The following is a 121,896-nucleotide window of genomic DNA, read 5'->3' on the forward strand; positions in this document are numbered from 1 at the left end:
AAAGCTGGGTTCATGGTCCATTCTATTCTCCCTGCAAAGAGTTAGTAAGGATCCTTTATCCAGAAATTGGATACTAAGTGCCTGAGGAACCATGAGATTAGCAATATAGTCTAAGTTTGTACAGTAGGGTTGAAAAGAACCATATGAGCAAATGCTTTTATGGGGTTTGCAGAACGGGAGAGAAGATCTGTACCAGTAGGGGCAGATGGGAACGGATGCTGAGAGCTGTAATACAGCAGTATGTGTAGGACTACAGTTTTCCTCCCATTATTGTAGAGCAGTGTTTTCATCCAGTTGTGTGGACTTCAGCTCCCAGAATTCTCAAAAATGCCATGTTGCTTGCAGAATTCTGGGAAGTAAAGTCCACACATCTGGAAATTGTCCAGGCTGCGAAACACTGTTGATGAACCAGAGATCTGGAAGGAACAAGCCTTGAGCAAGTCTTCCTTTAGCACTATGGAAATTACTGGAGTTTAAGTTTTCATGTGCCAGATTCTGCTATGAATGTTTATGCTGTTTGTCATGACTTTGCAGGCATCTGATGAAGTGAGTGAGAATTTCTACTGCAGGAAGTTTGTCTTTACGGTGTCATGAAAGTCAACCTTGCAGCAGTCAAGAAAGAATGGAAGCAGCTGAACATGCTGTAGGAAGTGATTCACACTGTATGCCACCAATGAGGACTCATGGTGAAATTATACAAATATTCTTTGTCTTGCAGACAAACCTGAGAGATCTGCATTCAGAAGGCTATTTGGACATCCAGCTCAGACCAATTGGCACATGCCACTAAATCATGGATTGCTTAACCACTGTTTTTTAAGAAAGCCACAGTCAGCTGTGTTCATTTAAAATGCTAAGCCGTAAACCGTGGTTTATAAACTGCAGGGATGGCGTTCTCAAAATGGTATGCTGAAAAGTGAAGGAACTTCATGATGGCTAAGGGCAGTAGATTTGTACATACCGCTGCATGAATGTATCACATCAAACCATAGTTTGTTACCTGCAGTTTACTCAGTAAAACACAATTGACTGGATTTTCACAAAATTCTGATGGAAAAGCAAACCGACCAGATAATGCTTTAAACATGTAATCCCTGCTCAGCCTTAAGTCGCTTGCAGGCTTCTGTGAGAACAAGCTGATGATTCATAGGAATATTTTCCTAGTTACTGAGTAAAGGCATTTTCAGGGTTTGTATTAAACCAGAAACTAATCAACAGGGCTGGGTTTGCCCATCAAGCTAAGCCACCACAAACCCCCTTCTAACTATGATTGAGAATAACTAAACTGATCATGTTGTTTGCATGCCACTTTGGGCTTTGGCTCTGCTTGTGGGAACATGGCCACGAGGGGGAGAGACCCAAGCCCCCCTTGCAAAGGCAGGATTAAAATATCCTTAAGGGCTGGGAGGAAATGGCACGTGGGCACCTCTTAGCTTCACATCCCTTTGGTTTCCCAGCTGCTCAAGAGCTTTCTCCTCCTGGCACCCTCTTCTCTCCCTCTGCTGCCCCTTGGCCCTGCAGTTCTCAGCCGCAGCTGTTCCACGTTGGCTGATCTTGGCCACGGTTTGCCTTTCCAGGGATCCCTTCCCTTCCTCCCCCCTTCTCTCATCCCCACAAGCAAAACCAAGAACTGCAGCTGAGTGTATAGGGCGCTCTTCTGTTGACATCCCTCGACCCCCAGGCCTTGGCTGGTCTGCAGCCAACTTCTTCAAAGCCCAGCCTCGCACCCTGCTCCAGCTTTCGAGCTTCTTCTATGAGGGGGGGCGTGCGTGTGCCCAACTGTGCTGTGTTAGCCAACAAGTGCCCATCCAGGAACAGCACGTCCCCTGAAACGTTTTCACTTTGTTTCTCTGAATTTCAAATGCCTACAACTCTCCAATTCTTTCCATAGTTTCATTTTGTAGCATTGTGCTTAGAAGAAAACACCCAGCTAGGTGTGGTTGATCTCAGAAAAGGGCTTGGATGGAAAACCACCAGGAAGTTCCAGGGCTTCCAAAAATACTGGAAGAAGGCAACCGCAAACCACATCTGTGTTGCTGCCAGGACCAGGGGTCCTCATCATATCAATGAGGGGACTGCAGAATATGAAAGCCATTGCCTTTTTCCAGTATATATATATATATATATATATATATATATATATTTATTTATTTACTTCTCAGTTTAATTTTAATTTACTTCAGAGATTTCCTGGTGTTCTCCCAATCAAGTAATAACCTGGTTTAACTATGCTTTGCTTTTGAGATCAGCCAAGATTTGGTAAGTGTTGTCACCTTGATGGCATCCTGGGACGAGGGAACCAGGTGATAATTGCATGTGTCAACAGGATCTTGGAACTGGAGTTGCCTCCAAGTGGAAGTGAGCCAGTGGTGTGATGTGGCTGCTAAAAAGGCCAATGCAATTGTAAAATGTATGAAAACAAGGATAGTTCTGTATTACAGGAACAAATAAATCTACTTTATGAATGCAGAAATGGACCAGGTTCCCACAACTGGCCAATCCGCAAACCTTATTTTAACCCCAGTCTAGGGTGTTGTGAGAAACCAACCCTTGGTTCTGTATGCTGGGCATTCAGTTCCCTGTGATTTTTTTGATGAATCAAGCAATAACCAAGTTTGATTGTGTAACAGCAGCAGGGCAGTGCAATTCCCTTGATACTTAAACAGACTCTCTCCCTAACCTACTTGTAGAAGCACATACAGGTAGTCCTCATTTAGTGGCTGCCTCATTTAGTGACCATTCAGAGTTACAACAGTGATGAAAAAGTCACTTTGTGACCAATCCTCTCATTTCTGTCCTTCACAGGTCTGTAAAGCAAAGGAAAGCTGAAGGAAGGTTGTAAGCACAGTTGTGGTTTCACTTAGTGACTGCTTCACTTAACGACCAAGTTGCTGATCCCAATTGTGGTCACTAAACAAGGACTGCCTGTATGCCAAAAGGCGTCCCCGTCTCCTGATCCTTTGCTTCACTCCCCCAATTCATACATCTCCTGAGGTCTCCACAAGGAGAGGTCTCCTCTAACTTGGAGACTCCCCTTGAGTTTTGACTTCAAAAGGGGAAAAAATAAGGCCCTTCAGCTTGCGCCAGAAGACAAGCGCACTAGCCAACATTTGGAAAGATCCACCCAGCAGAAGCAGGGAAGCACGCAGATGGAGGATCCCATTTAATGATCAAACCCTACATCAAATCATTTTGCATGCTTGGGATCCACAGTCCCGGAAACTGCTTCCCCCCTCCCTGCCTTTACATTCAAGAGCCCCAGGGAGGGTCAGGCCTGAGACGCTTTCTCACATTACACTCCTGCTTTGGACTCAGGTTTCTCTTATCTGACTGGTGTCTTGGTTGCGGCTCTTCTTCCTGTTCCTCAAGGTTATTCTCACAGCCCATTACAAAATATTATCTTCCTGTCTGCTTTCGATAGACCGTGGCTGGGTGTGGCTGCCTTGGGGTCTTCAGAATGGGGTGCTCTTCCCAGAAAACTACGTCTCCAATATTCTTCTTGACTCACAGCTGCTACTCGCTCACCAACTCCCCCAATGCAACAGCAAATAAAACTCCACGGCATAAACCCCCATTCCCCAATCTGCTTCTTCTAGAACAGTGTTTCTCAACCTTGGCCACTTTAAGATGAGTGGACTTCAACTCCCAGAATTCCCCAGCCAGCATGACTGGCTGGGGAATTCTGGGAGTTGAAGTCCACTCATCTTAAAGTGGCCAAGGTTGAGAAACACTGTTCTAGATGCACTGAAGTCACAACTCCCATAATCCCCCAACTGAGCAAGGCAGCTTGGGAATTATGGGAGCTGTCATCCCAATACCTGTGAAGGGCAGCGCATTGTAATGGGGAAGGGGCTGGATTAGGAGAGGGGAGACCCGGGTTCTCGTCACCCTTCAGCCACAGAAGGGGACTTTGGGCCAGTCCCTCCTTTTCAGCCCAACCTACCTCACAGGGTTGTTGCTGTGGGGATAAAATGAAGGGAGAGCCCCATATATGCTGCCTTGCGCTCCTAGACAAAAAAGCAGGTTAGAAATCGAATCAAGAAAGCAAACTGCAACATAGTCCGACCCAGGTTGTCCCCAGCTGCAGAGAGCTGCGGCCCCCCACTCCAAAACAGAAATTAGCCACGGGAAAACCTTAATTTTTTGCAGCAAAAAGACATTAAAAAAAAAAAAATTAAAAGGTAGCTGAGGAGAGGCCATTTTATCAGAAACATAGCAGATTCTTAGTACATGCTTTCCTTTTTTTTAATGCACTCTAGAGCCATTATCTAAAATTTCCTCTTTTTACATCCTGCCCTCATGTCAGTCTGATGACCTTAAGCGCAAGAGGGGCAACCCCTCCGTCTTAGCCGAATGTGAGCTTTGACGAAAGCACTTGGCAAAACTCCTCAGGCGCAGCACATTTTGCAAAAATCCCTGCAAAGCCACCAGATTGAATGTGAGTATTGGACCGTTCTGCGTCTCCAAGGAAGGGGTGGGGAGAGAAACACTTCTGGACCCAACCCAGCAGACGCTGCTTGTGATTTAACAGCACAGAAAGCCACACATTTACTCAGTAGTCAACTGAGTTTCAAAGGAAGCGCTGCCCGAATTCGGTTCCAAGGGACTCATCTTTGCATACGGGCCAAGCAGTAAGTCCAAGAGATCTTTCTGAGGCTTGCTCATAGGGAAGAGTAAGAAGATCACGAGATCTCCCCTGAAAGCGGTGGAAGGAAGCAGAATCCGGGCATTCAGGCTAAGGACCGGCCAACTGCATTTCCAAAGCAGCTGAATTCCAAGGCTGGGGGTTCTGCCTCTGTTTAGGACCCACGGAAGTCCCTTTTAAGCGCTTCGACTTTTATCCTTCCAGCTCAGACAGGAAAAACCAGCAACTCTCCTGGGCCACTAATCTTTTGACTGGATTTAATCTCCTTCAGACCAGGTTTGCCCAAAAGCTCTGCCTTGTTCAATGTATTTCACTGGAAATCTTCCGTCTGTAAAGGCCTGAGGTTTCTCCCCATTCTTTCTTCCTTCCCAGAAAATCCCAAATGGTGGGTCAGAGGTCACAGCTGGTTTTGCATCGTCCCTGTGTGCATCAAGGCAGGAGGTGGGAGAGAAAATATGAATTGCAGTGTCACAGTGCAAAGCGCCACTGTTTTTTCCTTGCAGAGCTTCTTCAGGACACCCTCATGCATATTTCATTTATATTTCAAATTTATTTTATATTTCAAATTTAGTCACTGCCCATCTGGGCTTCATCCTTTTGGTGTCATCATGGTTAGGAACAGATACCCACGTTTGGGCCAGTCCTACCATGGAAACACGGGTTAGGAAAATGCTCCCTTCTTCTTGGCTCAGAGAAGAAGGTAGAGTGCCCCTAGCTGGAGAAGTTTGAACGTGGATTCCTGCCCTGAGCTGTGTTTGGACTAGGAGACCTCCAGACTCCATCCAGCTCCAGAACTCTGAAAGGCGAAGGGCAGATTAATCAGACTTGGTTGGTAGTTTTAGGAATATTCCTTGAGAAGCATCGTAAAGGATGCCAAGGGTTGGGTTCCTGCTGCAGATGAGCTGAGGCTATGCTCAGCATGTTGGGGGAACCCAACCATCATCTTGAGATGGTGCATCAACCAAGCAGTAAGATGGTTTATTTGCTCAGGCATAGCCTGTGGTGTGAAGGGAGGATCTGGGTTCTGCTCACCAGGATTTAGGGCTGAGTCTGCTTCATGAGGCAGGTCAGGGAGTTTTGTATTCTGTTGCAAGGCACGGGTGGCTCTGCTTAAATCTCAACCAACAGGTGGTTTTAAGCCAGTGTTTCTCAACCTTGGCCACTCTAAGACATGTGGACTTCAACTCCCAGAATTCCCCAGCCAGCATGGCTGGCTGGGGAATTCTGGGAGTTGAAGTCCACACATCTTAGAGTGGCCAAGGTTGAGAAACACCAGCTTAAGTGATGCACGTGGCTTCTGTGCCATCGCAGCTCTCTGTGGTTCTGGACCGGTGTTGAGGGGCACATCAGACCCGTGGCCAAATTTAATGCAAAAGGCTGGAGATCCTGGTTCAGACCCAGACCCCTCTGGTGAAGGAAAACCAGGTTGCAGAGGGAGGAGTGCTCCGCGGAAGGGTGGGGAAGTTGGAGGACCGCAAGAAGTCACACCTGCCCAGCCTGGAGGTCTTCCTCCAGCACGTTCCTCATGGGTAGCTGACCCATGGTTTCCTCCGTTCGCACGACACCCTGGGCCACCCACCAACTATGGGCGTTGAGTCTTAGCCGGTTCCTTGGTGGGTTACCCAACGCTTCCTTTCTTGCTTCTCCAACTGACCCCGATTCTGGGTTTATCCAAGAAGCGAACCACCCAACAACGCAGCCAAGGAAGGAAGGAGAGGACAGGTTGGTTCCTCGCGCCAAGCCATGCCAGGGCACCGAAGCCTGGCCCCAAGTAACCCCACGGGAGGTAACTGTAGCTCACCCCGACCCGTCGTGGGAACGCTGCCCCCGAGTTGTTTCCGCGCGCTGGCGATCTCTTTTAGGGGATTCCGAGACCGGAGCAAGCCCCCAGACCCCCGTTCCTCTGCCCGGGGGGCCCCCACCCCGCTCCTGCCCCCCCCGGGAGCCCTTCCCCCGCTCCGGAGGGGCCGATCCGCGCTCGCCGCGGCGCCGATTAAAATAATACCGCGAGAATTGCGAGCGGCGTCCCCTCCGCCGCGGGTGAAGCTGTCAAGGGGAGCGCGGAGAGGAGGAAGAGGAGGAGGAGGAGGAGGAGGAGAGGCGCGGAGCGGAGCGGCCGGGGTCTCCGCGCATGATCCGGCGGCGCTTTGGCCGGGCGCGTCGCGGCGGCGGCGGCGGGCTGGCTGGGCGCGCACGGGCCCCGCGCGAGGGAGGAGAGCGCGCTGCCCGCTCGCCCGCGCCGAGGTAAGGGAGCCCCTTCGCCGGCCGGCCGGCCGGACAGACGGCCAGCCCTCGCCCGCCTCGGCCCTTCTGCGCCCCGAGCCGCCGCCGCCGCCGCCGCCGCGCTCCTCCGCCCGCTCGAGCGCCCCGGCCCGGCCTCGCCGCGGGCGGGCTGCGTCCCCGAGGGCTCGGCGGCGGCGGCAGCTGCCTGGCGCGGCGGCGAGCCGGGCCCTGAGGAGAGCCAGCCCGCTCGCCCGCCGGCCGCGGCCGCTTCCTGCCCACCCTCCCTCTCTCTCTCTCCCGCCGGCCCGGCTCTGCTCCTTCGCGGCCCCGCTGCCGTCCCTCCGCCTGCATAAAAGTCGCCATTTTGCTTCACTGCCTTCCTGGGGCGTTTAATTATTTATTTCGCGCGCACGGCGGGCCCTCGCCGGGCGGCCCCGTGGACTCGGCTCTGCCGCCCGGCCCTGGCTTCGCGCGCCGCGACCCCGAGGGCGGGTGGCGGGTGGGGGGTGGCTGCCGGCCGGCGGGCGCGGGGGGGCGGCTGCGAGCGCGCGCGTGGCGCGGTGCGGCGGGGGGCTCGGGTTGCTCTGGGGGGGCGGCTCCCCCCGTGTTTTGCAGGAGGGAAGCGTCGGCGTCTGCCCCCCCCCAGCCCCAGGCTCCGTTTTTCTCTTCGGCGGGGCCGGGCGGAGCGTTTGCAGAAGCGGGGAGAGAGAGAGAGAGAGAGAGGAAGGGAAGAAGCAAACGAAAGCGGGGCGGGGGGAACCACTTTTAGCAAATCTCGGGAAAGGCAGCGGAGGGGGGTCTTCTTCCCGCTCGGGAAGGGCGGCCGGAACAGCTGCCGCCCCCGCCCTCCCCACGTCCCCTCGGCGACAGGTGGCGTGGCCGTCGCCCCCCGGCTGCGCCTCGCCCGCGCCCGGAGGCTACCCCGCGCGGGGGCGGCGGAGGGGCGCCGAGGCGGGCGCTGACCTGCCGGAGTGGGTCACCTGGAGGTCACGGCTGCGGGGGAGGCTCTGGCCACTAGGCCTGATTCCCCTCAAGGGCGGGGGGGTGCACGTCAAGCGTGCCAAACTTTGGGGAGGAATGGAGACCCCGGGGCAGAGCTGGGACCTGTGGGGGCTGTTGGGCACCCTGACGATGCCACAGCTAGGATGTTGGGCCCCCCGTGCCCAGGGAGCGGGGACCGGGGGCACCCAGGCAGAGGTTGCTGCCAAGAGCTGTTGGGGTGTGTGAATCGGGTAAATAAGTAAATAACACTGATGGCATGCCCCCAGGAGTGGGGCACTGCTTCCCAATGGTAGGAGCCATGGACCAGTGGAACAGGCCGCCACATCAAATTGCGAGCGCACCTTTGTCGGAAGGAGGGCTGAAGGGGTCTTGAGGTCATCTAGCCCACCCCTGCCCGATGCAGTTTAGATGACCCGAGGTGAAGTTCTGTGATTCGGTGCTGTCTTTTGCCACAAGGGTGCTCCCATGCGGTATGTGCCAAGCTCAGCAGATGGGCCCTCATGCTGAGGGGCAAGCAAGAGAGAAGAGCCATCCACATGCCTCTCCCCAACTTTCCAGCACATCTAGATTTTGGAAATGAGAAAGGACTAGGGCTGGGTTCATACAGTGGGGGTGGGGAGGGCGTTGAAAAGGAGTTAGCTAGTTTGCGACTCTGTGGCTGCATTCGCACAATACGGTTAAGCGGATCTAGCAGGTACATTTGAATGGCGGGCTGAGCTCGGCTGATGTTAACGTGGGTTATGTTTTCTGTGGCTTTGTCTGAATCCAGCTTGTTTAGTTAGTTTGTGGTTCGCTGTATGGTGTGAATCCAAGCACAACTGGATTAATGTATCCGTGGGAGGGTAAAATATCCAGTTAACCACGGAGAAGTGGTAGGTTAACCCAACCTGAAAGAAAATTGACACTGAAAAAAGCTGTGGGGATGTGACTGATCTGTATTGATTTTGTATAGTTTAGGGGTTGATAAACCATATTTCATTCAGATTGAGAATCACATGGTATTTACATCCCCCCCCGCCTTCCTGGAAAATGCTTCTTTTTAATATTTGGGATGCATTTCATAGTAAAAGGGCTTATGAATCAGTCATTGCTAATTGGAACCTCCATGTTTAGAAGTACTCTACCCTCACAGATCAGTTTCTCGGAAACAAAGATTCTGAAGCGCTTTATCCTTCCTCTGAGTTTTCTGGATTAACTCCATCCTTGTTCTGATCCAATAGGATTTTTCTCTTGTCATGTGCTCTCACAGGGTTGAATTCTGGGAGTTGAAGTCCAGCCTGTCTAAAGAGCATCTTTTGAAGGCATTTCTGTTTTCCTTGCATCCCCTTGTAAGTTTTTTGAGGCAGAAGTCTGCAAACCTCTCTCTCGTTTCTCTGACTTTGTGCCTGTGAAGTATAAAATGCAAATGTGTGCATGCAGCCACTGCTTAGCTGCCGTGCAAAAATCTTGCCGTGCAAAAATTCAGAAAATGCCTGGGTGGCAGCAAGGAGACCAAAAACGAGATAACTCTTTGCTGCGATCTAGTGATCATATCAATTTTTGCAGCCTGGATATGTTCGCCCTGCTGAAATGCTGGCGCTGACAGCATTGGGTGAAGAGGACCAGATCGTGTAACCATGTGGTGTGTAATAAAATATTTTGCATCGTCCCCGGGGCAAGTTGCAACTAGTTATATGGTTTAATTTTCTGCATTTCTAAGTCTTTGTCCTTTCAGGAGTCTTAGATGGTAGGCCGCTGTTGTTTTCCATTTCCCAGGCCAAGCGAGGTTGAAAGAAAGCAATTCCCAAGTTGATTGTTCCTGGAGTTTGCTGGGGATCTGCCCAGAAATTCTTTGCAAGGCTCATCTGTAGACGCAAGACTCTTGGAGTGACAGGCCACTGATTCTATAGCTGAAGTTAGGGGTTTTGGGGAAAGGCCTGCTGGAGAGCATTTAGCATCCTTTAAAATGATGATGGTTGTGTGTTCACATTTACCCTTATGCCTGCTGGTAGACGGATAATGGCTGCGTTGTTAATCCTTTGCAGTAGCAACCTGAAGATTGCTGTTGCATTGGTGAAGTGGAATTATCCTCGTTTTCAACCTTATCCTTTTAAAACTCTTTGTCCCGAATCGGTTCTGGGCAAAACCATGTAGTACCTTTTATTTTCTCCCTCCTCTCTCCTTTTTTTTTAAAAGTTGAAACATAATGCCTGCAAAAGCAAGATGAGGAAACGTGTCTGTTTTCACTTAATCCTCCTTCCTTAATCCTTGTACAGTGGGCATAGAAATACAGTTTCCAAGTTTTGAGGTGCAAAAAGTTTTGCAGCTGAAGAAATGAACAAAATCGAACATACGTTGCAGAGAAAGAGAGATGTCAAAATGTTGGGAAGCGCTCTGGTCTGGTGAACGACCACAACAGAAATGCAGGGGACAATATGTAATGTTCCACAGGAGGGGGGATTCATTTGCCTGGTGATTCTAATTCAGGGGTATTAACTCTCAGCTGCCTATCTTTTTCTTTTTGCAACCAACTTCTTCCCAGCTGTTTTTCATGCACCAAGCATGGAAATAACCTGAAATGGGGAGGAGAAATAGAGTGCTGAGATGGAGAAATCTGTAGGGAAAATCAACAGCCATGGTGTTGATCTCCATCCTCTTACTGTGTAATGTTCTAATGAAACGCCTCCCCTCCTGCCCGGTCTCTTATTCGGCAAACAGATTTGGAGGCTCACATCTTAAAATCTCAACGCTGGCAAGCACAGGCCACAGCCACGTGGGGCTGCCAGCTGGTGTAGCCGTGGCATGACATTAAAGCTACCTTGGTTAGCGTTCAGGGTGTACCTATATGGGGTAGCATTGTTGTGCCAAGGGGCCTGAAAGGTTGCTTGGAAGGTCTCGAAAGGAGCTGGTGTGGGCTTCTTGTCAGCAGAGGAATGGAAACAGAACGATGCCCTGCTTTTAGTCCCATATCCTAGTTTTCTGATTGACAAGAAATTCAAAGCAGTCTGCCCCGAAGACTGCATGGAAGCTACGGCTGGTCCAGGATGTGCAGCGTGGGCAGTGTTGGGCATGCCTTGGTATACCCATGTGACGCCACTGCTGGTTGGCTTCTGAATGCCATTCAAGGTGCTGGTGGCCACCTCTAAAGCCCTTCATGGCACAGGGCCTGGTTATTTGAAGGGCTGCCTGTCTCTGGTTGCGTCTGCCCATCTGGTGAGATCAGGCAGATCTCATTGTCATCTCAATGTCATCTAGAGGGACCCAGGAAGTGGGATTTCCCTGGCATGGTGCCTGCCCTCTGGAATGAGGTGTGGTTGCCACCCTGAAGACATCCAGGAAGCTATTAAGACCCGACTGTTCTCCCAGGCTTTGGGGCAGAGTGAAGGTTTGGCCCCTGTTGGGTGAGTTTTCCACTGGTTGCAAGCTTCTTTTGGGGCTTTTGTGATTTCTCTTCTGTTTTTTATTGTGTCCCAATTTTTTTCAACTGTAAGCCACCCAGAGTTGTCAGGAGCTGGGGACCTCTAAATTGTAAACATAAATAAGCAAGCTTGGTTTGTACCCCACCCTCCTGCACTGGCAAGTTCTGTCTCTCTCCCACCTGGATTATTATTATTGTCGTTGGTTGCACAGTTAGATGTTTAGATTGGATGATGATGATGATGATGATGATGATGATGATGATGATGATGGGTTGGTTGCACAGTCAGCCAGATGTTTAGATTGGAGGAGGAGGAGGAGGAGGAGGAGGAGGGTTAGTCACACTGGAGACTGTGTTATGTTGTTTATAGTCAGGCAAGGCAGACTTAGATGATGATGATGATGGTCGCACAGTTGGCCAGATGTTTAGACTGGATTTGGCATTTTTATCCCCCTATCGAGTCCTTCCCAAGGACCTGGGATAGGCAGATGTTGTTTGATGGTGTTAAAGGTATCATTATAATTATTATTAAAATGTATATGCTGCCAGACTCCCAGCCTGATATGTAAGGCTATGGAAACAAGATGGGACAGGTTGGGATGAGAGCAGTCTTCACCTCTTCAGAATCTAAAGTTATTGGGAGTTGGGTGGTATATACATTTTGATGATGATGATGATGGAGAAGGAAGAGGAAGCAGCAGCAGCAGCTCTGGGACTTTAGAATTCAAACAGACCAGCACCTGCCACATAACACCCCAGACTTAACAACTGTTGATAAGAAAGACAAAGAAGTCTGGATAGTGGGCATTGCAATCCCTGGAGACAGCAGAAGAGAAGAGACAGAACTGGAGAAAATCACAAAACACAAAGACCTGCAAATAGAAGGACTGTGGCAAAAGAAAGCAGAGATAGTACCAAGAATAATAGGTGCCCTAGGTACAATCCCAAAACAGCTGGAGCACCACTTGAAGACCATCGGGATTGACAAAATTTCCATCCGTCCATTGCAAAAGGCAGCTTTACTTGGAACAGCTTCCATCCTGCAACGATGCCTTTAACACCATCAAACAACATCTGCCTGTCCCAGGTCCTTGGGAAGAACTCGATAGGTGGATAAAAATGCCTAATCCAGTCTGAACATCTGGGTGACTGTGCGACCAGCCATCATCATCATCAACATCATCATCATCATCATCAAAGTCTGCCTTGCCTGACTATAAACAACAACATAACACAGTCGCCAAAATGATTCAATGGAACACCTGTAGAAACTATCATGTGCCAGTAATGAAAAACTGGTGGGAACATATAGTTGAAAAAGTAGTAAAAAATGAGCAGGTTAAATTATTGTGGAATTTCCGAACACAAACCGATCAAGTCTTGGCGCACGACACATCAGATTTAACTGTGGTTGGAAAGTAGAAAGTGTGGATAATTCATGTGGCAATACCAGGGAATAGTAGAATAGAAGACAAATAATTGGAGAAGATCATAAAGTATTAAGATCTGAAAACCAGAATTGAAAGCTTATGGCATAAACCGGCTGTGGTGGTCCCAATGATTATCGGCATGCTGGGCGCCATGCCAAAAAGCCTTGGATGGCACTTAGCAAATTTGCGCGCTGACAGAATTTCCATCTGTCAGTTACAAAAGGCCACCTTGCTTGGATCTGCACATTGATGTATATAATCTTTTTATATAGTAGGCATTTTTTAGCTAATTTAATGTGGATATTTATATTTTTTACTGTTTTTGATGTTTGATTTTAATTCTGAGCCACCCAGAGTCACCCTCCGGGGGAGATGGGCGACATATAAATTAAATAAATAAATAAGACTACGCTGATCCTAGGTTCGTGGGAAGAACTCGGTGCAAATGAAGGCCAACAGCAGCTGAAGAACTGGCAGCTGTGATTTCATGTGGATGTGTACATAATAATAAGTCTGCCTTGCCTGATGTGGAGCAGCATCAATTTCTTGTGATTTTTGCTTTTCTTGACTAAGTCCACACTGTATACCAGTGTTTCTCAACCTTGGCCACTTGAAGATGTGTGGACTTCAACTCCCAGAATTCCCCAGCCAGCATGGAATTCTGGGAGTTGAAGTCCACACATCTTCAAGTGGCCAAGGTTGAGAAACACTGCTGTATACTGTGAATTAGAGTCAAGGAATCCTAATTTGTAGAGCCTCCAGCTGCATGAAATGTACTCTTGAATGATGGCATCTCGTATCAGCATGGGCTGCTGCCTGGTTGGCAATTGGTTTGACCAGCCTGTTTTGGAAAGAGGGCGTTGGATTTGATGGGTCCCCTGCCCAATCCAGCAGGCTCTTTTTGCATTGATCAGGACAGGAAGGAATGGAACCTCCTTGTGTGGAGGCAGTCTATCTCTGCCTCCTAGCTGTAGTTGGGAGCAACAGTATGTGTGAGTGCCTGTGGCTTCTTGTCATGCTCCTGAGAGCAGTTAACCGGATTTGCTTTGGAACACGCCACGTGGGTCTTTGATTGAGCAGAACGTTTTCTAGATTCGCTGGGCTCAGAAGTTGTTCTGAAAGTAGCTAGCCTCTGCACAAAGAAGGGCTTAATTTGCTATTTCCTGAATTAGCGCTCTTTTTATGACTGTAAAAATGTCAGTTTAAGGATGCATGGTAGAGAAACAGAAACTGCTGTGTTGCTTTATCAGGGTATTGTAATTTGTACTTGAGATGTAATCAGTTACGTTAGACTTGTAATACCCAGAGGCTGGAAGGAGGGAGACGAGAAACGGTAATCATACAGAGATGCAACAGGCAACCCTCCCCAGCACATTGAACAAAGTCAGTTAAACAGCAGGTGCTTTCATGCACCACATTAAGTTTGGTTTTGATTTGGCTTAGATTCTTGATGGCTTAATGCGTGTTGCCTATTGAATGCATCGGTTAAGTTATGATTCAGTAGATTGTGCAGACCCTTGCAAAGAATGATCTTAGTAACCTGGTTAAGCGGGTGGTGCGGATGGTAGCTAGTTTGATCTCATGGAATGATTTGGATGTTTGTTACCCAGGTTCTCATGACCCACTTGACATTTTCCAACAATCCCCCAGCATGAATTCCAGAAGCAAGTGGGGCTTTAATTGGCAGATTCTCCATGGAAGTATAGAAAATCATGCTGAGAAAACTGATTTGGGGCAAAATAAAAGGAAACAGTTCCTCACTCAGCCTGTTTGTGTGTTGTGTTCACAGAACACATTTTGCCCTACCGGTTGAAGATTTAGCAACTGTACTCAACCACCATCCTAACCTTAATTCGTGTTAACCTCGGTTAGAGGGTTTTTTGAGTGGGTACCTTAGCAACTCCTGTGAAATCAGTTGATCAATGAAATCAGTAGCTTAGTGTGTGAACCAATTGATCAGCGAAGCCCAGAAAAATGGGTTAAAGCTAATCAGGTGAGATTGTGTGTGTGTGAATGGAGCCCGTGTGGAAAAAGGCTAAAGACTGTAAGATTCCAGTATTCATTCTGAAGCCTATGTGTGCTTTATTTCATGAACTCCATTGATTTACAGTCTATGTTACCATTTCGTGTTAAGGTGACCATACTGAACAATTTACTTCGTTAATAAAAAGCCAGAACAAAGGTGCCAAAATTAAAGCAATGTATAGAGATTGACTGCATAGCAACAGGAGTAGACAGTAACTAGGGGTGGAGCACTGGCAATTATGCATTTTTTATATATCTATTTCTTAAGTATGAAATCAGAAGGCTGCTATCGTTTGCACTAAGTTCTCCAAATTTGGTGCAAACTTGGAAGTGTGCACATTTGCAGAAATCCATCAAGAACCTAGTTCTCAGTCTTGCATCTGGTTGTAGCACTTTAGACTCAGGAAGGCAGGGTTGGTCGACAGGGTAGAGGTCAAAAAAGTCAAAATGGTGGCCACAGACATATAATCACAGCTCTGCCCTTTGTATGGAAAGGGGTGGGCTTTGATCACAAGATTGTGGCTGCCATCTTGACCTTTTTGATCCTCCTGCAGATGTCCTACAGGGAAGACTGTTCCTTTCAAGCTGAAGATGGCTGCTGACATCATTTAACACTCTTCTATAATTTAGAAAAATCCCATTATATAGAAAACAAGCATTCCACAGCCAAGACTCTTGAACTGGCTTCCTCTCTGCAAAGCCCTTTTTTTTTTTTAACGTTGAGGATTTCATATATGTGTTTTTACCTCCATTCTCAGCCGAAAATAAAGTTTCTTGACTTTGTGAGAAATAGGACCATGTTGAATCAGGGTGCAGCAATATAAGCTGGGTGTTCTTATGGCTGTGGTGGCTGTCAGAGGCCTATACATGGAAGCCACAAATGGCTGGGAATTATAGGAGCTGAAGTCTGACACATTTGGAGGACATTACATGGGGGAAGGCCAGCCTAGAGATTCCATGTATGTAGATAGGGGCACCGTTGGAAGATCTGAAGGACCAGGTTGGGGACGGATCATCATGGAGGAAATCTATGTGGTCGCTAAGAGTCAACAACGACTTGATGGTACAGAATCAATCAATCAGTGTGAAGACCAAGTTCCTTTGAGAAGTCCATAATGTTGGGGAAAGTGGAAGGAAAGAGAAGAGGACAACCAGCAGCAAGATGGATGGACTCAGTTATAGTGGTGACGGGGTGCACTGTTGGAAGACAGGAAGGACCAGGTTGGAGACAGATTGTCCTGGAGAAATCCTATCTGTGTGGTTGCTAAGAGTCGGCATTGACTTGATGGCACACAATCGGTCAATCAGTGGGAAGACCAAGCTTCTTTGAGACATCGATAATGCTGGGAAAGGTGAAAGGAAGGAGAAGAAGAAGACAACCAGCAGCAAGATGGATGGACTCAGTTATAGTGGTGATGGGGTGCACTGTTGGAAGACAAGAAGGACCAGGTTGGAGACAGATTGTCCTGGAGAAATCCTATCTGTGTGGTCGTTAAGAGTTGGCATTGACTTGATGGCACACAGTTGGTCAATCAACTGCATGGGAACTCTGATCTCCACAGCGTTTCTGAATTTTTTGCATTAGTGGCGGCTGCCCCACTGAGAAAGTTGCTCCCAATGGTCTCTCTGCTGCTTGTGGACTCCTCGGTTCTACAGAGGGGAAAAGCATCAGCCCAGAAGAACTTGGTGGAGGGAGGCCCAATGAATCTACAATGCAGTAGCAAAAGGCTTCTAGGTCAGTAGAAGATGTAGCAATTGCCTGCACCACAACAGGTGAAATTTAGGGCTAACTGTGGTTAGGTATTGCTTTGGAGTTTTTATTTTCTGCCACAGAATGTTGCACAATGCAGCTTGTTTAGTTAGTTCGGTGCTCTGCATTCTGCAAACCCAGACAGGGCCTGCATTCAGGACCCAAGTTAAGCCCTGATGAAACGCAAGCTAGGAGTGGAATTGGGGCCGCTCCTGTAACGTTCAGAGCTGGAGTCAGAATTTTGTTTGGTGAGTAAGGAAAAAGATGGCAATGCTTGTTTGTAGCAGAGAGACCAGACTCTCAAGTTGAAATTCCCTGGCTGTCTAGCAGACCTTAAAGCAATGTTTCTCAACCTGGGCAACTTGAAGACGTGTGGACTTCAACTCCTAGGTTTAGAAACACCGTCTTAAAGTAAACCTTAGCCTCAACTTACCAGATCTGCAGCAATGGGTATACTTCTGGCCTTCCTCATGCCCTCCTTGCTTGCCATCTAATCTTCTCATGGTGGAGATAAAGAGAGCAATGGAGACATGGTTTGGTTAGTTTATGGTTCGGCCTATTGTGCAAATCCAGAATTAGAGGTTCCTTCCAGAACTTAACCAAATTAAGCCTGTTGCGGGAAGGCAAACACACGGCTGCCTTGATTTGACCCTTCCCTCTCCATTTCTAGTCCTGGATCCTCCGATTTTGGGGAGATTGCAGCTGTGGGGCTGGGTTTGTCTGCTCACAGGATCCCCCAGAGCATTTCAATCCACGTCTAGCTTGGAGGAAAGCAGTTTTGCAAATCAGAGGCGCTTCTCACCCCACCCAACCGCTTACGTTCCCTGTTTACCGAACAGACTGAGCTTAGAGTGTGGAAAGCAGCCGAGAATCCAAATCTTTTGGCCGAGAAAGAAGCAGTCCAGCTGTAACTTAGCTGTTAATTCATAATGTCCAGCCAACTGCCTGGCTTTTTCCTGCAGGCCTGTTAGGAAGCTGAGTTGAAGGGAAATCTGGAAACGGGGTAAGAGACCTCTTGATTGTGAATTTGGCTTTTATTGTGCTTCAGTTTTTCTGTGTCAGCAATCAGGATCTGAGACAGTGATGGTGAACCTTTTGGGCTCGGCATGTCAAAAATTTGGAAAATGCCTAACTTGATTCTTTTGGTGCGTTACCCCCCCTCCCAAACAAAAGAGAAACCATTATTTGCAAATTCATTTATTTAAAAAAAAATCCAGTCCAATTGTGTGGTGCTATGTATGATATAAAGCAAAGTCAAATAATTACAAAAATGAAATACGAGTAAAACAAACTCAGTTTCTTTGGTAATGCAAACAGGGAGAATAGTTGTTGTTGGGTATTGGTGAACTCTGGCGTGTCACCCAAAATGTTGTGGTGCATCACCTTTGACACGCGTGTCGTAGTTTCGCCATCACTGGTGTTTAGAGCTTGGGGCTGAAATAGTGGCTGTAGGAAACAGAAAGGCAGGATTGTCTGTTTAAAAGAAAACAGTTCACATTGGCTGATCTTGAAGAAGCTAAGTAGCCTTAGACGTTATTGGTCCTTGGACAGGACGCCACTAAGAAATCCCAGGGCTGTAGGCTAGACTGGAAAGTTAGAATACCCCAGAAGAAGGCATTATGGGTGCATCTAGTTGTCAGCAAAAGTTGAGCTGCACTCCAAGAAGACTTTTTCTTCTCCGTCTGAATATTTGTTTGCAACAAGAGGGCTTCTCAGTTGCTTTATCAGCTGGACTCTCTGCTCTTCTGTTCCTCCAAAATTTTGAGACTTTGCATCAAGTGCTCCGTTCAGCCCTGCCGAGCCCACTCATGCCTGTCCTAAATCTTGCTTTGTTCTACTGTTTTAAGGCAAATGTCCCTCAAAGCTGTCATAGCTTTCTTATTTTTTTTAAAAAAAATGCTTTCTGTGTGATTCCCTTTGATGTTTGTAATTTAATAGGAAAGAGAAGGCTGCTTAAATCAGTTACACCAGGAATTTAGATAAGGTTAGTGCCACCTTCTTTAGACCCCCTTCCCATGACTATTTCCCTTGGAACTGCTCATTAAAATCCACTCCTTCTGCCCTTCTGATGAGGAGAGGAGACCAATCTCCGTTAGATTGATTACTGATTGATTCATCGATTTAGCAAATTTATATAGCCGCCCATCTCACAAAAAGTGACTCTGGGAGGCTTGCAAGTAGAATAACAATGAAAACCATATCACAATATAAAAAACATCAGACATAACAACAAAAATAAAAAATAAAAACATGAATTAAAACATAAAAGAACCCCAAGATAGCGGGTAGACAACCATCATTTAACCTCATTCAATCACTTGGCAGGCTTGCCATGGGATCCCCAGGGTTGATGGAAGAACCACGTCTTCAAGGCTTTCTGGAGGGCTAACAGAGATGGGGCTAATCTCACCTCGGGGAATGATGTTCCAGAGGGTGGGGGCTACAGCAGAAAAGGTGCATCTCCAGGGTCTTGCCAGATGGAGCTCCTTAGCAAATGGGGCCCAGAGCATACCTCTTCTGCTGGATCTGGTGGGATAGGTAGATGTAACTGGGAAGAGATGGTCCCTCAAATAACCTGGTCCCATGCCATGTAGGTCTTTAAAGGTCAAAACCAGCACCTTGAATTGCACCCAGAAGCAAAGTTCGCGGAGCAGGGGAGTAACACACACACAACTGCACAGCTGCATTTTGCACCAGCTGAAGCTTCCAGATGATCTTCAAGGGCAGCCCCATGTAGAGTGCATTACAGTAATACATTCTGGAGGTGACTAGGCAATGAGTGACTGTGGGAAGAGCCTCCCAATCCAGGGGCACAATTGCACAACACAATTGCACAACACAAAGCTGTGCAAAGGCCCTCCTAGCCACAACTGCCACCTGCTCTTTGAGCAGGAGTTGTGAGTCCAGGAGGACCCCCAGATTGCACACTGGGTCTGCCTGGGGCAGTGTGACCCCATCCAGCACCAAAGATGGCATGGTCCTAGAACCAGTAGGCCCCAAAACCCAAAGCCACTCAGTCTTGCCAGGGTTCAGCTGAAGCCTGTTGTTCCCCATCCAGACCCTCACAGCCTCCAGGCCCTGGGACAAGATGTCAGTGGCATTGCTTAATTGGTCAGGGATAGAGATCTATAACTGGTATCATCGGCATACTGATGATACCTCACCCCATGGCAACAAATGATCTCACCCAGAGCCACATGTAGATGTTAAATAGGAGTGGAGAGAGTACTGAACCCTGCAGAACCCCACATCATAGGGGTCGAGGGCAGGACCTCCCACTCCCACCGACTAGTACCAGCCTGCAGAAAGGAAGTGAACCAGCGCAAAACTTTGCCACCTGCTCCCAACCTGCAGAGCCAATCCAGAAGAATACCATGGCCAATGATATTGAAGGCCACAGAGAGGTCAAGAAGAGCAAGATGCACTACCCCTATTCTGCTCCCTTGAGAGATCACCCAGAAGCGCGACCAATGCCATCACCGTCCCATGCCCAGGCCTGAATCCCAACGGAAAGGGGCCCAGATAATCCGCTTCATCTAGCGTCCATTGAAGCTGCTGTGTAACCACCTTCTCCACAACCTTCCCTAAAAAAGGGAGGTTGGACACTGGATGAAAGTTGTCCAGTATGGTGGGATCCAGTGACGGTTTCCTGAGGGGACGAACCAATGTCTCCTTAAGGGGCAGCCGAACAGCCCCATCCCTCAGGGAAGAATTAGCCACCACTAGGATCTAACCACACAATACCCTCCGGGCTGCCTTAATGTGCCAGGAGGGGTATGGATCTAAGGAGCAGGTGGCCGAGCTCACAGTCACAAGGACCCTGTCCAATTCCTCAACAGGATCAAACCATTCCCAGATAACTGGGAAGACTCCAGGCATCTCTCTTGGACCTGTATCAAAGCTGGCGTCCAACGTGGAATGAATTCGAGCAATCTTGTCTGACAGATGCTTCACAAATTCCTTTGCCTGGCCTTGTAGGTGCACCTCCAGATCCCCCAGGAGAGCTCATGTCACCTTAAACAAGGCTGCCAGATGGCTATCTGTGGACACAATAAGAGCGGAAGTGCATTGTTGCTTCTCCTCTCCATCTGTTATTTGATGGGACTGAAGTTCAAGATTGTTAGAAGTAAAAGGAAGGAATGTAAAGTTGGCTTACTTGATCAAGGTTAAAATAGGTTGTTATCTCTGGTGATCCTTAATGGACTTTTGCTGACATCAGGACTGAAATGACGAGGTTTTATGGATTTGTTTATAGATAAGAGATGGGATATGGGAAGAGGAGATCATTGGTTGTATTTTAAGAGAAGGCGATAAGTTACTAAAATTGTTTATACTTGTGATAAAGGGGGAAATCACTTCTTTGTATATTTTTTCTTTCTTATGTTCTTACTTTTCTATTTCTCTATTTTTTTCTCTTCATTCTTTTCTGCACCTATTTTTTCTTTTTATTCTTTTTTTTAGTCTGTATTAGTTTTTTTACTGTTGTAATTGTAGTCTTTAATAACATTTCTATTTAAAAAATGCCCCAGTTGTCCATTGTTTATTTTTTTAACATTAGCTGCCTCAAATGGCTTCTGGGCAGAAAAGCAGGCTATAAATAAATAAATTATAATGGGCCTCATGGCTGCAAAAATCTGGACAACCACCAGATGGTACCAGAAGTCAATGGTTCTTTGTTGCTCTCTATTCATCAGTGGCATTTTGTAGCCTAAAACTCATCACACCAAAAATGAATAGTAGATTGTCTTTGGTCTGACATTCTTTATTGTGGCATCCTTTTTTTTTTTCCTCCTAAAATAATTTTATGGCTTGCCATTTGGTGGCATGTACCTAGTTACAGTTTCATTATTTTATTTTGTTATTTTGATCTTTAAAATGATGGCTGTGCTCACATAAGTCAGGTCAGGTCCTAGCAGATGTTTGATGCTTTTTTTGAGGGCTTAGCATTTTGAGCAAAACCTACCCTGGGCTGGTTAATTTATTGTTCAATGCGCAACTTCGGGAAATGGGTTAATTCAGGAACCAGGTTAAGAGTATTGTGCAAACGCAGCTAATGTTGTCTTTTCTATGACAAAGTGGTATTTTTCTGTAGGTCATGGGCTGTAGTAAAGGATGGTCCGTGTAAAAATATTTAGGACTGAATATACCCCAGCCATTGCAACTTTTATGCATGATCTCAACCACATAGATCAATGTTTCCCAACCTCAGTGACTTGAAGATGTGTGGACTTCAACTCCCAGAATTCCCCAGCTAGCATGCTTTAAGATGTGTGCTGGCTGGGGAATTCTGGGAGTTGAAGTCCACACATCTTCATGTTGCTGAGGTTGGGAAATGCTGACATAGATATTTGGATTACTAATTTATTTCAGATATATTTGGAAACAACCAGAATGCCTCTGTCAGGTGTCCATCTAGCATAGCATAATCTGTTTGGATGACAGTAGGGGAAGCGTAGAGAAAAGGCTTTTGTATCAGGAACTGAAGTCTTTATCTCCTGCAGGCAAGAGAGATGCTTTACTCCGGAAACACACAATACTTTGGAGAAAGCATCGGTATTAGTCAAAAGTAGTGCAGATAAAAATAAAGATAAGGGCGGTGCAAACTTCCCACATACCTTGAAAGAGGCGGCTGCAGCACCTAGACTCATTAAAGTAGCCACATCTGTTTTAAACCCAGAACATTATCATTTTGTTCTGGAGGATCTGCCAAACCATTTTGGATCAGCCACAGTTGGGTGGAAACAAGACCTTGGAAGATGGGGTTGTTCCAGGTTTTAGACAAAACAAAATCCTAAGGGATCCCAGGATGATTTTATGGGGTATGGCTGGTAGGTGTAACTCCCCTCTCTTTTCTTTCCATCAGCAGCTCCTAGTCCAGCATACCCCACCAACCTTCTCACCAAACCCCCTGATCTTCTCAGCAGCCTCCCCTCCCTACCCTTGCCTTTTCCCTTCTCTTTCCTCCACCAATCCTTTCTAGTCAGAACAAGAAATAATCTGTATCCAGAACCAAACAGCCCCATTTCATTCCAGATACAGACCAAAATGTCCAAAACACATGTTTTGGTTTAAGTAGAGATAATCTGAAACCAGCTGTTCAGTACACAGAGAATGTTGTACATCCCTAATGGAATTTTCTGCTTCAAGATGGGGTGATGGCCACCAACTTGTATAGCTTTAAAGGGGCACATTACTGGTGACTAGTCTATCAAGGATTTTTAGTCTAAAAGATACACCAAAGATACAGTCTTGGCTGGAAGTTCAGATAGCCTCCAGATACCAGTTTAGAGGAACAACAGAAGGAGAGCTATATCTTCACCCCTTGCTTGGGAGTTGCCCAAAAGCATCTGGTTGGCCATAAGGAGAAACCAAATACTGGTCTAAGATGGGGCTTGGCCTTATCCAGCATGGCTGTTCGGATGTTCTTAGGAAGAAGCAGTGGGTTAAGCTCCAACTCTTTAACCTCCATTCCAGAAAGTTCAGAAGAAAACAGACTCCTTTGTCTGAATGTCCAATGTCTTTGAGATGATCCTCTTCCTTTCTCTTTCAGCCATGGCAGATTCCTATTCCTACAGAGTTGGAAAGAAGGTTGCGGGATCCAGCAAGAGCAACGCAGAGAGAGAAAGCAGCAAGGCGGAACTGAAGCTCCATCCAGCATATGAACAGTCTAACCTGGGTAGGAGCTAGGTCTTCCAAGTGGGGTCAAGGGTAGTCAGTATCCTATGAAGTGGTTGTGTTCACACAGCACACGTAACCAGGTCAGGTGGAGATCAAGCAGATGCATTCACTGATCAAAGTAGCTTTATCTTTGGTATTTTGCTTATGGTTGCACGTGTCACAGAAACCCATCCCCTGATCCTTCCGTGTTCTGTGTGAATCTCCCTCCAATGAATGAAGGAGTTCAATAACCAGGCTAAACATGTTGCGTTGATAACAGCATTGATTTAAACTGCCTTCTTGCTCTTCCCTCCCTCCCTTTGCAGGAAATGCAACAATTGACAAAACAGAAGGCAAACGGAAAGGAAGGCCCAAGACAGAAAATCAGGCCTTGAAAGATATTCCTGTAAGGTTTTAAATAAATCTTCTGTCTTCTCCAGCAACCGGGGGGAAAGAGCAGCCTTGAATGGCTGATGGTTCCTTTAACTTAGGATAGCTCACTGGGATCCTGGGGGCTTCAGTTTGTTTGTTTGCTGCCTTCAAGTCAATCTTGACTCCTGGCGACTACATGGACCAGCCCCTGCAATTTTCTTGGCAATGTTTTCAGAAATGGTTTGCTCTTGCCTCTTCCCTAGGGCTGAGAGAGAGGGACTGGCGCAAGGTCACCCAGCTGGTTTTGTGCCTAAGGCAGGACTCGAACTCATGGTCTCCTGGCTTCTAATGTATCACCTTTAACCATTACACCAACCTGGCTCTTGGAGCCCTGGTGGAGATATTTTGGATGAAGAATGTCAGCCAATTGATCTGGGGATTTTCTCCCAACAAAAGTGATGCCCTAAGGCTTAGGAATATGAGTCACTCCAACTTATTGGCATAGGAAGAAGGAGGCTGTGCCCAGATGATCCACAAAGGGTCAGAACAGAGCCAAGGAAGCGCGTCTCTTCTGTGCTGAGAGACAGCTGCATTGATAATGGGGGGATTACTTGGGGGGGGGGGTTGAGCAGTGCAGTGACATGACGACTTTCCAGGACATATGGATATATATCTATATATGAAGTGTTTTAAAAATAGTCCCCCGTTGGTTGGTTATGCATGCAGAACATTGCATCACTGAATTTTAGAAGCATGACTTGATTAGGGCAGTTTGCTACATGGGTTCTGCGTCCCCCCCGTTTATTATGTTTTCCATTTGATGGGTCCCATGTTTCTGCAGGCTTCTGTAACATCACAGGAATGGTGTTGGCATTTAGCCATGTTTCACTATACCCTGTTTTCTCCAGGGGCCAGCATCCTTATGAAGACCTGCTGAATTAGGAGGAAATGTTAGGACAACCCCACCTTTGGCTGGTCTTCAGCATAGAGGACCTTTTGGGAAAGTCCCATGGGAACAGCTGCAGCTGTATAGCTGTAGAGAGGGCAGCATTTCCTAACTGGCTTATAGAATCACAGAATTGTAGGGTTGGGAGGGAACTTAAAGGTCTTCTAGTCCAACCAACGCTTCTCCCAACCCTCAGCGCTTGTGCTTTCTGTGTAGATGTGCCCGCAGGGTGGCAAGTTCTCTTCCCACTTGGCAACGTGCCAGACCCATAGCCCTGTTCCTGTGTCGCAAAACAGGATAGGAAAAGTGGGAACTGGCAAACTGGATTCCCCAGCGAAAGGGGATATTTTGTGATAATTGTGGGCTCATCACATGCCGTCCTTGCTTACCTTTGGTTGAGGTGGTTTGCTCATCTTAGACCCGTGTCTTGGGATCAATTGAAGTCCACCCCTCTTAAAGTTGCCAAGGTCGAAAAACACTGGATTAGAGCCTTTCCTGGCTCCCAAATTCAGTTTTTTTCAATCGGGGAATATCGACTTTGTGGAAGACTTTCCTTGAGAGTGATATTCCTAACTATTTAAGGCACCGGCTGCGATTAAGGGGGAGTCGGAGTCGGAGAGAGAGGGGCGGGTGGATTGCAAATGTAGGTTGATGGCTTTGCTGTTTGTGCTGAAAAAGGCAGGGACTCAGGAACGTGGGGGGTTGCCCCTCCCCAGAGATATTCAGAGGGTCGCTCGCCGTTATAGCGGCCTTTTCATGCCACCAGTGCGCCGTTCGCCCGACTGTAGCAGCCCTCCAACCTTTTTTCTCTGTGCAAGCACACATTTGTCTTGATCGCTTGTGTTTGCAGGGCGCATTCCTTGCAATGTGCTTGTTCCTCTGCAGCCTTTACTTAGAAGGAAGGGAAGGTGCGTGCACTGAGGCAGATGTCTTGTCGGTCTTCTGTAAGTCTCAGCTCCACAAGACGTGAGAGATTATGGCCGTTAGCGTTAAGGATACGTGCTGCTTTTCAAGTCTTGTGTTCCACATCACTGCTGCCATTCCTGTCAGGGGTAGAAGGAAAGTGGTTCTCTTGCCCCCTTGCTGGAGCCCAGGAAGAAGGAGGCTGTGGGGACAGTGGTTCTCAAACCACAGATGGAAGGAAAGCATGCTCTTGGGGGCTGCATGCATTCTGTCTCAATCCCCCCCACTCCCTCTGTGCAACTCTGGTGTAACAGTTTGCCACATCAAGTACTGGCAATTTGTGTTCTGCTCCTCCTTCCTCAGCTCCTTGTCTGAGCCCCTAAGCAGCACTGACGGACAGCTGCCACTTGAAATTTCCCACAATGCTATGGGCAATACAAGGCAGAGACTTTGTGGATAAACAGAGTCACAAATGGCTCATGGAGCACAGACTATCCCTTCGCAATCGGCAAGAAACCCATTGTTCTGATGTCTGAGGAGCTCCACCAAGGACGTGTTGATGCTGGGGAGCTCACACCAGAAGCTAAAAGATCAGCGGTAGCAGCATCTGATGTTCACAAGAAAAGAGAAGAACATGGGGACACTTGAGTGGTTCTCAAGTCCCTGTTGCCCAACCTGGTACCTGCCAGATGGGATGGATTCTGACTCCCATCACCCCTAGCAGTGCACCACTGCTAAGGGACCCACGCTGCTCTAAGGTGGAGCAGGGGAAACACACCTGGGGGTTGTTTAGATTCATGTGCGATGATTAATTTCCTGGATTACAGATGAGCTCTCAGATTGCTTAAAGCAGGGTTTCTCAACCTCGGCAACTTTAAGGTTGGTGGACTTCAACTCCCAGAATTCCCCAGCCAGCATGGCTGGCTGGGGAATTCTGGGAGTTGAAGTCCACCGACCTTAAAGTTGCCGAGGTTGAGAAACCCTGGCTTAAAGTCTGGGGTGAAAAATGTCTTGTTTCACCCACTTTCATTTATTTGCTTCCTGGTTGGGAAAGCAGAATTTCTCCTTCCTCTGCCTTGGATCATTCCTGATGAAGAGACCTTCCAGAGGGAGCGTTATGTTGCATCTTGTTACAACATTGAACTTCAGGATCTTATGCAATAATGAAATGCTCAAAGGAATACGCAGCCCACAGAGAGCCTCTGTTAACCTATCAAAGCTTTATTAATGACAACTGCTTAAGCATTGCATGCAGACGCATACACGTATATTGTTCCACTGTCCACTAGCCAGGTGGTGCGCAGGGATTGGGGAAGACAGGAGCGCTTCGTAGAGGGTCATTGTGGGCAGAGGTAGGGGGTCCTCCAAGAGCTTTTCCTCTATCCTTTGCCACCTCATTCCATCAGCATTCTGTCATCCATCAGGTGGCTAATTCAAACACAGCTTTCTATCTGTAGTTGCTGTTTCAAAGTTGATTTCTCTTCAGCTGTTTCATTCTTGCTCTCCTATAAATTCTCTAGGGTGAAGTTTTGGTCGTTCTGCTTCTCCCAAGATTTTAGTTCTTGTAATTATCAATAGAAGAGAATTTATGTAGCTCAGAGTTGAACTGTAGAGTCCTTGGTGCTCTCTGAGCTTGGTTGTTTTCTTGCAGACGTTTCACGACCCAACTAGATAATGTCAACAGCGCTGATGATGTTACTTAGTTGGGTAATGAAATGTCTGCAAGAAGACAACCAAGCTCAGAGAACCCCAAGGATTCTTGTAACTATCTCTGCATGAGTCCCTGTTCTTGGGTTGCCTCTTTGCATTCCTGGGAGAGGGAATCTTTACATGTCAAGGCCTGGTGGGAGAGGAATAGGCAGGTATGCAGGCCAGTGGGTTGGCTGGAGACAAAGCTGAGAGATGTAGCTACACTCTCTTTGGACCTTTGTTCTCATCCATTCTTGGTTTTTCCCCCCTATTTTCTCTCTTTTTTTCTCTTTATATGGACCTTCTCCTCTCAGCTGCCTCTGATGAATCAGTGGAAAGATGAATTTAAGGCTCACTCCAGGGTGAAATGTCCTAACTCTGGCTGCTGGCTGGAATTTCCGAGCATCTATGGCCTGAAATATCACTTCCAGCGTTGTCAAGGGGTAAGGAGGGCAGACCTGGTGTCCCATTTTGGTGACCACCTTTGTTACAACTGTATGGTCGTGTATTGTAGTGAATTACATATCGACCACTTGGAATTTAACAAGTTCGGAACAAAGATGGGGTTTTCCCGCTGTTACAGTAGCAAAAAGAATAATCCTTAGGAGATGGGAAAATAATACAGTTCCAGACATAAAGGACTGAAGCGAATATATGTAACTCAGGATTGAACTGTGGAGTCCTTGGGGTTCTCTGAGCTTGTTTTTTTTCGTTTGCAAAAGTTTCGTTACCTGGCTAGGTAACATCTTCAGTGCTAGAATGGGATGGGGTTTGCCCTCTGTTTATATATTGTGGCATGCCCTGCCAGTGTTGGTGGGAGTGGGGGTTTTGTTTTGTTTTACTTTTTCCTCCGGTAGTTCCTTGATTACGGTATTGGTTACTGCTTGATTGTATGTCTGGTGATAATCTTGGTGTTAATCTCCGCCTATCTGGGTGATGATTGCTGATGAGGAGAAGTTCTGGTCTTTTGTTTTCCTTTCTATTGTCTCTTTTGAATAGTGTGTAAATGTGATTTATCTCCAGGTGCCTGTTGATGGCTGCCTTGTCTGAGTGCCAAGCTTCCAGGAATTCCCTCGCATTTTTGGATTTAGCTTGGTCTAAGATGCTGACAGTTTCCTAGTTGAAACTATGGTTAGTTCTGTCCATGTGTTGTGAAATTAAGGAGGTTTCATCATGTCTTCTGACTGCTAGTTGGTGTTCGTGGATGCGCTCTGCAAGCCTTCTGCCTGTCTGTCCTACGCAGTGGTTGCTACAGTCCTTATACTGTACATTGCAGATGACTCCTGCTTTTTCTTCTTGGGCTACCGGGTCTTTTGGTTTGCTTAAGATGTTTTGGAGGGCTTTAGTTGGTTTGTGTGCTACGGAGGTGCCATGTGGTTGTAATAGTCTGTTGGTAGTTTCTGAGACATTTCTGATGTATGGCAGTGTTATCCTTTTCATAGCTTGTGTTGGTTGTGTTGTAGTAGGTTGAGTGGCCAGGCACTTTTGGATAAAGTTGCGTGGGTATCCATTGTGTTGGAAGATGTTGTATAGGTGGTCTGTTTCCTTTTTCTGGTGTTCTGGGTTGCTGCAGTGCATTTGTCTGAATAATGTTCTTACCCAGCTCCTCTTGTGGGAGGTTGGGTTGTTGCTTTGGTCATGGAGCACTTGGTTAGTGTGGGTTGTCTTCCAATAAACTTGGGTTTCTAATTTGCTGTTGTTTCCTCTGCTGATGCGGATATCCAGGAAGGATAGTGTGCTGTTGTTTTCTTCCTCTCTGGTGAATTTTATTCCTTTGAAGAGGTTGTTGATGGTTTCTTGTGTCTTCTCTAGTTATTCTTTTTTTATTATAACAAAGGTGTCATCCACATAGCGGATCCATACTTTGGGTTGTATATGGGGAAGTGCTATAGTTTCTAGGTGTTGCATTACAATCCTTACCAGAGAGTATACAGTATCAGTACATCTATAATGAAATGAAATATGAATCCTCGCTTAAAGACTGCAGTAGGGACTGGAAAATTGGGGTGGTTGTTAAGTGAGTCACCATGTGACCAGACCTGATTTTACGACCATTTTTACAAGGGTTATTAAGCGAATCACATGGTTGTTAAGTGAACCCAGCTTCCCTAATGGATGTTTTTTTGCCAGAATTTGCTTAATGACCACATGATTCACTTAACAACAAGGTGATTCACTTAATGACCACAGTGATTCACTTAACGATCATTGTAAAAAAGGTCACAAATCGTGATCACGTGACCATGTGGGGGTGCGATGGTTTGTGACAGTCAGAAGTGTGAGTACAGATCATAAAGCATTTTTTCCAAGGCCATCGTAACTTCAAACCATTGTTAAATGAAGGTCGTTAAGCGAGGATTTCCTGTAGCTTGGTTCTTGTTGAATTTGGGTCTTCCCAGAACAATGTAGACAAAGCAAAGAAGGCAAAAGGAGAGGTCAGTGGTTTTGGCCTGCTAGATAATCTTAGCATGTTGTACTATTGCCGCCACTAGGTTTGTAACTCACCTGGCTAAGCAGGTTGTATGAACTCAACCTCAAACAAGGAAGAATGCTTTTGATGTTTCAGAACTGTTTTATTTTTATGCAGGGGGGTTACAGACTATGGTTAGTAAAATTTGTACTGTTAGCCAAGTAGGATTATTGAGACCATGTCCCAGTTGGATAGCAGAATGGATCCTCAACCTGAGTTTTGTTTAGAACAGTTTTCCCCCAACCTGAGGGAGTCTCCCTCTACATGTGGGGACTTCCACTCCCAGAATTCTCAGCAGCGGGAGTGACGGCTGGAGAGAATTCAGGGAATTGAAGTCCACTTGCATCTGGAGGAGGCCCTGGTTTGGAGAGGCTGATCTAGAAGCCCGAGATGTTGCCGTTCCCCTTTTGCTGTCCTTCCACTATCTTCTCTCCCTTTTTCTCTCCTCCTTCCAGGGGGCCATTGTAGAAAAACGCACCTTCCCGTGTCCCTATTGCGAAGCCGTGTTCACATCCAAAACCCAGCTGGAGAAGCATTGCCTCTGGAATCACTTGGACAGGCCGTTGCCAGCGGCTGCCCCTCCAGCAGAAAACAAAGTGCAGAAGGCGACCAGCAAGGGTGGAGGGAAGAAAAGGTAGGGGCTCCTGAGCAAGAGGAGAGGCTAGGGGAAGCTCCTCCCCCTGACCGCGTAGATATGGAATGTTTACCAGCGGTCAAACTGAAGAAAGCCTTTGCTAGCTTGACTTCTCATTAACTCAGCCCTCTGCATTTTGCCCTAGAGCTGCTGAACGGTCCACTTCCCCCACCATCCACCCCAAACAAGCCAAGGTGGAGAAAGCCATAGCCTTGCAGCACCCCGAGAACGGAGAGCACGCGGCCGTGAGCCAGGGCCTCAGGGATCTGCAGACCGCTGCAGCTGGCGGCGGGGGAATGGCTGCAACCCCGGTTGGCCAGCCGCCCGGCAGCCGAGGCACCAAACATCAGGCGAGCAGGCAGGCCTTTAAGCAGGAGGAAGACCCCGAAAGGATGAAGCACAGTAAGACTAGAGCAGCGTTTCCCAAACTTTGGGGGAGCGGAGGCACCCCTTCCCTCCTCACCTAAGTTTAAAATGGGAAGTACATGTGGTGCTTTACCTGCTGGGGTCGCGTTTGGGTGTAAGCGGGAGGAGGGGACGGGACTGCCTAATCGGGCCCCCTTCTCCATTTCTGCATAAACCAAATTGCCTAACTTTGGCTGAAGTTGTAATGGTCAGGCAGCGTACAGAGGTTCAGTGGGCAGACTCCTCAGCTTGGAGGCCTGAACTTAAGTGTTTTTGTCATGCTGCACAACTTAGAAAGACTTTGGGCACTAAATCAGGACTCAGGTAAAAATCATAATCCCTGCTTCCTCCAGTTCAGATGCTTATCCTTTTTGTTCAGTGTCTCTCAACCTTAGCCACTTTAAGGTATGTGGACTTCAACTCCCAGAATTCCCCAGCCAGCTATGCTATGCTATGCTGGCTGGGGAATTCTGGGAGTTGAAGTCCACATATCTTAAAGTGGCTAAGGTTGAGAGAGACTGGTATAAGTCTTTATTTTAAAAGTAAATAATCTGTGCTGGCTGATTCCACAATATTTTCCTCTTTTTTTTTTTTTTTTTGGCATCCTTGAAATCATCCTGCCCTGCTCCCAGCTCTAAACACTGTGGAAAGATTAAGCATTCTCTCTTCTTGTTATTTTTTCTTTTTAAGCCAAGTTTCTAGTCCTTATGGTTGTAGAGAGAAATTTGGAAACCCTGTGGAGAGTGACTGGCAAAACTTCAGAAGCCACAGAGGACTAAGCAGAAATTTCTTGGTGGGGGGTGGGGGGCTGTGCATTTTATTTATTTATTTACCCAATTTCTACCCAGCTACAATCCAGAGACTCCACAACCAAAGGAAACTTCCACAATATAGCAATTATAAAAGAGCAGAACCACACCAACCAAACAGAAAACTACAGATAATAAAAATAGAAAACAGAGATGGCATGATAAAATTAGGAGACAGCTAGCTGGATTTATTAAATCTAATAATTAGATCTAATCCTTGTTGTTTTCATTACCTCTTTTCAAGGCCATCAGTTGAGGAATAAATTAAGCAAAAACCAAGTGGCTAATTGCAAAAGGGCGACTCACCACCCAGGGGTTTGACCAAAGTTTTATTTCTGTTTTCTCCTTTTTGAGTTAGGAAGGAAACAGAAAACTCCTAAGAAATTTACTGGGGAGCAGCCATCCATCTCAGGAACCTTTGGATTAAAAGGTAAAATAAGAGACGTCTTCGTCTTCATCCCACTTCAGTAATCCAATAATAACTCTATAATACAGGAATGTTTGAACTCTCTACCTGCAAGGGGTGGGTGGGTCCTTCTTCATCAGCTTTTCCACCACGAAACTCTTTATATCTTTGGTTCACGTGGACTGTTAACCGATTTCATTGGAGGCTGTTTGCTGTTTTGCATGAGAAGGGGATCCCCAAATGCAACCCTTATCAGGAGCCTGCCTGATTGCAGGTAGAAGGTTCTTCAGCCCTGCTGCTTCTCTGCTTCTCGGTTTCTGAGGTTGGCATTGTGCCCTTTCTTGGACCAGGAGGTCTTGCTCACGGTCATTCACACCTTGGTCACCTCCCAGCTGGATGATTGCAGCGTGCTTTGCGTGGGGCTGCCCTTGAAGACCACCTGGAAGTTACCACTGGTGCAAAATGCAGCAGTGTGCGCAGTGCTGGGTGCCCTTAGTTTGCCCATGTAACAACACTGTTGCACAAGCTGCACTGGCCCCCAGTTTCCTTCCAGGTGAGGTTCAAGGTGCTGGTTATCACCTTTAAAGACCTATATGGCACGGGGCCAGGTTATTTGCAGGACCATCTCTCCCTAAGGGACCGCCTCTCCAGGTCCCTTCCCTTTAACGTTACCATCTTGCAGGTCCTTGGAAGGGTACCTTTTCCATGGCACGCTGTGCCCAGTGGAACTCCCTGCCCCTTGAGATCCAGCAGGCACCTACCCTGTTAACCTTCCGGGAAAAAAACAGTTAAGACCTGGCTTTTCCCCCAAACACTAGGACAGGTGGAGGCCGGAACTGGAAGAGAGTGTTGTGGGTTGCATCAAGGGAGTTTGGGGCCAGCGGCATGTTTATATTCTTTTTTATTGTTGTTTGCTTTTAATTTTTTGTTTGACGTTGTTTTTATATTGTGATTATGAGCTGCCCAGAGTTCTGGCTTTGAGATGGGCAGCCATACAAGTACTTTGAATGAATGAATGAATGAATGAATGAATGAATGAATGAATGAATGAATGAATGAATGAATGAAACGTCAGATTTCCCAAGCGCTCCACTGGAAAACCCCATAGATCTTTCTTTGGATGGGCTGTGCTGACCCAGCCTGTTTAAACAGGTCATTTACCAACTCAGCAGCTATAGTTGTCTATTATGCGAAGCTGGCTTGGTTTTAATTTGGGTTAGCTTTTGGGTGGCCTAGCAAGTTGAGTGAACCGACTGGGTGCTTGGTGCATGTTTCTCCCTTGATTTGTGCACGGCCATTGCTGGCCCTCCCAAGCCCTCCCCCACCCCCCCGGCACCCCCACCCTCCTTACCTGGGACTTAGCCACTTCCTGCTTAACAACCCACACGTCTTGGGGTTATAACAGCAACTGGGGCTGCCAGGATTGCCATCAGTAAGCGATGTGGTCACATGACAGCACACTTTATGACCGCATCGCTTAGCAATGGCAGTCCCGGTCCCAACTGCTGTCGTAACCTGAGACTACCTGTAGTGAGTTGCTCTATGCTACTGTGTCTGCCTCTCCAGGATATCTGTGTCCTTTTCATTTGGTAAGCTGATTTTCAGACAAAGCATCAGTCTTCAGCTACTCACATTTAATTTTCTAAGGGTCTGTGTGGCTCTCCTAACCAATCTTGGCTGATCTGCAAAAGCTAAGTAAGGTTGGCCCAGGTTAATGTTTGGATAGGAGACCACCAGGAGATCCGCATTGCTGTCAGCTAGGCTGGGAAATCGAAAATAAAAGACACCAGTGGTTGAGCTCTACTTGAAAACATCTTTGGCCTTTTATGGGACTGATGTTGAACCGGGGGGGGTTAGAAATAAAAACAATTCTGAAAGCTGGGCTTTTGCTTTGTAGCAAACTGATTTTGTTTAAATTTTGTTTAAATTTTAAGAAAGACAGAGTGGAATGGGCACTTTGCTGTTCCGCAGGGGTCTACAGGTCTGTTTGCACCCATGCATGCCCTGTGGGGACCTCATGCCTGCTTCTTCTAAGCCAGAGACTGCCCATTGCAAATCCTTTCCAAAGGCAACTTCTTGTTTTCAACAGGGCTGGCGAAAGCAGAAGATAAGGCGAAGGCACACCGAGCAAAGAACCTGGAGGCCTCCCTACTCAGCAGTAACACTGAAGATCACAAGAAAAAGCTGCCAGGATCCAGTATGAAAAAGGAGGCCGCCACCATAGCAGCAACAGCTCCTTCAACTACAGGTGAGCTTGACCAGGCCATTCTGTTTGCAGCAATTGCCATATTTCTCTAGGCCAGTGTTTTCAAGCTTGGCAACTTTAAGATGGGTGGACTTCAACTCCCAGAATTCCTCAGCCAGCAGCTGGCTGTGGAATTCTGGGAGTTGAAGTCCACACATGCTGCTATGGAATTCTGGGAGCTGAAGTCCACCCATCTTAAGTTTGCAGGAAAAGGAAAATCAATGGATTGTTAAGGATAGGATTCCCTTCATTCCCATTTTCATGGTTTCTGATCATTCCTTTCCATGAAGTGGTGACAGATAAGGGTAAAACCTTATTTAGATCTCAGCTCTGTTAATTGAATCTTATTATTAGTCTGGACAGGATTGTATTAGGGGAAAAAGACAGCTTTGGATCTAATGTATTTGTGCTCAGAGTAAGGATGTGCATAGAAATCCAATCTGCTTCACTTTTCACTTTGCAGGACAGATTTACAGTCAGGTCCAGAAATATTGGGACATCGACACAATTCTAACATCTTTGGCTCTGTACACCACCACAATGGATTTGGAATGAAACAAACACAATGTGCCTTAACTGCAGACTGTCAGCTTTAATTTGAGGGTATGTACATCCAACTCAGGTGAACGGTGTAGGAATTACAACAGTTTGCATATGTGCATATGTGCCTCCCACTTGTTAAGGGACCAAAAGTAATGGGACATTTGGCTTCTCAGCTCTTCCATGGCCAGGCGTGTGATATTCCCTCAGTACCCCAATTACAATGTGCAGATAAAAGGCCCAGAGTTCATTTCAAGTGTGCTATTTGCATTTGGAATCTGTTGCTGTCAAGTCTCAAGATGAGATCCAAAGAGCTGTCACTATCAGTGAAGCAAGCCATCATTAGGCTGAAGAAACAAAACAAACCCATCAGAGAGATAGCAAGAACATTAGGCGTGGCCAAAACAACTGTTTGGAACATTCTCAAAAAGAAGGAACGCACCGGTGAGCTCAGCAACACCAAAAGACCCGGGAGACAACGGAAAACAACTGTGGTGGATGACCGAAGAATCCTTTCCCTGGTGAAGAAAACACCCTTCACAACAGTTGGCCAGATCAAGAACACTCTCCAGGAGGTAGGTGTATGTGTGTCAAAGTCAACAATCAAAAGAAGACTTCACCAGAGTGAATACAGAGGGTTCACCACAAGATGTAAACCATTGGTGAGCCTCAAAAACAGGAAGGCCAGATTAGAGTTTGCCAAACGACATCTAAAAAAGCCTTCACAGTTCTGGAACAACATCCTATGGGCAGATGAGACCAAGATCAGCTTGTACCAGAGTGATGGGAAGAGAAGAGTATGGAGAAGGAAAGGAACTGCTCATGATCCTAAGCATACCATCTCATCAGTGAAGCATGGTGGTGGTAGTGTCATGGCGTGGGCATGTATGGCTGCCAATGGAACTGGTTCTCTTGTATTTATTGATGATGTGACTGCTGACAAAAGCAGCAGGATGAATTCTGCAGTGTTTCGGGCAATATTATCTGCTCACATTCAGCCAAATGCTGCAGAACTCATTGGACGGCGCTTCACAGTACAGATGGACAATGACCCAAAGCATACTGCAAAGCAACCAAAGAGTTTTTGAAGGGACAGAAGTGGAATGTTATGCAATGGCCAAGTCAATCACCTGACCTGAATCCCATTGAGCATGCATTTCACTTGCTGAAGACAAAACTGAAGGGAAAATGCCCCAAGAACAAGCAGGAACTGAAGACAGTTGCAGTAGAGGCCTGGCAGAGCATCACCAGGGATGAAACCCAGCGTCTGGTGATGTCTATGCGTTCCAGACTTCAGGCTGTGATTGACTGCAATGGATTTGCAACCAAGTATTAAAAAGGGAAAGTTTGATGTATGATTATTATTCTGTCCCATTACTTTTGGTCCCTTAACAAGTGGGAGGCACATATGCAAACTGTTGTAATTCCTACACCGTTCACCTGAGTTGGATGTACATACCCTCAAATTAAAGCTGACAGTCTGCAGTTAAGGCACATTGTGTTTGTTTCATTCCAAATCCATTGTGGTGGTGTATAGAGCCAAAGATGTTAGAATTGTGTCGATGTCCCAATATTTCTGGACCTGACTGTATCTTCTGACTAAATCATGTCCACATTTATTAATGAAATATTCAGACATAAAGCCATGAATCTGTTGGGGCCGGGTGTTACTTACTTTTGAAAACTGCAAGGTGACCCATGCCCTCAGCTTTTCCTTTCCCTTTCTTGCAAAAATGTCTCTGTGCATTTATAGCAGCTTGCAATTTTTGGCTCACGCCCTTGGGGCCAATCTCAGCCTAAATTGTGTCTGTGTCATCCTGACACACTTATCCTGGTTACTGAATTAACACATTAATTAACTCATTCTCTGGGTTCACACAATACCTTGGGTAATCAAGTGGGCTAGATTTTGTGGCTGAGCCAGTAGAAAACTTTGTTAGATTTTGGAAAGCTGCCTTAAAGCATTGCATGAAGAGAGGAGCTGGTCAGTATTGTTCCTGAGAAACCAAAATGGAGCTCTGGGATCAAGCCAAAACAGAGCCCCCTTGCAGTTGAGGTTGACCAGCATTGATGGTTTGTCCTTTTCTCTAGCAAGCCCTGAGGAGCAGTGGCAGCGGACGATCAATGAGAAGGGAGAGGTCGCTTGTCCAACATGTGGCATGATCACCCGGAAGACGGTCCTTGGTCTTAAGAAGCACATGGAAGTCTGCCAAAAAGTAGGAAGCTGCACACACCACATTTAAAAGTTGACAAATGAAACAAACTCAACCCTGTCCCTTCTGCAGCTGTTGATCCTCTGAACGGGCCAATTTTTGTCCTGCTCCTTTGTGCTAAACCAGGAATGGCCCCTGGGCCACTGACACTGAATTCAAGGCTCCTGGAATGGGCCTCACAATTGCTGGATTGCAGCAGTTTAATATGGTCTGTATCGATTGTGTTGAAGAAAGATGAGTTGGACCTTCAGGCTTACAAGGAGGTGAAATCTAAGCATTGTAAAGCATCTGTTTCTCCTCTCTTTTCTTGACCTACTGAGATGCTGTGCAAAAGAGCCCTTGAGGGCCTTTTAAAGGGAGAATTTTGAAATTGGGAAGGACTTCTAAAATCATGCTCTCAAGTCTTTTCTTCTGCAATCTACCACTTTTCGTGTCCTAGAAAAAGGTGTGAGGTAGGATCATTTCAAGGAAGGGAAAAAATGGAAGCCACAGAGAGGTAAGAAAGGATAGATCACAGCCAAGGTTGCAACACAAACTATCAGCCTCCCAAAGTACAAATAACACTCAGACTTTTTAAGGCAGGATTTAAAGATGGGAAAGGAATGAGAGGCCTTTCAGATTTAATTTAAATTGCTGCTATTCCCACCTTGAAACCATCCTTCAAGTGCCCCTGAACATATACCTCCCTGTGCCCCTAATTCAATCCAATTAACATGAAAAAAAACACAGAAGAGAGATTTTCCTGTTGCACCACTTCCTGTTTGAGGTCAAACGATTACCCTATTGAAAGTTTGACCCACTGTTGTTTTGAATCATATGGGGTTGTTGGCAAATATATTAGGACAGGGACAGCTGCTTGCCCAAATACACATTTTCAGCATCTGTTTTTAGTCTCTCTCATAGATCATTTATTTATTTATTTTATTTTTTATTTATATTTCAAAGAGCGACTCTGGGCGGTTTACAATAAACCATAATAAATACAGATTAAAATACAATAAAACAGTATACATAAATAAATAATGTCTCCCAAGGCAATGATGGTAAATGAAGAATAACCTGCTGGAGTGTCTTCAGGGTGCCAGCCAACCCCAGGTTTGGTTACCCCTGCTCACGCCCCACGCAAGTTGGCAGACCCAGGTCTTCACTCCTTTCCGGAAAGCTGGGAGAATGGGGGCCCACCTCACCTCTGGGGGGAGAGTGTTCCATAGGGTGGGGGCAACAGCAGAGAAGGCCCTGCCAGTTGACATTCTTTCATAGATGGTAACATCCCTTCTCTGCCTGCCCGGGTGGGATGGGCCTATGTAATTGGGATGAGACGGTCCCTCAAGTAACCTGGTCCCATGTCATATTTATCCTCTTTGGGTGTATTTATTTTATTTTACTGGGGTCGTAAACTGTCCCCATTGTGAACAACTCTGAATAGCATTCATAAGTTGGGTTAAAAACATACAAAGATGATAAACACTTTTTTAAAAAGAAGATGCATAGCACCATCCTGTATCACACAGAATTAGTGCTCGGTGTAGTTTGATGGAAGGCAAATCGTATCCGGTCTAGATTTCGGTGTCAGAAATATATATATATATTTTTGTTTTAGCTGCAGGATGCTTTGAAATGCCAGCACTGTAAAAAACAGTTCAAGTCCAAAGCGGGGTTGAATTATCACACGATGGCTGAGCACGTGAACAAGGTATGGGGGCACGGGCTCTTGCGTATGTAGAACAACAATCAAATGCCAAGAGGTTGTCATGCACCATAAAACGCTGAATTGTGTCACCCTATGTGCATTTTGGAAAATTGCATAATCTTTCTGATGTCAGTTTGTATTGTTTATTCCAGTACTCTTTGTCAAAGAGAAAAGATTTTTTGTAAGTTATTGAGGCCACATATTCAAAGCCTAGAGATCACTGGCATTGCTTTAATCCAGTGTTTCTCAACCTCAGCAACTTTAGGATGTGTGGACTTCAACTCCCAGAATTCCCCAGCCAGCTTGCTGGCTGGGGAATTCTGGGAGTTGAAGTCCACGCGTCTTAAAGTTGCTGAGGTTGAGAAACACTGCTCTAATCCAATGGTTCCCAACTGGGACAACTTCTGGGTGAGTGGACTTCAGCTCCCAGAATTCTTGTCAGTAGCCATGCTGGCTGGGGAATTCTGGGATTTGAAATCCACATGCCTGGAAGTTGCCAAGGTTGGAAAACTCTGCTCTCATCATTGTCTTCAACTCTGCTTCACTTATTGTTGCAAACTGGGACAGTTGGTATGAATATGTCTGTAACTTTATTTCCCTGACTTCTTTTCTCTAGCCTGTTCCCGTGGAAGCTGCTGTCCCGCTCAGTGAACTCGGAGACAGGGAAAGGCTGAGGAAAGTGTTAAAGCAGATGGGGAAACTCAAATGCCCAAATGAGGTATTTATTTTGCTGTTTGCAACAGGGTCACCCGTGATATTGCTAGCCAGGGAGGAGAAGGGCTGTGGGAGGAGAGAGCAGAAATTCCAGTTCATTATAGGAATTCTGGAATCCCTGCTCCAGATGTGCTGTAAAGACACAAGGGTGTATCCTGTCTTGGATTCATGACACTTCTTAAGTAGTGCCTTCAAATGACAGTTCCCAATCACAGGAATGAGCTTTGGGCTTCCATAGTGTACATCTTTAGGAGCAAACAGATTTCTATGAAGCAAGGAAATCAAGACTGGGAAAATAATCACGTATCTGCTAGTTCATCTCTGGCTATCAGCTCCTGATCAGGGATCCTATTTTTAGAAAGAGGTACACCTTTGTATGAACCTGAAAGAGCAGAATTCATTATCCCGGGACAGACCTGTTACATTTGCCGCTTGGCCTCTGTCTTAAACTGAAAACGATTCCTTTCCAGGTATGATTCCCTGAGAGTTTCTTTAGCAAGATTTATTGAGAAGAAACCCAGATGTCCAGCAGCTGAATTATTCCCCATCTGAAACCAATCTGTCTCGCAGTAGATCAGGGCAGAAACGTCTTTATTTTCTTTTTAACCACATTCCTTATGAACTGGCAAACTGATGGGTCTTTTATCTGATTGACTGGCAACTGATTGATCTTTATGGGAACCAACTCTTACTTAATGCATTAAAACAGTTGAAGTTGGAGTTGAAGTTCATGCGTCTTAAAGTTCCCAAGGTTGAGAAACACTGCTCTAAAGGGAGAGGTGATGGTTCCCAGGGAAGGAAGTGAAATGGGCAGGATTGGCCCGTCAGCTCCTTGAACCTGGTGCTGTGTCACCTTGATAGGACAAGATGCTCACCTGCTCTTCTGGACATAGGCGAGATGATGTCCAAGTAACAACATTTCATCATGGCATCATCACGCCGATGTGATATCTGACCCAAGGACATTGCTTGCTTCATTTGCAAAGGGGTGTCATGACACCTGTGTTATTCCACCACCCCCATGGTGCCCATGGTTGTTGAACAGGCCTGGTTGAAACAGTTGGATGTGTCTCTTCTACTGCTTGCAGGGTTGTTCTCAGAGGGGTCAACTGTAGTACTGAAAATATCTGAGTTCTGGTCCTTCCTTAGCGTGGATGTTGGCTGGGTGACCTTGGGCCAGTCCCTCTATCTCAGCCCAGCCCACCTCACAGCGTTGTTGTTGTGGGGAAAAGAGGAGGCAAGAGCATTATGTACCCTGCCTCGGGTTGGACAAAATAAAGGCAGGATATAAATATAATAAATGAAGTGGCTATTACGTTCCCGTTAGTAAATTTTCCATGCCCCCCAGATGAGTTCCTGCTCTTGGGGAGCAAAATTTCGGGGGTCCCTTTCTAGAACTCAGCCACAGTTCTCAAGACAAATTGATAATCCAGCTGTCCCTCAACAGTTGCAGCAAATAATCTCTATTTTACATTCTTGTTTCTTTCATTGCTTATTGTCTGTGGACACTTTAACACTTTTAGGCTATTTTAAATTGTTGGCCTTGGACCAACAATTGTTGGCCCTTGGAAGACTTTCTTCCTTGCTGACTTCTGACCGGCCACCATTTCTCATTTTTTAAGGGTTGCGTGGCCACCTTCTCCAGTCTTATGGGGTACCAGTATCACCAGAAGCGATGTGGGAAGCAGCCATCAGAGGTGGAGAAACCGGTCTTCACCTGCCCCCACTGTGGAAAGACGTACAAGTCGAAAGCTGGACATGACTACCACATCCGCTCTGAGCATCCGTCGACGGTGAGCCCCTGAGCCTCCCACCTGGCTTCCTCGTCATCCAGATTGTGCTTATATTTGAATAGTGTTACATGTTTTATACTGCGCTTGTGCTCATCCTGGCGTTCCCCAACCCATCTAGAAGGCTCCGGGTTGGAAAAAACCGGGATATAACCTCACATGAGATGCAATTATTATGCACAAAGAGAACCTACGCAGAGATCGTTTTTTTGCTCAAGGGAGAATCTTACAGGGATCTCGGAGATCTTCTGGACCTCCACTTGCAAGAGTGCAAGAATCCACTTCTGTTTTGGCCTTATGAGGTGCAAATTCTGAATTGTGCAGAACAATAAACAGCGCTATTGATGGGTTTGCAGATGAGCTAGCTTGTGCAAATGACAGGGTGTGTGTATGTGTTCCATCATTTGCTGGGCCACAATAAATAGCAGACTGAGTCAGTGTGGAGCAATTAGTAGGCAGAGCTACCGTTTCTCTCTCTCTCTCACGCACGCGTGCACACACACACACGCTTTTACTTTATCTCCTTCTAGCAGTCTTTTCTCTCTTCCCTGTCACAGAGCCTTGCAAGCAAATTTAACTACTTGCTTGCAAAGATGCTTTAAAATTAGGCCAAGACAGTCAGATGATGTTAGAACAGTTTTCCGAACCTGGGGACCTTTCTGATGTGTGGAGCTCAACTGAGAATTCTGGGAATTGAAGACCACATAGCTGGAAATTGCTGCGGTTGGGAAACACTGCACTTCACCAAGGCCCACCAGTTCCCCATTGTCCTTTGAGACTTCTGACATGGAAAATCAGTCAAAGGCCCTCAATTGCCACCATGTCTTAATTTGTTTCCTTCTTTCCTTCCTCCTCCTTCTTCTCCTTCTTTGTCTCCCTTCCATCTCTGTCTCCTCCTCTTCCTCCTCCTCCTCTGTCTCCATCTCCCTTCCTCCTCCTCCTCCTCCTCCTCCTCCTCCTCCCTCCTCCCCCTTCCCCTTCCAGCATCTGCCTTCCTCACAGACCGCTTTTCTCTCCTCAGCCCCCAGAGCAGCCTGAGCTGAAGCCCGAAGCCAGCCCCACCGAAGATTTCGAGAGGACCCCCAGCGGCCGCATCCGGCGCACCTCCGCCCAAGTCGCCGTCTTCCACTTGCAGGAGATAGCGGAGGACGAGCTGGCCAAGGACTGGACCAAGCGGCGGATGAAGGACGATCTGGTCCCCGAAACAAAGCAAGTGAGCAACTATGATGCCTGAAAGTTTCTCAGAGATGGAGGCGGGGGTCAGAGAATTGGGACGTTTGGGGTGAAGGCTTGGCTCGGGGATTGTTGTATGTTTTTATTTATTGGTTAGATTTATATCCTACCTTTTCTCCAGGAGCCCAAGATGGCTTCCATGGGGATTCCTCTTCATTTATCCTCACAACAACCCTGTAAGGTGGGTTGAGACAGAGGGATTGACCCAAAGGCAGCCATTGATTTTCCACAGTTAGGGATGGCTTTGAACTAGGCTCTCTCTGGTCCTGGTCCTGCACCTTAACCACAGCGCCTCTCTTCAGCAGATCCCGTTGGAAATCGGAGCAAATGTGCCTAGTTCTGTAATTTATGCTATAGAATCAGGTGGACCTCTGCTTCCCCTGAGAGGGCCACTGCGTTAAACCCTCCGGCCATCGGCGAGGGTTAAGGGCTAGCACCAGTGCACCAAGTGCCATGCATACCGATAAGATGGTGCTGCAGTTTCCTTGAGAAATATCTCGTTTTATTAGAACTTGAAGCATAGTTCACCGTCCTCAGCCTCGCTCAACCTGGCTGCTCTGCAGAGGCATGGACTTCAGTTCTCAAGGTTCTCAGTGTGGGTCGGCTGAGGAATTCTGGGAGTTTTGAAGGCCACACCTCAGGGTGGCAAAGGCGTTGCCCAGGGAATGAAAATGCTCTCAGAGACAATATCTATGATTATGCTGATTGGAAACCCCTTATGGACTTTTTGCGTAAAACAGGAAAAAAAATGAAGTTATGATCTATGGCAGTGTTTCTCAGCCTTGGCAACTTGAAGACAGGTGGATTTCAACTCCCAGAATTCCCTAGTCAGCATGGCTGGCTGGGGAATTCTGGGAGTTGAAGTCCACCTGTCTTCAAGTTGCCAAGGTTGAGAAACACTGATCTTTGGTTTTGACAATTAGATAGGATAGATTATAGAAAGAAGGAAATCATGATATAACTAGAGAAAGAGGTAAATCTATAATTGTACTTATAACTGCTATAAAGATCAGAAGCTACTTCTTTCTTTTTCCTTTCTATTTTTCTACCTTTTTTCTTTCCTTTTTTTTTGCACTTTCTCTTTTATTTCTTCCTTTTCCTTTTTTCCTTCTTACTCTATTTTACTTTGTATTCATTTTTACTCTTGTTTTTAAAACTTCCAGTACAATTACATTTAAAAAGGGGGGGGGGATGAAAATGCTCTCTACCTGTTGAACCTGTTGGAGAGGTTAGGAGGGGTAAGAAATCTGGGAGACACTTTGCCACTTTCTTCCGTGGACCTGCGTGTAGCATTCTGACTTTTGTGACTGCTGATTGTTGGCAGCTAAATTATACTCGGCCTGGACTTCCAAAATTGAACCCGAGGCTTTTGGAGACCTGGAAGAATGAAGTAAAAGAAAAAGGACACATCAATTGCCCAAATGACGTGAGTGGTTTGTTGTTGGTTTTTTTCCTGCAAGCAGAGCTTGGTTCTAGTTCCCATTTGTCTTGGGCGGGATTTGAGGAAGATCTGAGCAACATAGGGAGGGTTTGGATATAGTTTAGGGAGAAAGAGTGGGGCAGGGAGAGAATGGGTGGCCCCGTTCACTGTTGGCTTCACCCTTTCCCACCCCAGCCCTCCAATAATTGTTCCGGAGGAAAGTTAAAGTCCATCTAAGCAGATCTTTCCTGCCCCGCTTTTGAATTTCATCTGCCTTTTTTAAAATACTCCATAAAAGAGAAGGGGAGGAATTAGAGGAAGTTCGGAGTGCAAGAGCCTGGATTTGGCCCACGTGTGGTGCTTTCATGGTTGACTGAACACCCCCCACCTTGGGCTGAAGGAGATGGAGATTTAAACCAGGAGAAGATTTTTGGTTGCTCCTCAAACATGCATGCGTGGATAAGAAGGTGTGCTTTGGGAAGACCCTAACTCTGCAGTGGAGCCTACTACTGCCTCTCTCAGGCCTAGCCCAAGGAACTCCAAGAGACCATGCAAATTCAGTCCAGCTATGTTTATTAGCTACAACCTCTAGCAAGATTCTTCCCAGATTAAAACCCCAGTTCCCAAAGTCCTCCAGCCACAACAGTGTGAATTCCTCAGGGAGGTGCCAGTCTCATCCTTTTGTTGCTCCCATGCGGTTCCGGTGAGCTAAGAAAATGCTTATCTCCCTGAGCTTGGCCTCCGTAATTCCATTCCATCACAACCTCACTGATTAACCCAGCTTCTCCTTAAATGTGGCCCTGCACAGTTCCTTCCCGCTAACCCACTTTCTGCACCTGTTTGCAATAGTCTGCATTTCAAAGATCCATTGGGGGGCACGTCTGAACAGCCAAGAACTTAGCTGCCCATTTGTGGGGGCAGGAAAGGTGGGGCGAGAGCCTGCCAGTTAAATCAGTGAAATGATGGAGTTGGTGGAGGAGAAGACCTTTGGGGAAAGTAAGGCACAGCTTGTAGGAGTGTTGCTTAGAGAAGGAGAAAGGGAGGGCAGGTTCTCCAATTTTCTACTCAGCCTCTCTGTTTTCCCTTCCAGTGCTGTGCAGCCATTTACTGTAGTGTGTCTGGCCTAAAAGCCCACCTGGCCAACTGTAACAAGGTAATGGATCCCCACCATTGAATTGCTGATTTATTTGTTGGTATGCAAAGATCGGCCTGCCGTCTACTCAGCAGACTGTGGGCTGTATTAACTGCTGTCATTGTGGTCTCCACTCTCCAGAACCATCATGAGCTTTGTTGTCTTTCAAGGGCCTCTGTGAAAAGTATGGCCAGATGCTGGAAGGTGTTTGGCCAGCCCAGAGGCTGTAGCAAAAACATTTAGGAGAAAGAGAACCTGGTCCTTAAGGTGCCATCTCCTGTAAGGTTTCTAAAAAGTCCATTTTCAAAGCCTCCTTCCTCAGAAAAATTGGGTGGACAGTTTCTCCAGGTGTGTCCTGGGGAGGAGAAATTCTCCAGCCATTCTGCCATGGGCACCCTCAGAAACTAGCAGTTTGGGGAAAATGACCAGTCGTGCATTGTGATGTCACAGTGCCAGACTCACTTCTTACGTTCTAGCATGTGATGTCAGAATGGAAACTCCACCCATGAAGTACTTGTGTGTGATGTCACAATTCAAGTAAAAAAAAAAAAGAGGGCGGGGCTTGGATCGTGACACATGAGTGCCTTAGTGGTAAGAGGGGCATTGCTGCCAGAGAGGCGTCCTGGGAGAAGCAAGAATGTCGTTTGGGTGGAATGGAAGTGGGGAGAAGCTAGAAGATTGCAGACCGCTGGAGGGAGGGTTGTAAATTCCAGGACTGAAATTCACACAGCCGTCTTACTATCTTGCCATGTAATGCAAAAACACGAGAATGCGTGAGAATTTCTCCTCTCCTTTTTGAAAGAAATTTCAAAAGCCGATTCTCTTTCATCAGTGTAGCGGGGAGTACAGGTAGAAGGAAAGTGCAGAAGACCAAGATGGCTTGGGTTACTAGCAAAAGAGCCAAACATTCTTTTGAGTCCCCCGTAATTCCTACTCTTTAGAGTTCAGGAAATGGGTCAGTTGTTTATTTAGACCAGTTTTTCCCAACCTTGGCCACTTGAAGATGTGTGGACTTCAACTCCCAGAAGTCCACACATCTTCAAGTGGCCAAGGTTGGGAAACACTGCATTGCATAAACTGCAGAACACCTTATTGATCCTAGACTGTACCACTCCATATTTGACTTCTGGCTTTACCTATGCACGGAGGAGTAGGAAGTCCTGTGGATCCCCCATAGGCAGCCTGAAATGGCCCAGTCCAAGCCCCAAATTATTATAAAGAAAAGCCTGCAAAACTGACATGTCTGGTCTTTGATTTACAGGGAGGCCATTCTGTGGGCAAATATCGTTGTCTTCTGTGTCAGAAGGAGTTTAGCTCAGAAAGCGGAGTCAAGTACCACATCATCAAGACGCACTCAGAGGTAAGGGTCTCCTCCTCAGCAGCTGCTTGTTGTTGCAAAGTTCACTGGCAGCCACAGGGAAACCCTCTTAAAGCAATGGGCTCCCCCACATTGGGCTGGACTGGGCCTCCCGTCAAATGATTCGTTTTTTCCTCTTGCAAGGGGGCAGTGATGGGCAAACCTCCCCCTGCCAGAAAATAGTTGCGCTGCAAATGACTCCCCAGGGTTTTGCCACAATCTCCAGTTCCACGTTTATGGGATGCATTTTCTCAAGCTTTCAAAGGCAGCTCTGAGAAGTTCTCCCTGCCAGGAGCTGGTTGTCGTTTTCCTCCCTCAAGCAGAGAGGACCATGGTGGCCAGAGAGATGGGCCGAAACGAGCAGGGCTGCATTGCGTGAGGCAGAGTTTTCAGTATTTTCCTAGGGTTCTTTGTGTTTGTATTTTTTAGAAACTCTGTTAAGCCTGTTGTAAGGCATGGGTTGCGAAGCCCCACGCCGTTGGGCAAGAAAGCAAAAATGACACCATTTCAGTAAAGCGTCTATCTCGAATGCTCATCCGGACTAAATATAGAATTTTGGAAATGGCAAGAGGAATTTCCCAGTTTCGTCAAGACAGAGTCTCTTTGAACGATCTGAAACCTTTCTTTCTAGGTTTCTTGCCATCTGGGCTGAGTAGCGGTGTACGAGAGAAGCTGCCAACTGACTCATTTTCTCTTTCTTGCTCATTTCTCTCTTTTTCTTCCTTTCCCTTCCTTTCTCAGGCTCCCCCAAATCTCTCACATATATTAAAGTAGCCAAGCTGGGGGGAAAGAGATCTGTGAGACATCCGGGAAACAGATTTCCAGGTTGATCACCCTGCCCTTCCTGGGGCAGCAAGCTGGTGATGCAGGGCCCGTAGGAAGCATTGGCAGATCCTGAAAACTAAAGCATCTTTTTAAAAGATGAAAAACAATGGCTGAAATCTGGTGAGATTTCCAGATTTCAGGTGAGGATGAACAGCCTGTTGAGGATCCCTTCTCTCACACCTCTGAGAGGGGCATGGGACCCATCCTTTTTCCTTTCCCAAGCTCGTACGAGCTATTTTATTCCAGCCTACCTTTGACTCTAGCTGGTTGGGGGATATTGTAGTTAATATCTTGTTCTTTCTATTGTGATCCTACTTGGGCTGTTTCCATTAGTGGTTCTAGAGTTGGTCTGGAGCAGTGTGGTCTATAAATAAATAAATAACATGAAAGAATTGGGGTGCGAGACTGCAGCAGCCCAGGATGATGAAAGAAGGGGATGGCTGGTGTGGGTTTTCCGGGCTGTGTGGCCGTGTTCTGGAAGTTTTGTTTCCTAACGTTTCGCCAGCATCTGTGACCGGCATCTTCAGAGAGCAGGAGCACAGACAGGAGCATAGATACTGGCGAAACGTTAGGAAACAAAACTTCCAGAACACGGCCACACAGCCCGGAAGACCCACACCAGCCATCGTATTCTGGCTGTGAAAGCCTTCGACAATCAAAGAAGGGGATGTTTTTTATTTGTGGACCTTCAGGCATGGGATTGCCCAAAACCTGCAAAACTTAGCCTTTTTAAACATGGGGCCTGCCACATTCAAGCAGTGATGGTGCTGGGCTAGAAACCGGGAGACTAGGAGTTCTAGCCCTCCCACCGAAGCTGGCTGGGTGACTTTGGGGTGGTCCTTTTCTCTCAGCCCACCGCATGAGCTATTTATGGCTGGGTTATTTATTTAATTTACGTACAGGCCACCTGACTCCTACACGACTCTGGGTAGCTTACAGCTAAAAAGCAAACATACAAAAAAAAACACTCGATCAGAAAAGCAAGATACCAAAACAGAACCAACACAGATCAGACCAAAACAGAAGGGGTATACAAAATAAATAGTAGTAAGTAAATCCTTTTTTTTCCTTCCCCAAAAGCCAGTTTTTTTTTCACTTTGTATATAAAATGGCTTTGAGTATGTGTTGTTGTGGGAAAAATAGGAGGCATAGCATTATGTACTCTACCTTGAGTTGCACATGGATATAAGTGGGATATAAATGTAATATCAGCCAGCACAACAACCTCTGTTATATGTTGTAAGGATTGTAAAATAGGAATACACAGATCAAATAGGAATGAATGTCTCCGGAATGTTATGAGGCCAGTTCTTCTGGGGATAAATGCCTATCTGACTCCCTCCACACTCATTCATTTCCAGACCCTTTACTGTGGACATACTCCCTTGCAACTGTGGGCATATTTGTGGTTTATTGTATGATAAACTGGTTAATGCTGGTTAATGCTGACCTAGGTTAGTATTCCCCCCCCCTTTTTTTGTCTTCCTCCCTGGTGTGAATCCTGTCTGTTGGATTCATTTATGATTTAGTTTATGGTTCTACATATGTCAGCCTTGCGAGGTAGACCAGACAGGAAACACAGCCAGATGAGCTAATTCTACTTTATTGTAAGGTGACATTGACAGAATCTTGCAAGTCTGAAAATACAATTCCTGCACCCCCCCCATCTCCTTTACAGCCCAAGAAACCAGGGAGGGTCCCTTCTGAGCCTCTTGCCCCACGCACTGTGTTCCTGTGGGCTATGCTGTCTCTTATCTGACTGTTCCCTTGGCTGCATCTCTGGGCCCAGTCTCTCAAGGTCATTCCTGCATACTGCTACATCCTATTGTGCAAACAGAAATGGTTAAACATGCTTTGTGTGAATGCAGCCAACATGTACCAATCAAGCTTCCTTTTCTTCCTTTGCTTCCCCTCCTTTTGATTCCTGAAACACAGAACTGGTTCCACACCTCCACCGATGCTTCTAGGAAGAAAAAGAGCAAAGAAAAAGAACAGAGGACGCCCAACAATGAAGAGCAAAAGACAAGCGCAGATGGGAAAAAACGGGGCCGGAAGCCGAAGGAGAGGCCTCCAGAAGTTTTTCCTAAAGACAGAGAGATCATCCTGGGAAAAATTAACCATAAGAAAGCCACTGGATCGTGGCCGGTGGCAAACTGCCTCCTGGATGGGAAGGATAGAGGTAACAAGTCCTTCCACGCCAAGAAAGGGGGGGCTAATAAGATGCCAGAGAAATAAGCAGAGGGGGCAGAAAAAACTCTTTAAAGGTTAGTTTACAGGGTGACGGGTGACCGGGATGTTCCTTCCATGGCTGAGCCCCTCCCCGTTCTGCTCCCTTTTAATTAAAAAAAAGCATAAATGACAAACCACTTTAAAGCCTGAACACAGACATTGGGTTTTACCTTGGAAGAGGAACTCAACCCGCTGGTGTGACTTCTTCCGTCAGAACCCCGCCTGGATTGTATATAATGCCAGCCCTGGTGGGCAGCCCCCGGTTTGCAAACTGCGTCCACGTCTGGGTTGGCTCACATGGCGAGGGGGTCAAAAGAGACGCTGCAGGAGCAGGAGAGTGAAGTGCAATAGGTAAAGCTTTTCCTTCTCTGTTGTGGATTGCTTTTCGGGTAGCGGACATGTGTTAGGAAACAGAGCGCGTCGGAGTTCCGCAAACGAAAACAAATGTTGTGGTTGTGGTTGAAAACCCAGCTTACTTTTATAATTTTCATAGGAAATGCATTTAAAACAAAATCTGAGATTGTTTGACAATGAACAGTGGGAGGCTGGGGGGTTGGGTTGGGTTTATTATTATTAAATACCCTGATTTTGAAAATTTTTGTTGGTTTTTATGGTCCAACCAGAGAAAAAACCAAGAGGCTGGTGCTCTGGCCGTAATTTGGATGACAAGGCTTTGGAAAGAGAAACATTTGGGGAAAGTGTTATTGGAGAAGGGAACTTTTGGCATTAAGATGCTTTTGGAAGTTTTCTCAAAGAGGGAGATTTAATTGTGGAAAATACAGGGCCCTTCTGTGAAACCCTTTTTTTAGTTAAGCTTTGAAAAGAAGGTGGAAAAAATGCTTTTGAAAATATCCCAAGGAGAAAGCTCTTGCTAAGTCGGTTTAATGAATTAATTAATTAATCTGTCAATTTTTTTTCTGTAATGCTTGGAAACGCATTGGTGTGGGATCGTACAGTTTGCTATATGTTGCTGATATGTATATTACATTGATGCAATGTCTTTGATCCCCACCATCTATGCCTAGAGTTGAACTCAAAGGCAGGGATGGGTGAATATATGCATTTGGGTTTTCTCCATTTCTCATTTGTGCAGATCAATCTGGTTCCTTGAAACTGAGATTTTTTTTTCTTCGAGTTTGCACTAAAATTTGTATGCACTTGAGTGCACATTTCTCCAAGCATAAACATTTTTGTCTGCATTTTTCCTAACATGCTCTGTTTTTGCAGTTATTGCAAATGCATATTTGTACATTATTTCATGAATGCAGATGTTATTGTGTAGTCTTCTCCCTAAACAACGATGAAATGCTTTGCAAAGTTTGAGAAAGTGTGGATTTCAAATGAGAATAAAGTTTCAGTCCTTGTATTAGTTCAAATATGCCAACTTAGCAAAGGTAGCATTCAAATGCCCCATTCTTAATCTGATCTGCCTTTCACACATACCACTATAGGTATATTTGAGTTCACAATGTGGACCCAGGAATTCCTAGAAAAAGTTGGCTGGCATTTTTCCAAAGAACTTGCTTTCTGCTTTGTCCTAAAGCATCAAATTTAGCTTACCTGTAACTCTCAAAGTGGCGGTAGTCCTATATTTGAACTGTACCACTTTCAGCTGTGGGGAGGTACAGGAATTTTTCTCCATGCAAAACAACAGCTAGGTTGTAAAATACAAGTAATTCTTGGTTAATGACAGTAAATTGGGACCGGCAACTTTGTCACTAAGCAGCGTGGTTGTAAAGCATGTCATGTGACTGCACCGACTTACGACAGTTCCAGTTGCCATTGTTAGGCGAATCCCATGCAGTTGCAGCACTCCACAGCCACATGATCTCCATTTGCATCCTCCTGCCAGCTTCTCCATTGACTTTGCTTGTTGGAAGCCAGCAGGGAAGGTCGCAAATGGCAATCATGTGACCACGAGACACTGTGATGTCATAATTGCAAGCCAGTTGCCAAGTGCCTGAATTGTAATCACATGACTGCGGGGACACTGCGATGGCTGCAACTTCGAGGACCTGTCATAAATCCCCCTTGTCCAGTGCTGTCGTAACTTTGAATGGTTGCTGAATGAGTGGTCGTTAACCGAGGACTCCCTGTAGAGCATTCCAACTGGAACACAGCAAACCGCCCTGTTCTGGACAATTTGCTCCTGTAAATCACCATCTTTTGATAATATCCTTAGTTTTGTGTAGTTTTTAAATTGCCTTTCTTTTTCTTTTTTTAACCCTGTATCCTGCCCAGAGACCATCAGCATTGGGCAGGATCTAAATAAATAAATGCACCGGCCAATGCTGGGATATTTGGGTCATATAAAAATAAATATATGACCAAATAAAAATCCTGGGCGGAACATGGAATGTTTCCCCCTATTTTACAAATCTTTGCAAAACCATTCCTGTCTCTATAAGTACTTGACCTTTCTATCATGTGAGCCCCCCGTGCGCAGCGTTAAGTGGTGTCGCTCACCCTCATAAGGGCTTTACAATAACTTTGGTGTGAGCTACGCAAGTGTTTGAGGTGAATAGGGCTGTTCCTCCTGCACTTTAAGGCAGCTGTGTCTTTTCCTAGGTTAGGGCAGCAACTAACCTAGGAAAAGAAGCAGCTGTATTAAATCTGCTTTAAAGTGTTGGAGCTGATGCTACGTTTATGCTCCTGTGTACCTCAAAGCACTGCACAGCTCTGTTAGGGATACTCTGCCCTGATGGCAGGCTAGGGCCAGCTTTTGGAAAGCTCTTAGCAAGAGGCATTGTGTACCTTGGCTGCTGCTTCTGAAAAATATTGAAGGAATAGAAATCTCAATCCAGTCATTGTGTAGAAAAGTCTCTGCCACCCAGAGTCATTGGGAGTTGGGCAGCATACAAATGTATTGATTAATTCAATAAACCTGGTGCTCTTCAGGTCTGTTGGGGTGGCAACTGCATGCTGGCTAGGAATTCTGAGAGTTGCTGCCCCAATACGTAGGTGAAATGGGCGGCTATATAAATTGAATAAATAAATACATCTCGAGGATGCTGGACTGGGAGAAGCAAAGGGGTTGAGGGAATAGGCATTTTTTTGGCAGTAGGTCAAGAATGAGTCTTGCATCTCCCAGGATGTTGGATCTCAGCCCTGGATCCCATGCCTCCTCAGGGCTGGTATAATATTTGTACACATGAAGTGCTAGCTTTGGAGTATGTCCCTAATTCTGTTGACCTTCTCCAGTCAATGAAGTTTAGCCATATAGACTGTGGTCAGAGCCATAGCTGATTTTCCACCGGCGCTGTATCTGCACTGAGCAAAAGGTGCTGATCCCCTTCTCTCTGTACAGAGAGGTCTTGCTGCAAGTATCTTCCAGGGATGTGGCTTCTCTAAGATTTAGGCAGGCCAGCTGGCCAAAAAGTCCATCTAGAAGACAACCTTGGCAAGATCATCTTCTCAGTGCAAGCAAGGAGGCTTTGCAGTGGGCTGTGTTTGCTGCAGATAGATCTACCCTTGCCGAAAATGTTCCCTGGTTATGACTAGCTTCCACTAACAGGAGCTTCCCTGGTAATGACTCCCCTCCATTGGCAAGGGCTTCCAACTTTTTTAAGGGCCACCTGGTCCAAGCAGGGCTCCAGCTCTCGCATGCCAAGATGTTCTAAGGCTTTAACAGTCCTGGTCATAAATGGAACAATTCCCATCCTGGTGTCTCTGCAGCAGTGAAAAAATGACATTTCTTCATTCTTTGTGTAATTAGAAAAGTTGTAGCCGTGCTACCTCCTCTCCCTGACTCTTAAAATAGTGACCCACCCACCTGGCAGAATGTCTATCCAGTGCAAACCCATCATTTTCAGATTCAGAAGATCCACATTGACTTCTTGTCCTATATGTTCCATAACTACCTTAACTTTCTGAAAAGCAACATAGGACCAAGATTGAGCTGGAAGACACTGGACTTTCTAATACTGTTTCATCACAGTGTGGAATTATTTCCCAGAAACAATTACCTCTTTGTGGGCAGTTCCACACAAGATGTGTGGGTAGACATACTAGGAGAGGCATGGATTTTGTACATCCAGGTTTGTCTAGCTATGAAGGAATTGCACTTGTATTAGTCATAAACTCCATTAATGAGAGCATAGCGGTCTCACGCTGCCTGTGCCTCCAATCCTGATCCTGCGTGTAAGATGCTGGTGTGCTCATCTGGAAGAAGTCAGGTTGGGTCCTCTGAATCTCAAAAACACAGATCTGTATACTGTGGGCATTTCATAATTAATAGGAATGCCAGATATTAGAGTTCATAATTTCACAGATTTGGTTCCTTTTTGAAAGCCTGCAAGGGAGGGAATATAATCTAAGGCGAGGATCCAGAATCTAGGAGAACAATATGGTGCTTGGTTTGAAAGCTTTGGGCCTCTACAGTATGTCCGATGTCTCTACTCATGGTAGGTTCCATCTTGAAGTAGAAGATGCATGTAGATTTATCTTCAAGTTGGCCAAAAGATAAGTCTCTTCCTACGTTCTCCATCACTAATCCATAAAATTCAAGCTGTCATCCTTAGTGTCTTCCTCTTTGCCTATACTCCACTTGTCATATCTCTGGAAACCCTAACTTAGCACTACCATCTCTTGGCTGCAAAAAATCCAGATGACACCCCCCACCTCATCATTGCTATCCAGTGGTTACTTGGAGTTTTGGAGCCTATATGGTAGCCCTACCCAAATTATGAATTTCATTTCCCATTGGGGTGGCCACATTAATTTGTTGCAGCAAAACCAACTAAACTCACTCTTAGTTGGACTTGTTGAATACTTAACAAATGTATTATGATGGAAGTTTTAAGGTGCTTCTAGAGCAGTGTTTCTTAAACTTGGCAGCTTTAAGATATGTGGACTTCAACTCCCAGAATTCCCTAGCCAGCAAGCTGGGAGTTGAAGTCCACACATCTTAAATTTGCCAAGTTTGAGAAACACTGCTCTAGACTCTTCATTATACTCAACAGCTTCTTTCCACGTTTGGGGCAAAATAAATTATTGGGCTGGACCATGGATTACATGCAGCTAGAATATTCATGAAATCGTCCAATGAAAATGCATTGGAATACCACTCCTAGACTTCCCAACCAACCCCAGATTGGGAAGATGGGCATATAAAAAGTTAGTCTCAGTACTCAGGTTGCCCACATCTGCTTGAGTTTAGGACCACTATTCCCAGTTGTCCTGGTGTTAATTTTATCTCTATAGAGAGGATTGACATTAAGCAACCCATAAGTAGCAACTCTGTGACTAGTAGGAACTATGAAGGCAAGTGCTTGTGTGGGAGATCAAAATGTTGTCAGCCAGTAACCTTTGTGGATATTTACAAGATTGGGGTCACCCATAATTGAGTGTATAGTCTGGTCCAGTGTTTCTCCACCTTGGCAACTTTAAGATGTGTGGACTTCAACTCCCAGAATTTCCCAGCCACACCTCTTGAAGTTGTCAAGGTTGAGAAACACTGGTTTGGTCATTTGGTAAAGGAGAAAGCGAAAGAGAAATGAGGTCTGAAATCTGATTTTATTTTGTTCTGTTGACACACTAAAAAAGTATAGTTCAGAACTGCAGGGAATTGCCTACAATCTCTGTAATAAGTGCAAGTGGAAGTGATGTTAGGCAGGGCTTTCATGTTCACCTAATGGAAGCTGTGTTGCCTGTTTTTCACTGCTGTGGAAATGTTTAGCACATTAGAATTGTTTGGGGGAAGAAGTTGATCTCTGTGGAGAAAGGGGCACTTGTTTTGGCTGGCAACTTCTTTTGGGCAATGCAAGCCTCTTCGTGCAGTGCTGTACAATAATATATATGCTTAAAGGATATGGACGTGGTGCTTTTCCTTCAAACATTGGTAGTGCTTTGAACTGAATGTCAGGCCATCGCAGAGGAATCGTGAGCGTTTCTGACCACTTTGGTCCTCACATTTTGTTGAACATGGGCTCTGTTGTGCCTTGTGGACCACTGCATTATCTTTTTTTTAACGGCCATCATGAACCGTGATGTTTGTAAAGATTCCGGATTTAGCTCTTCCCCATCCCCTGTTGCTGCAAACAGGAAAAAAAAAATCCACATGGTGGAGAATTGACCTTCAGGCTGGTTTTTACTTACTTTGTTGTTGTAGTTATTTGTGTTTTGCAATTTGTATTGCTGAAGAGGCAAGCTACTTCTCCATTGCATTGTACACTTGGGGGTGTCTTGCCTCTTTGGCACACAGTGGAAATGCCAAAGAAATGTTCAGTATTTCCTTCTCTTTTCCTGAAGTTTAAGAATGTCTGAGTTAGGACTTTATGAGAGCATTCCATAGTAAATAAACTCCTTAATAAAAAGAGAAATGATGAGCGGCATATAAATTTAATTAAATAAATAAATAATATGGAATGCAGGCTATTTCTGAGTGATATTTCATGCAGATTTTTGTTCTCTTGTAAAGCCTGAATTATTATTATAAATCACTGAGCAATCTCCAATCTGGGTCTCTCTAGATATGTTTGAATTATAATTCTCATTGCTTCAAGTAGGTCATGCTAAACAGGGTCAGGAAAACTCTCACCTAAAATTAATATTAAATGCTTGGTAGAATAAAAAGTTCAGGTATAATATGTGATTATATAAAGTGGTAACATCTATGTGACAGTACAACTGAAAACCATTTCACCTTTAAAAATCAAGCAGTTGATAAAGGAGGCAGGAAAAATCTAGCCATAATGGGTTGAGTTTGTCTATTAGGAAGGAACATTAATTAATCTCTTAGTCTTGGACTTTTATCCTCAGACTCGTGCGTGTGTTGGTATGCCCAAGCATGCATGATGGCACTATGCCCTTTTTTCTTTCTCCCTCAACATCTCAAAAGATGAAATGTTCTTTATAAAGGTCTTGCAGCCCCTCAGAGCACAATCCACTAGGAATTTCTGTTCTGTATGACCCACAAAAATGGCTTTCATGAAATGATAACTTTGGTCCAAATATCCTTTCTTGGAAAAGATAAATGGTTTTGTGATTTGGAGAAGTGTATCCTCTGTGTACAATTGAAAGCAAAGGTTTATCTCCCCCCCCCCAAGTCTAAAATTAATCTTTAAGTGTTCAGAAGCTAACATAACCTCTGCATGGTACAAAATCCATCCCCACATTTTCCTGTAAATTTGAATGCATCCTTACTATTTATTTGCAGTGGTTTACAATTTCATAGTAACAAAATAGGGGCTATAGCAGGTGCAAAAGTTTGGACATCCTTTCAATCAGGACTGTGTAACACCTCCTTTGGCAGAAATAACAGCTTCCAAACTTTTTCCTGTACCTAGTTAAAATCCTTGTATTCTTGCTTTTGGATTTTTTTTCCCACTCTTCCTTGCAGAATTCTTCTAGCTCAGAAATATTCATATATCTCCTTGCATGCACTACATATCTGAGATCTCCCCACAGATTTTCAGTAATGTTCAAGTGTAAAATTTTGCATGCAACTGTGCTTTTCCCACCCCCCATCTCTGAAAACTTCCTCTGCAGAGTTCCCTCCCCTCCAGAGTGGCTTTCAGGGAACAAAGGAGCTACAGACAAGGAGTGGGGCAATGAAAAACCTTAACATGCACAGCAAGATCTTTAAACCCAGCAAAATTCATATGCAATTACGTCCCTTTTGTGTATTGCACTTAGAACATTCCTAATAAAAATACTACAAAATACTAAAATTTTGACAGGCCTTGTCCAGAACTTCCTACTGGATTTTGCTGCTATTATTATTATTATTATTATTATTATTATTATTATTATTATTATTATTATTGATATTTTGCCTTTCTATACATAAAGGGTGCTCAAGACCACTAATAAGGAGGAAAAAAAAACATATAAAAACATAGCAATAAAGGTAGTTAAGATAATCCCTAAAATAATGAGAAAAGCTATCATTTAAAGCCACACCAAAAGCTGAATTGGAAAGATACATCTTGATGCCTTTTCTAAAATAGAGGAGTGTTTATTTCATTATTTTATTTTATTTTATTCTACTCTATTTTATTTTTATGCCTATTCCTGGAAACTCACACTGGCCTGGAGAAACTGCTTAGCTGCTTTTGCTCAGCTGGTTTTCAGAGTAGAAAATGCATTGCAATGATACATCATTTTTCTCCTCAGATTCTGCACATCTCATTTTGGGAGAACTTTGGCAGTTTTCTGAACCTGCCAATTCTTTTTGATGCAAATTGAAAGTGTCATGTCCAAACTGCTTCTCTGTTGCAACAGGTGTACTCTCTTAGAACAACTCTACTATTTACAGTTCTCTTAAACACTACTGTTTATCTCCAGCTTCTGGAATCGGAGCATCTTTTAAGGGCCGAGCAGAAGAGAAACCAATAAGATACCCCATGTAAAGAACAGGGTCGAAGGCCTGGTCTCATCCCATCTTATTCAACAGGTTTTAACTTTCAAAAGAAACATCTGTTTGGTTTTTGGCAAATGAGACCAGTCTTTCTTTCACTCCATCTCTAGCCCTGCAAAGTCATAGCCCCTTTCTTCACGCTTCATTCAGCAGCTGCCAGCAATGTTCCATCTCTCAAGACACATTTCTGCCCTCCACCCCTGGGGAGAAATCTAAGCTGCATCACTGATTTGGGGAGCAGAATGAAGACTCTTCTCTCCCCCCCCACCCCAAATTGCTAATGGATTTTTGATTGATTGGTTACATGCCATCAAGTCATTGTTGACTCTTAATGACCACATAGATAGATTTTCTCCAAGATGATCTGTCCCTAACCTGGTCCTTTAGGTCTCCCAATGGTGCACCCATTGCCATCATCACTGAGTGACAACCTCCTTGCTGTTGGTTGTCCTCTTCTTCTCTTCCCTTCCACCTTGCCCAACATCAGAGCCTTCTCCAGAGAATTGTTTCTGAAGTAGGATAATGTGAGCCTGACCATTTGTGCCTCGAGTGGGAACTCTGGGTTGATTAGTTCTAGGATCCATCGGTTTCTTGGATGTCCACGGTATTCTCAGGAGTCTTCTCCAACACAGAGTTCAAAAGGGTCAATACTCTTCCTCTCCTGCTTTTTCAAAGCTCAACTTTCCCTTCCATAGAGTGTCACAGGGAACACCATGGTTTGCATGGTCCTGATCTTAAATTACTAATGGAATTTAATGGAAAGGCACCTAAATTTATTCTTTGAAACTCAGACAGTAGCAGCCAGTTCGCTGCATCAGAGCCCAAAAGGGCTGGGGAAATTGTGATGCCGAAAATGCACAAGTGCCTTCCTCCTTTTTTTGGCAGGAAACTGGCTAGGGATTTGGGGACTCCAGTGCATCGAGAGCAGCTGGGATGGAGAAAGTGGATATAACGCAAACTTCTGAAAGAGCCCTCCTCTCTGGACGAAAGAAGGGGGACGCGCTAGATAGGAAGGGAGAGGAACTGGAGGTGCAATTAACTTTTTTTATCCATCCTGATGTCAAAAGACAAGAAAGGGAGGCAGGCTCTGGAAGCAAACATTGACTAAGAAGATGATGTTGTCAACCAATATTTGGATTCCAAGACCAGGCCCTGCATCGCTCGTATACGGCTCTCTGGCAGCGATGGGCTGCGCTCAGAAAGGCAGAGAAAAATGTGGTTGGCAGGAGCCTTGCAAACTTACCAAGAGTCTACATTTAACTGCCCTTCCCCTTGTGGGAGGTTTTCAGTCCTCCAACTAGAGTTGGATAGACATCATTTGAGTTTAATGGATTCCTGCCCTGGATGACCTCTTGGGTCCTTTCCTCCTCCTACCAAGAATCCTGATGATGTAGAGTCATTCTATGTGTATTTGACAGCTTTTAGTAGCAACTAAGAGACTCTCTGGTTTTGTGCCAATAGAAGTGAGGGTGAAAGTGTGTTTTGTTTCTTAAAGATGGAAATAATTGCAGTCATTTCTCTCTAAAATATTCAGAATATTTTTTTCTGTTTCCTGAATCAATAAAATGTCCCTGTTTTTCATTATCTGTGGAAAAGGGAGAGGCTGGTAAAGAAATATCTTCTGCTCTAGAGAGTTGTAAACACTAGAGATATTTTTAGTGCTTGTTTTGCAACAACACCAAGCCATAAAATCTGTTACGGGTCATTTTCTGTGTTTGCTGCCTGTGGTTTTAATGACTCTTGGAAAAGTGAAAAGATTGTTCTTCAGCGCACAGAGAAGAAGCCTTTTGAAGTGGAAAATCTGAACCCTCCTGCAGTGTAGCGAAAGGGTACTAAAATTAAATAAATAGCCATTTCCTGACCCTCCTCAAATTTAAGCACTGGGACAGATCATCCCACCCAACCTAATGCAAATGGCATGGTTGTGTTCACACAACACCTTTAGCCAGATCTATTCAGGACCTTGTGGCTTCAGATATCCAATTTGCTCAACTTGGTTTGGGTTAACTTCGGTTAGGTTTTTTTGTGGCTTAGCACATTGTGTGACCTTGCCTGCTTAGTTAGCTTGTGGTTCAAATTATTGTACAAACCAGAAGATGGGATAATTCAGTAACCCAGTTCTGTTCGTTGTGTGAACACAGTCTGTGAGTGGGAGATGCCCAGTTCACTGGGAAGCATCTGCTTTCAGATTGTTGGAGTTTAATTTTCAAGCTGTGGGTTGTATGTTAGTACAAAAAAGGGCCCAAACACTTTTTGTTTATTCAATAAATTCTGCTTCCAATTAAAAACACACACACATATGCACATTTAGGTCAATGTGTGAATAAAGTCTTCATATTGTTAATGGCCAAGCTGTGCTTTCTCACCAGAAGTGTTTTTTCATTCTCCATGGTAGCAGGCAGTTCCAAGGTTAATTTACTTAAACAGTTGAACTCCAAGGAAAATGTACTGGAGTCTTGTAATGTGGTGACTCATCTGGTCACCAGTGGTGAACAGCAGTAACCTCCAGGTGAGCAAGCAAGGAACCGTTAATAAATTATGAAAAATTGGTTCCTCTCTTCTTTCATGCAGTATTCAACTAATGCCGTGTTCCCTGGTCCTCTAAATGTGTTGAATTAAACTCCCATGATGCCCATGCTGGTTGGAGATAAAAGGCACCCAGTTAGAGAAACTGCACTCAGACCCTTCTTGGACGAGACAACCAGCAGATACAGTTGTGTTCTCCCTTATGCACAAAATAAGTACTATCCACCTGTTACGGATGGAGATTAAGGCTGAAAGACAACGGTTTGGACGAAAATGTCCAACTGGCCGGCCCCTTGATTGGAACTGAGGGCTTGTGACCGATTTGCCTGAAACTCTGTCTGTTCTCAAAGGTGTATTGCATGTTCTCCAGAGGACATCTTGTTTCCTGATGCATGGGGTACCATGGCAACCGCTGTCTCTCGAGGAAGTGGTCGCATTTTTTTAGCAGCTGCCTGTGGAATTAGCCGTTTGCATTGGGCTGTGTGATTCGTGCTGGCCGTGCAAGGAAAACCAATATTCTGTATCTTACTTCAGGGCAGTGTTTCTCACCCTTGGCAACTTTAAGATGAGTGGGCTTCAACTCCCAGAATTCCCCAGCTGCCATGTTGCTAAGCTTGAGGAACACTGCTTTAGGGGATTCATTTTCCTTAGAACTGGGTGCATGTGTTTACAGATTGGTGCAAACTGTCTGCAAGAACGTATGAAAGCTGGAGAAGGCAATGCGAAAGAACAGGAACAGGGGCCGCTAGCACAGTTTCTGTTTGTGAGTTTTTGGTGGAAAATCTCCATTGGCAGTGGACAATGAATGGAACATTGAATTTCCCCCCAACAAATTGGTCCTGCTTATTCAGGTTTCTCCATAAAAACCCATTCTGGACTAGGCTGTGATGGAATCATGTTGCTTGTGGTTCAGTGTGTTGTATGATCCTACCCATTATTGTAGCATGTTGTATGAACCAAATCATCATGTTACTAAGCCATGATAGGGTATATCAGCCGGTAGCTCATTATGGGAGCACAGCAGATGCTCTGAGTTTTTGTTAGAACTCAGGTTTAAGGTTTTACTTAGTGTGTGAACCCAGCTGATGAGGCATACCACTGAGTGACCTATAGAGTCACCACCAATTGTCCAGTTCACATTTTCTTGGTCCATTATTTTTTTCCTGACCTAGCTGGGGTGTGCCAAGTGAATTTCAGGGCTCTAGAAGAGGCATCTTCAAGGGGTCCCTTCTGCATCTGTAATGACTATTTTGGCTATGAATTCTGAGGAATGGCTTCTCAAACATCTGGAGAGCTTTGTTGATGAAAACTGATCTGGGATGACTACTCAAAATGAGGTTGTTGCCCCGGATTGGGCATATGAAGTTAGAACTGTGACCTTCAACTGAAGGGGGTCTCAGGCCTAGCTTATCAATCCTTTGGAGAGAAAAAAAATGAATCTAGAACATGCTACATTTTCCACCCAACCTAAAGCAATGAACATTTATATTCCTTGTGGGGCAGTTTCCAGCCAAGGGCATCTATAAGTTGGTGGTCAAAAATGGCAAGATGGTAGGTAGAACAAGGCAAGCCCACTTAACAATATGTAATACTCTAGTAACGTTAGTCATCTGCATCAAAACATGTGGTCCAAACCATTGGCTGGGCCAAATTCATACCCATCTCTTATGTCACCCCTGTATTTCTTGGCAGTACTAGAACTCTGGAATTCAGACAGGCACACATACATGCTCCCTCTTGAACAGAAAACGGGGTGCTTCACTCTTCCATCACATTTCCCCACCCGGGTTTTTCTGTTAAATTGTGCAATATCTCTGTTTAAGAAGTTCTAAGCCATAAAGCAATCTTCTCCAACATGGCACCCTGCTGGTTGGGGGATTGTGGAAACCGAAGTCCAAGGTCTCTGGAGAGCATTAGAGTGGGGTACGTGTAATACAATTCCCACAATAGAGGACCATCCATATGTTTGGAATGTGTTTGTAATGAACCAGAAGTTCTTTGATCCAACTGGGGTTCATCTGAACTTTTGTTGACATACTTTTTTGGGGTAAAGTCCCAATACTTTTGCAGTGCACTGGTGGGAAGAGGGTTGAGCTAAAAGACTGAAACTTCAAGACATTTGTTCTTAGAATGCTTTCTAAGAAAGGGTTTGAATATCTCTGCAATCTTTTAGCAGGGAATTTTAGAAGGAGCCAGGGTGCTGAGCAATTTTGAGAAGGTACTACAATGGGGGATGCTGGAGACCAGGCACTGCTTTGGGAAGAGTTTGGGTCATGATTCTGAAGAGAGGTGCTTATTTTATGGTCCACACAGGACAACCCAAATTTCTTCAACTTTTTGAGCCTGTAGGGGTCTTCAGTGGGATTTTTTTTTTTTCTGTCTAGAAGAGGGCTAGAATTTTCTTTTTAAGGAAAAAGAAAAATGCTAATTTTGAATCCTGTTTTTCCTCCTTGTTCCAGGCCATATTAAGGGAAAATTTAGGGAAAAGATCCTATAGATAATAAGCACATCGGAGGAAATACAATCGGTTTTCCTTCCTTCCTTCCTTCCTTCCTTCCTTCCTTCCTTCCTTCCTTCCTTCCTTCCTTCCTTCCTTCCTTCCTTCCTTCCTTCCTTCCTTCCTTCCTCCCTCCCTCCCTCCCTCCCTCCCTCCCTCCCTCCCTCCCTCTTAGAAATTCATAGCTTGCTTTTCTTCATTCAAAATAAAAAATTTCAAGAGCTTATGATACAATCATGTATAAGACATACTCAGCGTGGTTCCAGCTTGTTCTCTGTTGTGCTGGACTTCCATATGCCACATAGAAATATAAGGATTGGTTAAAAATGTAAGAGGAGTATTTTTGATGTCTGCAGTGGCATTTGGAAGTGATGCCACCTATTCTAACATCTTGAGATGCTGATGTTGCTTTTCTATTGGGGTCTGCTTTTAAGAGAAGCCAAGGCTTCAGATGTTGAAGACTTGCTTTAGTACACATCGTGATCGTGCTTGCAGACTTTGCTATTAAGGTTTCTCTGGACTTAGGACATCGCCAGTGGTGGTTGGTAGTTAAGCCTGGTTTATTCTGAGCTGAACCTGAAGGAGGATGGGAAAAGTTTCTAAGAGTGAAACTATAGCTTTAATCTTCCTAACCAGGAGAACTGGGTAGCCTTGAACATGCTTTGTAAGGGATTCTGGGCTTAAACTTCCCAGCAAAACCAGCTCCACAAACCCAGAGGGAGTAATCTCAAAGAAAAAAAAAATCAAATGTAAAAATCAAGTCTCCTTTGAGTGAAGCTTATTTGAGTGACTATGTGTGCATAGTTTTCTTGGCAGCAGTATTTGCTCTTCCCTTCACCCAGAATGCTTTTTAACTTCCCAGCGTAGTGTACAAGATTTCCTGCCCAAGTACTAAAGAGGTCCATCCTCTTAGTTTTTTGAGATAAACCCAGATCAGCTAGGTGCAGTCACCTAGCAAAGAAAAGCGTCCTTTCATCATGAAGGTTTGGATCTATTTCCTTCCTTCCTTTTCAGTATAACAGTGGATTTCCTCATCCCCACTATTATCCTACAAAACATTTGGACTAGAAGCCATTGATCTGGGCAGGTGTACTGAAGCCATTGATCTGGGATCTGCAGCAGGTGTACCGAAAACGCTCAGTAGAGGTTTGAGGTCACCTTTGTTCATTTCAAGGGCAAGGGGAGAGTGTGAAGCAGGCCCAAGAACCGGGAATTACTGTAAAGCAAGCTGCAGGTTCCCAGCCATGACTTTGGGCAAGAAAGCCTGCCAGTGTATTCATGTAATACAGTCTACAAACATGCCACGATTATCAGTTTTGCATAAAGGCATTCCAAGATGAACACCGATGGTCTTAGCATGGTGTCCAAGCTTAATCTATTTGTTTTTGGTTCATGGTAATGTTGCGTGATGCTCCAGGTTCCAAGGCAAAGGCTGCTTTGAAGATCTACGGGGAGCATGCATGCCTCCTTGAAGCAGTCATATTTTTCCCCAGAATCACACAGCTGCCTTCCACGCAATTAAAGATAGTTTAGGTTGGAGGATTTGCAGAAGGATGAGGTCCTTCCTGCTCTGGTGGCTTTTCCCCTTGGAATCTGAAGCTCTGCACAGCAGTAGTTCAGAGTATTGTACACATCTGGTTTGTTGATTAGGAATAAACACGTGATGTTGATGTTAAAACAGGTGTGTAAAGACACGTGTGGCGCCTTCTTGGCTTATTAAAGCAAGTGTATTCGCACAACTATTTTTCCCATTAAGTGGTTGTGATTCCCAGTCCTGTCAGTTAGTTAATTTGCATGGTGATCATCAGTCAAGGTAGTCTTTAAAAATAGTATTGAATTCTTGCTGAAACTTTAGAATGACTTGTTTTTATAAGTTTCCAAAGCTCTATTTGAATGTGAGTTTAAAATTTACAGTAGTAATCTGTCACATGGATTAACCTCCGTGTGGATCTTCACCAGATGTTGGTCTTAAAAAAAACGCAGAAATCACATGCAGGCAAACATAAATATGGTAAAAGCCAAGTTTTTTTCACTTCTTCCTATAAGATGTTTCCACTTAGATGTCTACCTCTGCAGAAACATCCCATAACGAATGATGAAATCACTTCTTGTATCCTTGTGAAGGTTTTGAGGTATTTTGACAATCAGCTTCTCCATAGAACTTGTGAACTGGTGGAACTGGTGGAACCTATGAATCCATTTGGGCAATCCTGATTCTGGGTGGAATTAGGTGACTTTCAGCCAAACTCTGCCCAGAATTGGACTTTCAATTGCATAAAAATCTGTTTGGGCAATGTGAAGAGTATGAAGTATGAGCTTCTGGCATCAATCAAACTGAATTTGTTGAATTTGGTAGTAACTACACATACTTTGAGATGAGGAAACAACCAAGCTGAGGTCTAACAGTCCCACCTCCTTTGTTGGAGCAAGTCACGTCAGAAGGCAAAGGCTGACACAAAGGTTTGCTTTTAAGTACCACTTCATTATGATTCAGTACAGGGAAATTGATTCCTGTACTCCTGTAGGTTTCTCTGAATCTGCTCCACAGAGACCAGATGTCACTTCTTGGATGTTCTGATTGCTCAGATCAAGAACTCAGTGCTCAGGATCACATAAGGCGGATAGTGCCTGTAATCGTGTGAGAAGGGGTCTTAGGGGAGAATATCACCGTTCAACAGGATCTGGGTTTTGGTACAAGACCATTTATTTTAATCTACCTGTCCAACCTATGAAAGCCCCTCACTATACATATCTGCCTGCCTCCCTCCCTCCCTCCCTCCCTTCCTTCCTATTCTGTGTTATGTTGATTCCCGGGCATCTCCAAATGTTTGTTTGTTTCTCCCTGATGCCAACATTAATGCATAAGTGTATTTTGGAAAATTAAAGAATGATTTTCAATCTATCACTTGTAATCATATAAATATATATATATAAATATATATTAAGAAGTGTTTATTTGCAAAAAAGGAGAGAGGAAAAAAAAGAAAAAATGTTTTAAATGTAAACTATCTTATAAACTCCTGATTTGTGACGATCTGTCTTTTTGGTAATCATTGGAAAAAAATCTCCGCTTGAGTACTGTAATAAATAAATATTAATATCAGCACCACTGAAACCCTTGATGGGACAAATCTATGTACTGTATGTATTAAAAAGAAAAAGAAACCCACAGCTGTATCAAATAAATGTTTATTGACTTTTTTGTACTTTGGCCTGAGTTGCTTTACTGGAAAAATGGGGACTGAACAATAACTTCTGTTTTATAATCCAGTTCCTTATCTGTTCAAAGGACTTCAGGCCAGGTTGTTAGACAGAAACTCTTCAAGCAGAAGCCTTCGACAATACATCTTCAAGCAGAAATTACACAAACCATGGTCTGTTTAATCATGGCTTATCAAATAAAACACTATGGCTGTTTAGTTTCATGCTTCTTCCTACCTATCTGTCCCACATTATTTATAATTGAAGCATATGCATCAGAAGAGTAGGAGAGAGTTTTTTAAAATACAAATTTAGCAGCTGCAGCTGCTAGATGAACTTGAATCGGTGGCTTGTCCATGTGGTCTGCTCCTTGCCCATTTCTAATCCTCGTGAGATCTTCCCCTGCTCAGCCTGATTTTGCTCCCGTTCTGTGTCTTGCACTGCTCCCTACAACCACAGGCATCTGGTGAAAGCGACAATCATCCCAGGTACCTTATGATGTCATCACGCAAATGACACCAATGATGTATCAATTGCGCATTGGCATACTGGCACATGTGACATCACTTACCAACCTGTGCACACCTATGCCTATAACTACCAGCTGGGAATGTATTTTTAGCTACATCTGGAAGTCCACAACTTCTCCATTTCTGGTGCAGAGTCAGACGTGTTAGAGGGCTGATGATTCTGAACATCTTTCTCCTTCCAAGAATCATGAAATGGGTAGCTGAGTGGGCAGAGGGAGGGAGAGATGGACAGATCTCACAATATCAAAGTTTTTCTTGTTTGGGAATTCTAGAATTCTGGTGTGAAAAGAGCACATGCAAATACCAGTGTGATCAGGGAACAATAGAACACATGTAGCTCGTGATTGAACTGTGGAGTCCTTGGTGCGCTCTCAAGTTGGCGGTTGGCTCGCAGATGTTTCATCACCCAACTAGGTGCCATCATCAGGGAACAGATAAGGAACAATGGACATCGACTGATCTGTCAAAGCCGCTTGCTTATGGCTATAAATAGCAAGGAGCCACAACGCACTCCGTTTGGTTCCCAGATTTCTGCATTGACTTACGTATGCGTTGCTCACAGCATGAAATGCCTTTTCCTAAAGCACTTAATCACATGGATTTGTATGTCTTTGTATTAAGTCCAGTGTTTAAAAATACAGGAAGACTTCTTTTTTTTATAATTTAGTCACAAATGCTGGATCCATCTTGAATTGATGCAAGATTTCTAGTGAAGCAATGAATTATTACATAGTGCAATCTTACGCATGTTTTTTAAACTGTAACGTTCACACCCGCAGGATAAATGTCTGCGCAGGGATGTGTCTACACAAAACTGCCCCGCTGTACTCCAAAGGAAATGGATTTAAATTTGCAAATGAAGGATTAAAGCCTTCTGAAGTGGGTGAGACTTACACTTCTCTTTGGCAGTGATAGGTGTGCAAATGTTGCTGGCTTTTTCAAACCATCTCAGCCACACACATACAAAGGTGGAAATTACCTAAACTCCCATTTGAATGAACTATTGCTTACGGTAAATGAATTCAGCACTAAAGCGGTCAAGTTGTTCAAAGAGGCAGGCGCTAAAATTTCCATGGAGATCTTTTTAACTCTGTGTTTAAGGGGTCCATTTTTCTTCCAGACCCGGAACCCCTGGCACTGTTTGCAGCTTGCAAACTCCCGTTTAATCTCACGGCGTTTCCATTGCTGTGAGAGGAGACAAAGATCATCTTTCCATTGGCAGCTTCCAGCTGAAGGCTAAAAGGCTCTTTTTGCTGAGCCAAAAGCTTTGCCAACGGAGCAGGAGCGGCCCCCAAGAAACAGGATCTGAAAAGCAAGGGGAGACGTGGTGAGAACGAGGCCAAAACATCTGGGGGAAGAGAACTGAACTGAACTGTACAGATGTAGGGATCAAAGAGTACCATAAGGGAGTCTCTGGGGAAATGTTATTGTAGTTGGAGCGATGAAGGCTCGGGGATACCATTCATGAGCCTGTGTGAGATGACAAGTTCTTGTTTCTTTGCTGAAAGGCTGCGGAGAGGTTTGGCAGGACAGCAAAGTGCCTTTCGGGCCTTGCTGAAAATAACGCCCCAGCGAGGGTCCTGCAGGAATAAGCAAAAACAATGCAGCTTTCAGATTATTTGACTTCCTGTCCTCCAGGAGAAAGGAAAGCACAAGAAGAATTCTTAGTGTGGGGTGGAAAATCAGATTCTCCATTCAGCGTCAGTTCCCAAAAGGGGTTTCCCCCAACCTGGCAGCCTCTGGATAAGCTAGGTGGCAATTCCTGTTGCCCCTAAAAAGTGTGCAAGCTACAGGTGATGGCAGTTACAGTGCACACGCCTCAAGGACACGCATCTACAAGAGACAGACTGTAGAACGTTTCACACGTGTGCAGATCAAAAGAAAAGCCGGCCAGCGGTTTCTCTTTCTTTAAAATATAATTGTACTGGAAGTTTTAAAAACAAAAGTAAAAATCAACGTGAACTAAAATAGAATAAAAAAGGAAAAAGGAAGAAATAAAAGAAAGCTGAAGTGGCGAAAGAGAAAAAAGAAAAAAAAGGTGGAAGAAAAATAGGAAAGAAAGAAAAAAGCTATAAAGATGCAGTTTCTGATCTTCTTTTCAGTGGTTATAAGTACAATTATAAATTTAGCTCTTTCTCTAAAGTTACATCGTGACTCTCTTCTTTCTAGAATCTATCCTATCTTAGCGTCAAAACCACAGATCATAAGTTCATTTTTTTCTGTTTTACGCAAGAAGTGCATAAGGGGTTTCCAGTCAGAAATAACGTAGCTATTTTCTTTGCCAGTTGTTATTCTTCTGAAAGTTTTGTCAAAGGAACCCATTCACATGGCCACTTTCCAGTTTTTCTAATGGACACACTGAAACTAAGTTTTTTTTAAAATATTGATTTATATAAAAATAAAGCCGCTTGCTTGCTTGTTTGCAATTAATTTCCGGAAAGTTTTCTTTTTCTTTTTTTGATATAGCTATTTTTAGCTGGTGGGAACCTTTAGCATTATTATTATTTCCCATGTTAAAGTATCATCTTCTCAAAGGCCATCTGGTGAGTGGATGTCTGAAATGAGATCTCAGTTACATCAGTGCTGCTAGTTCTCTGTCGTATCGCAGTCACTGCTTGCCTCAAATTACAAGGTAGTACAGCCCTTTGAGGTAGACCAGACTAGGAAACCAAGTTATGAATGCTAATACTATTTTTATTATAAAGTTACAGCAACAGAATCTTGCAGGTCTGAATACGCTTCTCCTTCCCTCCCTTTATCTTTGTGAGAACTAGAGAGGTTCCTGTCTGAGACACTTTCGCAAATTACATTTCTGCCCCGGGCTCAGATGTCTTTTATCTGACCGTTGTCTTGGATGCGGCTCTTCCTCCTGTTCCTCAAGGTGATTCCTTCTGTTCATTTCATAGTAGAATTAAAATCTAGTTCCACCTGGCATTTCACCAAGTGGGTTAAATTTTCCCACAATACTTTCTGTGCAATATCTTTCCAGTTTATTTAGACCTTGTATTTATTTTTAGCAAATCCCATTCAGTCTTGCTCTACTGCAGCATTAATTAAAAGCTTTCTGTTTGTAAATACCGCTAGTTTCTATTGTGAGTATATCAAGAGCACCAGTGTAGTTCACTAAGGATTCAGTTCTTAGTGAACAAAATAATAATAAAACTCATCAATTTACCTGGTTTCTTTGTTCTTTCTGCAGATTTACAGATGTAGAGATAAATATGCTAAATTTGAGAGCCAGTCTGGTGTCGTGGTTAAGGCATCAGGCTAGAAACTGGGAGACCGTGAGTTCTGGTCCCACCTTGGGCACAAAGCCAGCTGGGTGACCTTGGGCCAGTCCCTTTCTCTCAGCCCTAGCAAGGAGGCAAGGGCAAACCACTTCTGAAAAACCTTGTCAAGAAAACCACAGGGACTTGTCCAGGAAGTCTCTGAGAATTGGACACGATTGAACAGACAGACAAAAAAATGCTCAATTTAGTCCAACAGTTTGAGCCATTCCTTTTCTTTCACAAGCAGTCTTTCAGTCTGGAGGAGGGTAGGTTTTTGAGAAATTTACCTGTACCTACTTGCAACGGAAGTAAGAGCCAAAGACGGGTGGAACTATCCTGGGCACAGAGAGAACTGCTCCTGTCTGTGCTCCTGCGCTCTGAAGATGCCGGTCACAGGTGCTGGCGAAACGTTAGGAAACAAGACTTCAAGACCACGGCCACACAGCCCGGAAGACCCACACCAGCCATGGAACTATTTTATTTCTCTGTTCACTTCTTTGATCAGCCTTCTTGTTAAGGAGCAGTCTGAACTGATGGTTTGCGGATGGCTTTTGAAATTAGGTTGAGAACTAACAGATGATTTCCTCTTAATGCCAATGACCCCACTGGCTGGGAATTCCAGGAATTAAAGCCCCAACACAGCTAGAAATCCTCATGTTGATATGACCAACTTAAGGTCCAGTAGCCCTGTGTCCCTAGAATGCATTTTTTTCTGCTGCAAATTTGATGAAATTTGATGAAATATGGCTATAACAAAATGACAGGTGGGACAAGCTGGCATTCATTAAATCTTCCCAGCCACCTCTATTAGGAACTGATACCAACACGGCTGTTAATCTTATTTATTATTAATTTATTTAACACATGTATATGGCCACCCATCTCGTATATCCATGACCCTGGGTGGCTCACGATTAAAATAAAACAAAAACAGAGTAAAAACACAACCAATAATTAAAAACATAAATAACATAAAATAGCAGCTGGGAACGATCACAACATCGCATAATCAATGTAACCAAGAAATAGGCTCACCCACACTATCAGAGCCCCAGGCTGGATGGCAGAGCCAAGTTCTGGATGCCTTGCGAAAGGCCAGCAGGCTCGGGGCAAGTCTGATCTGGGGGAGAGGGGATGGTGGTCCAAAGGGCGGGCACCATGGCAGAAAGGGCCCTTCTCCTGGGTCCTGCCAGATGGAACGAGTGGGACCTGGAGCATGCATCTCCTGCCGGATCTTGCTTTCAGTAATCTAGTGGGGTTTCCTCCAGTCACCCAGTCTGGTTAGTACTACTATTGTTTGTAATGAAAGCTTGTGCAGGCTGTGATTTTAGCTGCAATTCCATATCCAGGTCCATGGGAGTAAACAATACAGGGAGTCCCCGGGTTAAGAACGCCTGGTTTACGGATGAACCTACTGTAGCAAAATTCGAGTTAAATACACAATGGTTCCAGTTCATTACACGGTACTACTTATACGGTATTAAACAATAATACTATTCCGGCTTACATACAAATTCGACTTAAAGATGGACCTTGGGAACGGACCTTGTTCTTAAATGGGACTACCTGTACTGAAATCAATCTGAGCAAGCGTGCACAGGAATGTATTGAAAATATAGTTTTGCACACAACGGGCAATTATGACACTATTTTATTACACAATTCCCTTCTGGCCACTGGATGGAGCTGTTGTAATACGGCTCTTCCACACGCTAATACTCAACAGATATGTTGGGGCCCAAGTTGGAGGAAGATGTTCTACACCAGTGTTTTTTTAACCTTGGCAACTTTAAGATGTGAGGACTTCAACTCCCAGAGTTCTGAGAGTTGAAGTCCACCCATGCTGGCTGGGGAATTCTGGGAGTTGAAGTCCACACATCTTAAAGTTGACAAAGTTGAGGAACACTGCCCTAGGGCAATTCATACTTAAATCCAGTTTCTAAATTAACCCATATTAAAGAAAAATCCAAGATTATTTATCATATTTATATAGCCTAATGGCTACTAATAGCAGCTTTCTTGTGGTGGAAAAACAATAATTTTTTTTCCCCATTTGCTGCCTTTCATTTGACTATGTTATGTCTCTTAACACTTAAACTGGTAATTTGCACAACTCACTGGGTCACAGAAAAACAAATCAAGGTTAACATGAACCAACCTTAGCATGTCCAGCAAATACGACTACAGGGTTAAGAATGCCCGGTTTAAGGACAACCCATAGTTAAGAACAGAGCCTATTGTAGCAAAATTCGAGTTAAATACACCATGGTTCAAGTTCATTACACAATACTATTTATACACTATTATACAATAATACTGTTCCGGCTTACATACAAATTCAACTTAAGGACAGACCTTGGGAACGGAACTCGTTCTTTAACTGGGGACTACCTATACAGTACTTGATCTTCAACCTACCTGGATAAAAGTTTTGTGTGAACACAGCTAAGAAGAATCCTGTTAGATCAGGCCAAAGGATCTTCTAGATCACTGATCTGCGTGGCATAATGCCTGGATGCATCTGGAAGCTTGCAGAAGACAACAGGTATATGACTGTCCTCTTCCAGGCAGTTGATATTTAATTCTGGAGACAGTAACTCTCAAACCTTTGCAGCATTGCCAGCCCTGTCTTCCATGACTTCATTCACGCCCTGTTTGCAGCCATTTAAATTGAGGATCATCCCCACGACTGATGGCTATGAATTCCACTGTTCAAGATAGTTTAGAGACTGTTTTTCAAACCTGGCAACTTCAAGATATGTGGACTTCCACTCCCAGAATTCCCTAGCCAGCATGCGTGGATGGGGAACTTTGGGAGTTGAAGTCCACACATCTTAAAATTGCCAAGTTTGAGAAACACTGGCTTAGAGTCACTTCCTCTCTAACCTCATTTCGCTTTCCCTCTTTTGCATCTTGGCTATATCCCTTGTGAGGAACCAGGATCAAAAGTGTACCCTTGCCCTGTGCAACACTTCAGAGTCAAGTCCCAAACAAGACACTCTTTAAAGCAGCTGCGTCTTTTCCAGAGATAGTGTATAGTTGGTGCTAGAGAAATGGGAGTAACTGGTACAGACCCTGGGAGTGGAGGCCCAACATATGGCATCACCAGAGCAAAGCATGCCTTCCACCAGGACTAAGGACTGTACCATTCAGATGGGGGGAATATCTTGGAAGGGTCTGTACCAGCATGTTCAATGGCTCTGCAAATCATGTGGCTTGAAGGACTGCAAGTCCAGTTTGCATAGTTGTTCCCAAAGCAGTGCCTGCTGTTTGGCTTCACAGAAGGCAGTGGCCCGATTACTGTACATGGATCTGGATGCTTTTATGATATCTGGATCCAAACTTATGCAGATCTTATAGAGAGCACTAACATTTTAAATAGTCTTCCCCAACGGATGCCCTCCAGAAGTGTCAACTTTCATCATTTTCACCATCCATCCAACATGGCGACTGACCAGCAGGTGGCTGAAATCTGGGTTCAGAAGCCAAGCAAATCACACCTCTTGAGTATTTGGATGGGAGACCACTAGAGCTATAAGCTAGATTGGACAGTTTTAAAAATTCCTGAAAAAAGGGAATAGAAAACCTCTTCCACGCTGTTGTTAAGAATACTGGAGACATTTGTCTTATGTTTTCAACTCCACAAGGAAGGAACCCCTCTTAATTTTCAACCACAAAGGTCTTCTCAACCCAACACCTCCTGGATCTGTCGGGTTGCCCCTCTCTCTATTTCCAGCACTGTGTCTTCTTGGCTGGCTGAAGATGATGGGACTTGTAGTCCACTCCCTCCAGAAATGCCAGATTGGGAAGAAGACATATTGTGTTATCCAGCTTACTTCATACCAGTTTTAATGCCAGGAATCTTGAAAAAGAGTGAGAAAGACTGTCTGAAATTCAGCAGTCAAGTTTGCCCATCATCCATAATGCGGTTTGTTTGTGGGTGAGAGTGCCACACAAAACATGTATTTATTTATTAGATTTGTACAGCCGCTCATCTTAAACATAACTCTGGGCGGCTCACAACAATAAACCAACAACTATAAAATCATAAACCATAAAATCAAAAAACAAAAACCACAATCAATGGAAGGGAGTTGTGCCAACTCAGCCAGCTGTACTTGATCCATCAACTCTTGATAAAAGAAGACCATACTGTACGAAGTCACACTGCAATTTTAAAAGGACCCTCCGAATCACCATCTTCTCCCGTAACAGACCCTTTATTTTCTACGGCAAATCCCCTGAAAAGGATAATCGCTGGTCTCCCATCCAAGTACCAGCCAAGGTGGAAACTTGCTTAGCTGCTGGAAGTCAGCCAAGGCCCGCTACGGTGCAAATGAATGAACCGAGGCGTGATCGAGGCGGAGGTTTCATTAGGGCAGTGTTGTCCAAACTTGGCCACTTTAAGATGAGTGGACTTCAACTCCCACTCTTGGGTGACAAGAATGCAAGGGGAAGATCCCCTCATTCTAACAGATCTTGTGCCCCTCTTAATTTGAGGACAGGTTTCTTTAAAAAGCCCCTCCTAACCCTGGGGCTATTAATGGCTCCCTCGGACAGCTGCCCGGCGTGCCAGACAGAGGCGTGCCAGCAAGTAGGCAGTGTTCAGGTCTGCAGCCCGCCTGGCCCTGGCTGAAACATTTGTCTTTTACAGTGGCAGATACTACCATCTGCTGAGTTTGCTACGTCAGGTGGTGCCGGGGTGGAAACTGGGAGGGGGGCACAGGGGGGCCTTCTTGTTTTCTGCAATCGAGTTTGGAAAATCTGTTTTGCTTTGCTTTCCTAGGAGCCGGTTCGCAGGCTTCATGAACTTAATTGTGACAGGCTGCAGCGATACAGGTACAAAGAGAGAGATTTAAGTCTTGGTTTGCTTTTTTTTGAAGATGAAGGCTGAGTGGCCGCTAACTTCTTTAACCCTGTGAATGAAAGTGGGAGGATCCAACAGAGCTGAGATCAGAGGGTCAACCTTGCTGGATTATCCTGCTGGAGACCCCATGTTTGCCTTCTGTCCATCTACCTCTTTCTGGCCAAGATCGTGGACAAAGTGAAAATGAACTTTTTAAAAAGGAAGGACTTTCTCAGATGAAACGCGACTCCTATCAGAATGGTTCATCGCTGCCTTCTCTTGGGATAGGTTTTCTTTTTCCAACATGCCAGCCTAGCCAACAGCCCTGGGTTTTCCTAGTGGTCTCCCATCCAAGTACCAGCCAAGTTGGAAACTTGCTTAGCTGCTGGAAGTCAGCCAAGGCCCGCTACGGTGCAAGCGAATGAACCGAGGCGTGATCGAGGCAGAGATTTCATTAGGGCAGTGTTGTCCAAACTTGGCCACTTTAAGATGAGTGGACTTCAACTCCCAGAATTCCCCAGCCAGCATGGCTGGCTGGGGAATTCTGGGAGTTGAAGTCCACTCATCTTAAAGTGGCCAAGTTTGGACAACACTGCGTTAGGGGTGGTCTGGCCGAATGAATGACCTAATCTTAACCCCTCCAAAACTACCGGAGAAGCCTTTATTGACTTCAGCCGGTTATTTTCACGCTGCGACGCCGCTGCTGCGGTAGCAAATCCATGCAAACAGACCGGCTTCGCCCATCGAGTTCAACGGGCACCCTTAAAAGCAAAGAAGCAAAAGAAGATTTGCAAATAGTGCCTTTTGGCTGGAGAGAAACTCCCCGGCACGCGGAGCTCCGTAAAAACGGACCAGTCTGCAAAGATTTATCCCCTTCTTTTGCCGCTCCGCCTTTCGCCGGCCCCCCAGCGTCTCCAGCCCCCAGGGGCGGCGGGGAAGCGACGATCGAGCGCCTTCCTTTCGGTTTCCCTTCCTTGGCGCGAACCCTCCTTCCCCGCAGGGCGGCAGGACTACAACTCCCGTCGCGCCAGGCGCCGCAAGGCTCCCTGGGCCTCGTAGTCCGCCGGGCGCCCCTCCGCGTCGGCCAGAAGCGCTTTCTCCCCGTCGGCGAACTACGAATCCCAGGAAGCCGCGGGGCGGAACGCGGCCCCGCCCGCCGCCGCTCGCTGGCTCTCCACAGCTGATCGGAGGGACCATGGCCGCAGCTCCGGCTGCAGACGCCGAGCGAGGGGGCGCCGACGGCGCGGGCAGAGGCGACCGCGGGGACGGCAGGTCAGGGCCGCGCGGGGCGGCGGCAAGGCCGAGGGGCTTCCTCCGAGGGGCGGGGCGGGACCCTCTTCCTTGCGGGCGGCTGGAGGGACGGGCGCGGCGCTCCGGGACGCCTGTTGCTGCTCGGCTCCCTCCGGGGCGCGGCGGAGGCGCCCCGCTGCAGCTCCGGCCGGGTGCCCTTTGGAACGCGGGAACGGCCTTCCTGCCCCCGGGGCCAAGGAGGGTTGCAGGTACACTGCTCCTGAAGGTGGAGGCTCCACCTCGGGAGAACGGAGGGGAAAGAAGGCGGCGTCCGACGACCCAGGCTCTTCCCCCGGCCTCCCCCCTCGCCCCCTCCAAGAAGCCCCCAGCCGTCATCGCGGGGGACGGCAGCGCTTCGGCGTGCCGGCCGGTGCAGCCGGCGCGGCGCTTCCTCCTGCAGCGGCTGATGGGTGCGCGGCAGCAGGAGGACGAGGACGGTCCGCGCGGCGCCCCTCGGAGGTCTGGCGGCTCAGCCGGCTGGGCGCAAAGGCCGGGGGGCTGGCGGGTGCGGAGCGGGGCTGCGCGGCACGACGCCTGCGGTGAATCGGGGCGCTGCGAAAGAGGAGAAGGAGGCAGCCGCGGGCGGGTTTCTTCTAGGAAGAGAAAAGTTTTGGCCCGGGTGGGCTGAAGATCCTGGAACACGGGAAAACGCATCGCGGAGCCAGGAAAGATGCCCGGGGCCCCGAGTCCCGGCCTCTGTGCCAGGGAGACTCCCCGGAGCGGCGCTTCTCAGCCGTTCTGAATCCGCCGCCCCGCATCGCGCAGAGCGGTCGCCCCGCGGCGCGCCAGGAAACCATTCCTTGCCTGCGCCTATTTTTAAGCATAGTTCGGGGGAAGTTCTCCATCTTTCTAAATATCTGCGCCGTCTTGAATACTTATTTTATTTATTTATTAAATTTGTAGGTCGCCCATCTCCCCCAGTGGGTGACTCTGGGCGGCTGGCAATTAAAAATCAAAAACCTATAAACAGTTAACCCCCCCCATAAATAATTAAATACTCAACCCAATAAAATCCAATAAAGCAAACCCTATACATGCATACTAAAGGCATTCAAGATGAGGGGGGTAAAATCAATTACCCCACAAGCCACTTCCACTGGTGCGAGCCCCCATCCAGCCCCCATCCTTCTGGGTTGGGAGGTAGGTTGTTCCACAGGGCTGGGGCCACAGCAGAAAAGGCCCTCTTTCTAGATCCCACCAGTCGAAATTCCTTGACTGGTGGGGTCTGCAACATGCCCCTTCTGCCGGACCGAGTGGGGCCGGCTGAAATATGCAGGTTATACAGAATACCCATAATACAAAAAATGTATAAAGTAAGACCAAAATCTCGTGGCATGCCAGTAATGAGCTCGTGGTGCACCGGTGAGAACCAGAATTAGACCATCTCTGACAATGGCCATCCAGCCTTTGTGTAAAGACCTCCAGCAAAGGAGAACCCCACTTCATGGGGCAGCCGGTTCCAGTGGCTTACGGCTTGCCCAGCCAGGAAGTTCCTCCTGGCATCTAGCCTGAAGCTGCCCCATTGTAGTTTTACCCCACGGGCTCTGGCCCTGCCTTCTGGGGCAAGAGAGAGTAAGTCCACTCCTTCTTTGGTGTGACAGCTTTTCAGAGGCTTGAAGACCTCTGTCACATCTCCTGCCTCTTTGGAAGGTTCAGGATGCGCGGATCCTTCCAGGTTCCTGGTAAGGCTTGGTTTGATTTTCAGGATATTGGAGGGTCCATCAAGGGTAGGTTTGCAAACAAGCCGTGGCTGCATTCACACAAAACAGCCTGAAGGGTGAGTTAACGTGTTTTCTGGCTTTGCACAATACAGAGAACCATCAGTGAATGAAATGCGTTGCAAAGTGTTCATTTGATCTCCCTGTAGATCAGTATTTCTCAACCTTGGCAACTTTAAGACATGTGGACTTCAACTCCCAGAATTCCCCAGCCAGCAGGGCTGGCTGGGGAATTCTGGGAGTTGAAGTCCACATGTCTTAAAGTTGCCAAGGTTGCTGTGGATTATCAAAGGTAAATTAATTGTTCTGGAGGCAGGAGAACCTACAGCCCAAGCCAGTTACATGTAGAGATGGGGCTGCAAAATCATAATCTTGACCACGTGACCCCCTAAAGCAGAAATGCTGGGACGCCAGGCTGAAAAGCAGTAGTTCCAGTAGAGAAAATTATTTACTTAACACGTCTACCAAAGCAGGCACTTTTGCCCACCAGTCTCTTGAGGCTGAATGATTTTTCACTTCCACCCCGCTTCAACTGACGGCTAGAACTGAAATATGCAAATAGTGATTCTCCGCAATTTCTTGACCAGGTTCACACGATTCTTCCTGCAGCTACGTTCTCTTTGCTGTCTGCTTCGTGCTGTTAACTCATATTTGAAGACTGGAAAGTTCAGTTTCTTTCCAAACCCTGTCAATGCTGCTGGTTGAAATGTCCTGATCAACTGGTTGTCTTGGAACATCTGTGAATGTCATACTTTGGACCCTGCGCCGTGGTTTGCTTGGCAGCGCCCATCCATGCTGGCAGCCTCCGTTGGCCTGGCATTTAATCCACCCTGGGGGTTGGCCTCCTGCAAAGCCTGGCACTCTAGATGGATTCCCAATTTGTTTCTAACAAAGGTGTTTCACAAGGCTGTGCAGAGCCTGGAATGAGACCTTTCAGCAAACGCAGAAAGCAAGAAGTTGTTCCGTTTACCCCCTCACCCACCTGTATTTTTTGAAAGTACTTAAGACGATATTAAGGCTTTTGATCTAATTCAGTGAATAATCTGTTCAGTGTGCGTGCTGGGGCTCTAAAAAATGTTTGGTTTTATTCCATGTACATGTGGCAGATATGGGTCTGCACCCATGTGTGAATGAATTCCCGGAGATTTGTCCCAGGAATAGGACAACCCATAACTTTATGGCTTTATTCGTACATGCTTAATCCTAAAACCAGGTTAGGAAAACACAGTGGTTATGGTCACATAGCCCAGTGTTTCTCAACCTGGTCAGGTTTAAGATATGTGGACTTCAACTCCCAGAATTCCCCAGCCAGCATGCTGGCTGGGGAATTCTGGGAGTTGAAGTCCATGCAGCTTAAACCTGACCAGGTTGAGAAACACTGGCATAATCTGTGATGCCTGATAAACCAACTATATTATGCAGATGGCTAAAGCAATGGCTGACTTCTCACCGTTTGCTGTACCACAAACTCCCTGACTCCATTTTAGACTAGCTTTTTGTCTTGTGTGTGACTTTAGCTGTGAATCGTTCAGCCACGGCCAAGATAGATTTCGCGGGCGTCATCTTTTCTGGAGATCATAGAATCATCGAGTTGGAAGATACCTCAGAGGACATTTAATGCATCTTCTTGTTCAGTTTAGGATCCACAAAGGTGACCGTCCAACCTTTATTTGAAGTCCTCCAGAGAAGGACACATTGCCACATCGCGTGGCAGCCTGTTCCACTGGCTTCCAGCTTGTACAGTCAGGAAGTTCCTCCTGATGTCTAGCCTGAATTGAGCCTGAATCTCCTTCCTTGTAGTTTTGACCCAGTGGTTCTGGCCCTGAGGGAATAAGTCCACCACGTCTTTTGTGAGAGAACTCTTCCAAACTCTGAAGACCGTTGTCACATCTCCCTTCAGTTGCCAGATCCTTCAACTGTTTTTGTAGAACTGGGTTGGATTTTCAGGATGTTGGAGACTCTGTTCAGGGACGGTTTGGGCACAATCTCCCTGTAAGACATGTCTGTTCTTTGAGGTTCCTGATTTTACAGAATATCTCTGGTCCCAGCTTTTCTGCTGAGAAAAAGTCAATGAGCTGAAAGGTCATGGAAATCACAACCTGTACTTCCTTGAAGCTCTGTGTGGTACAGGAAGATTGGTTGGCAGGTCTGGGTGTGCACCAAAACATTGGGTATGTGTGTGTTATTTTGTTAGTTTCAGGAGAGAAAAAGGAGGTGTGAAATTTGGGTTTTGAGTCAAACTCTTCCCTCCAACCACAACAGACGCATGGAATCACCTTCGCGGTCATCTACTCCAACCTACCAAAGCTGCCTTTGCCCCGTATGGCTCATGTGGTGGTTGAATTAACTCATTTTTTCAGTTTGCACAATACACAGCTCCGTCAACCATCCAAACAGTGTTCATGCAAGTCAGAGTGAAAACTAACGGAGCTTTGTCCATTGTTCTTTGAATTGCTAGTTTTGTAGCTGGCCTAGGTAAGCAAACCAGATGCTGGGTATTTCCAGGCTTATTTATATTTATTAAGAGTTCTTTTGCATGAGATAAAAGACAAATTATAAAAAAGGAAAGAAAGAAAAGAAGAGAAAAACAGAAAAGTGCAAGAAATGAAAAAGAAACTAAAGCATGTATAAGTGACTTCTGACCTTTTCAAGATGATCATCTTGTCCTTCTCCTTCTTAGTTATTGCAAGTCCCTTCTGCCCCTTATTAATCTACATCATTCTTAACTTTCAAATCCATACATGATCATGTCATTTCCTTGTTCTTTCAGCAAAAAGGTCATATAAGGTTTCCAGTCTTTCAAAAAGGTTTTTGTTGTTTTTTCTCTGACCAAACAACAGGTCAGTTTTGCCATTTCTGCAGATTCTGACATTTTCACAATGCATTCCTCCACGGTGGAGATTTCATTATTCTTCCATCGTAGAATGGGAATCTTGCATTCCACACACATATTTTCCACCTAGCTGTCCAGCACTGAAAATAAGGCTGGGTTCACAGAAGGTGCTAAGCCAGGGATTCTCAAACTTGATTGATAAAGGTAGTCCTCAACTTACAACCATTCATTTAACGACCATTTGAAGTTACAATGGTTCTGAAAAAAGTGACTTATGACCAGTCCTCGCGCTTACGAGCATCGCAAGGTCCCTGTGGTCATGTGATCAAAATTCGGGCACTTGACAACCGGCATGTATTTACAATGGTTTCAGCATCCCAGGGTCACGTGATTGCCATTTGTGACCTTCCCAGCTGGCTTATGACATGCAAAGTCAATGGGGGAAGCTGGATTCGCCTAACGACCGTGGCAAAAAAGGTTATAAAATCGGGTGCAACTGACTTAACAGCTGAATTGCTTAGCGATGGAAGTTCTGGTCCCAATTGTGGTTGTAAGTCAAGGACTACCTGTGATGGGCCATCAAGTCGGTATCAATTCTTAGCAACAGCATAGTTAGATTTTCTCCAAGACCATCTGTCTTCAAACTGGTCCTTAAGTTCTTCCAACAGTGCCACTGTAACTGAGTCCATCCACCTTGCTGCTGGTCATCCTCTTCTTCTCTTTCCTTCCCAAACTTGGCCTTACTGTAATCTCCTAAAAAGATAAATTGAATTTGTGCGACCTTCCTGCTCCCGTCACGTCCTTTTCATAATATATACTCAAGATAGACAATGAAACAATGCTAGAATAGAACTGTTCTGCTGGAAATAAGCAACCGCCTCTAAAGAAATGTAAAACTGTATTTTTTATGGGAAGGATGAGCATGCTGGCTGGGGAACTCTGGGAGTTGAAGTCCACCCATCTTAACATTGCCGAGGTTGAGCAACACTGGATGAGGGGGTCAGAAAAAGACAGAAGGGATCTTAGATTGGTGGCCCAACCTTTGGCAGTGCTAAAACCACCTGTTGCTCTGTGTCACCGCCGTCCCACCCTGAAGCCACAGCTTATCCCAAAGGGAATGCAGCCCCGGATGGAAAAACAGGGGCCCATCCCCAATATAGAAATCAAAGCAAATGGTTTGTTTTCAGCAGCTGCACTGCTGAAGAACCAGAAGAGGAATGGGTCAAGGTCTTAATTTTCTGCGGTCAATTAAGTTCAGGCCAAGTGGGAAAAGACTTGGGGAGAATCTGCTTCCATATTGCCATTCCAATATGGCCTTTGTTTTCTATTTTTTTTTTCAAAAGCAAGAAGCCATATCAGTTTCACAACAACCATGTGAGGTAGGCAGGACATCCCAAGGGCAGAAGAACTGCTCCCAGGCAGGGAGGCTTACGGAACTACAATCCGGGCAGCGTATCATGTTTTTCTCTGCAGCAATATCCCACAGTTTGAATGGTGGGAAGAAAGCGAAGTTGCCTGCTGGGTTGCCCCAAAGCCAACAGGTCACGGCTTGAATGGCCTGAACGTTGCTCCCCAGGGCCCCGATCCCCTTGGGGATTCTTGAACAGGAGCCCATGAGCTTTGCTCATTCATTCCTTCTTATCTCAGTCGGCTTTGTGCAAAGGATGGAGCTGAAGAAACGTCACCCAGAGGTCTTCAGAATGTCTCTTCCGTTCAAGGAGGGCCTCCAACTCGCTCTGTCCTTTCCTCTGTAGTCTTAATCTGTAAGCTCCTGGGGGCAAAGCCTTTGCGTGTTGCCTCAATTGCTCGAGGACGGTGCTGCCTCCCTTAATGACGCGGCGTTACACATCAAAGCTGCGTGTTCCCTCCAGGAGGAACATCGATTGAACAGTGTGAGTTGAGAATGGTAATTCCTGAGGGTGGCTTTGATTCAGCCATGCCACTGCAGTTCATCTGTTTTTTTTAAAGCATTATTACAATAGTATAGATCAGTGTTTCTCAACCTTGGCAACTTTAAGACGTGTGAACTTCAACTCCCAGAATTCCCCAGCCAGCAGGGCTGGCTGGGGAATTCTGGGAGTTGAAGTCCACACGTCTTAAAGTTGCCAAGGTTGAGAAACACTGGTATAGACCACAGATGCCAACTGACAGGGAGAGAACCAGATTCCAGCATCCAGTTCAGTTTTATCAGAGCCTCCCCCAGTCCTACAGAAACATTACCAAGATGTGAAAACATTTCTCTGTGAGTTCACACAGAGGGGAGTCTAAAAACCCACAGCTTTTTTCTTTTTAAGTGAAAGATACCATATTTGTTAGATATTCTGTGCTGGAGTTTTCAAACTTTTCCAGGATGTGGAAGCCGTGAGTTCAAAAATATATTCACTTTCTTGTTACTGTTATTTTGCCCTTAGCCTCATCAAGGTCTTGGGGAACCCCAAGGTTTTGCAGAACACAGTCTAAAAACCCCTGGTCTTCGCCCTGCCTGACCATGCATAGCTGTGGTTGATTAACAGCATCAGTTTAATAGAGGTTCTGGCCTCCCCTCTGTTTGTGGAGCAAATGCATTTCCTCCCCACATTACAGAAGAACGGAGCAGGAAGATCTGATTTTCTCTGACGTGCTAAATTTGGGTCCAGGCTGCATGATTTCAGACTGGAGATAAACTTTGCCTCCTTGACCACCCCTTGCATCATCTCTCGCACATGGGAATCCAGGATGTCATGAAGAACTTCTTGACTTCATGAACTTCATGAAGAACTTCTTGAGTTTCGCCTGTTTGCTGACGACACCCTCATTTTCTCCATGCAGGGCATCCGTGCCTAGGAGAAAGCACCTTCCAGCAGGTCAGATCCTTTGACCTGCCTTTGGTGGTCATCAAGGTCGATGCTCTAGTGGAAACGTGGCCATCTGTGAGACGTCCATGACAAAGATATTCTTCTCTTGTGCTGAACCAAAAGAGATCACCCTTGTCTTGGATGTTGGCACCAATTAATGTAAAGTAGGGCGGGCTCTTCTGGTGTATCAGGACTGCCCGTATCTGCCACTAGGGGGCAGTTTAATCCTTGTGCTGGCCAGTTGGAAGGAAGGTAAATCCTAAATGGGACATAGGCCTTTGGCCACTAGCCCCAACCCAGAACACCAGCAGGCCCTGGCAGTCTCCATCTTTTTCAGCTACGTCCCCATGACATTGCCTTCATCTTATCCCCAGTCTAGGCAGGAATCCGCCTTGGCTGTACTCGTGTTAAAGCAGCATCTTCCCCTTTCTTCCAACACCGTTCAAGACAGCGTTGCTCAACCTTGACCGCTTGAAGATGGGTGGACTTCAGCTCCCAGAATTCCCCAGCAGGAATGCTCTTTTTTGCCTTTTTTTTACTTCACATTGGCCAAAGGCAAGATGTTAAACTTAGTTATTCTGGAATGACTGACACTGAACCAGAACATCACGGAATACATCAAAGACGCTCTCGGGAGTTTGAGAAAGTTGCCAACTGGAGGATCCTAGAAGCCGGCCTTCCAGTCTGTTTGCTGGATGCAGCCTGTGGGGTGACATGGCATTGAAATACGTGGTCGTAAATAGGGGGTAAATGTATTTGGGGGATGGCCCTACAAGGAGACCTGGATTCTGCTCCAGTGTTTCTCAGCCTTGGCCACTTTAAGATCTGTGGACCAACTCCCAGAATTCCCCAGCCAGCATGGCTGGCTGGGGAATTCTGGGAGTTGAAGTCCGCAGATCTTAAAGCGGCCAAGGTTGAAAAACACTATTCTAGTCCCGTGGCAGGCATAGTCACTCTTTGGAACCAGCCACTCTTTTTCAGAGCCCAGCCAACCCCACAGGGTTATTGTAGGGAAAAAAGTAGCAGGGAGGGCTACATATGCCACCTTGAACTGATACACACGGGTGGTGCATAGATATATTTATATGTATATCTAAAACAAAACCAACAAATACATTTTCCATAAGCATCTCAAGGACCAACGTGGGCTGATGCGTCAGCGCAGCAAGAAAATTCCAGATTTAGATGCCAGAGTTTGGTTCTAAGCACATAAAGCCGGGGGGGGGGGGAATGCTCGGAAACATGACGTGCTGGATTAACTCTTCTGAAAAGCAATCAGTTTTTTTTTTCCAAGAAGTCCCTTGCATCTTTTCTTTTTTATTAATTGCTTGCGGAGATCCGAGGAGAAAATGTGCAGGTCGGAGTCCTTTCTGCTGGGAAGCAAATCACTCTGCCTTCAGAATTCTGTTCAATTACAGAGCATTGGCCTAGATGACTGAGAATAATGCCTTTGGATTCTCTCGGTTTTCAGTCTCCAGTGACTGAGTGCTACTTCACTGTATGCACGTAGCAGCCCTTGATTTAGCCTCCAATTCTCAATTTCTGGCTAGAGGTCAATAGAATCATTCGTTGCTTTCCAGGAATTCATGGTGGGGTCACAAAGCTTTTTCTAACCCAGTGTTTCTCAATGTTGGGAACTTTAAGATGGGTGGACTTCAACTCCCAGAATTGACTGGGATCAGGGAGACTGGGGAATTCTGGGCATTGAAGTCCACCCATCTTAAAGTTCCCAATGTTGAGAAACATTGTTCTAACCCACGCATGTATTCCATGGGCCTGAAATTTGTGTTCATTGTCCAGTAAGTGTCTCGTGTGAACACAACCCCGCTGGCCCGTCACCAGAAGGTGTAATAGATGGCCGGATATCTGAGTACCTGGCTCTGTATCTCAAATGTCACACCTGCCCTGAGTTCCAGTTTCAACCCGCCTTTTCATGTGAACTTCTGCATTTGGGATGCGTTCAGTGGCTCCGTTGTGGGGGCCACAGATTCAAGGCAAGTCATGTACTTTGTAAGTAGACTGACCATGGGGGAGGCTGGGGGCAGACCGGTGTCATGCCAGAGCACAGTGGTGAAATGTGCAGGAAAGTCTATTTTTGTCGTGGTGATGTGCCTATTGTAGAGCTTAGACCGGTGTTTTTCAACCTTGGCCACTTTAAGATGTGTGGACTTCAACTCCCAGAGTTCCCCATGGCTGGGGAACTCTGGGAGTTGAAGTCCACACATCTTAAAGTGGCCAAGGTTGAAAAATGTTGGCTTAGACTATAGTCCTGTGTCTGTTTCCCCCCTCAAAATAGCAGGGAACTCTGCCATTTAGCAATTATAGAGGTGGGGGCTTTCTGCGCCCCCGGTGTAGAAGAACCCAGGGCTAACCCCCACATCTCTAGCAGAAGAGATGCTCATCTTCCAGAGACTTGCACACACTGGCCCCAGGGGACTCTGTACCGTCCGCTCACCACGCCACGCCACCCCTTCCCTCGCCGCGTCTCTCCGTCGGGCCCTAAAATCTAGTCCAAATGTCCGAAGCAGCTTCGCCTCTGCCCTTGATGTTTTTGGCGTTTCTGGAGTAGCTTCAGACCGGGCTGTGTTGCTGCCTTTCTCTTGGCAAAGCCAGCGCTATTAATATATCAGGTAATGAATCTAATCTCTAGGTTAAAGCTATCCTCTTAGGCACGCTGGTCGTTCCAGTTCTCCGTCTCTCCGTCCTCCTCTCGCTGCGGATCTCTTGGGGGGCCCTTGATGGCTCTCGCGAGCCCCCGTGTTGCCCCCTCGGGCCCGGAGAGGAAGGGATGCGTGTGGTCTCCGTCCTAGAGACCCTGAACGCTTGCAGGCTAGGATGAGAGGTCCAGGCAAAGACGTTGCGCGCACGACCTGAGTCAACCCCTCTCCCCCAAGCGGGTTTTTCTCTGCCGACCCCCACCGCCGTGGGATTTAGGAGAGATGAGCCAATCCCCCGCAGATCCAGGGGTTAGGATTTCTGGCTGCCGGGCACTGGGAGCTGAAGGCGGGTGAGTCCCGTGTGTGGAGAGCGTGGTTGAACCTCGCCGTTTTCTCTCAAAGTTGCTTCCTTTGCTCCTGCACAGGAAATGTATGTTTTTTGAAGGAAGGCTTGAAGCAGAGAAGGGGGCCCCAAAAAGGAGAGAGGCTTTGGGGCGTGCCGTCTGACGGGGCTCACACAACCCACCAGACCAGGAGTGCTGGATCTTTTCGAATCCACGGGACAGTATTGAACATCGCGGTAATTCTGGGGCACACCAGAAGATTAATCATCGGGTATACGTATTTTTAAAGGTGTGGGTTGAGCGGGTTATACAATTTTTTTAGCATCTGCACTGTATTGAATATATGGATTATACCGAATATACATAATACAAAAAGTATTGAAAAATATAACATAAGACAAACGTCTTGGGTACAGTATAAACAAGCCCGTGACACACCTGTGTGCTCCAGCATGCCGGTTGAGAACCACTGCACTAGACTAAGTTAAACTGAGTTAGGCTAGTTTGCAATTTGGGGCGCAGCCTGTCGCCCAGCCCTTGTCTTTGTACATGGTGGGAGCACCATGTTAAGCCCTGTGATTTATTGGGGCAGACCTCACATATGGGGGGAATGGAGCAAATAAGTTGCACAACTGAGCCAAAGAGTATTGGGAGGGGTGTTCTGCCAGATGAGAAGGTCCCATAGCTTTTATTAATGGAGGGGCATGACACGGAAGAACTGGGTGTCTGTGCGGTGGGGGAAGGCGCTGGGGGTCTGTAATAGCGACATCTATTTTGGGTGTGTTTTTGCTGAACTGGTCCTTTGGTTCTCTGTTCTGCAGCCTTGCCCTGTTAATAGAAACTTGGCATCCAAATTTCTAAGCCAAGTCAAGTCTGCAGTAAACAAATATATCCTTAAGGCGCTCTCTGACACGCTGGACATTTGCCCGTCTGCTCTTCTCCAACCAGGTGCCCTCCAGCTGGGCTCGCAGACTTCTCGGGAATCCCACATTGTTCAGGATTGTTTGAGGAAGTGAGTGCCAGCAGAGCTGGGGAAAGGCCAGGTGGGGAAAATGTATTTTTAGACTTCGTAATATTTTCGTTTGAACCCATGTTCTGAGCGGGACGTCTAGCCTGATCTGCATGGAGGATAATCCGTCCACGGTTTGGAGGTGGGATGTTAGTTTGTGTTATATAGGGGGAAGGAGAGTTTCTTGAGAATTTTTTTTTTTTAAGAGTTGCGTTTTGCCCACCCTGGCTTTTTGAGATGAAAAAGTAATACATATTCTAAAGATAGCATCTTTTCTTTGTCCTGTGAACATCTGTAACATACATACATACATACAAGAGAATAGGAGAGCTAGTTTGGTGTAGTGATTAAAGGTACTGGACTAGAAACTAGGGGATTGTGAATTCCAGTTTTGCCTTGGGCATGAAGCCAGCTGGGTGACCTTGGGGCAGTCCATTCTCTCAGCCCCAGGAAGAAGGGGGCAAGGGCAACATTGGCTAGAAAAGTGCCAGGACATGTCCATGTAGTTGGCAGGAGTCAAGACTGCCTACGATGCCTGGGTGATGGAGGCGCAGCGAAGCTATCCTTAAAATGAAGGTTTATCTCCCTGGGGCAGTGTTGTCCAAACTTGGCCACTTTAAGATGAGTGGACTTCAACTCCCAGAATTCCCCAGCCAGCATGGCTGGCTGGGGAATTCTGGGAGTTGAAGTCCACTCATCTTAAAGTGGCCAAGTTTGGACAACACTGCCCTATAGGGCATCTTAAAGAAAGCCCTCCCGTTCTTTTTTGCAACCTTTCTGATGGTTTTCATGCTCAATTTTACCTTTCTGGGGTCCCTTGGATTTATACTGAATGATGCTGGGTGAGCAGAAGAACGTGGTGGGGAAGGGCAAACACCAACCTCCTTTGTAGGTGTCTGCAGACTCTTTGGAAAAGACCCTGATGCTGGGAAAGATTGAAGGCCAAAGGAGAAGGGGACGGCAGAGGATGAGATGGTTAGATAGCATCACTGAAGCAATGAGCATGAAACTGAGCCAACTCAGGGAGGCAGTGAAGGACAGGAAGGCCTGGCGCGATGTGGCTCATGGGGTCATGAAGAGTCGGACATGACTTAACGACTGAACAACAGCAACAGACTCAGGCCTTGCTAAGTATAAAGGATGCTCTGAAACGAGGGCAGGGTGGGGGTTGGATTGACCCTGATCAGCCTGTTTAAACAGCACCCCCCCCCCCGCAGTCCTTCTCTGCACCCTGGTTGGGACTCAGTTCATTTTCCAGACCGGTTCTTTATAATGGAAAGTCTCCATAGACCAGGGTTTCTCAACCTTGGCAGCTTGAAGATGGATGGAAGACGGATGAAGATGGATTCCCCGCTGGCTGGGGAATCCTGAGCGTTGAAATCCACACACCTGAAAGCTGCCAAGGTTGAGAAATCCTAGTCCAGACAGAGTCTCAAAGCCCCCTTTGCAAACTTTCAGAGATCAGTTGCATTGAAAACCGAAGTCAGCGCCTTGTGCTTAAGCAACACATGTTCTGGGCGCCGTTTTCCCCTCCCCGTCCGTGGCATCGTTTGCTCCGGTTGACGTCACTCTGGGAATTGCAGCCGGTTTGTTTACTGCTCTCCAAACAACTAAAGGCGTTTGGGGGTTGACTTTCCTTCCCCAGTTCTCGCTGGGGGACCTGGGTGGTTGGAGAATCCTTAGCAGGTGAAAAGCAAATCATCGTGGCTTTCCTTTCCCCCGAAGTGGTTCAGATTTGCGTTGGGAGTGGCCACGTTTTCCCACGTTGGCCTTTTCCCCTGTGTCCCCATTTGTGTTGGGTGTGTTGAATTGGAGAAGTTTTAAAAAATGGAATCGGAATATGGGGTTTTGGTGCCCATTTCCTCTAACGCTCGCATTTGTGATTGCAATTTTGCCAATCTGGCACAGGTTTTGCAAATATTTTCCCGAAAATAATTCATGTGGTCCATTGTTGTCATGAACTTCTTTACGCTTTGTAAACTGTTTCCTAATTCCCCTTTAAAAAAAAATGGGAATGTGTGTGAATTGTGTTGTAAAATCCAGAAAATGGTGAATTTGGAAGGACATCTACATTTTGCTTTGTGAATTTTGCTTCCTGCACCGAAAATTCAAATGCAGACTAAATCATTTTCTCCCCCATACAGGAGTCTGGAGCCCATTTGTGCTCTCTTATCAGGAAAAAAAAATGAGCGTGCACTCTAAAGATATATAGGTTTATTTATAAAGAACATACATGCCCAGTATAGATTATGTATCTTATAAAACATACCTCCTCCCAAATACACATTTTATATAATATACACTCTATTAAGTGTTGGTATAACTTGGTTTTCCTTACTATATTTTTTCAGATAAACAAATATAAATAGATATTTTGATGTTTTCCTCCCACACCCCAATGGATTCTTTTGCACTTCTCTGATCTAGTTGATGCAAGGAGCATAAGAGGAGTTAGGGTTGGAGAAGATTTGCAATCACGCTAACCCTGCAGGACGTTCAGTCTCAACTGATCAGCCTCCAGATGTCCTGATTTACACCAACTTGGGAATTGTGATCCAAAATATTGCCTGGGTCAGCACATCGGAGGAAACTTGAGTACCTGCAAAGGAAAGCCTGTGTGCTTCCAGATCTCACCGCAACAGGATATCACTTTTTTTAAAAAACTGACAGAGGGTTTAACAGCTCAACACAAACCAGGCCCTTCTAACTCTTGGTCTGTGTGGGTTTCAGTTGTTCCCACTGATCGGGGCCGAAGCTTGAACAGGGTTGGAGTTGATGAATTTCCCAAAAGGATGAGAAAGGTTTGCTAGATCAAAGAACTGCTTTTTGCCTTTTTCTCTTCTTCTTTGGGGAAGGGGGAAAAACCCAAATGTTCTGAACATTTCAGGCAATAGAAGGAGTTTTTTCCCAGTATTTATTTATGTGTTCTTTTGCGGAGCAGGTTCAGTTTCTTTTAAGGAGATGTTGGTGGTGAGACTGGTGGCTGCATTGAATTACGTTGCTCCTTCGAAGTGCTGAAATCAGAGATGTGTTGGACTACGAGGCCTATGAGATGGGGATGATGGGTGGTGGGGTGCCTCTGGTGGATGCCAGTCTGGGAAAGACTCAAATTTAAAGATGTCTGGGTGGCAGTGAGTTTGTCTTGAAGAAAGGAATGTGTTGATCCTTTTTTGCAAGCAGTAAAAGGCAAGGCAGATCTTTAGACACTGCAGATCTATTTCTTCATATATCTTCCTCCTCCTCCTCCTCCTTGCATCTCTTATCATGATCATTTATTTATTTTTGCAGTAATTTTTGTAGGAAATGTGGTCTGTGGCAATGTCCAATGACAAGGTTTCAGCTGCTGAACATTAAAATATTCATTATTTCCCATGGAATTTCACCTTCCTAGATTTATATCTTGCTCCTTCAGACGTTCCCAACAACAACCCTCCGAGGACCAGTCGATGAGAATAGCTGATAAATACACGGGATAGATAAATAAATACTGTAATGCTTTTAATTTTATTTCATTTTATTTGTCCAGTTTGTATGCTGCTGTAATTTTATTTTTCATGGCATTTTGGTTAAAAATTCGAGGGTTGGTTTATTTGTGGATGGACTTATCTGCAAGTACTGTATATATGGGAAATGCAGGTACTTTTAAAAAGTATTACCATATTTACTCGTGGATAAGCCCATCTGCGGATAAGCCGAACCCAATTTTGGGGGTGTATATTGGCACCTAAAATTCTCAGCTTGTCCGCAAGTATATACAGTAAGTAAAGAAATAGCCGCTGGGAATCAGCGATGTGATTATCAGCTATTTTCATCGACTGGTCCTCGCAGGGTTGTGGTTGGGAACGTTTGAAGGAACGATATATAAATCTAGGAAGGTGAAATTCCATGGAAAATAATGAATATAAACCTGCGGATGGGTTTATATGCAAATATATACGCTACTTTTATATTGGTTTGTCCTGCTTCCTTTCCAGAGCTCAGGGTAGCATACAGAGTGTTCTCCCATTATCCCCCACAGCGACGACCTTGGGAGGTAGGCTGGGCTGAGAGAGGAGGATTGATCCTAAGTCCCCAGCGAGCTTCTGTGGCTGAGGGAGGACTCGAACCTGGGGCTCCCTGGTCCCACGCCAACATTGTCACGCCGAGTAAGCCAACAAACATTGGTTGGGTTCAGGCTTCACACTGAGCCTTTCTCGTGGCCTGCGTGGCTGGGCTTTGAAGTGGCATGTCTGCAGCTGCGCTGCAAAAAATCATTCATGGGGCCGGGAAAGAAATACAGAGTTCATTTCAGGTAATTAAAACCAAGTATAATTAATAGGACGATTCTCCTGTCCTAATCTAGTGTTTCTCAACCTTGGCAACTTTAAGAGGGATGGACTTCAACTCCCAGAATTCCCCAGCCAGCCATGCTGGCTGGGGAATTCTGGGAGTTGAAGTCCACCCCTCTTAAAGTTGCCAAGGTTGAGAAATACTGGCTTAATCATGTTCCTCTTCTGCAGCATCGAAGGCAGGTTGAATTGGAGGTGGCTTATGGCTTGTCCTCAAAAGTGGTAGCATCCAGTCCATCTTGGCTGGTCTCAGAAAGCTGAGAAGGATCACAGCTGGGTGGTCATTGGATGGGGGACCACTAGGAAACCCCACAGCTGTAGGCTGGGCTGGGAAGTTGGAAAAACCTCCCAGAAGAAGAGCAACGTCCTAAAACGTGGCTGAGAAAATTGCCAGGGTGTGCCCATCAGATCCCCAGGTGGGTGTTTTGCTCGACCGGCTTTAGGGTCACACCTGTTGAAAAGTGCAGATTGGGAAGGAGCCCCGGGATCGCTCCCTGAAGCTGTCCTGTTTTGCAAGAAGGAAACCAGCTGAGGCAGAGGCTGGCCGGGCAACGTGCAAACCCCACACATGTTCTCCAGATGTTCTCCGCATCTGCATGTTTCCAAGGAGCTTGCTCGGGTGGGGGATCTGCCCTGCCCTGCCCTGCCCTGCCCTGCCCTGCCCTGCCCTGCCCTGCCCTGCCCTGCCCTGCCCTGCCCTTAAAGCCTGCACGATTTCTGTTGGCTGCCTTCCTGCCGGCTCTCAGCAAATTTGGAAAAGTTAACGGAGGAAGTCCGACCCCCCCCTTTCCATTGCCTCCCTGTTTTCGGGTTCTAGCTAGACGCATCCTTGTGCAATGCACGGTTGGCGCAACCCTGTCCAGCCAGGCAGCTCCCCTTTCTCACGGGGGGGGGGGTGGGAGGCTGAAAAGAGCCCCATGCAGAATTAAAACCCTCACACCCATGACTTCACGATCACTGAAACTGTCTAGGAAATGCGGCGGGGGGAAAAAGGATTGAACTTTTCCAGGCGGGAAATGACCTCCGAGGCAGGAAGCTTTGCAAAGACCTAGACTTCGGGGTTCAATTTTCCCCAGTGGCCTTGTTTGGATCTGGTATCCGGCGAGCTGGGCAAAAGCCAGCCTGTGGGTCAGCCTTAATCTCATCTCAGTTTGGTGGAGGTTTCCTTTTATTTTTGTCTCCACCTGGAACCTGCAGATAAGGACGAACCAGCTTAAAAATGTGCCAGGAGCAACCACTTCCTGATTTTTAACGGCTCCTCGGTCTTTAATAATCCTGTTCTAAGGAGATGTTAAGCCAGTGTTTCTCAACCTTTGCAACTATAAGAGGAGTGGACTTCAACTCCCAGAATTCCCCAGCCAGCCAGGCTGGCTGGGGAATTCTGGGAGTTGAAGTCCACACGTCTTAAAATGGCTCTCCCACCTGTTTTGCAGGCCGTTCAGAAAGCGGATGCCCCGAGCCTCTGCAATGGAAGGAAAAGAGGGGGAGGCTGGCGATGGAAGGATCAGCTATAAATAACCTCTCCCAGGCTTGTGGGCTGCTCTGGAAAGTTTATACAGTTGGCTGGAGGCACAAGCAGGGCTAAATGTCTTCCCGGGCGAAGGATCTCTCCGTTTATCTGCTTCCGAGCCAGACCTGGAGTGAGATTGATAAGAGGGGTGGCTTCGTTCGTGGGGCTTTGCGGCATGGCAGCCAGGCGAAGTCGCCGTGTGGGGACATAAAAGGGGAAGGATCAGTCCCCGTTGCAAATAGCGTGCCAAGCAGGATGGATAAAATAAAATAAAATAAAATAAAATAAAATAAAATAAAATAAAATAAAATAAAATGTATGTTGCGATAGGGTAAGTCAGGGGTGTCTGCAGTGGGTAGGGCCTCTCCGCAGGGAACTGCAGGGGGGGCAAATGAGGTCATGAGAGCACCACACGCAAGGCATGATTTGTGCACTGATGTCGTGGTGCGTGTGACATCATCGTGGCCGCTACCCAACGCCTGTGGGCCTTTTATCCTGGCAGCACGCGAGCGTGATAGTCACACCTGAGCGATGGGGACAGGCTGGGGCTCCCTCGCTGGGTGTGCTTGGGGTCCGGCAGGGGCATCCACGGGGGGCAGAAGCGAGTGCCCAGAGGGCATCCTGGCACCACTCCGCAAACCCTGCAATTTATGTCCGTGCCTCCGACAACATCATGGTGCGCAGGCCATAATTCCTCCTCATCCTACCCGCCGTAGATGGTGGTGGGGTCTGCCTGGGGATTATAGCGCCATTCTTTCTTGTTCAGTCCCAGATCTGTCATTCTGGTGGCCATCTCCAACCTGATGGCTTGCAGGCCCCATCGGCTCCAGCCAGCTGGAGTCAGAGTTGGTGGGAACTGTAGTTATGAGTGTTGCCAGATGGTGGGCACCTTTCCTCCTCCTCCTCCTCTTCATCCTCTCCCCCCTCCTCCTCCTCCTCCTTTCTTCCCCCTCTCACTCTTCCTTTGCTGGCCCCATCCTTGGTTTTGGCTCCCACTATGTTTCCTCCTTTGCTGGTCAACCAAGAAAAAAGCTGGTGATTTTGACCGTCCCCCCCCGTCTTCTTTAGCCCCCCTGACCTTGAGAACCCCAGCTGGCGTTCTGTAGTCCTGCATGGCCGTGCCACTTGTCACCCCAAACAGGCCACCCAGTGGAGACCGAGGGATTCCTCGTTCGCTTGAAGAGACCCCTTTGCCTGCTGGTGCTTAAGAACTGACCCCCGTGTGTCTCCCCCCTTGTCGCAACAACAGCGCAGACACCTTGGACAGGCTGCTGCCCACAATTGTCGGAACCAGGTCCCCCCGGAAGCGCACCACCAGCCAGTCCAAATCGGAGCCCCCCCTTCTGCGCACCAGTAAAAGGACCATCTACACCGCGGGCCGGCCCCCCTGGTACAACGAACATGGCACGCAGTCAAAAGAGGCATTCGTTATCGGTAAGAGGCGCCACGTTGGATTGCTGCCAATTGGAGGGCACCAGGTTGGGGCGGTGGTGGGCCCTGATCCATGATGGAGAAGGAAACGGCAGCCGAGGGGTTAAAGGGTGAGGTTTAAAGGTTGGAAGTCTCCCTCCCTCTTCAGTGGGGTCTGGAGTCTGGGTGAGAGAATTCTTGATCTGAGCCTACCTTGCAAGAGTGCTGTGATCTACCTGTCTTTCTTAGCCTCCTAGATGAAGTTAGGCTACCAAATAAATCACAAGCGGGCAACGGGATTTGAGCCAAGGGCCATTTTCCAAGAAGAAATGAGTTGTGCCACTAACTCATTAATTTCCTTTCTTTTCCATCAAATGTAGACTTCAACTCCCAGAATTCCCCAGACAGCATGTGTGGACTTCAACTCCCAGAATTCCCTAGCCAGCATGCTGGCTAGGGAATTCTGGGAGTTGAAGTCCACACATTTTAAAGTTGTCAAGTTTGAGAAACATTGATATAGAGAAGAAGGCTGGGTGATGCTTTGGATGTGATCTCCAGATGCTGCTTCAGAGCGCATGGAAACGCAACCCATTTGCAGCCCCTTAGAAAATGCTTTAAAGCAGGGCAGAGGGCTCCTACTTTTGTGTTCCCACCTACTCCAAAGCATCTCTGGGGGATTAATTCCGGATTACTGTTCAGATAATACAATTACTTCCCAGTCCTATTTACTGGTTGGGTTTACCTCTGAACTAAGTGTGTAGAATCGTAGAATGGGAATCTTGGAGGTCCTGCAGTCCAACCCCCTCAGGTTGGACCCCGCAGACCCCTTCCGATTCTCCGTTCTGCACATTTAGTTCAGATGGCAACTGAACTGGCAGATGACCGTCCAGCCTCTGTGGGAAGATCTCCAGGGAGAGAGAACTCATCGTGTCATGCGGCAGCCTGTTCCACTGGCTGCAGCTCATACAATCGGGAACTTTCTCCTGGCGTCCAACCTAAAATTCCTTCCTTGTAATATTAGGCCATTGGTTCTGTCCTGCCTTCAGGGGTGATAGAGAATAAGTCCATTCCCTCTTCTGTATGACAGCTCTTCCCGGTCTGTCAGAGGGGAAGAGCATTGCTGGATCTTGTCAAAATCCCCGCTGGGACAGTTTCCTGGCCAAGCAGATGCACTTGGGTGGCTCCCAAGCTGGACCCAGGTGGGGTGGCATTGTCCCAGTTCTGTTTCCCCAAAAATAAGGATAAATAATTGGGGTTTGCATATCCAGAATCACCCAGTTAGTCGATTCTGGTGGCTTTGATTTGTCACACGCGTCACTGTCCTTTTTCTGCCAAGGTTCTACTCCTTAGAACCTCTTGAAAGGTGCAGAAGCAGACAATAAATAATCCAGATTATTTCAAGCTTCAGGATTTTCCCAAAATCTTTCCAAGATGGATAATAAGGAGAAGAAAGAAAAGTTAGTTGTTCATCCCAGGGAATGAAAGGAGGCCTGATCTGCAGAGCTGGGGTGTCTGTGCAGGTGCACTGAAAATAAAGACCCAGCTGCAGAATGAAAGTCCTGCCCTGCGTGTGATGCCAGTAGAAAAAGGGTGAGTGGTTGAGCTCTTGGTCACAATCCCCTGCTTGGCTTTTTTGCCCTTCCCCACTCCCACTGAAGTCCATGCAGCGAAGTGCAGGCAGAGAACCATGATCCTGTCATGAGTTGTAGTGTCAAGAATTAGGGGTGGGGTCCTTTGTTATTTATTTGATTCATGAATTCATTACGGTGGGGTCTCTTAAGTATTTGTGAATTCACTGGGGTGGAGTCTCTAATTTACTGATTTCATTGGTGAATTCCTGACAATGGGGACTCTTGGATGCTCCTTCTCCTTCTCCCTCCCCTTCCCCTTCTCCTCATTTGACTTCCCCTTCTCCATCCTTCCTCCTCCTTCCGCCTCCCCCCTTCCCCTCCCTCCTCTCTCTTTTTCCTTCCTTCCTTCCTTCCTTCCTTCCTCCCTCCCTCCCTCCCTCCCTCCCTCCCTCCCTCCCTCCCCAGCCAGCCCTCCGTTGTCTCGCCATTCTGCCTTCTGCTTCGCTCCTCTTCAGGCCTGGGGGGTGGCAGCGCTTCCGGGAAGACCACGGTGGCGAGGATGATCATCGAGGCGCTGGACGTGCCGTGGGTGGTCTTGCTCTCCATGGACTCCTTCTACAAGGTGAGCAGAGCTGCGGAGGTGCCCCTGGTGTTGGAAAGCCCAGGCGGGCAGGATGAAAGGGCCAGGATTGTGAATCGTCCCCTTGGATGGCTCAGGGTGTGGGTACCTGAAGGCTCGGATGAGTAACGCGAGCCCCGCCTGAATCCTGGTGATTAAATTGGTGCGTTCCTGTTGTTTTCTGGGCAACAGTATGACTTTATATTAACTTATTCTAACTTCCAGTCTACCATGCGGCTCTGGCCTTCCTCTTAGTCTCCTGTCTAACATTAAACCGGGTCTGACTGGCCCCCCTTTTTTTTGAGTGGCCACAAGACATCCTAACCAAGGTTAGGACAGCAGTGAAGCTCACCGTATTGTAGAAATCCACCAATGTGTGAATGAAGCCAGTAGGAAACCGCCTGTAAGGTTTCTAACCCAGTCAGAGAGAGTGGAGGGCTACCTTGGCGTGATGGAGCAAGGGGCTGGATTTCAAAAAGGCCAGGACAGAAACTCAGTTTGGTTTCATTGAAATATAAAGGCAATGAAACAAATGGTTTAAATAGCGTTAATATTATTTCCCATATATTTAGGAAGGTTTGCCTTGTGTCACATTAAAAGTTAAGCATGGCTGGCTGGGGAATTCTGGGAATTGAAGTCCACACAACTTCAAGTTGCTAAGGTTGAGAATCGCTGGCCCAGTGTCACTACCATGAGATTGTTTAAATAAGTAAATATATAGAAATTGTTTAAACAAACACATAACTTTAGGAAGGATGGGAGTTACCCCCAAGATTTTGAGGGATGCAGACGGCCCTGGGAACCTAAGCTGTGCACCCCAAAAGTAGGCAAAACCAGGGCAATAGTCAGGCATGGGATCTTCCCATACTGTAGAAAGAGCAGGAACGTCACTGGGTCTTTCTTTTAGATCGATGGCTCTGCTTGCCATGGCGTCCTGGATGTTGAAATCCTGCGCCTCTGGGACCAAACTTTGGGGAACTGCCATAATAAAATGCCCAGTGCCAAACCAGGATCGATCCCTGTGGCATCTTTCTCAGCTGTTTCCCCTCCAGTCAGTTTGCAAGAAGGTTCTGAAAATACAAGCAATGAATTAAAAGGATATCCAAACACAGTTGGGTTGACATAGATGGGCTACCAGTCAGTCGTTCCATCTCTTGATATACGTGCTGAATATTTTTATTACTGCAGTCTGGCCTTCCTTGCAGGAGCCCTAACAAATGCCTGCAGGAGATGGTCAAAAAAATCAAGATGGTGGCATCCGTTTTTATGTGGAGGTTCGATCACATCGTTGTGGCGCCCGGTTGACTTTTTTGACCCTGCCTAATGGACATCCCTGATACATAGCATTATCTCCTCCACTTTTTCCTACCACAGCCTTCTTGGTGGATCAAGGGAAGTTCCAATGCGGTGGAGGGACTCGAACCCGGGTCTCCCTGCTCTTAATCCACTGCTATTGATTTATTTCCCTTGGCTGCCTATTCATGGTGACTGCCTAGTATGCCTGTTTCAAGATGCCTCTGTTTGCTTTACAATTCTTTAAGTTATATGAAAGGGTTTTAAGTTTGCACACCTCCTGGTGAGGCCAAGCATGAAAGGTAGGGCTGATGTTTGAAATCAATAAAGAAAATCTACCTGTTGAGTCATCTTGATCACCGGCCATTGCTTCTGTTGGGCTGTTCAATGCCCCCGTCCCACAAATCTCTTTTTTTGGCACAGGTTCTGACGAAAGAGCAGCAGGAACTGGCTGCCAGCAATGATTTCAACTTTGACCATCCCGACGCCTTTGATTTTGACCTGATCATCGCCACTCTCAAAAAACTCAAGCAAGGGAAAAGCGTGAAGATCCCCATTTATGACTTCACCACCCACAGTCGCAAGAAGGAATGGGTGAGCCCAGATTCTGAGATTGCCTTGATTTCAGGGGTCTTAGCTCCACCCCCTTTAGGATGGCATGTCTCCTTTGCCTGAATAACTTCTTGGGCTCAGCTTTCTCACTCCTCTAGGACAGCTGGTTTTATTGTAATTTCTTTGTTTTGATTGTTGTGAGCTGCCCTGTCAGGCAGCATACAAGTTTAATAATACATAGATAAATAAATAAAACTGGGGTTGTCATGACTAAAGATAAATCCTTAAAGGTCATAACGTATATATTAAAATAACATTCCTTTTCAATCCACTATGGCTCCTTGTGACTTCATGGGCACGTCAGTGTCATCATTTTCTTGGTACCAAGATCAAAGTGGTTGGCAATCTCCTCTTCTAGGATTTTTTTCCCCAACATCAGTCTATTTGGCAACCTTGGGATTTCCTTGTGGTCTCCCACCCAAGTGCTAATTAGGTCCAGCCCTGTTTAAACTTTGAGCCCTGAAAAACTTAGCCAGGTGCTGTGACCTGTTGAGGCAAACTGTATATTAAAATACATCTGCCAAAGTATTTCCCAAACTGGCTTCCTCCTGATGGAACTTCAGTTCCCAGAATTCCTTGTTGCCCATGCTGGCTGGGAAGTCTGGGAGATGTAGTTCCAGCACATCTGGAGGGGGCAGGGTTGGGGTAGGCTGAGAAGTACAGATGTTTTTAAAAACTGACCTGATCACGGCAAGAGTCTGAGATATCCCATGCTCTTGAGAACTTCTGATTAATTTAGCTTGGAAAAATGGTGGGTGACCATCTAGGGTTGCTTCCCCTTTCACGGAATAACATTAAACTTTTCAGCCAAGCTCATCTTGTGCTTTGCTTTCTAATATCCAAGCCATGCTTTAAACAAACGTTTACCGTCTTCATGCACAATTTCTCGCTTCCAGAAAATGCTTTATGGAGCCAACGTGATTATATTTGAAGGTATTATGGCATTTGCCGATAAGGAGCTCCTGAAGGTAAGTCTGGGGTTCCAGCCTCTTTTCCTGGGTGGGGGCGCACTGGTGGCCCCAGAGCCCCCTCCAGACACAAGTCTCCTTTTCACACACCCTGGATGCCCCGAGTCGGGAGCTGAAAGCTGGTGGCAGATATTCCCTGCCACTTTGGGGTCAGCATGGCTGAAAACTAGAGGACGGGCCCCCCAATTGGGACATCTTGTTTGAGTGGCTTTTGGCCCTACTTAGGGGGTTTTCTGTTTTTCTTTGGGGTTTGTAGGTTATATTTTATCCTTTACCTGCCCAGAGGTTGCTAAGATTGGGGCAGAAGAGAAGGCTTGGAAATTAATAAATATTGGAAATAAACTTTAAAAAATGAGGCCCCTTCCCTTCCCTTCTCTTTCTTTTTCTCTCTTTCTCTTTCTCCTCCCCTCCCTTTCCCCTTCCCTTCCCCTTCCCCAACCCTAATCCTTCCTCTTCCCTTCTTCCCCCTTGCAAGGTTGTATTGATCAATTTTTTATTAGATTTATATCCCACCTTTCTTTCAGCAACTCTAGACAGCTCACCTAGCACTCCCTCTTCCTGTTTTCCCCCATAACAACAACCCTGTGAGGTTGGACCATCTGAGAGGGAAGGAGGGAGCTTCTGTGGCTGAGGGGAGGAGAGCAGAGCCTGGGTCTCCCCACTTCTAGTCTAGCGCTTTCCAACCTTCCCCACAACCCCCTTGGCATCTCCCTAGAGCAGTGTTTTTCAACCTTGGCGACTTTAAGATGCATGGACTTCAACTCCCAGAATTCCCCAGGGAATTCTGGGAGTTGAAGTCCACGCATCTTAAAGTCGCTAAGGTTGAAAAACACTGCTCTAGAGGGATCTATTTTAGACCCATTGCCACTTGGATCTTTCCCCTTGGTTTTCCCCTCCAGCTTCTGGACATGAAAATATTTGTGGACACTGACTCGGACATCCGTCTGGTTCGGCGTTTGCGCAGGGACATCAGCGAACGGGGCCGAGACATCGAGGGAGTCATCAAGCAGTACAACAAGTTTGTCAAGCCGGCCTTTGACCAGTATATCCAGCCCACCATGAGACTGGCAGACATTGTTGTCCCACGAGGTAGGCCTCCTCTAACTGTTTGCCGGTGGCCCGGCTGGATTTCCTGCCTGGGGAGCCATTTGCAAGATCTCTCGCTCAGACTGCCCTTTTTCTCTTGCTGAAATAGTATTGGGGTCCAGTTCCAACCAGCTAGCCAAAATACTTCAAAGGATTTGGTCCGGGGCATTAAGGTAGAGTGCCACTGGATCTGGAGGTTCTGTTGTCCCTGTTGTGCTACCAACTGCCAACAGACTTCTCTAGTCTGCCCTGTGACTTGCAAATTGGCTGTGCCAAGATTGTACTGATGTAATTTTTTAAAACAAGTGCTTGGAAAGCTTCCCATTCATTTTGTTGTTTTGCTTCCTAAGGTTTGTATTTATGTATTTAAAAAATATAAAGTGAAGATTTTAAAAAATGCAAGGCAATAGTCTTGTGGACAGAATCAGCTGCAAAACTATTTTTATTGGAAAGTTTGCATCAGGATGATTCTGAAGCACGAGGAAGGAAGGAGGGAGGAGACCAATGACCTGTGTTGCCTATGAACATTTCCGTGTATATAGATTCACCTCTTACTAGGTGCAGTGATCATTCTTGCAGTTACTCACTGTTCTTGGCTGTCTGTTGGTACAGATCCATTTGTACTTTGGAGAAATCCAGCGGGAGCAGCCTTTTGCTACCTAGTTGTGGGTCTGTTAAATATATAGGAAGTTGATCTGAGAGAATTGCAACTCCAAATTTTGACTGCTGCTTGCATCAAGATCTGTAGCAGTGTTTCTCAACCTTAGCCACTTTAAGTCGTGTGGACTTCAACTCCCAGAATTCCCCAGCCAGCATAGCTAACTTTAAGATGTGTAGACTTCAATTCCCAGGATTCCCTAGCCAGCTATGCTATGCTGGGGATTCTGGGAGTTGAAGTCTACACATCTTGTCGCTAAGGTTGAGAAAGTGATCTGTGGGGTGCTTGCGCCCTCTAGGGGAGTTCCTATGCCATTACAGGGAGCAAACCGACCACCTTTTTTTCTCTCTTTTTTATTTTAGGCAGTGGAAATACTGTTGCTATTGACTTGATCGTCCAGCATGTGCACAGCCAGCTGGAGGAGGTAAGGCCTGATGGGTGTTCAGGGAAGCCCATGCATTGGGTGGTATCAGTTGGGTAGGACGCTCAGCTTCCATGCAGGTTTTCTTCTTTGCTCCAAGGGCATCCGTTGGTGCTAGCAACACTGCAGCCAGCATCAGTCCCCTTCCAAAAAAAATGTTCTTTGCCACAAAGTTTGCAGGACAGGGTTCTGGATCGGGGTCCATAGCTTATCCAAAGCTCCCCAGATTGGTTGAACAAACCTGTATCTAATCCTCTATCGAAGTTTTTAGAGGAGTAAAATTGCCCTAAACTGTTACCGGGGACAGCTGCTTGGGGCCACACCATTCCAGAGCAAATTGGAGAAATGTTGTTGGAAAATACTCCTGTTCAACCCGAGAACCCGAGAGGAGGAAAGGTGGGCGGGAGGAGGAGGAGGAAGACGACTAGCTATGCGTTTGCCCCTTCTGAGACCCATCAAAATCTATTTAAAAAAGAATTTGGGGAGCTCCCAAAATAGAAAAAATAGTTGCTCGAGTTGCATTAATCTCCAGGGGTCACTTGCAGACTAATAGCATGGTTTAATTTGGCATGGGGTGGGTGGGAACAGGGTTGTGTTGACTGCCACCCCTGCATTGTGTCGTCCAGGTTTGCTCAGGAGATCACTGGGCTAGGCTGGCCCGTGGGGGGCATCAGACCCTCATTTGAGGCATGGCACAAGCAGCTCCAGCTGGGCCCTCGAAAACCTCTTTTGAAAGGCAGGCGTTCGAAACCAAACGTTCACAAAGTCATTGCCTAAACCTGCTCTGAGCAAAACTGAAACTGTGAATGCTTTAAGGAAGAAAAACACTAGGACAGTGTTGTCCAAACTTGGCCACTTTAAGATGAGTGGACTTCAACTCCCAGAATTCCCCAGCCAGCATGGCTGGCTGGGGAATTCTGGGAGTTGAAGTCCACTCATCTTAAAGTGGCCAAGTTTGGACAACACTGCACTAGGACATGAACTTACAATGCAATGAATATAGAAAATAGATTGCTTTTTATTTCCCTCCTGGCTTCCTACTCCCCTGCTGGTGTTTTAATACTGATTTCACTGTCTTTGTTGTGTTATTCCTGCAGCGTGAACTCAGCGTCAGGTAAGGATCCGTGCCTTTTCTCTTCCCTCCCCACGTCTCCCCTCTTCTCATGCGCCAGCCCCAAGGCATTTGAAGCACAGCAGAGGCCAGGCTAATTCCCCCCTAAGCGCCAAAATCTAGCAAATGCAATTTTTTTTTTAAAAAAAGCTCTCTTTTGTTTTGAGAATAAAAATGTCCTCAAACTGTGGGGTCCCTGTTGGCCTTTTTAATCATCATCACAATGATACTTTTTTAAAAAATCAACCTTTTGAGTTAATTTTTAAATCTACCCTTTCTAGTCTTTGCCTTGTCACTTTGGGGGGAAAGAAAAGATAAAAAGGGAAAAGAGCAAGGTCTTTTGGTTTAGTTTCAAATTCATTTCAGAGGTCAGGGGCGTCATGGCCCTTGGGGGCACCCTGTTGCCAACCTCCAGTTGGATTTAACAAAGGGGAAGCTAACATTTTGAGGCTGGATACATAACCTCCAACACAGGCTAGGATCTGAATCACAGGAAGATCCTTTTAGCAGAGGAAAAGTAGCTTGAAGAAGCAAGCTAAAACTGGAGTAAATCTGCTCTTAGTTTCTCATAGTTTGCTGCTTAGTTGTACAAGATCGATCATCTGCTGGTCTTAGCATTAAAAGGGAAGGTACACACACACAAACACACACAGAATATTTCCAAAGCTTCTTTGATTGAATCAGTATTTCTCAACCTTGGCCGCTTGAAGATGGGTGGATTTCAACTCCCAGAATTCCCCAGCCAGCCATGCTGGCTGGGGAATTCTGGGAGTTGAAGTCCACCCATCTTCAAGCGGCCAAGGTTGAGAAACACTGGATTGGATCAATGGCTGGAAAGTTAGTCACTGAATGTTCTGCTGGGCTAAATAATTCTCAATCCTCCACAGGGTTTTAAGGAGCTTCGAGGAACTTTAAGGGATCCTTTATTCCTATAGGCTGAAAACTTGCTCTGAATCTACAAACCCCTGACACGCTGGGATCTCAGTGAGAGACTTCCCGTTTCCATCCTCTGATCCAGCTCGGTGACGACTCTTAGCCGACCTTGGCTGATTTCAAAAAGGAAACTGGGGCCAGGACCTGATTAGTAATGGGACAGGAGACCACCAGGAAATGCCAAAGTTGGAAGACACACAGAAGTTGAAACAATATCCTGGAAGAAGGCAGTAGCAAAACCACTTCTGCACTGTTGCCAAGAAATCTCCATGCTGCTCTGTGTAGCCAAGCAGAGGAAGGGATTGTACCCAGCCCCTCTTGGCTGCCCCTCCCCGCAAAACCAAGAAGGGCTGAGCTTAATGAGAAATTGGATAGGAGACCACCAGAAAATCTTGCAGCCATAGGTTGGACTGGGAAATCGAGGAACATCTGTAAAAAAGACATTGGCGAACTATTTTGCATGGCTGCCCAGATATTTTTATATCTATTTATATTTCAAATTTGGTCACCACCCATCTCACCAGGAAGTGACTCTGGGCGGTTTACAATAAAAACAACAAATAAATATTAATTAAAATACAATGACAATAGAATAAAAATACAATAAAAACCACATACATACATAAATACTAATATCTTCCAAGGTGCTGCTGGTAGAAAAGATATTAGCATTCAGGAGCATCTTCAAGGTGCTAGCCACCCCCAGGGTTGCCCCTTTTCTCGCCCCATGCCAGTTGGCAGAGCCGGTTGGCAGAGCCAGGACTTGACTGCTTTTTGGAAGGTCGAAAGAGTTGGGGCCTCATAAACTCATCAGGAGCTGAGGCAGAAATGAAAGGGAGTTTCTTTTATCTTTTTTTCGTCCTCTGGGGACTTTGATCTTTTAATTGCAAGGGAAAAGAAGCCTGTGATCCTGGGTAGCAGCTGAGCTTTGGCAAAACATTACGATTTCCTCTGCGTAGATCAACCCCTGTTTTCTGTAGCCCATTCTAGTCACTGCTGTAATAAGGGGGAGGGAGGAAGTTTTAAGGATATAGCTATAACAACAAACTTAATTAAGTAGGAAAGTGTTCCTAACTTCAAATAGAAGTATAAAGTGCAGGATAGAACAGAGTGACTGTGTTGACACAACTCTTAACCAAGCGATGTAAAGATGTAGTAGATACATTCATACATGCTAAGCTTGGTTAACATTAACTTGGTTTGTTTTTGGTTGTTTACAACAGGGTTCCTCAACCACTTGAAGATGGGTGGACCAACTCCCAGAATTCCCCAGCCAGCCATGCTGGCTGGGGAATTCTGGGAGTTGAAGTCCACCCATCTTCAAGTGGCTGAGGTTGAGGAACCCTGGTTTACAACATCGTGTGACCTTGCCTGGTTAGTTTGGGTTCCTTGTGTTGTGTGAACCTAGACCGTTGTGTTCATGCAGCAACTAAGTGAAGAGCTGGAGGGCATTTTCTAGGGAGAGTCAGTTTCTGCAAGATACTTGTCCCCTCTTATATTGTGCCCCGTCACCCACGGGTGGAGCCCTTTGCGGGCACACAACAGGCCAGGCTCCACTAAAATATAGTTGCATCATTTGTGATTTGTTGTGGGAATCCTGCCTTTCGCTGTTGAGAACGTTATCAGCCCCTTTAGGGCCTAGAAAGAGAAACAGAGTGAAATTCAAAAACTTTTAAGCCACTGGCACACTGGGAGAAAAAACGCATTCTTACGTTGCGCAAAACCTTTGTCAGCGTTTAGGAAAATGCATTCTAGACATAGATTCTCTTGAGGCTTCCCCTTCTCCTGTCGTAGGGCCTTGATTGGTTTGATGTGCCTGGAAAAGTCTCAGTAACCCTGGTTGAAAAGATCAGGAATCTTCAAAGCCGCCTCCGTCTCCGTTTGAAATGCCTGGGTTGGGGTCTGCTGCTTTTTTCCTTCTTCTTCCGCTTTGCTTTTTCTCTTTTTCCTTTGCTCTCTTCCTGTGATCAGGGCAGCGCTCTACCCTCCCAGCTGAGACATGCGCCCTTGTTCGCCTGCACTTTCAATTAAAGCTTTGTTTTTGTGAAGGAAAGCTTAGAAGGGAGGACAGAACGACTGGGTTTAGATGTGAGACTTCTGACACATGAAAGAGGAAAGCAGAAAAAAAAAAAACCCAAACCACACGAACTGCTTATCAGAATTTTCCACTACCGATCACAGACAGAAAAGGTGATGATGGTGGGTGACAGGGAGTTGAGTACTGGGTTGAGAGGCAGAGGCCAAGAAGACCAACCACAACTCTTGAGGATGCCTCTACAACTCACACTTCTTGTGTCGTAAAAAATGTTCCCCAGTGAATCCCACAGCGCTCTTCCAAAACAGCCTTCTTCCTTGGCTGTGCAGCTGATGGCCCTAGATTCCTCTGAAGCTTTGGCTGTCTTCCTAAGCTCTCTAGCACGGAGAATCCCATAAGGAGCACTGTCGCTTCTCAACCACAGATCTTCTGGGATGGGAAGCTGGGGGGGTGGAACCCTTCCTTCCCATGCCATTTCTTCAAATTTCATGCCAACTTTCATGCCAGAAATTTGAATCCTGAACATCCAACAGGACTTTGATGGTGAAGGTGGTGGACTTGGTTCAACCTTCACATCTCTACCTGTGTTTCTACCTACCTTCCGTCCTCTGAGGCCAATTTTCTTTGTTTATTGAAGTGTTCTCATTTGACTTCTGTCTTTTTCTTTTAATATCTCTCCCCCCCACCCCCTTAACCCCAATTCTCTGTGATGGGTACTGCTGTGTCGGTTTTCCCACCTGGTTTCATCCCGAACGACTCTACCCATCTGATCAACAGAGGAAGCTGCGCTGGGATATGTGAGGAACCAATTGGCATCCTGGTTTGGTTTGAGTACTAAATTGTGTGAGCTTCTGCTGGTGCTCAAATCTGCATGTGGAGGACTCCATGATGCGAGTCAGCTTGCCCTTTTCCTAACACCGCTGGTGTGGTTTTAGTGTTGGCTTCTCTAGCAGACAAAGGAGCTCTGCCTCTGTGGTCCTCTTCCATCTTAGGTGGCCCCAGACACAGGCCTGATGTTCATGTCTGGCATTGGGTTGGAGAGAATTCAAGGTGGTCGAATTCCATGGAAGCAGTGGGGTCTCTCTAGCAGCCCTGTTTTTAAGGGAGTGGATATTTTCACAGAGAGAGTGTAACATGTAGCTCGGCTCTGTTCTTTTTTTAAAAAAAACAAAGCATTATGGGCTTTTGGTGGGGTGGAAACTTGATGTTTTGGCAACTCACTCTTCAGGGTTTTTTTCTTTTTGATGGAAAGGCAGAAAAGAGCCACATCAAGTAATTTAGTGGGTTAGTTGAGGGTCTATAGCAGTGTTTCTCAACCTCAGCAACTTTAAGATGCGTGGACTTCAACTCCCAGGATTCCCCAGCCAGCCATGCTGGCTGGGGAATCCTGGGAGTTGAAGTCCACGCATCTTAAAGTTGCTGAGGTTGAGAAACACTGGTCTATAGACAACACTGCATACATTTCAGCTAAGTTCACACAACATGGTTAACCCATTTTCTGGATTTGCTCTGTAGAGTAAATCATTCCCTAAACAGGCAGAGTTCATATAATATGTGAAGCCACATTCACACATACATCCACTAACTCATGCGAATACTAGCCAAGCTTTGCATGTTGTGTGAGTGCAGCTGTGAGATTTTTAACTCGTCTGGTTAAAGGTGTGGTGGGAATTCGGTCATCCTGGGGAGTTTGTGTGACGAAAACCTCTGCTCCCACCCTGCAGATTTTCAAGTTTTGAGATGTTCAAAGCTGTGGCATGAGACGTGATGCAAAAAAGGCGATGTGCCTGCTGTAGCTTCGCTTGGGAGGGGAAAATGTGGCTTCTTCGCCCCATAAACACCCATAATGGGCCAGTGTACTCTATAGGGAAGGCTCCCTTAATGCTTGGTGACTTGTGACAAAGGAGAACCAGGCTTTTCAACTGAAAAAGAAACTCTGTGAAACGTTGGTCCCCTTTAACGTACTTAGAATTCATCCCTGGCTGAGTGGCTTTGTCAGTTGTGGGCAAAACAAACGTGCGAATGGGTTGTCCCTGCAGGTTCAGGGTGGCTGTTTTCTGTCTGGACCTGGGTAGATACTCCCCACCGGTAACACGCATCCAACCCCGTTGTAAAATCTATTTCGAGCCCCATGCCAGACTCACCAACCCGTTAACTCTCTGTCCTTTTTGCAGCCTTGCTTGCTCTACAAGTTGAGTTCACCAGCACCTCCTAAGCACACCCACGCACAGATGGGGGTGTAAATACATCTGTGAATTAAGCACTTCTGATGGGAGGGAAAGGCCATACCTTCCCACAGAAGCAAATCACTTTTCCTACAGACAGCTTAAGGCCGCGTTTCTCAACCTTAGCAACTTTAAGGTGGGTGGACTTCCACTCCCAGGATTCCCAAGAATCCTGGGGGTGGAAGTCCACCTATCTTAAAGTCGCCAAGGTTGAGAAACACGGCCTGAAGGGCTGGAAGGAAGATTTCACTTTTGCTTTTGCCCTGACGTGCTAATTTTCTGCATGCATTTTTACCTAAAATAACTTCCACCTTACAAGCTTTGCAAATATATTTCTGAAGCACCACACCCCAATTGCCAGTTGTCTCCCCATTTGGGGCTGAGGACAGGGCAGCATAAGAACCTGATTCTGAGAACTAGAATTGGTGCTGGAGAACTGACCAAAACACATTTGAATGCAGATGTGAGTCGCCTTGTTAGACCTGGAGGTTGCCAGGGAATTTCACACACTTCTTTGGGTTCCTGGTTCATCCCCATCGTGGCGTTTTCTTGCTGTCTGTCTGTCGTCCGGCCTGTGGCTTTCAAACCGGTCTGGCGAGGTCAGCGCCTTCTTAATGGCCATCCCCTTTGGTCTGCGTGTGCGTTTTTAATTCTCTTTTCTTGCAAGATGAATGGGATGGAGCCCCTGGGATTTGGGGAGCTGAAGGAAGGAATCCGTGGGTGGCCTTTGGCCCAGCCTAACCAACCACACAGAATTGGCACGCTGGCTGGGCAGCGTCATTTCTCTGGGCGGTTCACAGCAGCGTTCTTCAAGCCATGGTACAATGACTGCCCCCAGAATACCCCTGCCAACACGGGGCCAGGTTTGGGGAGGGCTGGAATAAAGGCTCTTATTGAACACATTCTTTAACTCAGTGTTTCTCAACCTTGGCAGCTGTAAGATGTGTGGACTTCAACTCCCAGAATTCCCCAGCCAGCCATGCTGGCTGGGGAATTCTCGGAGTTGAAGTCCACACATCTTACAGTTGCCAAGGTTGAGAAACACTGCTTTAACTTTTTCAAATTTCTGGCCAATCTTCCAAGTTGGTCTTGTCGATATGATTCATCCCCTCCCTTTATCATTATTTGCAGTCTAAACTCAGATAGCCTGGATTTTGCTGTGGTTCTCATAAAACTCTTCTCCTCCATCCTGTGCCACAGAATGCCATCTCCTGGAGGGCTGGATCTTTTTCAAAATGTATGACATGGAGCAATATTTTTATTTTTGCTATACGGGTAGTCCTCAATTAACGACCGCAATAGGGACTGGAAATTTTGTTAAGTGGGGCAGTTGTTAAGCGAGTTGTGCCTGGTTTTACGACCTGTTTTGCAGCGGTTATTAAGTGAATCACTGTGGCTGTTAAGCAGATCATGTGGTCGTTAAGTGAATCATGTGGTTCCCCATTGATTTTGCTTGCCAGAAGCTGGATCGGAAGGTCACAAATGGCAATCGCACGAGCCCAGGATGCTGCAACTGTCGTAAGTGCGAGCTGGTTGCCAAGCACCAGGATCGCAATTACATGACTGCGAAGGTACTGTGACGGTTGTAAGTGCAAGGACTGGTTGTAAGTCCCTTTGTTCAGCACCGTTGCAACTTTGAACAGTCACTAAACGAATGGTCATTAAGTGAGGACTACATGTAGTAGAGAATCTATGTTGCTCAGGAGTTTTCAATCTCCACTTTCCCATGCATGGATGATGTTATCTAGCCAGGTTTTGAAACCTCTGCAGGAAGAAAAGCAAACTCCAAGAGTACCAAGGACCCAAGATTTTTTTTATTTTTCAATGAGCCATTGCTACATTGAAGGTTGTGTTAGGTTGGCAGCTGCTGTTAGGTCTTTGTAAGCCTGTTTAGTACCCAAATGCTGTTCTCCACCCTATTTGGGTCTGCCAGTCTGCTCCCTGTCCTTGGCTCCTTCTGCATGTTGGAGAAAGAGTCTCTGAGATGAAATGCTTGCATAACATGGACTAGAACCTTTGTGGACCACAAAATCAAACTCCTGATCTCTTGCTGGATGATATTGAAGAGGGTCTTATCCACAGTGGCCCCTATGCTATGGAATGCTATTCCTGCTGCACTGTGCCAGCTGTAATGTGGTTGTGTTCTGGGCCTTTTTTAAAGACCAGCCCTTCAGAATGAGCCATGACCAGCCCCTGTACCTCTTCCTATCTTTTAACGGATCATTTTTTTGGTTTCTTCCACGTTGGTTTTTTAATTCTGCTTTTACCTGGATTTGGAAACTGCTTCGGGATTCTTTGCAAGAAGAAGTGGTGTAAACCTACTTCTTACAGGCCAGTCCGTCCTAAGCGGTGATGTTCTAGAAGGCTTAACCCGGTTAGTGTGGCGAGCGACCTGTGCTTAGCTCAGAGGAAGGCCCAAGATGCTTCCTTGTTTGGGTGGTGCAAGAGAGGTGTGACCGATGGCCAGATGTCTGCGTGGTTTGTTCGGATGGGGACAAGGAGAAGATCTTGGGAAGGAATGGGTGTCTGTCTTCGACTTGACCCACAGATCCCTTTCGTTTGCAGGGCAGCGCTGGCTTCTGCTCACCAGTGCCACCCTCTCCCCAAGACCCTCAGCGTCCTGAAGAACACCCCGCAGGTCAAGGGAATGCACACCATTATCCGGTGAGTTTTCGGCCACAGAGTTTGTGCAAACATCCGCCCTCTCCTTCTTCTCCCTCCCTCTATCCTCCTCTAACCTCAGGGTTTTTTTCGGGGGGGGGGAGAATATTTTTTTTAAAACAAAAAAAACAGAGAGAAGCATTCTACATCCGTGAGCGTGTAGAAACCTAGTGCAACAGAGGTAGCATTCCATTAGAATTTCCCTAGCGTGCTACTTTGCTACTTGCAAGGGTTTCTCAGTCAATGCTTTTTTTGCAATTTATAGGCTGCCCCCCTTTATCAGGACTTGGGCGTTTTCCAGGAAATAAACAACCTAAAACAAAGAATTACACCATCCAAAGAGGAAGTCCAGAAAGACATCAACACTCATTTGAAAAAACCAAAACAGCGTATTGCAGAGGGGGTCCATTACCCCCTCTGACCCAGGGCGGAGGATAGAGCTGGTTTTAAGGGTTCATTTAATTAGGGCCAAGGTGGAGTCTGTATGGATATTATTGCTCCCAGATTTCTGGGGCTCTATCTTGGGAGGGTTCTTTGAAGCCACAAAAATGGTCTTGAGTGCCACAGATGAGAAAATCCCAGCAGACATAATTGCTCATCTGTATTCTGGTTTATTTACATTTTCAGTGGCCTTTTTGCAAAGTTTAGAAATTTTGAAAGCAATGCCCTCACAATGCCATAGCGCCCCCTCTTTGGTCTTCCCCAAGGTCACCCCCACCAAGATTATATCTGTCCCACCCCTTTTCTCTTTTCAGAAACAAGGAGACAAGCCGGGATGAGTTTATTTTCTACTCCAAACGGCTGATGCGCCTTCTAATTGAGCATGCGTTATCTTTTCTCCCCTTCCAGGTAGGGAGATGCAGGCAATACAGCAGAAAAGTCTGCTTTATGGGTTGGTTTAATGATGGAGACCAGAACGTCTGTCTATAGGAGCACAAAGTGTGTTGATTTCGATAGTGGAGGCTGCAATAGCCAACCTCAGATGGGCAGGAATGCAACCCCTCCACAGGGATTTATCCAAACCAAAGTTTGCATGTAATTGATGAGATCAGGGTTTGCGAGGGAATGAAGGTGACACTACAAAGACAACAGTTTTATTCATATCAAGACTATGTGTTAGAAGTTAGAACTTCATGTTCATGTTTTGTGCGCTCTTTCTAAGTATTTTTCTTGACCTTGCTTCCCATAGCTTTTCTCGCCTCCGAGTATCCCTTCTTGTTATCCACCTTCAGTTGCTTTCCTAGCATTTTTATGGCTGTGGTGAAGTTTTTATTCCTTCTCTAAGGAAGATGTAATGGGCTGTGAGAATCACCTTGAGGAACAGGAGGAAGAGCCGCAGCCAAGGCAGTGATCAGATAAGAGAAATCTGAGTCCGGGCCAGAACTGTAACCTAAGAAAGTGTCTCAGAATTAACTCTCCCTAGTTCTCTTTAGGATAAAGGCAGGGAGCGGGGAGACATATTCAGACTTGCAAAATTCTGTTACTGCAACCCTATAATAAAAGTAGTTTTAGTATTCATAACTTTGGCGTTCAAGTCTGATCTACCTCGAAGGGCTAACAGAATGGGCCCAGGAAAGGTGATTGGAGGGGGGTGGCATGATCCACTTTACCTAGCTCATCTATTTTCTCCTTCATTCCTGAACCCTTGTGCTCTGCTCTGTTTCTTGTTCCCCCTTTTTAAAACCCCCTAACTCTTGAATTGAAATACCATACTGGTTCTCCTACAGCATTTTCCCCAACCCAGGGTCCAACTGGAATACCTAAATATTGTTAAATAAATAAAGGGTGTTTGTTATCTAAAGAAATGTGGCTTAGAAGAATTGTGAAAACCTGGCTGTTCATCCAGGCCTTTGGCAAGGGAGAGTAAGAACCCTCGCTTCCTCCCACATGCCATCTTTTACGTTTTGTCTTTTATTGATTTTATTGCAATTTCTTCAGTTGGTTGTCGTGAGCCACCCAGAGTGGTTAAGAATCAGGCAGCGTAGAAGTTTAACAATAATAATTTATTGAATTTATATGCCACCCCACTCCCAGCAACTCTTTAAATTATGAGGATGATTATGAAATACCTTCAAAGTAGTACAAGAACAACTATTAGGACTCCCTGTAAGAGTTGTGTCCCCCATGCCCTGAAATCAGGACATTAGGGAAGTAAATTAAGTCCAATCCCAAAAGCTGGAGATCTTTGGTATAGCCTAGTTCACAGCAGCTTCAAGGATGCCGCACATTCTTTTATGCTTCAATTTTATTAAGGCGATCCCATTCATCTGAGGCCTCTAAAAATTTGCTTCTTTCACCCAAAGGTTATTTTCCTCACAAGTCTTTTGTTCAATATTACCCCTCTCGTTAGCATAAAAATAGCACGTTTCTCCCAGCAGGGTGCAAGCTTCCCCCTTGGGTGGCAGTGAACAGATCGTATGGATCTGCAAAACCTCTTGAACCAAAAGGGGTTTTCGGTGGCAGCTGAGAGCCAACACCTGAATTGTTATATAGGGCTTATTCCAGCTGTAGCATCCTAGAGCTCAGACAAAGGTGTGGAATACAGTGTTATGAATTTTCAGAATAGGTGGCCTTTTAAAGGCACAATGTGAGAAACTTCCCGAGCTATCCTTTGTGAATCTCTTCGTGGTAGGACTTCATGGTTGGGGTGCACCACCTCTTCTGACTCTCACGGCAGGAGCGATGGGTTGGTAGACCTAATGGCTGGCATTAGGAGGACCTCCAAAGGGCAACAGATTTGCCCATTGCCCTCGAACCTGAGAAATGGCTTCTTGTACATCCATGCATTCGCTATCTTCAAAGTTCCTTGTTCTCTGGCACAAAAAGTTCTGGAGCTCCTTGGCTCTTCTCAGCTCCCTCCCAAATCCTATATTAATTTATGCCTTTCTTCTTTCGGTGTCTTCTTTTCCAGAGCTGCACAGTGCAGACCCCACAAGGCCAGGACTATGAAGGTTGCACATATAGCGGGAAGCAAGTAAGTCCAACCAACCAAAGACCCTTGAGGACAAGTCAACAGGAAATGTCTATTTGTTAGCACATTTTCTGTCTACCATTGGCATTCTGCATTTAGGTCAAACCTCCCCATTTTTGCAAGGCGCATCCAGAATTGCTGTTGCAACTCCCACATGTTGAAATACTAGAAATTACCATTTAAATCAGGAGTGCCTCAGGAGATTCTTGACATTTCTAGACCAATGCCCACATGAATTCAGAGCAGAAAGTGAAAACATATAGTTGTAGAGCCACCCAAAAGGGTAGGAAATGTACTGAAAATGCCCCATCCAATGATTTGATAATATCACTATCTCTGTGGCTGTCAGTGGCTGAAAAGAGAGAGAGAGAGATTTTAAAACGGTGTTAGATTTGGTGTTTTTATAACTCTGTAGAAGCTCTGAATTCACTTGTGTTAAGTCTAGGCTCATTTTGTTTGTTCGATAGCTCTAATTTTGTGTGTTTGTACACCACCCAGGTATGTGAGATGGGCGGCCGTATAAATCGGCTAAATAAATAAATAAAACATGTCCACAGTCTGAAAAGAAAAAGAAGCAATGAGCTACAGATTTTGTTCTGTTTTGTTTCTAAAAGTTTGGGTTACCTAGAGGTGAGGGCTCTCTGAGGGTAGGCGACCAGAAGAGTCGGTGTCCAAGCTTTTATCTAAGCCCGAGAAGACAGAAAGCAAATAGGGACTGGTTGTAAGAAAGGCTGGTAGAATTGCACCTTGTCTCTTCCAGATTACAGGGGTGTCCATTTTGAGGGCTGGAGAGACCATGGAACCAGCCCTGCGGGCTGTCTGCAAGGATGTCCGGATCGGCACAATCTTGATTCAGACGAACCGATACACAGGGGAGCCAGAGGTGAAGCGCCAGAGACTAAGAAAGGACGAGGAAGCCCGAGAACGATTCATGACCTCTTAGCAATGTTATTCATTATTTATTCACTTGCTAGGTTTATCTCCTTCCTTTCCTCCAGAAGGTCAACGTGGCTAAACAGGGAAAGGTGCAGGCCATCCATGGGTGGGGGGGGGAAGGTGGCAAAAAAGTCAAGATGGCACCGATCCCGCCTCCCCCTTGTTTGCACCCTGATGTCTGTCTCTCCCCTCCAGCTCCACTACCTGAGACTCCCAAAGGACATTAGTGAAGATCACGTGATTTTGATGGACTGCACGGTCTCCACGGGGGCAGCCGCTATGATGGCCGTGAGGGTGTTGCTGGTAAGGAAATGAGAATAGCCAGGATGGAAAAGGGGAAGAGCGTGTGGGAGAAAGGACAGAGCTTCTCATGGCAGCAAAGTGGAGGAAGTCTTATTGTTTGATAGAATTCTTGCGTTAGAAGTCAATCTTCAGGCCACCTAATAAATTATAATAGTGCTTCAACCTCAGCAACGTGAAGGTGTGTGGACTTCAACTCCCAGAATTCCCCAGCTAGAATTCTGGGAGTTGAAGTCCACACATGCTGGCTGGGGAATTACCAGCTAGACCAGACAGGAAACAGATGAGCTCATTCTACTTTATTGTAAGGCTACATTAACAGAATCTTGCAAGTCTGAAAGGACAGTTCTCCCGCTGTCTCCTTTACAGCCCGTGAAGTTAAGGAGGGTCACTTCTGAGCCTCTTTCTCCACCCATTATGCAGCTGAGGGCTATGCCACCTTTTATCTGACTGTTCCCTAGGCAGCGTCTCTTCGCTCTGTCTCCCAAGATCTTTCCCACATACCATTACATTCTGGGAGTTGAAGTTCACAGATCTTCAACTTGCTGAGGTTGAGAAACACCAAATTATAATAATAATAAATTTACATAAATAAATAAATAAAATCTAGTCTGAATCCTGCTGAGGGCAGGAATCAAAATTAAGGCATCTTCTGGGCTGTATTAGAAGAAACATAATGTCAAAGACATCTGATTTGTCCTTTTTCCGCTATGCTCGGTGCTGGTGGGACCCCAACTGAAGTGGTGTGGACAATTCTGGGCATCCCATTTCTGGAAGGATAGTGACAGGGTTGGCAAAGATGATGCAGGGACATGTCCTACGAAGACAGGCAGTTTGGAAAAAAGACCAAAGTGAGACATGATAACTGTTTTGGGGTACATAAAAGGAAGATACCGGGAAGATGGTCAAGAGCTGTTTTCTGCAGTCATAGAAACTAGGGCCAGAAATAATGGAAAGAAGTTGGAGCTTCCAGATTTTGTTTAAATAAAAAGCAAAACTTCCCGATGGTAAGATGTGCCTAACAGTGGAATTATCTACCTACAGAAATTGTCGGTTTTTCATCTCTGGAGGATTTTAGGAGGAGACCAGACAGCCACTTTCACAGATCGTTTCATAGGTTTTCCTATAAATCGCAGAGGGTTGGACTAGATGATCCTTGGGACACATTCCAACTCTACGGTTCTGTGATTCTATGATTCTCCACATCCAAGGGAGGAGAAGCCGTCTTTAAATATTTGCACAGCCCAAATTGTCCCCACAGACCTATCCTACTATATCCAGCTTTTGCCCAGTATCATTTCCCTTGGCTGGCTTGGATGGATCCACTGTTGCTCAGCCTCAGTTCTCTAATCTGCAAGATGGGTATAATAATTCTGGCCTTTTAAAGGGTTTTCAGAACAACTGCAATAAAACAGAAAGTAAAGCCAGGATTAAAAGAGAGGCTGAAATCCTTTTGTTTCCCTTAGGATCATGATGTGCCGGAGGACAAGATCTTTCTTCTGTCCTTGCTGATGGCCGAGATGGGTGTCCACTCTGTTGCCTATGCCTTCCCACAAGTCAAGATCATTACAACTGCTGTAGACAAGAAAGTGAATGACCTTTTCCGCATCATCCCTGGTATCGGTGAGTGTTTCTATCATCTGGCCTATTTTAAAATCTAAACCAGGAAGGGAGACTTCTGACTATGTAAACATTTTACTTGCAGATGAAAATCCTGAGATTACAGTGGCAACAGCCAGATTTTAACTATGGCTATAAAAACAAGGGTTTTAGTAACAAATCAATGAGTTGGGCTTTTAAGTGTATCGTGTAATATTTATCTTATTTGTTAAACTGTTTTATTTAATGTCAAGTCTAGATTATATTTGTAACTTGTTTTCACGTGTTTTGGCTGTAAATAAATAAAGAGTGGTTCTATCAGGGATGTAGAATAATTGTTGCCGTAAGACACATACGGGTGGGAGAATTTGGGGAAAAAGCTGGGGGGAGAGAAATACTCTGTTTTAAATTGTCATTTGCCTACTTTATCATCTGCATCACAATTTCCCCCCCTTAAATGGCAGGGAATATTACCTTCATTATTCAGCAATCATGGGGGACTTCCGGGGGAGGTATGGTAAACTGAAGATGGCTCAGCAAAAGCAGAGCCAACGACTGCAGCAAAAACCAATGAACTGGTGAGTAAACCAGTTCCTTGGAACCTCTCTGGATAAGGAGAGGACAGGGGATCAGCCACATGCACTCTGGACGGCTGCCCCTTGCAAGGAGATCACAGGACAGCAGTTTTCCGCTGATTTGAACACCAGGAAATGACGGGATCAGCCATCTTGCTCACAACTGCAGCAGAGCCTTTTAAAGGACACTAAGCTTGCAATCCTCACGTTCTAATCACTTTTGGAAATTGCCTATTAACTGTCTTAAAGCTATTAGAGACCTTCGGAACAGCAAATTTGAAAAGTCTTCATCAAATCTTCAACTCTGAACAAAAGAAAAATTAATTACAAGCTTAAGAACTTAAAGAATTTGAAATAAACAGCAAAAAGCCAACTAAGATTTTGATCTAAGAAAGTTATAAATGGATTAATGGTCCAGACAAATTTGGAATATTGACTTTTACTATAAGATTTTGGAATGACCTAACTAACTACAGCTTCTTGTGGGAAACAGACTTATTTTGGCTATCCTGGCTATTGGAAGTCATAACAAAAGATAAGTGATGATTTTAGAAACTGGATGCTAGATGGGACTAAAGATTTTAAGCAGAAGAAGAAAAAATACAAAGCCTGATGTCAGTTAATACTGGGACTTACAGAATGATACCAAACGTTATAACATCAGAAATATTAAAGGAGATCTTTGAAGAATGGAGCCAGAAGTTAGTAACTCAATATCAACACTGTCAGTAATGATGTCTGCTTCTGTGGATAGATCCAAAAGATGTTAATGAATGACAGATGCGGAACAAATTTTATGTGACAAGACAGAGAAAGTACCAAAAGTGGAACTACAAATGACAGGCCAAGAGAATGATTTGTAAAATGATGCTTTACTGGATACACAAAGGAAAGTGGCTGAAGTTTTAAAAATTAAAAGGGAAATACAAATGATAAACCAAGAGAATGACCTGGGGAATGTTTTCTTATTGGATCTACAAAAGAGGTTTGTTAAAGCCTTGAAGAAATCTGTGTGATGGGATAAAGAAGAATTGAAGAGAAATCAAATCCTATGATAATATTTGATTGAATTAAAGATTAAGACTGTTAGAAGTAAAAGGAAGGAATAGAAAGTTGGTTGATTTGATCAAGGTTAATATAAGTCAGTTTTTTACAAAGTTCTGGTAACCATTTATGAACTTTTTGCTGACGCCAGGATTGAAAAGTTGCTGTTTTATGGATTTGCTTATAAATAAGGGATATGATATGGGATGAAGAGATATCTGTTTAACCTTATAGGAGGTGAAGAGTTATTAAATTTGTTTATACTTATTGTGATGAAGGTTGGAGGTCACTTCTTTATATATTTATTTTCTTTTTCTTTATTCTTTCTTTTCTTTTTCCTTTTTCTTTTTTCATGCACTTTTTATTCTTTTTTCCATTCTCTTTCTATATGTTTAGTTTGTATTAGTTTTTACTACAGTAATTACAATTCTTAATAAAAATTATATTTGGGGGAAAAAAACAATCTTGGTTAGAAGATCATAGTTTAGGAGAATCTACCAAACAGCCCGGGGCGGGGGGGGGGAGCAGGATCTTTAGCTTCAATTAGGGTGAGGCAATTGAGTTTTTTTTTTTTTAAAGATCAGGATTATGTCCTGCTGGTTTCAGACATTTTCTTGTTGACATAGAAATAATTTGGAATCACTTTTGCATTGCATCCTTGCTTCTGTCAGGGGGTGGGTGGGGAAAATGGGCAGACATTAAAACACTTTTCTGCTGCCCTCTTGCACGCAGGGGTGGTACAGTCCTGGGAAATCATACCAGATTAATACTTCTGAGGTTTTTTAGGGATTAGCAAATTGCACCTTTTAAAAAAAATGATCATCAGGCACTTCTCCAGAAAGGAAAAAGACATTTGGCTAGAAACAAGAGCAGAATATATACAGGTAGTCCTCATTTAACTACAGTAATTGGGACCAGAATTTCCGTCCCTAAGAGATGTGGTCATGAAGTACGATATTATGTGACCGTGCTGCTTAGTGATGGCAGTTCTGGCACTTCCTAGTTGCCATCATTGAGCAAATCACTGCAGGTTGTTAAGTGAGGACCCCATGAAACCACAACTTGCAATTTCCTGCCAGCTTCCCCATTGACTTTGCTTGTGGGAAACCAGCTGGGAAGTCGCAAATCACAATCATGTGACTGTGGCACACTGTGACAGCCAAAACTTTGAGGACCTGTCGTAAATCCCTCATTCAGCACTGTCATAACTTTGAACAATCGCTGAATGAGTGGTTGGTAAGCAAGGACCACCTGTATGTGTCGAGAGCTTCAGGGATGACCTTGGAGAAACTATGCAGTGACAGTTACAAAAACATGATTTAAGCCCAGGAAAAGGAAAAAGCATGCAAAAGGACCCCAGGCTGGCTCCCCCCGACTCCCTGGGTGTAAGAGAAAGGGAAGGGAAAGGACAGTGTAATGGTATGTGGGAATGACCTTGAGAGACGGGGCGAAGAGATGCTGCCTAGGGAACGGTCAGATAAGAGAGGGCCTAGCCTGCAGCTGTATAGTGGGAGGAACAAGAGTCTCAAAAGGGACCCTCCCTAAGTTCTCAGGGTGTAGACACGACAGCGGGAGAATTGTCCTTTCAGAGTTGCAAGATTCTGTTAACGTAACTTTACAATAAAGTAGAATTAGCTTATCCGGTCATGTTTCCTGTCTGGTCTACCTGATAAGTCTAACACAGGCTTTCAAGATTGATGTCGGCCCATTGAGGTAGGCCAGTTCAGGAAACCAACTCCACAGGATTTACTGGAACTTAGTTATTAGTATAGGCTAGAGCAGTGTTGTCCACACTTGGCCACTTTAAGATGAGTGGACTTCAACTCCCAGAATTCCCCAGCCAGCATTCTGGGAGTTGAAGTCCACTCATCTTAAAGTGGCCAAGTTTGGACAACACTGGGCTAGAGTAACGAAACCTTATTTTCCTTCCTTCCCTCCCTCCCTCCCTCCTTCTTATACCTGGGGTGGAGGTAAGACTGGGGAGCCAGCCTGAGCGTCTTTCCCACGCTTTCTCTGTTTCCTGGGCTTAAAGCATCTTTCTGTAACCATCACTGCATAATTTCTCCAAGGTCATTTCTGTGCCTCTCTGCAATCCATTTGCAGTCCACCTATTCATTTAACTAATATTCATGTAATTAATTATGAAAGCCACGCCAAACCAGACTATGTCATGTCATGTGTATGTTGATCTTCTAGAGCAGTGTTTCTCAACCTTGGCCACTTTAAGATGTGTGGACTTCAACTCCCAGAATTCCCCAGCTAGCAAGGCTGGCTGGGGAATTCTGGGAGTTGAAGTTCACACATCTCAAAGTTGCTTTGATTGAGAAACACAGTTCCAGAGGACTCATGGCACCTGTATTCTGTCTTGGCATGCCCTCTTTATTTGTAGCTAAGGACCAAGTTCCAACCAGTTTAGGACTAAGGGAATCATGCCCGCTGATAAGTAAACTAGAGTTTATTTCAGGATATTTCTTCAAGGCTACCTCATTCCTGCTTCTGGCTGCAGAATCTGCTTGCTTTATAGGTTTTCCTTTATTAGCCAAGCTCTTTCCCCAAGTTGCATTAACCAGCCACCAGAATGGAAACCAGGCTGAGAGATCTTGGTTTATGGCTGCCAGTGTTCCTATAACACGTTGTACCCATTCAGACTGTGACCTAACAGCTGCATTTTCCAAACTGTGGTTGGGGTTCTTTGTGTTTTGGGGAATAGCCTCCTGGGCCAGCGGTTCAGGGAACTGTGCAATCCTCTAAATTCACTAAGCAGGTTAAGTGTGTTGTGCGAACGCAGTTGACAGGTATAGTGGAACACTGCTCAATCAATGTGAATCTCACTGTTTCTCCTGCTGCCTTCTAGGAAATTTTGGAGACCGTTACTTTGGCACAGACGCCCCACCCAACTGGAGCGATGAGGAAGACGTTCTGGACTCTTGATCGCTTCTCTTGTAAAGAAATTGCTCTGAAGGAGTGGCGGATTCTGCACCCACACCTCAACCCCTACCCTCACACACTCCACCGTAAATCTCCAAACGCTTGCAAAAAGGCCATTCGGCGATGCAGCTGTTTTTTTTTAATTCTGCTTCACCTTGCATCAGAAGCTGAAGGAGCATTTTTTAGGAAAAAGTGGGGCGGGCAAGAACGCGGCTCCTGGCTGTTTTGTTTTTTAAGTATGCACGAGTGTCTTTGAGTCCAGAAGCCATTTATTTTAATTTAAAAGATTTAATATAACTTATTTTATTAAAAAAAAACTCCCTGGCAAAGCTTTGAGGATTACGCTGCGGGGTCTGTCATTCCTTACCGAGAAATGAAGCCTGTTTTTCATGAACGGCCCCCCCCAGAATCAGAAAGCCAGAATGGGCCGGGGTATTTTGCTGCCAGTGGCCAACCAGCAAAACAATTATTTTCTGCTGGCAAAAAAACCAGGAAAGGCCCGTTATTTATTTATTTATTTATTTATTTATTTTTGCTGTCCCCAGCATGGAATCAAGTTTTGAGAGTTGACTTCCCAGGCTATGGGGTGCACATCCCGGCTGCTGGCCGTAGAGCACAGATGCTGGGAGAAGGGCCGGAGGGGACCGACAGGGATCGCCATGATGGGAGCTGGTGATGGTGATCAGTAGGAAGACCAGTCTTGGGGAAGACTTTACACACTTCATTTACTTACACACACGTGTGTGGCAGATCGTGGCACATGGTTGCTATTCCGATCAGAGCTGAAAAAAACAGTCTGCTAGGCAAGTCTTTGATCTCCAGCTGCCAGAGCAGAATGGGTACTGTCTAAGGCAAGGTTTCTCAACCTTGGGAACTTTAAGATGTGTGGACTTCAACTCCCAGAATTCCCCAGCCAGCCATGCTGGCTGGGGAATTCTGGGAGTTGAAGTCCACACATCTTAAAGTTCCCAAGGTTGAGAAACACTGGTCTCAGGGTAGGTAAGGATGCAGACAGGAAAGGAAAGTACCTCTAGGAAA

General features: G+C 45.8%; 2 protein-coding genes across 7 annotated transcripts; both read left to right on the top strand.

The window, feature by feature from the left end:
- The first annotated feature begins 6,745 nt into the window (after nucleotides 1–6,745).
- ZNF512B (zinc finger protein 512B) lies at nucleotides 6,746–65,736 on the top strand. Of its 3 annotated transcripts, none has more exons than XM_088154564.1 (17): nucleotides 6,746–6,889; nucleotides 23,023–23,148; nucleotides 23,456–23,535; nucleotides 27,354–27,482; nucleotides 29,965–30,143; nucleotides 30,289–30,545; nucleotides 31,716–31,787; nucleotides 33,853–34,011; nucleotides 36,640–36,764; nucleotides 38,362–38,454; nucleotides 39,068–39,169; nucleotides 40,788–40,958; nucleotides 41,977–42,168; nucleotides 43,513–43,614; nucleotides 44,699–44,761; nucleotides 46,002–46,100; nucleotides 48,858–65,736. In XM_088154564.1, exons 2-17 carry the CDS (start codon nucleotides 23,025–23,027, stop codon nucleotides 49,155–49,157), a joined length of 2,247 nt encoding a protein of 748 aa, XP_088010690.1. In that variant the 5' UTR covers nucleotides 6,746–6,889; nucleotides 23,023–23,024; the 3' UTR covers nucleotides 49,158–65,736. The 3 variants fall into 3 exon arrangements, with proteins under 3 accessions (XP_088010690.1, XP_088010689.1, XP_088010691.1); XM_088154563.1 differs by lacking the exon at nucleotides 6,746–6,889 and adding an exon at nucleotides 13,842–16,457; XM_088154565.1 differs by lacking the exons at nucleotides 6,746–6,889; nucleotides 27,354–27,482 and adding an exon at nucleotides 13,843–16,457.
- Nucleotides 65,737–75,499: 9,763 nt separating this feature from the next.
- On the top strand, nucleotides 75,500–121,355 carry UCKL1 (uridine-cytidine kinase 1 like 1). Of its 4 annotated transcripts, none has more exons than XM_088154604.1 (15): nucleotides 75,500–75,651; nucleotides 94,152–94,336; nucleotides 96,399–96,505; nucleotides 98,219–98,389; nucleotides 99,304–99,375; nucleotides 100,275–100,464; nucleotides 101,482–101,543; nucleotides 102,638–102,654; nucleotides 110,410–110,508; nucleotides 111,261–111,354; nucleotides 113,417–113,479; nucleotides 114,237–114,359; nucleotides 114,608–114,715; nucleotides 116,179–116,335; nucleotides 120,785–121,355. In XM_088154604.1, exons 1-15 carry the CDS (start codon nucleotides 75,575–75,577, stop codon nucleotides 120,859–120,861), a joined length of 1,602 nt encoding a protein of 533 aa, XP_088010730.1. In that variant the 5' UTR covers nucleotides 75,500–75,574; the 3' UTR covers nucleotides 120,862–121,355. The 4 variants fall into 4 exon arrangements, with proteins under 4 accessions (XP_088010730.1, XP_088010729.1, XP_088010731.1 ...); XM_088154603.1 differs by lacking the exon at nucleotides 102,638–102,654 and adding an exon at nucleotides 106,397–106,416 and having other exon boundaries at nucleotides 120,785–121,337; XM_088154605.1 differs by lacking the exons at nucleotides 75,500–75,651; nucleotides 102,638–102,654 and adding exons at nucleotides 86,043–86,061; nucleotides 106,397–106,416 and having other exon boundaries at nucleotides 120,785–121,337.
- The last annotated feature ends 541 nt before the right edge of the window (nucleotides 121,356–121,896 follow it).

Source organism: Python bivittatus, unplaced genomic scaffold (genome assembly GCF_059951505.1).
Source record: "Python bivittatus isolate LINGU-HERP-01145 unplaced genomic scaffold, Pbiv_v1 ctg000700_np1212, whole genome shotgun sequence".
Classification (NCBI taxonomy): domain Eukaryota; kingdom Metazoa; phylum Chordata; class Lepidosauria; order Squamata; family Pythonidae; genus Python; species Python bivittatus.

What these genes read in the sequence shown, in the direction of transcription:
- ZNF512B (XM_088154563.1), top strand. Translation starts at nt 16,340, where the DNA reads ATGGTCTCTCTGCTGCTTGTGGACTCCTCGGTTCTACAGAGGGGAAAA. An exon ending in TGGCTGAGCACGTGAACAAG is followed by an intron (nt 38,455 to 39,067) that starts GTATGGGGGCAC and finishes TCTTTTCTCTAG; the next exon opens with CCTGTTCCCGTGGAAGCTGC. An exon ending in ACATCAATTGCCCAAATGAC is followed by an intron (nt 43,615 to 44,698) that starts GTGAGTGGTTTG and finishes TTTCCCTTCCAG; the next exon opens with TGCTGTGCAGCCATTTACTG.
- UCKL1 (XM_088154603.1), top strand. Translation starts at nt 75,575, where the DNA reads ATGGCCGCAGCTCCGGCTGCAGACGCCGAGCGAGGGGGCGCCGACGGC. An exon ending in AGGAAGCTGCGCTGGGATAT is followed by an intron (nt 106,417 to 110,409) that starts GTGAGGAACCAA and finishes TTTCGTTTGCAG; the next exon opens with GGCAGCGCTGGCTTCTGCTC. An exon ending in GATACACAGGGGAGCCAGAG is followed by an intron (nt 114,360 to 114,607) that starts GTGAAGCGCCAG and finishes TCTCCCCTCCAG; the next exon opens with CTCCACTACCTGAGACTCCC.